General features: G+C 40.7%; 2 protein-coding genes across 9 annotated transcripts in view; both read left to right on the top strand.

Moving 5' to 3' along the window:
- NKAIN2 (sodium/potassium transporting ATPase interacting 2) overlaps positions 1-23,424 on the top strand; it is a 571,961-nt gene extending 548,537 nt beyond the window's left edge. For 4 of the 5 annotated variants that reach the window (XM_066994333.1, XM_066994332.1, XM_048065588.2 and 1 more), the window contains 2 exons: positions 17,098-17,179; positions 20,856-21,870. In XM_066994333.1, coding sequence (XP_066850434.1) covers positions 17,098-17,179; positions 20,856-20,928 — 155 coding nt within the window. In that variant the 3' untranslated portion in view covers positions 20,929-21,870. Of the gene's footprint in view, positions 1-17,097; positions 17,180-20,855; positions 21,871-22,437 lie in introns of those variants that run through there. The other variant, XM_048065587.2, reaches the window with a different exon arrangement.
- Positions 23,425-74,936: 51,512 nt separating this feature from the next.
- On the top strand, positions 74,937-138,038 carry RNF217 (ring finger protein 217). Of its 4 annotated transcripts, XM_013175345.3 has the most exons (6): positions 74,943-75,904; positions 108,140-108,373; positions 115,674-115,838; positions 121,891-122,092; positions 127,635-127,706; positions 128,813-138,038. In XM_013175345.3, the coding sequence occupies exons 1-6, from the start codon at positions 75,245-75,247 to the stop codon at positions 128,884-128,886; spliced, it is 1,407 nt and encodes a 468-aa protein (XP_013030799.3). In that variant the 5' UTR covers positions 74,943-75,244; the 3' UTR covers positions 128,887-138,038. The 4 variants fall into 4 exon arrangements, with proteins under 4 accessions (XP_066850429.1, XP_066850428.1, XP_066850431.1 ...); XM_066994328.1 differs by lacking the exon at positions 108,140-108,373 and having other exon boundaries at positions 74,937-75,904; XM_066994327.1 differs by lacking the exons at positions 127,635-127,706; positions 128,813-138,038 and adding an exon at positions 118,747-118,948 and having other exon boundaries at positions 74,937-75,904; positions 121,891-122,067.
- Positions 138,039-144,179: the final 6,141 nt, after the last annotated feature.

Raw genomic sequence — 144,179 nt, 5'->3', positions numbered from 1 at the left:
TGCTGAAATCAAACTACACTTTGGAGGTCTCTCAGATGATGCTCCTCTCGGTTGTGTGTGTATTTCTGTGGAGGTGAGGAAGGCATAAGAGTAAAAAGAGCTTGGGACAAGTGTGTGGAGCAGGGATGTGCCATAAATATGTCTTGTCTTCTTAGTGATGGACCCAAGTCATGTATGCTTCCTCTTATTCTCCAGCTTATTGTGTTCTCTATTTACAGAACTAAAGGATGGTGATTCCTCGCCCCTCAAATGAAATCTCTTTTAATACCATCCTGCCTTTTCTTCCGAGGGCTTAAATCTTTTTCATTCTTCTGTAATGCTTTAGGGTGTAATATAAGTAAAAAGTGAGGAAGGGACTGGTGACTTGGCTCAATGAACAGGCACAGAAGTCAGAGCATGTTTGGAAGATCTCTCCTGTGGGCTGTAAGACGGCGTTCCTGGCAGCAAGGCACTGCGACCAATATGCAATTGTTTCCTGCTCACTGCCAGGGGAGCTCCCTGGTGTTCAGAAGCCACAGATTATCATGCTTCTTTGAACCTTTTCTTGCGGTTGTCTTACCCATTTTGAGGCCTTTATTACTTTTCTAGTATGCCTTTGCCAGGCCCTGTCTCCTTGCTGAGTTGTCTCAGCTGCCTGGAAGAGCCTCACTGGAGCAAGACCCTACTCAGCACAACGTAGCCTGCATGAGCACAGCCCACGTAGTCTTGCTGCCAGTGAGTTTTGGAAGCCTGGATGGGGGAAAAAAAAAAAAAAAATGTTAAAGGGAACTCAGTGGCAGAGTCATCCCAACACTGTAACAACTTTCAGACTAGATTTGGCTCCTTGAGGTATCATAAAATTAAAGTGGCCTTACTTTCTACTGAGAGCACCCCATACAGATATCCCCCTGACCAGGTTTGATTTCAGAATGTTTTATTTCCTCTTGGATCTGTTTTTTTGCCTTTCCCTCCCTTTTGTCAACACATTGCTCTATCACACTCCTCTGGGATGTAATGTATCCCTTATGGATGCCATGTTATTTAGTATGCATATTCCATAGGAAGATGGGTAATCATAACTTCCTCAGTACTTTCATGGATGGTGTTGTCTCATGCAGACCAAGGAAGTGTGAAAGAGAAAAACTTTCAAGAAGAGGTACATATATCCCAGAGCCATTGCTACAGCTTCCTGCACATGCAGGTCTTTAGTCTGAGGTCTCTTTATATGCTCTAGCTGTGTTTCTCCTCCCATAGTCTACAGTTTTTCAGATTCTCACCCTAGCATGCTGCTATGGAGCAGGATCTGTAGCAGAGAGGGATGAAGACAGCCTTCTTGCCCACGGTGTACTCCCTCCCCCAGCTTTGCTGGACATTTCTGCTAGCTCAGCAGAAAAATCTTTACCGTGCTGCCCACCAACACCTGCTCTGTATCCATACCTGGTAAAGGATGAGGTTAGGGTTGTACTTGCATGCAGTTTGGCAACTGGTGCTCCTTCTGTGTGTTAAAGATGTATTAACTGTGAAAGATCCTCTAAGACCAGTCACCACAAAGCAACTCTCCCACACCCCTGACATGCTTCCCCAGCTTCTGAAATGGTTTGGGAAGAACAGCAGAGGGTCTCTGCCATCTTCTTAGCCACCTCCATATTCACAGGCATCACAGGAGAAAGAAATCTAGATCTCTGGTTTTCAGGACCACCCATACACATTGGCCTTGCTGCCAAGCACAAAGGACTATACGGACAAACCTATCAGGCCTCACCAAAGGGGCACCAAGTCCTGTCTAATGGTCAAATGAGACTGAATCAGTAGAAAAAACTTTTTGGTACTCATGATGGACATGCTGAATATCAATATGCTCAGCTCCATTTCTTCTACTTTGCTAATGGGTCATGGGAGCAACAGCTGCCTGGAAGAGAAGCAGAAGAGGCAGGAACACTAAGCCTGCAAGAGTGGACAAAGAAAAAGAGAAAAAGTCAAGCAACCTCTAAGAGCCAGACGGGCACGTTCCAGATTTTAACCAGAGGAATGCATCAGCACTGCTCAGGAGCACAGAAGGTGCCTTCTGTTGCAATCTTCTGTTGGCATGGAGCCTCAGCCGTAGAAACACAATCAAGTTGCTCTTAAAGTACTTCAGCTGAATTAGCTTTGCTCTCAGAATAATTGGAACAAGCTGAAAGAATAACTATTTCTCTGTTCTTTATGCAGATTTTATTAAAAGAACAAATGAGAGAGGGAAGAATTAAGCAAACATTTCACTAAGATTAACCTGCTCTAACCCCACTGAAGGATTAAGAACGGAACAATACAATGATCAAATCAGGGTCATAACTAAGACTGAGTCAGCAAGCCTTGGGGTTTTAATCACCCACACACTAAATAAATCCAGCAACAGACCCCCTAAATCAAAGTACAAGTCTGCACTACCTCTCATGAGAACAGTCTGCTTTGGGTTAATTCTGCACTGAGGACTAAAGTGGAAGCTGCTCTCCTTCTCGTTGCAGTCCCAAGCAGTGCTCTCACACTGGGCACACCAGAGCCGAACTGCAGCACCCATCTCCAAGAATCAAACAAGGGTGGTTTTCCCCATCTACTTCTCTTGTTGGTTTGTCAGTCTCAAAGGACTCTTCTGCATCTTGTTCCCTGTGGTTGTGTAGGGAAGAAGAATTTTGAGGCTCGCAGCACCTCAGGTCTTGATCAAGGAACGACAAGGGAAGATAGGTGTCCAGTAGGGTTGTGTGGTTTAACCCGGCTGGCAGCTAAACACCACACAGCCGTTCGCTCACCCTCCCCCCTCCCTCTCTGGGATGGGGGAGAGAAACGGGAAAGTGAAGCCTGTGAGTTGAGATAAAGACAGTTTATTAAGACAGGAAAATAATAATAACAATAATAATAATAATAGTGATAATGGTAATAGTATTAACAATAATAATGTGTAAGAAAACAAGTGATGCACAATGCAATTGCTCACCACCCGCTGACCGATGCCCAGCCTATTCCCGAGCAGCCGGCGGCCCCCACCCCGGCCAGCCACCCCTATATATTGTTTAGCATGACGCCAGATGGTATGGAATACCCCTTTGGCCAGTTTGGGTCAGCTGTCCTGGGTCTGTCCCCTCCCAGCTCCTGCTGCACCCCCAGCCTGCTCGCTGGCAGGACAGAGCAAGAAGCCGAAAAGTCCTTGGCCTGGTGTAAACACTGCTCTGCAACAATTAAAACATCAGCATGTTATCAGCGCTGCCAGCTCAGCGCTCTCCTTTTCGCTGTTGCCACTGGTATGACTAAGCCATTGTCATTCTTCCTTCATTAGCATAATTAGCTGCAGCAATTAAAAATAAAGCATGGAAATGTCAGCAACAATCATTACTTGGAGGCATTCAACGGCTGTAAACTTCTCGGAGCTCCTCATTTGTTTTCTAAAATCATATTAGGCCTGCATTTTTCAAAGGCTGCACATTATTTTTAATAACATTGAAATGTTCGTTTAATGTGCATTTCCTCACTAGCAATTTGGCTCCCTGCTATAAGATGTTACTGCCTTAGTAAAGTAAATTCAATGTATTTTTGAAAATGTTATTATATATACAGATTTTTAGTGGAAAACTCTGGAATGCAAGCAGTGAAGCCACATTCTCCTGGGGCTTTTTGTCTGTAAACACTTAAAAAAAAAGAAACCTGGGTTACTGAAGTGGCAATTCTGCACTCTCCTTTCAGATTCTGGTGAGGGAAAGGGGACTGGCTTGTTATTAGAGGGACAGCTCTGGCCAGGAAGGAACCCCAGCCCAAATGACATGAGATAATGGACAATTTAGACTATTTTTCACAGTGAAATCCTAATCCACAAGGCTCCTTTGCAGATCCAGACAGAGGGGGGAAAAAAAAGTAAATCTACCCTATCAAAATTCCAAGGCAAACAAAGAAATCTGACCCGTCAGACTGCTCCCAGAGTACCATGGAGAGTACCATATTAGCTGCTAGTACAGCTTTGCACTAGCATCTCACACTAGCAGGGATACAGCTTGCACGTACATTATCTTCTTTTCTCTTGGCATTGTTCCTAGGTAAACTGCAAAGCAAAAGAAATCACAACTGGCCGGGTTAAGTAGATTTTTGCTGCATATCCCCTTGAGCCCAGCATTTGGAGATGTCTGACACAGAAATAAAGCTCTAGATAACCTTTTAAAATCATTTTACTTCCCCCTGTAAAAGCTTGAATTCAAGATTCTATTTGAACTACTGGAAACATTCAAGAGTACAATATCCTGGATAGTGGATATCTACTGGTGTGCAATACAGCATAGCAGTTATATGCCAATAAACTCGTTGCCAAACAATAACCCATTCTGGGATCTCATGCCTGACCTGGGAAGTACAAAGGTGATGAAAAGATTTTCTTTTGGAAGACAATATTCAATTTATTAGTTGTAAGAGATGAGAAATTTGGACAAACATACAGAATAGAGAGAGAAGGCTTTTATTTTTGGCTCTGTTACAGGCTCCTTTCCACCTATGGGCAGGTTATTTAACCTTGCAATACTTCTATCTGCCATATTTAGAATGGGAAATAATGACAGGGATAAACTCACAGGTGTGTTGCTTCATATCTTTGAGCTTCTAGGATGAAAGACACTATTGAAGTGCAGAATATGCTCAGATATCACTTTATTTCTGTGCCAAACGCTTTTCACAAACTGCTTAGTGAGACATTACAGAGAATTAGTTCCTTGGCTTCCATCGCTGCTTAAAAATTTCTAAGACAAAGAGAAAATAAAAGCAAATTTCTCTCCTGTCTTCTGGTGAATATGGCTGTAAATTCTGACTGCCAAGATAGGAGAAGCATAGAAAGAAAGCATGGATGGAGCAGAAACTAATGCTGAGGGGAGTGCAGAAGATGACTGAAACCATCTTCCTGTATTCAGGGCTGCGATTAAATGCAACTCCAGAGGTTATTGTCACAGGCGGCCGTTCTGATCTGTTCCCTCCTGGTGACACTATTGCTGGAGTGTTCAATGCAGCATTATTTGTTATGCTAGAGATAAGAAGGGAGGTACCAGGTCTATCCAGCCTGATATCCAGAATCCAGCAATGAATAACACCTGATGCTTGCTTGGACCTTTATTTGCTGCATAGGCATATAAGAACTCAGAAGGTTTGTGGTTCCCAGAAAATTCTGACAGTAATTTGCAGTTTAGGGACTTCCTTAGCCAGAAGTAGTCTTGTTGCATTTGATTGCCCACAACTTGCTTTTCCTCCTGAACACATCCCCCTCCATTTGAACCAAGAACATTTTTATCAAGCACAACCTCCTGAGTGAAGGAGTTCCAACAAGTCAGCTTTATATTTTGTTAGCTTTACACTTACCCTTTGTGTAACGCACCCTGTGTCTTGCAATGGAAAACACTGAACAGTCATTCTGCCTTCACTTTTTCCATGCTACCACATGTTTTCTCGACCTTCACCAGCTGCCTCCTTCAGCTTCTGTGGGAGTATTACGGAACTTGCGATCATTTTTTAGTAGGTGAGAGGGGTAATCTGCATCTTCAAACCCTTTATATCATCAAAATAATGGAAGAAGAATCTGTCATGAAGGAATGGCAGTATGGCAAGGAGAAATACATTTACACTTTGGGGCCCCTCACTAATGCCACCAGATGTCAAGGATGGTATTCATTTCATGTACTTACAGTCATATGTAACTAGGCCTACAGTTTAATGATCAAGTTTTCCACTTTTTTACTTGTTTCAGTAACACCAAAAAGCATCTTGTCCTGTCTGTGTTAGACACCTTTCTTACAACAGGATGCATCACTGGGCTGATCTGTTTGCTTTACGCTAAGGAGGACCCAGGCAGTCTAAAGAGGGAGCATAGGAACAAATTAACGTGGCAACAAATAAAAGCCAATATTTAAAACAATTGTTCTCCAGCTGTTGAACAGGTCATTCATGAATGAGAAGTCAATGAACAGGCTACAAAAGCTGAAGCTACATCTTGTTTTTGCTCAGCTGTGCTCTCCAATTCACAGCCTGTAGCTAAATTAAAACCTTTTTTGTTTACTTTTATTTAGTGTGGTGACTGCTACATGAAATAAGTGAAACAAAGGGAGGGAAATGGGATGCCTTCAGCTGTCATCCTTATGCATTCAGCTGATGGAAGCACAGAGGGAGGGAAGCCTTTAAAATCCCACAGTACTACCTCATGCTTGTTATCCTGAAGAGAGTTGGCTTGGAGAGCTGCACTGCCACCAGAAATATCTAGGATATTTCCTAAAATGGGCAAACAGGTAGTGATAGGACAAGGGGGAACAGTTTTAAATTAAAAAAAAAAAAAAAAAAAAAAAAAAAAAGATTGATTTAGATTAGATATAAGGAAGAAACTTTTCACTATGAGGGTGGTGAGACACAAGCACAGGTTGCCCTGTGAAGCTGTGGATGCCCCATCCCTCGAGGTGCTCAAGGCCAGGCTGGATGGGGCTTTGGGCAACCTGGTCTGGTGGGAGGTGTCCCTGCCCATGGCAGGGGGGTTGGAACTGGATAGTCTTTAAGGTCCCTTCCAACCCAAACTATTTGATGATTCTATACCTGCACAGAATCAACATTTTGAAAATATCAATATCTGGTTCCTGCATCATTATTTCCAGCCATGTCCCGTCTTGGAGAGGGCTTTTCATAAGAGCAGGAGGCTAGTGTTGAGCATCTCATTCTCACCGGTGCAGAGCAGAAGCACTCTACATCACACAAGGCTTGCCTGCTGGTTAGAAAGCACAGGCTGAAGATGTCTGAGCTGCAGAGTACAAGGCTGAAGCACAGGAAAAAAGTCTATGGTGGGATGTGACAACTGAAACTGGCTGCATTTGAGATGCAAACAGACCTGAGCAGTCCAGGTGTCACAGGGCTTGGCAGACGTTACGCAGCCTGATCTGGGATCATTTGGCACTGCACTGCAGAGAGAGAAACAAACTTAAAGCTCAGAGGAGGTGCAGTTTGTTTAAATAATAGCAAGTAATTAGTCTGAAGACAAAATCAGTGATGGCATTTTATAATTACAATTAATTTAAAGGTTAATTTCCTTTGGTGCTAAAATCTTATTTAAAACATTTACCAGGAAAGGAAATTAGGATGTTACTATCAAGATGCATAGAGTGCTTCTGGGAATCCATGCCTATTATCACTAGAAAATTAGGTTAGACTCAAAGTGGGAATTTCAATTCATTTTAGTGTATAATAGATGGTGGTCAGGGCCTTGAGTCAGAAGGGTTGCTAAGGGTAGACTGTACAATTTGCATTTTCTTTGTTTGTGGGATTAATTGCAAATGTTTCCAACAAAAGGGCTGGGTTTATACATGAACAAGCTTGACATGAAAAGAAAATTGGTTATGGATTGCTGCCTTCATAACTAATGAAGTTGATGTTCAAGGAATCCCTAGGAGACAGGACTGTGGTATGAGACAAATATATAAATAAAATCACACGGGGGGAAATGGTGCCGTTGCTGGCTCCCTTTATGGTAATTTCTCTTCTCCCTTGCTGTCTTTCCTGCCACTCCCCTTGCATCCATCATCGCCTCCTGTGGGGATTGTCAACTTCAAGTTTAAAAAACGTCTAAATAACATAATGTGGAGCTTGAAGGAAGTAACATTTCCTTTCCAGCAGCTCATCACAATGGGATACTGCTTAATAAAATCAGTGCATTGTAACAGCCAAGGGGAGATACTTACCTTGCATCATTTTTTTTTAACTATTCACCATCCATGTTTTGTCCTGGCCAAGAAAGGCATGTTGCAGAATTATTGGAAAAGATCTGCACACATGAAAAAAGAATGAACAGTTAACAACTTTTTTACAAAGAAAGATGTATTTTATACCAAAACACTTTGTAAATATTACTTGTCTTGCCATGAATGAACTGTGGAAAAGACAAAGAAGTCCAGATCAAGTAACACTGTCCCATGCAGTTTCATCAAACCAGTGGCAGAAATGAGTTAGTGACAGTGACAGATCTGATAAAAAAGCCACACTTCATTTGAAGACATTCTCAGGTTGTTGTCACATCTGAATAGGAATTGGTCTTGGAAAAAATCAGGAAAAATGTTTTGTGATTGAAAAATAAAACATATTTGAAATCAGGCAAAAGTATCAAAATTTGAGATCTGCACAGAAAATGCATGAAAAATGGTTTCAGATGGACTGTCACACTGTTTTGATGCTGGTGAAAGACTTCATTTTGATTTGAATCATTTGCTGATATTTGGTGTGGTCAGCCAAAATGAGCAGGTGTAACACAGCCAGCCATGGCCATCCGGACTCAGTCCTGACTGACGGATGGCAACATCTCAAGTAGGGGTGGTGACAAGTTGCTGCAGGTGAACTAGGTTTGCTAAGCATTTCCTGTGGCCCCAGAAATGTCAGTGTTGTCCCCACAGAGACCTCCCCACAGTTTCCCACATGCCTAGGACATAACTGCTAAATTATTCTTGTCAACATGCCTTCTGCTAAAGTTTTCCTTATTACTTTTCCTTTCAAATGTCTAGATAGGTCTTCATTAGCACTGGATTGTTAACTTTCATAGATTTGGGCCTTAATTCTCCACTTTGTTGCACCTACCGATGAGTCTTATTCTAATTTATTAGTGTGGTGGTCACAGTTGGAGGCCACTGCCCCAAGTATTTTCTTTTTCCTCCCTGTTTTCTTTTTTCCTCTCCTTTTTCTTTTTTTTTTTCCTCTCTTTATCACTTGCCCATAGCAATGAACTGGATTAGAACATTTTTTCCCTAATGATTAATTTGATAAGCTCTATAATAATTCAGCCATGGTCTGCATTTTCTTTAATTCTTAGAACAATTTGTCAGACAAAAACTGTTTCGGGGCTAGATTTTTTTGCTCGGTACTCAAGCATAAACATTTGAAAGCAAATAGCTATTATCCAGCAGTGTCCAGGTCCGTCCACTTTAGAAAAACAATATACTCTGCAGACATAATGTTCTCACAGCTGAATAGAGGTCTTTAACAGATGCTTTACTGAGCTTTGGACAAGCCCCACTGCAAGCTTGGACAAGCCTTGCAAAGCCTTGCAGGGGTCATTTGGCAACCTACCTGACTGCAACCTTATTTCCAGGTCTATAAGCATGACAGGTGGTTTGTTACATTTATCAGGTATAAAAGACAACTCTGACAGTTTCAGTCCAGTATTTCTCTTTGCTGCAGTTACACTCCAGTTGCTTCTTCCAGGCTCTTGTTCTTGCCTGCTCTGTCCCCATCCCTGTTTCTGCCTCCAGCTGCCTGAGTCTTGCACCTGCCTCTACCTCCTCAGCCTGCTTGGTTACTCCTTGTTACTTTCATCCTGGCTCCTTTCTGCTTGGTCAGGAGCTTGTTTACCTGCTTCCCCACCATGGTACCTGTGAATGGCCAACCCTTGCTAAGGCATTGCTCTGGAGCCTGTTTTTTGTCACATTCTCTCTGAGGCTCTGCCATTGACCAGACCCCTTCCTCACCTGGGAATGTGAGATGCATTTTGGTTACACTAATTTCTGGACCTCAGCATCATTTATCCCGCTGTTTTCTTCTGAGTGCTACTACGAGCTGGGCTCATCTTGAATTCAGTGCCTGTGTCCCCATTTGTTCCTAATTACAGGGAGTAATGGTCTGTAATCCCTTACCCCTATAAGGGTGGTGGCACCAGGTGTTGCCTATTAGGTTTCGCAACCCAGTGTACCTTCCCAGTCCTATGTTATATCTCAGAAAGGATGATCAAGAATCATCTATGGATCAGCAGTGATAGATACAGAAGAAGAACCTGTGGGACTTTATTATCCAGCAGGTATGGATGATAAGGATCACTTGTCCAACAAGAAACACGGTAAGGAGAGAAGAATCTGGAGGAAAAGACTCTGAGGCAATTATCAGAAAATAATTTTGACTATTGTAAAAGTAGGAAATAGCAAGGAAATATAGACAGTGGTGCAGAATAGGAGATAAGAAACTCTGCAGAAATTTGTGTAGGGCTTTCCCTTTGATAATGCTCTGGACATCACTGGGCTCTGAAATGCTACAAAATTCCAGTCTAAAAACCTGAAGTTTCAGTTTTACCTGGCAAATGGGTGAGCTAAGAGCACTTGCTGCCTGTTGAGCAGAAAGGCAGCTCATTGTGCTGAGAGACCCAGGCTTTGCATCCAAGTCCTTATGCCATTGCAGAGCACTCTTGTGCTGGGAGGGAGGCTGCAGCCACAGTCGCTGGCAGATGCGCTCCTTCCTCCTGCTTCATCCACGCTTCGTGAGTCTAAATCGCTGTGAACTCAATGCAAAGAGCAGTAACATTTGATTATCATTGTAAACAAACTTTATTGAGACTGTATTCAAGCAAATTTCCTCCTGTGTGCTGTATTGTGTAACAGGCACTAGGCCATGCTCAAAGCATAAAAAGACTACAGCACTAACATGTCTGGAAGCATCTTCACCAGTGAGGTGGGTAGCAGGATACTGGCAAAGCTGCAGGAGCAAGGGTGTACACATATGTTCTTTTATATATTTTTTTTCTCCATGTGTCATTTCCAAGGCTATTAAAAACAAGCTTAATTTTACTCCCCTACATTTTTTTCTGAATTTGGCCAGCTTTTAGCTAGCAGCGTTTGTGCACAGCTCTCTCTCTTGCATCGAACACTTGCACACCAACAGTGCCTACAGCGACTTAATTCACTCCCATTCAGAAGCATGGTGGAGTGCTTTGCTATAGCAGTGAATTTGATCACTGCACCTCTGAGGCCAGGGGGGCCATGTCTTTGGCCTCCTGGACCCATGTGCATCAGTTTAACACCTCACGCACCACATGTAACACATGTACACCATGTGTTCTCTCTCTGTGCTGGACTGCACTGTGTTCAGTCACGATGTGCATGTGCAAGATGTACCCATGTGTACATGCACATATGCTTCCCTGGTCACTCAGTCTTTTTAAATGGTGCCATCTTTATTACATATAATTGTAAATTTTTAATATTATGTTGGTGCTTTAGATTCATAAGTATATTTAAGGACTAGCACGATGCCAACCACTGTATAAACACAAATATCAGTCCTGTTTCTTGGGGCTTGCAGTCTACGTATCAGACAACAGGCAGCTGGTGGGTGCAGGCAGAAAGGGAGCACAAAGAAACAATGAGCAAATATTAATCCCTCTGTTAGACAGGAATATCAGTACACTGCCACTAATGAGAGAACTGCTTGTTAAGAACTTCTCAGAAGGAGAGAAAGTATTTGGAAATTTTACAAGTACGTGGGTCAAGCTGGCAGCACAGGGACAGAATTTAGCTTTCTAAAATGGAAGAAGGATATACTGATGTGCAGTCTCTACAAAAGGCTTTAAATGTAAAAAGATTTAGCTTCTGCTTGATGTGGTGTGGAAGATGTAATCAGTAGCAGGATGCAGAGAGGAGTAATTTAGCCAAAGCAATGAGCCCTGCAGCTTTTGCCTCCTTAATTCCACATTTGGTGAGTTCAGAAAAGGAACAATTGCGGTGTTTGACAGCGAGAGCCCTGGGTAAATGTTATAGCTGTGTCAACAGACAGTAGAGTCTTCCTCTTCAATATGGAAAATAATCTTCAGAAATTAAATCATACATAGTCCAAACCAAAGTTGACATCTAGTTTATAACCCCGAGTGAGAGTCAGACCTGTGCCATTGTTCTCTGTGCAGGTTAGAAGGTTAGGGAGGAGCGACCAAGAGTTTTCATATTAGCCATGCCGAACTGGAAGTGATGTTTAACTACCCATAGGTAAATATCACAGAGAGCAGATGAAATTTTCATTTGTAATAGAAGGAGGGAAGTGAGCATGTGCCCAGTACTCTGTGACACAAAGGTTTCAAGAAGAGAGCAGTGGCTGTGCGAAAGGCGGCTGGATGACCATGGGAAAGCACTGTGTGCGCTGGGCTACCAGAATCCAAATTTGGATGGGAAGGGGCAATCTGACTGTGGTTTCAGCTGCTTGAATACAAGACGGGATAAATCTTCCATAGAAATGGGGGGAAGTAGATACAGAAAGAGTTTGAAACCATTACAAAAGAAATAAAGAAAATGGGACAAGCAGGGCTACAGTGAAGCTGCATTTTATGAAAGAATTTTGCATGTATTTCTATTGGAAGGGGGCACAATAAAAGAGATCAAGAGAAAGAGACTGCATTCATGCAAGACCAAGGCTGGAGACAGAGTCACTGAAAGAAGTTCAAGTTTTACAGGACAAAATTCCTGTGACTGCAGTAAGAGGAAAGGAAAGGAAATGAACTCTAATAGGGGGAGTGGAAAAGGCGTGCAAACTGAGAGAAGGAGTCTTTATCAATTTGTTCATACAAGAAATGGGAGAGACTGTGTCCAGAGAAACAAGTGGAGATGAGAGGTCAGAAACAGATTAAGAGATATAGTGTCTGATATGGGACTAATAAATCTGGAGGATTTATTAGTCAAGCTGTTTAGCCAGGGACTGAATAAAGTCACTGAGTTTGTCAGTGGACAAAGCAGAAGAGGGGAGGAGGAATTGGTGATAGAAGAAGCCATCCTGGTTCCAGAATTACCACCAAACACATCTTCACATTTAAAGAGAGAGATGCAGGCAGGGAGCAGATGTCATGAGGAAGCCAGGACCAAGTGCTGGCAGAACCCTTGCCACCATGCAAGGGAGGGTCTTGTGCACCAAGGCTAGGAAGAGATGATCAGCAAGACAGTGACAACAAGGGAACAAAGAAAGAGAGGGTCAGAAAGCAAGTCAGAAGTCACCCATACTAGGGATTGGTTAGTCAGGTACATGGCTTTTTCCCAACCTTTCCCTTTCCTTTTCTTCACAGATAAAGCCACTTGTCCCCTTCCTCTCTTCTAAATCCTATATCCTTTAATAACTAGCCTGCACTGACTTTTGCTTTCCTATTAAAATGCAAGGAAAGCTGTAACATCAGTAACGTTTCTACACACATATGTCCTAAGTTCATATGAATTATCATTGCTTCAATGAAGCCACTGAAGCTATGAAAATATATAGTAGCTGAAGATCTGATTCTTTTTGCTTCTGTATTTATATCTCATAGAGGAAATTTTCTAAAAGGAGAAGAGTATCCAGCCTTGGTTTTGTTTTTTTTTTTTTTGTTTACATCTTTTTCTTTCCTTATGCTTTTTACAGGAAAATGTTACTGCTTTTATTTCACACAGTTTCCTTTCTTTTCATTCCTCTGTTGATTTCATCAATTTCAGTGTTTTTCACTAATAGTTTTTCAGAATTCCTTTTCCCATATCCACACCCATGCTAAAGAGGTCTTTTCTGCGCACAGATATCCTAATTTACTGATCCTTTTACACACCGCAATCTTCCAGAAATCAAAAATGAAAAAACCGTTTATGTTTCCCATCTTGTCCTGATATGCACCAAATACAGTGGAGACTGGGACTGTGAACAGAGGCTAAAACTTCACAACCCTGAGGGTGCTTAGTAATAGAAAATATGTCCCTATTTTGAACCATAGGTACTGTTTGTGTTACAGTTATAACCACCATAATATGCCTTACAAGCCCCTTATCACCACCAAAGGAAGAAAACGGACTGAATTTCTTATAACATTTTTCACAAACAAATAGTACTGTTATTATCCTATTTAAGTCCAGCTAGGAAAATAAGCATCTCAGCACCCAGTTGTTCAAATGAATGGGATTCTGTGTTTGTATATGTACATGTGATTTTACTGGAGAAAGACACGATAAAAAACCACTTATGATAACAGTGACAAGTAAGATGAATGTAAAATATGATAGTCAAAAAATGTGTTTGATGGATAAGGTTAATGATGGAAGCCTCTGTAGTGATTCAGCTAATGAGCCTTGCTTTATTCATCTCATGTTACTGCTGCCAGGAATGTATCAGTTGTACGACACTTCTAGTGACCTTTCAGGCACAGCTAGGATAAAACGCCTGCAGAAAGGGCAGCATTTTGTATGCTTTAAGAACTAGCTCAGAATCCACAGGGAGCTTTTAGCACAGTCTGGGCACCTCAGGCTTTGTAGTGTTAACTGAGAAACTGCGACCATGAAGAAAACTTTATAGAAAGAAATTGCCAAAACTCTCTTGTATTGGAATTCACATCCTGTTACTTACCTTTACCTACCTTGCAAAGTTTGTTGTTGCATGTAAGAAGCCATTGCATGTTTCTAGCAAGGTCTGGATAGTATCTTCTGCCCTACCACCATTTGATTACACAAGTGGGAACTTCCACTGTTAGCTTAACACAGGAAAGTCTCTGCAAGCTTGTCTTGTTTGTCACTCAACAGTCTGGTGTGTTAACACTTTGTGTTTACTTGTACAACAGGGCAAAGACGAATGCATGCAAGATGTTCAGTATGAATCTTTCTCTTATGCCCACAGAAACTTGTTTTGCTTAGAGAAATTTTTTCTTAAAACATTGGTTTAGTTTTCTGAAAACAACCCTAGAAGAACACTTAAGACCTTTTACCCCATGACTGCAAAACAGAGTATCTATGCTTGCAGCCTTCTAATAATGATTTACTGGTTTACTGGTTGCTTGAAGGGTCTTGGGAAGTACACAAGAAATACAAAGCAGGACAAATGTATATAAGCAACATCAGTAAATTGACAGGGATTGACACCAGTGAGATAATCTTTCCAACACATGCATTTTCTGACTTGTCAGAGGTCAAGAGTGAGAAAAATAGGAAAACTAGGGGAAAAAATAGCTACAGCAATGATATGCCCATTCTTTTTGCTGCAGCCATTGTATATGAGACTTTTTATACTTCATCCCAGCTTAGCACTTCACTCAACAACATTCATATTGTCAATTCTTCATGCTCTGCCTATAGACTTTGTGTACTTCCAAAGATATGATAAAATTGTAATAAAGGTGGGTTGTTTTTTTTTTTTCTGATTGTTATGGACAGTGAATAAATAGGAAGCTACAAATTGTATTTATCTTGATTTTTAGCAAGATTTTAACCCTTTGAGATGTTTACTCTGGCAAGCAAGTGAGAGAAGCACTGTTCAGATGCAGTCATTATAAGTTGGGTGCAGAATTGTTTAAAATTGTGTTCGAAATTTAATTATCAGCCAGCTGGGATGACATTTCAGATGGGATCCCAATGGGACTTTGGCTAGTGAAAAATTATCTACGTTATTTGTGTTAACAGCAAGGGTGTTACATTTTGTTACAGCAAGGGGGAAACATTTTATAAAAAAAAAATCAGATGAAACCAGACTGGGAGGGCTTTGAGCACTTGTGCAGGTAAGATTAGAACCCAGAATGATCTCAAGAAGTGGCCTGAAATCAATTGTTCCTGTTAGTCCTGATTTGTGGACCACGGTGTAAGAAAATATAAATAGACTGAAGAAGGATCAAGAGAGCAAATCTAGAGGCTTGGAAAACATGGGCCGCAAGTAAAAATAGAAAAGGAAAAAAAAAAAAAGTTGTGCTTAAATCTGGAAAAGATGGATGGCATGAAAATACTTTTTGAAAATATTAAAAAATAGTTATAAAAGAAAAAATGGCTCATTTGTCATCATATCCATTGGAAGAAAAGGTCAAAAAGTAGAAAAAGAGTTAATTTGCAGGAAATTACATTTAAATTAGACATTAGGAATTTAGGCACATGGAAAGGCAACACAAAGAGACTATAGAACCTTCTTCATTACTGATGTCAAGGATTAATTTAGTAAAACATCATTCTGCTACAGGGGTATACTTAATCCTGCCACAGAGCACAGGATCAGCTGAAAGACTTCTGCAGGGGTCATTCTGGCCAGGGTGAAAGTAGATAACAGGTTAAATATGCCTATGGTTGCAATGGAAGCATACAGTGGTGCTCCAGCCTTGTATTTTGGTGGCTTTTTGCTTGTGAGCAAATGGTGAGCTAAGGGTAAGACTACAAGAACTTGATTTCATAACATCTGTACATCATGCGAAGGCATTATTAAATGTGGCAGATATTGAGGGGTAGCTTAGTACAAAATAATCTCATAAATGCAAATTTTAAGGGTACCAACCACTGTGAAAGTTCTCAAACCAAGCGTTATAAATCTGTTTTTTGTGACTTTTATGTGAATGTTACTATGTTTATATCCACAAGAAGCTATCTTCTATCAAAGATTTCTTTTTTCTTTGCTTGTTTGTTTTAATGTACAGAGAGCCAATCTGTCAGTACCAGCGCCCAGACTTGTGAAGAGTGTACTTCTATATCTGAACTCTTTGGCCCTTTTCTTTCAAAGCAAAGTCAGACTCACATCTGATATGTGAGAGACAATATTTCAGGGATGAGAGTTGCTGATAAATAACCCCCAAAAGCCAATAGTCAGGTCTCCTGACGCAAAGGAAGCAAAGGGTGTGCTTTTACCTGTGTAAAGAGAGTGTTATATCAGAGAAACAGGGGTCTCAGAGTCAGATGAGATTGAATTGCCCTGGAAATTGTTTAAAATAAACATGAGAAGACCATTGGGAACTGCCATTGTTGTGAATTAATAAATAACACCCACCCTGCAACCTTCCTACAGACCTCCAGTGCCTTGAGAGAAATACTGCTTTCCTTAGATCTTTGCAGTCTCATCTCTGAAGCTCAGATAAATTGTTCCAAACTTCTGTGCACTGCAACCCAAATGTCAAAGCAGGGAATCAGAGAAACTTCTGTCTCCCAAACAGTCAGATCAATGTGCTTCCTCCTCTACATCGCTGGACCACAGTATGTCAGCAAGCCAGATACAGTAATGACAGTCGGTATTCACACCAATAAATGAATGGTTTGCAGCGTTTGTAATATCTAAACAGCATGTTGTTTTGTACTCATCAGGAGGTCTACATGAAAAAGAGTGATATGTGGCTCTTTCTGATAGACAGATAGCTTTTATAAATCACTTATTGTCTTTCTATGATTTTAAATTTATTTTCATTTAAAAGTTAAAAAAGGGACTTTGCCTTTCTCCATTTTTTACCCTTTTTATGTATCTCCACAATTGGCTAGTCTGGTTTTAATAGATTATTAAGGGGTCCATCAAAAATAATCTTTGCTGGGTGTCTCTTTAATGATAATGCCTATCACTCACTCCTGAAAAGATATTTCTAATGAAAACAATTTTCCCATTTTTCAGTTGATTTCATAGGTGGATTTGACTCTTACGGCTATCAAGGCCCACAGAAGACATCTCATCTACAGTTACAGCCCATGTATATGTAAGTATTTAACTTCTGAGATGTTCTGCAGAGTGGAAGGCTGATATTAAAGGATCGTTAAGCTGAAAGATGACGTGACTTAAAAATTCAGAATAGGCAGAAGCCTTTTTGATAGACTGAATTCAGGCTACACTTAATCACCAACACTGCTCTTCTGTTGCATGATAATGATTTCTTACAGCAGGATACAATGTGTCACAATTGTTTAAATAACTCTTAGCTCTCACCTGATTTTACCCCGTTTTCATTCAAGCAGATTCCACTCCAAGGTAATGAGAATTTGTTTTAGTAAGAACTAGTCAAAGCTGACAAAACTCGGATGCTGAAAAGTGTTTTTTATTAAGATGTATCAATAATTAAGCACCTTGCTAATTTACTGGATGTATTTAGCATTAGTGTTTACTTGGACAGGTATCTGTTCACTGAAGCATCTCTGTACCTCATTTCTAGTCTCCATGAAGGAAAGGGAAGGAAAGGAAATTAACAACATACTGTTTTCAAAACCAGTTTAAATATTGATTTTAAAACCAGTTTGAATAGAAGAGAGTATATTATCTATCCAGTAAGAGTGACAGTTCCATCCACTGCCTAGCAGTGCAGTCAGACACATAATAAATCTCAGCACATAGACACAACTGGAGCACATTCACACTGGAGCACATTCACACTGGAGCACATTCACACTGGAGTTCACACCCAGCCATAGACTGGTCCAGAAATAATCGTTTCCAAATATTTCTTGTGCTGCTGCCAGCTGCAATTCAGAACAGCCCTGACTGCCTAGATAAATCATACCTCACAGCCTTTTGAATTATCTTTTACTTACCCTCACTGGCTGATATAACAGAAGTACAGCAAGTAGCAGCTCACAAGGCCACGGCATTTAGTTTTTTCCTTTGTTATTCTTCTAACCATTTATTTTGAGGAAAAGTACTAAATACAGGCAAAAAGTATCTGTCCCAACACATGCTCCATACACCCTTGAATGTAATTTCATTTATGCTGCTTAGTGGAAGTAAGTCTTCTAATGGATTGGTAGCTTTCTGCATGAAACTGCCATTTATTCCTCTATCAGTAGTACAATCAATTCTGTGGTAGTGCTTAGGATTGGGCCCTCTGGGAGCTTTGCTAGGAGCTTTTTAATAATCTCAAATTACAATAGTGCATGTCTCCTGTGCCATCTTAACTTCAGCTTCCCATCTGTCTGTGCTCAAGTAAAGATTTTTCACCTGCACTTTTGGCACAGTACTGTGCATTTAGAAAATGTTATTTCCTTCCTAGTATTATGTGTGGCTCGTAGGTACTTAGAACAATTCTAATCCTATTTCTTTCTCTGTATACCATGCCTTGTCATCAACATATGGAGCCCTCTAGCTGAGATATTATCCCATTCTCTTTATGATCTCAGTGTTTCTTCCAGAACAGCAGATTACATTTACTAAGCACCTTCATACTGATGGAAAAGAAAACTAGACCTGTGGAAAGAAGAAGGCAATATTTTTAAGCTTGTAGCTGAGACAAAGAGATATATGATGAATCCATGTAAACCATGTTCTGCTTTATTTCAGTGCTGCTTTCTCACTGATATATAGGTGATTTTGCTGTCTTTACTGAGAGACAGAAATCAGTATGTAAGTTGACATTTGTCCAATCAACCCACAAAAGTATTGCTGTGTCCCAGCAGCAAAGACACTGCATGTTTCCCTCTGACTATATAGTATTTGACAAGGTTTTCTAGAATCACTATAGCTTGTCCTTATGAGGCTTTTACAGCATTTAGTAATACCTTTCTGTTATTTACATCTGAGACACACTAGGAACACATGCATATGTATTTGCACTGTAGTTGCTCCATAAATGTAGGCAGGCCATTAGTCAGTGGAGTGACAAATTCGAATGTCAAATTAATCAAGCCGTTGTTTGATCTGCTTGTAGCACTATTTACAGCAATAAAACATATTGGAAATCAAAACACACTGATATGATAACAGCAGGCTATGGTAGATGTTGTAAAGCATTATTTGTTGTGTAGAAATATTTGGTTCCTTAGGGATCACGTCCACCAAAGAACATTAGCCTTAGCCTCCGTAGTATTCAAGGAGAAGAAAAAAAAATTAAGGACTTTACATTACTCTCTGGCCAATGTCACCTGGACTTTACAGTGTTCAGCATCCCTTGGGGATGAGTAAAATATAAGAATCATTTGACATAGGCAGAGGATGGAATGGGAAAGACCTTCTGTTTTATGGAGTCCATTGCCATACTCTCAAGAGGTCCGGGATATAATCACATCCATCCAGGATACAACTATATCCCTACATATCCATATAGCTATATCCATATAACTATTTCCATGGATTTATCAACTGCTACAAAAGAGCTTTGAATCCAAAGGCAGTGGAGGATATATTGAACATCATCCCATCTGATTTCTGCAAAAGATCAAGAAAAAGTTGTGAAGACAACTTGAGGCCACCTTTGTGTGCTCTATTATTCAGGCTCGCAGTGAGTGAAACTCATGTGAAGCTCTGGGTTTATAGGAGAAATAGGAGGTAGCTTATTTTATAACAGCTGGCTACTAACTACTGTCAAAAGCACAATAACACTTTTTTCTTTTATCTGTGGTATAGGCCAGCGTGTTAGGAATGCTACAAAAGTGAAGGAGAACAAATGACCTCAGCTTTGAAGAACTTGCCAAAACAATATCAGCTTGTAATGATTATACAGATTCTGACAAAATGCAAATTTCAACATGTATTTCACTAATAAATGTAGAGAACAACCCCCTATTATTCACTATATCATTTCATATGCAGAAACAATACAAAGACATAGAGTTGTGTCAGTCATCATCCTCATACTGCTTGTAGACATGAATTGATTTAGCAGATTACAATGACAGAATCCCATCAAGACAAGATTTTATTTCAATTCAAGCCAGACAGATTTACATCTAAGTGATTTAAATCAATTTGAACTGTTTTATAAATGCACAGTTTAATTATTATCCTGAAGGAATGCTGAGTTTAGTAATTGCTAACTATTAAGACGTACTGTTTTGCAACCATTCTCCTGTTGTGATAAAGTTAGTACTTCATGTTGTTAATTTGGAGGTTATACTGAACCTACACAAACTTACTTGTACAATCAAATAATTATAAGGATTTATTCAGACTCCATTCTTACATTTCTATTGTGTCAGGACTTCTTTAACCAAAGAATTATTACTTTTTGTTTGTGATATATATCAAGCTCTACTTTTAAGAACATTCAAACTCAATTTAAATGCACACAGTATATTCATATGGAGTTTCATCAGTTATGCAAAACCACCATAAATGAACAAGATAGGGAAAAAAAAATCTTGATTTATGAAAAAGGAAGCATTATCTGTAGATAGTGAATTAAGGTAGCTATCTCTGGCTACTCTTTCCATAAATAGTCTAATGTTGTTAGATTCAGACTCACTTTGTTTCTTTCCTCTACAGTTTAGGCTTTGTCTTCTAATCACAACTCTCCTTATCAACTCTCCCAATTTCAAATTTAATTTAAACCAGCTTATTTTTTAACAGAAAAATATATTCAACTTAAAATTATGTTTTAAATAGAAAACTGGTGTTTAGGAGAAGGATTCTTATCATGACTTAATTGGCTTTTTTTTTTTTTATTATTTAAGTGCCAACAGTGTACTTTATGCTGTACAAGCCAAGAAGCCTATCCAGTCCCTTCAAAATGAATATGCATTTTAACGGGGCAGAAAAGCTGCTCATATACCTCCTCGCAGCGTGGTCTCAGCTGATGTTCTAAAAAGCAGCTTCCCAGCATTCTGTGCTGGAGATGCCAGAGCTCATCTCCAGACAGTGGGACAAGAACACAATAAGATGATGGAAATCAATTGTCAAGAGAGAATTCATCTCTTGGAAGGTGACCAAGGAAGGTGACTAAACTACTCAATGGCACTGATTCTGCACACACAAAAAAATACTGTTATGGTTGTGGAACATTACTGCACTGCATGATCACAGTACAGAGGAGGGGGATAAGAGAGATTTTTCTCGTTTGTTTGTTTGTTTGTTTCACAGTAAGTTTGTTCACTCAAGAAAAAAGAAGCAAAAAAAAAAAAGGCATGCATGTCTGATGCTGTGGTTGATGCTGATGCCTAATGCACTGGAGAAATTGCTCAAAAGCAGTTTAGTCCTGAAGTGAAGCTTGCACTCTCTTGTGTGTTGTGAAGTCTGAGAATCCTTTCATTTTATATACATATACATATATATACACATATATATAAATATACAAGCATATTATATATATATATAGAAACACATAGTTATGTGAATACATACCCCTACATATATGCATGTAAATATATATATACGCCTACCTATGTATATTCTGCTACTTGAAGCTTACTTATGACAGTTTCTATGGGATTCAACATTTCTCCAGATGTGGAAAGGATTTTGAGCCAACAGTTTTGGAACTGAGTTGTGGGGGTGTTAATATGTTTGCCTTAGTATTTGTTCCCATCTTTTCTTTCTGTCGTGTTTACATATGCATTATGTTTGTTATGGCCTCCTAGCCTAAAGCTGTAGGTATTTGTCCAGATATTTTTGCATAAATTTAACTGAACATACCAACTTCATCATTCATGTTAAATTAAAATAATATATATTAAAAAAAAAAGGGGAAAAGAAACATAAGCAAAACACAGTACCCAGCACCTTGAAACTAGGACACTTAATTACCAAGACAGTCAGCAAGTTCATGCAGTGCAAATCTGCTATGTTACTGTCTCCTTGAGCTGTACTCCATGAATTCAGACTCTTGTTGGTGGAATCCAGATATCATGGGCAACGTTTTCTTTGAATAAAGTACCAGTTAAGTCATGACTAGTAACCAACAGGATCTTGTCTGCGTTACATTATGAAAGATGGAGTTACAAAACTTGGGTTAAAGCACAATAGTCTTTAGATTGACAGGGGTTAGATGACTGTAATTAAATATTACTCCTGCTTGCAGTATGGTTTGGAATGGTTTGGAAAACTTGTGCTGACTTTTCTGATGATGTTCCAAAGGGAGAGAAGTGATCACCTGAGCAAATGCCTTTTCTTTTCTATCCTCTTTAACCCATGCACTACTGAGCTGTTACTGGTCAGTGGCTTACTCTTGCTTGCAAAAGGGCACCAGAGCAGTAGGGCAGTGATCAGGTATGTTTCTGGTGGATTATATGCATCTTACTTTTCCTTTCTTTCTTCTAGGTCAAAGTAACATGGAGACTACTCAAGATGGGCTGGAGGACCTGTCAAAGAAACTGTTTTGGGATTGCCCCTTGGTTCTTCAAAGAGCAAAAAAAATCAATTTTTTTGTGCTAAAAAATAAAAAATAAAAATAAAAAAGGCTGATTGAACAATGAGACAAAACACAACAGACACATTCAGCCCTCTTTCTAACAGGTACTAAGGAGATGCCCCAGACCCTTACTTTGGACCTCCTGCCTCCCAGCACCAGAGGGCCAGAGCAGATGCACTACCCTCTGGCTTCTCTGTACCCCAGCAATCATCAGAGGGGCCCATCTGGATTAAGACATGAACCCAGCCAATTTGGTGCTTTTGGAGCCCCCTCCACACTCCTGGCTACATCAAGTCTTCGTAGTCAACATAAAACTAAAAATACCAGAATGACCTTGCAACAGAAGTCAATAGACAGCACGTTGTTTGCCCTGAAGGCTGTACAGTTCATACTTGCCTTAACCCAACTGCATTGCACATCAGAGAAACTCAGTGCAAGCTTTCTGAAGTAACGTCCTTTAGGCTCAACACACTGCTGTTAATTCTGAACAATTTCTAAGTCAGTGGTTTTCTTTGTTTCGTTTTGTTTTGTTTTCATGTCAGGGAATAAGGCTCTGTTGCTCCATGGCTCCAGAGTGACCAAGTAGAAAACTGCCAGCTATCAGAAAAGTGCTTTACTTTTGAGGCTCCACGATGGTCAAGAAACACACAATTTATAATGGTTAAAAGAAAAAGAAAAAAAAAAAAGAAAAAAAAAGGAAAGAAATGAGATCTTTTGGGGGGTCAGGGTGGGGAAAGGGGTAACATAAACTAACAATTGAACCTACTGGAAATAAGCAGCAGAAACAGTGCTTCTTAATCCCGCTGTTTTTATTTATTGCACTGTAGGTGCTTTTATAGTTCTCTCTAAATGTCTTTTACTAACTACAGAGACATCTGCAGATTTCTATCAACAAAGGCCAACTGAATATGTACTAGCTATGTTTACTCTTTTATATCTAATTTCAACTGAAAATTCTCTGTAAGTGAGCTTTTTTTTCTAATTGCACCATAAGGGAACTATATATATATATATTTTGTTTTGGCTGGGGAGGGTAGGGAGGGACTAGCTGAGTTGAAGAAACATTGGAGATCTTTTTGTGGTATATTTGGGGGATCTGTTGTGTGTTAGAACGTGTATTTTATCTTCCTGTATTATTGTGGCTGAAAAAAAAACTGTGCTGTTACGTAGTTGGCAACAAGATGCCTTTGGGAATTTTGCTAGTAGGACAATGTGTATATGAAATACTCTGAACTCCTAGGAACATATGTTTTGTTCTAACTCTGATCTGTATTTTCAAGCACTTAGGTGGCTTTCATTAGAAGAAACCAATATTTTGCTCAGGCTTTTCAGGAACTTGGATTGTCATTGTTTCTTTGCTCAGACCCTGCACAGGCAAACGCACGCACCTACCAGACCTGAGATAGCTGTTGAGGGCAAGGGGAAAAGGTCAGCACTTGGAAAGGCTCAAGCTGTCCCCAAGTGAATCCCTTTTCCTTGTTCATCAAACCCTCATATCCGCGTGGCTTCTGAGCTCCCACAGCCCATGCGCTAACTCCACTCATCCATCCCTATACAAACCAATGCCCTTTGCTGTGTCTGCATGGATGTAAAGTGTCACAAACCAACACTCTGGACAATGACAGAGGAACAGGCATTCAGCAGTGAAGATAAGATATGGGACATGTTCAAGAATTATACTTACATTTATTCAGTGAGATTTGATATATATATATATGTGTGTGTGTGTATGTGTATGCTTATGTAATACACAGGAATAACTATTGTCAGGGGCTGCATAATCCAGGGAGTGTCTGGTGCACGGGTCCAAGGACTCCAGCCCCAGATCCTGCTCATGATTTCCTGCATGAATTAGGCAAGTCACTTAGGCCTGATCCAGTAGAGTACTTGTTGGATCTCAAGTTCAAATTTTCAGATTTGGGCACCTGAAATTCTGAGCTCATTCTGGGTAGATCTGCTTTCACTTCCTGGAAAATCATGCAGCTTCCAAGTGCCAGGCTGAAATTTCCCATAACCTGACAAATTTTGAAAGTTTCTACTTTTATGTAATATTTAATAGAGCAGATGAATAGTATTAAACACAATGTAGAGATTTGAATGGAATGAGAATGTCACAGCAGGGTATTTTAGCTTTCCCTGTATGAAAGTTAGTCAAAATCATGATTCTATAAATTTTTTTAACGTGAAAAGAAAACAGTTTAGGCACTTAAGCAATGTTCCAGTTTTCAGAAGATAATTTTTCATACCTTTCACTGATATCCCACAGAATGGCAACTACTGGTAGTTAGCAGTTTTAGAAATCAGACAATTTAATGAAGCATCTACACATAGTTTTTAGGCCTAATTTTATTTAAAAAAAAAAAAAAAAAAGAAATGGCCTTAATTTCTCCATGTCTTAGTCTTCCCATCTTTAAAAAGGGAATAATATGTGCCTCACGGGGTTTGTGAGAGGTATGAATTGTTCGTGTTTGTAAAGTGCTTAGGAAATAGGAAGCACATTTAATAATTAAGTATTACAATGATAAACGCATATTCATATATTACATATAGGGTAGATATACACACATTCATACACACAGCATACATATATATATATGTCTATATGAAGTTGATATTCATAACCCTGCTTAAGTTGCAGTTGGAGCACCACCATTAAAAAGAAATTAGAACTACTGACTACTAAACTAAATGATTAGTGGACAGATCTCTTCTGGAAGCAGTTTAGAGCACAGTAATGTGAGAATATCTGGATGACATTTTTGATTTGTACAGCTGTATCCTCCTCAAAATCCAGTAAAGAATGTTATTTTTCTAGGCTGGGCTTTTGTTATAAACTTAAATATTCAGAAGGTAAGAGATACAATCCAAATGTGTCTTTTTTCTTTTCTTTTTGGCATTTGTTAATTCTGAATGTATTTTTAACAGAAGTGATTTTTTTGACTTACTAGTGTAATTTGCATTTAAAAAAATAAATGGAAATAATATAGGTTTCCAAGCTATTCATGGCCCCCTGCTGCTATTCACATCTTATAAGAAATTTAAAATTACTGTTCCCAGCTGAGCAACAATGTGGGATAAAGAATCCTGTTACATTTACATGATGACAATCCTGATCTGTGCAGTGCATGGATGTGACAGCACTGAATAGAAAGTGCCAGGTCATGACACCATTTTAACTCAGTCATAGGTAGCATGCATTTTCATTATCACTGACACTAAAAGGTTTCTTTACAAGGCTAACTGCAATAGACTCTTTCCTTAGAAAGCATCTTTTTTTGCCCACTCATCAGGAATTCTAAGCCTATGATAGGTTTACACTTGCCAACAGTGTTAAATACAGCAAAAGTAATCCTTGTTAAGAGGGAGCTGTGTAACGTGGATATTTCCACTGCATTCATTTTCTTTTATATGCTGTTCATTGTACCTACACCAAAAGGATGAAATCTTGTTTAAATGACATCTTTACAGAGCTCATGTATATAGACAGCTTGCCTGAGGTCATTTAGTAAAAGTGAAGCGGGACAGTGCTTATTTTGAGATATGTGGTTGTGCTCTCTTCAGACTATTCCTTAGTAAGAGAGTTCAGTAATTATTGCCTTTAGGATTTTTTATGCTATAATTATAGTGCAAGTGATATTTTTCAGTCAGGTAAGGAGAAAAGGTTTGGGCTTCACTTGCTTAATTTAAGTACTGGCTGCAATACTTGGATGTTGTACAGCATTTTAAAAAAGGATGGTGCAAAATGTATTGATTCATGGATGTCTCAAAAAAGGAGTGGTTGTTAACTCAGTCTCTGAAGGTTTTAATCATTTGCACTCTCACCCTCTATTTGAACACACTGATAGTAGGCAAAACAAAACTCCATACTGCATGAAGCCTTCCAGCTTGTAATATTTTTATTTCCAGTTCTCTGTTTTCTTTTTAAATGCAATTACTCAGAGGACAACTCTGAGTAAATTCCATCCAAATCCAAATCTGAATTTCCATTCAAAGATGGAAAGTTCCATAAATAGACTATGTGTATTTCTTTCTCTCTCCTTCTTCTCTTCTTTTTCTTTCTATCTTTGTTCTGATGTGTTTCTTCAACTTAGCTGAGATGAAATTGATAAGCTTTCTCAGTTTGTGTTCTAGGTAATCTAAAATTTGTGTTCTAGCTAATCTAAATCTGGCTTTTTTACACTGTATGTGGATTGGAGACATACACTAAAGTTGATCAAGATTTTATTTAAGAGCCAATACACAGAAATATTGCAGGCAGTTTTGTGTCCACTGTTCCTCAGAGAAGGATGCAGATCAGATGCTTTTCTAAACAAATCTGCTCCAAGCTATGTACAAGATTAAATGTAATTACCATGCATAAAAGAAAACACCCTTTAGACTGCAGTTATTCATTCTCGTATAGAAGTGTCACAACACGAAATAAGTGAAAGGTGTTTCCTTCATGTATTGGCTAATACACTTCATCCCCCATGGACCAGAGGAATCGGCTCTGTTTAGTCTCGTGTCCTGGCAAGTACCTCTGTTCAGACATTCACCAAGAGAAACAGTTGTAGCCAGTTGGCTTTGTGGCCTTTGCATAGCTGGTGGGAGAAAGATATTTTACCGAATGTGGAGCTTTAAGTAGTGTCATGCAGGCATTCTTTATGCATTTTCCTCCACATGTACAAAAGAGGGCTCTTTTAAAATGTACTCGTCCTTTATCTCTCAGAAACCAAGACAGCTAGTGTCTTTTAAAGCTACTTCCAAATCCTGCTGACATAACTAAAAGAGTTTTTTCTTCAGGTCTAATCAAAGCATTTTTTTTTTCTATGTTGAGTAGAATACTTAGCTCTCAGGACATATCTTAGATGGATAGGAACAACACTGCAAAAGCTGAACATTTAAAAAATTGCTTGTGGCCTTATCTCATTCACAATTAAACCTCCTGGACAAAGGTCAGACTTCTACATTCACCAGCAGAAGAGGATTTTGCTACCAACTCTTGCCTATCTACTTCCCTAGCTTTGCCTTCATCCTGCTGGCAGACAAGTCATATAAAAATAAATATGAAAAAGCATGTTTACATTCAACTTGTGCTCTTCAACAGTCTTCAGTCCTCCCATACATTTTCAAATCACCCTTATTTGATACCATTCTTTTCTTTCTCCCTCTCACCATCTTCTTGACCCTTTTCTGACTTCCTTGCTCTGCCTGAATACATCCACAAATCCCCTACTTCAAGTATATAGTGCTCTTTGTCACATTGATTGTTTCAAACTCCTCACATAACAACAGCGATGACAATAATGGAGGATGGTGTCATAGTGAATATGTGCAAAACTGGAAGAACAGAAAGCAAAATGGTTACATACATCCGCCAAAGGATGGAGTGAGACATGTAATACAGCTGTAAAGGTTGACAGTTACAGAAGCCATGAGATTCGGCTAGCCCTAGTAAGAATCATTTTCAAATGTGCAATTGCATTTGCTAAAGCTATAGTTCAGTGAGTACAAAGAGAGTCATAAATATCTGGCATTACAAAAGACACAGGTGAACTAGGAACAAATTCATAGAAAATGCTTTTATAAACACTGACTGAATCAGATTCACATTTCAGTCTCTGAATTTGTCTCAGATTTTTTTCCTTTTGCAAATATTTTGATGGTTGGTTTCTGTGCATGCAGGTGTTCAGAAAGAAACTCTTTGTTCCTAGGAGAACATATAAGTATGTGCAATTGCATTGATTTACGTGGGATTCTCAATGCATCTACGTGCATTTGTGCTAAATGTTGGCTCATCTCTCTCGGTAATATAAATATATAAATATTATCTGAGTATATTTCATGGTGGAGACACAAAACCACATACACAGTCTCTCCCCTTTTCTATTTTTAGCTTTTTCTATCCTCCCTCTCAAGGGATTCAAAGCCCTGAGTGTTTATTTTTCAGATAGGCATTCTTTATATAAAAATTACAATTACTGATACTCACTGGATGTACAAGCATGGTGCAATGTATAAACACAGGAAATAAGGCAGTGCTTTCTGCAAAGAGCTTGTATATTACATAAAGTAAATGAGACCATTTCAATTAAAAAAAAAAAGGACAAAGAAAGACAGAAAGACAGAAAGACAAAGACAGAAAGAAAGAAAGAAAGAAAGAAAGAAAGAAAGAAAGAAAGAAAGAAAGAAAGAAAGAAAGAAAGAAAGAAAAAAGAAAAGTATAATCTCAATGATCTGACAGTCTCACTCTGTACAATTATAAGGTTATATGGCTAGTTTATGCATGTGCATATAAAAGCAGAGTAAATGAATCAGCCAATTATATATCACTAGAGTAGCCAATTAATTTATGATAGCTCCATATAGATGCATTATATCAAATCCTACATTTTAAAGGCATCTACAGCAGCAGCTATGGAAGAACAACATTGAAGGGACTGCAAATTGATGCCATCACAAAAGGTTGATGGATTGATTCAATTAATCAGTAAGTCATTTCTAAGAGTTCTGCAGGGATTTATTTACCAAACACTTACATTGTTTATTTTCCTCTCTGGAGGGTATGTGTACTGTCATTTTTCTTCATTATTCTTCTTGTTTCATTCATCAATTTCTGACAAATATTTTCATGCCAATATGTGGCATGTTATGCATGGAAATTGTCCACATTTACTGATTTAAAGCAATATACTCAGAGCTTCCAGCAGCCAAAAACTTTTGTTTATTTCCCTCAGGTCCTAACCATCTATAATTAATATAAAGATATGTTTTCCATTTAATCGTTGCTTTCAGTGTCTGCTCCACATGACATGAATGTAAGGTCTTGTCTAGCATGACATATGGGTACCTGATTGAACTGCAGACAGAAACTTACTATGAAAAATATATTGAACACTGTTGACACTATATAAAATAATTGTTTTGTTTTGGGTTTGATCTTATATTTTATAGTTCAAACCCAGGAAAGCAATGCAAGAATTGTACAAAGAATGTCAGAATTTACATTATGTTTTTTATAGACTTTTTTATTATTATTTAAGTATTGTCAGAGTATGTGCTTTGAAGAAAATACATGGAAATGGTCAAATGCAATCATTTCGCATATTACTAAATGGTAGATGCTGGGCAGGTCAGAGGTCTGTGAAGGGTGAAGAATTGAAACACAAAGGACACCCCACGTTGAAAGTGTAGAGTTTCATTTGGAAGAATATTTGGAGGAATTCGGAACCTGATGTATCGATTTTAATTTTTCTTTTGTGATTGCTTTTCAACTATCAGGAATACTTAACCCTTAAATCAAAAATAATATTTCTCATGTACTCATTGAATACATACATACAGCATGGGTGTGATATTCAGGTATCTTTAACACCTGCCAAAATCCAACACCACTTTTAAGAGGCTAAGAACAACTTCTCAAGAAAAGCCCCATTGTCAAGAGTCATGGCAGTCCACACCATCTGAGGATCTTTCCCAACATATTTAGAAAACTCCCACTATCTATTAGACTGGTGGACATCAGAGGGATGGCGGCAATAAAAATGAAAGTGCCTTATCTGAAATTTATTGAAGATGTTAGCAGAGTGAAATCACAGTATAGGTCTGACTACATCCCAAAAGTTTGTGGTCTAAAGTTAATGGTTGGGACTGCCATAAACAAGTTTAAGAAGTCAGGGAAAACCATGCCAATATGACCAAGTGAATGACCCCTATGCCACATACCCCTGGCTGACTTAAAGGAGTAATGGTACCTGTACAGCATGAATGATGATGCTATGCAGCTCCTTCTGTCTGCAGAGAGGACCAGGAATTGAGAAAGGCAAAACATGGTCACATTGTAGGTCACGGTAACACACAGACAATGATCTCAGAGAGCCATATAATTTATGGCCAGTACCATTTGCATCTATGGCCATTTTCCTCTGCCCACCATTTTGTTCTGTTGGGATTGTTTCCAATGTTGCAAATAGTTGCTAAAATACTTGTTACTAGCTTTGATTTCTTTTTTTTTTCCCTCAACAATCGAAAATTATTTCCTTCTTTCTATCAAGTTTGAAATTGCACCCATTAAAATAAACTGAGCTGTAGTCTTAGATACAAAATATTTAGCTCTATCCCCAGGTCTCTTTTATTACAGACAGATGGAGCCAGACTCTTCACAGTGGTGCCCATTGTGAGGGCAAGAGGCAACAGGCACAAACTGAAATATAGGAAATTTTGCATAAATGTGAGAAGATGTTTTACTGTGTGGGTGACTGAGCCCTGGCACAGGTTGCCCAAAGATGTAGTGGAGTCTCCCTCCTTGAAGATATTCATATCCTGTCTGGACTTGATCCTGGGGAACCTGTTCCAGGGGTCCCTGCTTGAGCAGGGGGGTGGACCAGATGACCTCCAGAGGTCCCTTCCAGCCTCAGATATTCTCTTGTTCTGTGACTCACCTCTCATTTAAGCTATATTTGTTTCTCTCTGAAAATATTTCCATCATCACCAAAAAATGCAAAAATTTTGCTTGCTGTTCTGGGGGAAACAGAATTAACCTCTGTAGTGAACCCAGCTCCATTAAGATCAGTAGGAATTTTATAGTTTGTTTCAGCGAGAGCAGAAGATCTCATTTTTGCCCCTTAATGGTGCCCAAGTATTTGCTTTGCTTGAAAAACAAAAATCCACAGAAATTACCCCAATAATTCTTATATGGCTCTACAAAATTTTCATTTTTTTCACATTTCGTACTTGACATTTGCAAAATGATCTAGTGATAAAATAAATAAAATAAAATAAATAAAATAAAATAAAATAAAATAAAATAAAATAAAATAAAATAAAATAAATAAAATAAAATAAAATAAAATAAAATAAAATAAAATAAAATAAAATAAAATAAAATAAAATAAAAAAATAAAATAAATATTATCTACAGTCATTTGTGCTGATCTATGCGATTTGCTTATTGCCACTTTCATGACAGTAAAATCTATCATATCACAGAATCATAGAATGGTTTGGGTTGGAAGGGACCTTAAAGCCCATCCAGTTCCAAACCCCTGCCATGGGCAGGGACACCTCCCACCAGGTTGCCCAAAGCCCCATCCAGCCTGGCCTTGAACACCTCCAGGGACGGGGCATCCACAGCTTCTCTGGGCAACCTGTGCCAGTGCATCACCACCCTCTGTACAAAGAACTTCTTCCTAACATCCAATTTAAATCTCCTCTCTTTCAGTTTAAAACCATTCCCCCTTGTCCTATCATTATCTACACAAGTAAAAATCATTCCCACTCTTCTGTGTATTTTATTTCATGTGAATGAGTATCACTCCAGGGGATTAGCACCCTGGGAGACTTTCTTCAAAACATGAGTATTAAGGAAATCAAAATATATTTGCATAGCTATTTGGCCAATGTGATAGTGGAAATCTGCTACATGGCCTCTCTTCACTTTATAAATAAATGTTAAATATCACTTGTAACCTACAATTCTCAGTCAAAGTATTTTATGTCCTTCTAGCTACTTGCTCAATTGTGCAAAGCTCTTCAGACTTTATAAGTTTTCCATAGAGCAAACTAATTCAGCAGCAGGGAAAATTTTGCACATAAACAGAAAGATAAAGCACAACCTCAAAAGGCAGTTTAATAATATCCAGTCCTTGTGGATATCTACTACTTTTGCCAAAAACATCACTTAGAGTTTCTCCTGTGCCTCTCTTTCATTAATTCATGGTCTGAAATGTAATTCCTGACAAAATCGTCTCCAAGTGAGACCTCCACCCTGACAGCTGCTTCCTTTCCAAACTGATATCTATAACTCTGTATCAGGCTCAGTGAAAGGATATATAGAAGAAGGTAGCATTGCTTCCTCATACCTCTTCCGTCAGGCTTGTCTTTCTCAAACCTGGACACTTGAGACTTGTACCATGACAGTCTCAGCTCCAATTTGCATTTTGGGTAGTTAAACTGAACCATAGAGATACACTAATTAAAATTAAAGACGATCTTTTTGTCATTAGTGGCAAAGCATCCAGGGTATCAGTGGAACTCAGTAAAATGAGCAGGGACATTTCTAGTCACTCATGGAGTGGAGACACCCTTCAAGCAGGGATAGACAGGAAGGACAGCAAGATCCACCTCCCTCCTCCTGCTTGGGCTCCAGCATCATCACTCACGGCCTGCACTGCAGTACCTGCACTTCCCAGAGATGAACAGTTGTCCCACACAAGAGTCCTGGACAGGCAGAAGCAGCAAGTCTGGAGCTGCAGGAATCTCTTCTCAGGTATGTTTTAACTCATATCATTCCTTTCTTGAAGAAGAAGCAGTAAAACTTTTGCCTGGCTCCACCTCTTGTATCTGAGGAGTCAAAACTCTATCTTGCCTTGGTCCTGGGAGACTTTGCACTTGCTAAGTAGTTCAATTAAAGGAGAGAGTTTTGACACTACAAAACATTTGCACTAGGAAAGCTATAGCAAGGGTGCACTTTTGAAAATTAAACCTTAGGTGAAAAAAACTATGTCACAGTTTGAACTCGAATTTATTTAAGCCTCTTTTATGGGTGTGAAGAAATCTTGATTAACATGCATAACTATTAAGTGTTTTATTACTTTTATTACTGCTTATTGATATATTTATTTGCTTTAATTATTTATTATTTCAGAAGGTCTGTTTAACTCATGTTGTTAAATTCTGTTTAACTCATTTGGCCGCTAATTCCCTCAGATCTCTCCCTCAGATCATCTCACAGTCCTATCACCTTTGCTTTCACTAGAGATTTCTTCAGATTTGTGAAATGGAAGCTCGTCACTCATTTTTCTTCTCCTGAATTGTTCCTTTTCTGCACTTCACTTTTCATCTGTATTATCCACAGCTGAGCCTGGAAAGAGAGATCAGGTGGATCCTTGAAAGATCTGGCACAGATGCCAGATCTCCATGCTGGCATATAAAATCAGAGGAGTTTCCAGGGAAATCTGGGTGGGGAAGGGTCCCTCAGGGACCTTCTCTACCACTCTCAAATAACCTTCTAAAGCACTACAAGGCTGCTTGCAGTTTTAAGGAACTGGACTCCTTAGTCCAAGCTATCCCTTCGGGTACTTTATTTCTATGATGTCAGTGAGGAGAGTTAACCTCAAACCAGGCCCTTGGTCTCACTGAAAGTCAGTGGGTCTTCAACTCTTCTTGGGCAGTTGGCTTCTTAGGCCTTTTTTGAAAGCCCCAGTAAATGCTCATTTTCATTTTTTAATTCCTTTGAAATTGAGAACAAGGACCTTTGAAAACCAGTGCTCTTTATGATTAGACCCTGTGGACTGGTACAATTCGCACATCAGGTTACAGAAAAGCATTAATTTGATTCAGCCCTCAAGTTTTCAGGGTTCTCCATGTCTTACACACTGTTAATGTCCCTGAGATTTTTCACAGCTTGCAAGGAGAAAGAATTAGAAATTTCATCCACATCTGCACTGATATTTTTCTTTTGCAACCGGTGACTTTTATTTCAGCTCCTGATGTAATGACGCATGCCAGTAATAACAAAAATAACTCTGATCTGCAACAGCCTACACACTGCGACAGTTTGCACAATACTTCGTTACCCTCTAACTCCAACACTTCAGAATCCCTTCCTCTCCCATCTGTCCCAAACAAGTGGGAGAGGCTTTGTGCCAGAAAATGTATTCTTTAAAGTACCTCAGTGGAACGTAGCATAACACCTCTGCCTTAAGAAAAATGTTGTGAGCCCCTCCTGCATGTCAGAAGGGAAGCTGCTGCTAATTATAACTAAGATCCTGTCAGTTATCCGGATTCGCTGGTAATTCTTGTAAGATCCTGAAGAAAGCAAGCAAATGCATTAACAGAAATGTGCTAGCAGCGAGTTGCTGTAATTCTCTCCCCAGCTTTCTGAAACCTGCCTCAGGCTCAGAGGCGTGGAGCCATAGCACAGCAGCGCCGGGCCTACGCAGGCAGCCCAGGCAGGCAAGCAGCTGGAAAGGGCCACAGCCACTGGCAGGGAGCAGCCTGACCACTGGCCATTTTCCTGACATATCTGGAGCATGCTGGAGATTTGGACAGCAGAGGGAAAGATCTGTCACTCAGGCTCCTTTACCTGAGTAAGCAGGTGTAAAATAAATCCTTCTTAGTACTACTGGCTTCAGTAAAGCAGGGTGTGTGTTAAGATGACACGCTTGTCTCCCTGGGGTTTTGGTACAGCCAGTTATACGCTACTCTGTGTACGACCCAAGAGGACAGAAATTCTTCTGCTAAGATGGCAGTGCACAGTTAATGTTTCTGCAGAGCCAAGCCTTCCCCAGGGAGCCTGCCCTGTCTCACAGCCTGGGTGTGCACCACACGTATATAAAATAGAAAGGACTGCTTCATATGAAATAGTAACCTAACATACCTTCATTACTGTGACCCTCTCCTACCTCTCTGGAAGCCTAAGTGTGTCTTAAAGGGAGTGGGACTTTAAAATACATCTGTCTGAAGGCTGCCTCGCTTGGCTACGAGAGTACAAAGGGATCCTGCTGAAAACAAGAACACGGCCCAGTGTTCATCAGGTCAGATAAAGTACCCTCTTTCTTCAAAGTTTTTTATTGCTGTTCATAGAATCAGAGAATCATAGGTATTCAGGTTGAAAGTTAGGAGGAATTTCTTATCAGAAAGAGTAGTCAGGCATTGGAACGGGTTGCCCAGGGAGGTGGTGGAGTCACCGTCCCTGGGGGTGTTTAAGGAAAGGTTGGGCCTGGTGCTTTGGGACGTGTTTTAGTGGGTGACATCGGTGGTAGGGGGATGGTTGGACCAGATGACCTTGGAGGTCTTTTCCAGCCTTAAATGATTGTATGATTCTATGATGACATAATGGTTTGGGTTGGAAGGGACCTTAAAGCTCATCCAGTTCCAACCCCCCTACTATGGGCAGGGACACCTCCCACCAGAGCAGGCTGCCCAAAGCCCCATCCAGCCTGGCCTTGAACACCAAGAGGGATGGGGCATCCACAGCTTCTCTGGGCAACCTGGGCCCGTGTCTCACCACCCTCATAGTGAAGGATTTCTTCCTTATATCTAAGTCTAAATCTCCCCTCTTTTAGTTTAAAGCCATTCCCCTTTGTCTTATCACTACACTCCCTGACAAAGAGTCCCTCCCCAACTTTCCTGTAGTGGCACTGGAAGGCCACTATAAGGTTTCCTTGGAGCCTTCTCTTCTCCAGGCTGAACAACCCCAACTCCCTCAGCCTGTCTTTGTAGGAGAGGCGCTCCAGCCCCTTGATCATCTTCGTGGCCCTCTTCTGGATTCGTTCTAATAGGTCCATACCCTTCTTGTGCAGGAGGGCCCCAGAGCTGAACACATTGTTCGGGGGCGGGGGGGGTGTCATGAGAGTGACAAGAAGAGAAGGAGAATCGCCTCCTTCAACCTGATGGCTACACTTATTTTGATGGTATTTTTTTGTTATTCATAAATAACAACAGGTGCAGTAGCTGATTTTTTTTTGTTTGTTTTTTGTTTTTTACTCCGAAATACACAGCAATGCCTATTTGTCAAGGTTTTGAAAGCAGGGATTTTTCACACCCAATGAGACCATGGAATCTTGCTGTTGAATGCCGAAGCACAACAGCTCTTTTGCCCTTGCTGCAATTCAGTACAATTAACACCCTTGCACAGAGGGCACGAGAATTACAGGGGCAAAACAGAGTAGCAGAGATTAACAGACAGTGAAGAATGCAGTATATTCAGTAGAAGCTTAATGAGAGAATCCCATGGTAACCATCAGGCTTTAGCTTTTGTGTGCAGCTATCTGTAGAAATGCTACCGGCACGTGTGTGGCTTGCTGCTGACACTTTCTGTTCAAGAGAGAAAATTTGTGAGAAGGGCTGGATTACCCAAAGCCTTGGCAATGGGACATAAAGCTAGGGGCATGCCATGTCTATGTGAGCATGGTATATGTACTCTGTTGTCCTGGAGAAGATCATTGCAAAGTATCAAGCAGTGTTTACACAAGTCATGGTGTGGTACATGCAGTTCAAACAGAAGCTGGTGAACTTAAATGGCTTTTAAAACAGAAGGAGTTTATTTCCTTTTTCATATAATACTTGCCAACCTTCATATAATCAGAATTTGAAACAATAGCTTCAGAAGCATCCAACATTTTTGCTGCATATATAGAATTTTATTTTTCCAAGTAGCAGGTACAATTTAATATGAGGTACTGGGTCTTTTAATAGCTGTGTGGACTAGGAGTCTGAAATCTTTTCTCTTACTTTCATGTCACCCTAACTTCCACCTGGGTTAGTATCAGGCTTTGGTCTTAACTGCACTGGGAAGAACGGAAACCAATTATCAAACCATGTAATGACAGAGTCAGAACAAAAGTCTTCTTCCAGATCCCATTTGCTGTGACAGCTGACATTTTGACTGTCCTTCCTATTGCATTGGTTTCTGGCAACTGTGATCTAGGATCAAACTAGCCTGAAATAAATGCACAGGCTTTCAAATTAATAAAGATTTTTAAAAACATTCTGTTATTAGCAATTCAGGTTTGTCACATGCAACCAAGCAACGCTATTGAGGTGTAAACTGGGTTTGCATTCCTAAAAAAAGTAGTGTTACAAAAAACTAACATCACAAATTTCTGTAAAACAATTGTTTTCTGTCACACTGTGTCATAAATGTGAAATCTGCAAATGCCAGTCCTCACATTCCTGCCGATTAACTGCTTTACCACATATTGCACAGGCATTTGGAGAGTCTCACTGCGGAACTTGGGACTCTGGGGCATTAGTGTAACTGTCACTGAGGAAACGACTCTCTGACAAAGTGTTCCTTCACACATCCATGGTGGGTTTGCAGGTCTGAGTCACACTAGTGAGTCACACTGTCAAACAAGAATAACGTTAGGTGCCAAGGCTGGTACGATGCTCAGGTCTCAGGCCTCCTCTGTGCCTCCCTGCCACTTGCTCCCTGCCTTTGGCTGATAGGAAGGGATATTTCTAGCCACCAGGTTGGCAGCCCACAATGCCAGTTCTTCTCAGTTAGTAAAGAAGCGCCCTGGATGTGACTGGAATCTCCCAGGGATCTTTCCTACACTGAAGAGTAAAATACTTAACATTTATCAGACCAGCCTGAAGTAGCTCCCAAAGGGGAAGAAAACATAACATTAAAGAAAATGTATTTACTCTAGAAAAGGTGAAGAAAAGTGAGGGAGCTATTTATTGGCTTCGGAAGTGAGTACAAAGAAATGAAATGACAAAACACCTTAAAACTGCCTCACGTGTCAGCTGAGTCTCGGGCCATGTTGTCTGTTTTGCTCAGCTGGCAAAGCTGACATGACAATTTCACACTTATCAGAATTAGGGCCTAATTCCTGAGACAGATCACATCTCTTGGGTATTACCTTTCTAAATAAAATCCTGAGCTGATGTAAAAAATCTGAAAAGAATCCCTTGAACTGAGATGCACCCCTTCCTTCATCCTGTGATTTGTAATTCTGGTAATTAATTGAAAATTGTGATACCAGCTCTAAAGTTCCTCGCTAATGAAATGCTGTCTGTCATAACGTAAATTTTGAATATGCAAGGGTGCTTCAGAAACCCACACAGACTCATCCAGGGCAGCATGCTCTATGTGCTCATATCCTGCTCATCTCTAGAGGTGCCTTTCCACTTCAGCCCTTCTGTGATTCAATGAAATGTTTTCTTGGTGGGCAGTGGTAGACATCCTTGGCAGCCAGTAAATAGAGCTTTTTATATTAGACTAGCGTGGCCCTTCTTACAACCTCAGGGTCTATATACTTATCTTTTACATAAGTTTAAGCATTTAAATTCTAAATGCGCTCTAGCAGAATCACTCCTTATAGAAAATTCCAGTCAGAATACAACTCAGTATTTGCCGTGTATGTACAAATTGTGATGGGAAATGATTCAAGCTTTAAGACAGTCAGGTGTTTGGAATAGGCAGTACCCTAAATCCTATCCGTGAGATTTGGAGGACCATAACACAGTGAGCTGTTAGAGCTGTAGTTCCTGTGTAGGTTGAATTGCTTTGGACACATGGAGGAGGTGGCTAATGCTGCTTCACATCTTGAGAAGGGAATTGGAAGGTCATCAACAACTACAGGCAAGGAAGGCAAGTGCTAGAAAGAAGATGTGTGCGTGACAGAAGAAAATCCTTGCAGAACAAAGAAGCTTTAGGACAGGTGGAGAGCCAAGTGAGTATATTTCACGTCAAGAAAGAGTGTGAGTTTTTACAACCACTGCTTGCCCAGATGCAGGTGGACACAATTTTACTCTCAGTTGATGTGAAAGTGAAATTCACCCCTTCCACAGGTAAGATAAATCTAGACATGGGATGTGACATTTAAGTTTGTTTTGTACAGTAAACATCTCACGCTGTAAACATATACATCTTTGGAGCTTATGAGCAACCATTTTGTGCTTTTAAAGGCCAGATGAAGCTCGAGGAAATCTCAAGGTTGGAACCAGGGCTAGAATTCTAGGAAAGAATATGGTTAAGCCACAAAAGGGAGGCATCTCAGCAGATGCCTTGAGTTTTAAGGTCTGTCTTTTCACCTACGTACATAACAAGGTCTGTTCTGTGCATTTGTATGTTTTGCCACTAGGTCAGCCACAGAGTGTGTAGACCATGAGCTGGGTTGCTTATTGCATCCCAGAGGTCAGTGGCTTGCTGGAAATCACCTTCTGAATCTCATGGGGTTTGTGTGGCCATCATCTGCTGTGCTCAAACTGATAAGAGCAGCTCCTAAGCATCTGTGATCTCACCCAGAGAAAAGCCCCTTCTTTGGCTTTCTAACATCCAGCCTGGGATATCCAGTTATGTCACTAGAGTTGCACTGACCCCTATAATACTGTTTTGGAAGGGAATTTGTATACTGGTATTTGTATAATGAATAGTATTTCTACTTTTCTCCTCTGTTCATTCATCTATTTTATTGCACCCTGGTGTGAAGCTTTGGAAAGGAAAAGCCACTCTTTTCACAGGGGTCACAGCTTTTAGCTGGCTCCTTGATAGAGTATGTGAAGAAGAAATGTTTGACTCCAGAGGTGCATTTTAGCAGCTTAATAAACAAAGAAGTAGCCCTCTTGACCACCTTGAGCAGTACCAGAACCTGTTTGCTGATTTGTGTGCACCTCCACTAGCTCATGGGACAATTGCCAGTGCAGGCGCTGACTGCATCTGTGCACGTAAATGAAATGCCAGTGCTTTGAAATTTTTCAAATGTGTCTTGTGCTTCATTGTGTGAAGCGAACTCATTGTTGTTGCTTTGGTTGGTGAAAATTGTCTTTGCATCACTACGTCCAGAGATAAGTGATGCATTGCCTATTGGACCTACTTAAAAAATATTTTTATGATGATAATCTAGTATCAGGTTAAGGGCATCTTTTATCACCTACCCATTGCTTCTAGGCTCTCTAAAATACATCATCTGTTAGTATAAGAGCCTCTGTTTCTGCCTTTAGCAGTTTCTCTAATGGAAGTATCTATTAATTCATTAACACATACTAGTTTATTCAAATATTTCAAATGTTGCCATAGAGTTTTTATTGCCTTATGAAAGAAAAGTATACAAAACATCATCATGTCCTGAACATATCTAGTCTTTTACACACGTTTGGGACCAATAAAATACGTTTGATCCTCAGACTTCCCATAACATCATTGTCAGATTCATAAATCTTTTTAGATGCCTGGAAGGAGTTTTCTCCAGTGTCACTGCTTTCTTTCCTTTCATTTTCCAGGTTAGCTTTGTGGGATTTTTTTACACTCCAGAAGTCCTGATAGGCCAAGAGAACTTGCTTTGGGCAAGCCATCCTGACCTACTCTTTTAAAAGATTCATCACATTGATGCTCTCTTTTTTTTTTCTCAGAATTTCTGCTCCTTTTCTTGCAGACACCAGTACATCTTGCTAAAGGAATTTCTCTTCTGGGCTTGTCTTTCACTTTGAAGTCATACCTTTGTAGGTTTATAACCATGTGTGATGTCTAGATGGTGCAGAAACTTAGGATTTGTCAAGCATATCCCCTAAGGTTTGTGATCTGTTCAAGTATACTGAACTGTATGTACTGACAACCAGTGACAGTGGTAAATTCTTTTCTGTTTCAGTATAATTTTTCTTTGGTAGTTCTATGCTTTTATTCCTTATGCCCCCAAGTGTCTCCCACAAAATTCTGCATCATCCACTCTTTATTGGATTTCTATGTTTTCAGTGTTGTGACCGGAATTTCTAAGAACATACCCTGGAACATATCCAGTGACTTTGTTACTGCTATTTATTCTTGCCATTTATTGTTGTTTAAAAATGATACAGGTGCAGTGTTCTCAAAGTTCTCATCAAATTTTCCCAATAACATCCTTTCTGTTTCTTACTTTGTATTTCATAACAGAGATCTGTATTTATCTATGCTAGGTAAACTGTCACAATTATTATGGATTTTGATTTTTCCACCAAGATCTTGGTTTGAAAATGCTTTATGGCTTTCACTTTGTTTGAACAGGATCAGAGGTATTTTTTCCCAAGGTTTGCTCAAAGTATCTCACACAACAATTTTTATTTTGCTATGATTCAGTTTAAGATGACACTCCATCTTAGGAGTAGTACTATTAGGTTTTTGGTGAGTGTCTCTGTACAATAGATTGTCAACAGCAAGGACTTGTACTCCCTGTAATATTTCACTACACCCTTTCTGGACTTGAGCAAATGCTGTATGAATATACCACAAAGCATATTCTGGAAAACCTGTCTTCTAGACACACAATTCAGACTTTGACGTTATCGTGGTCCAATCATATGTAGTGTCTAGATGCAGACTGTAGTTGCTGAAGAGGGCCTGTAAGTGATGTCCTCTAGGACAGATAGACGATAGCTTTATCTACAGACTGTAGCTGGGCTATAGAGAGGAAGAAAAGAGTGAAAAGTGAAACCCTTCCCAAGGGTCATGTCCTGTGTGATCACATAATCAGCATAAAAAGGGAGATGAGTGGGAGATGCAAGGTAGCTCAGGCTCAGCAGAGACTCTCTTTAGTTTTGCTAATTGATTTTGGTAGAGAGTCCATGCTGTGTTGGTAATCTCTGCCACTGAGATTTCCCCTTTTCTCAATTATACTCAACCATATGTTGCTGCTCCTTTCCCACACTGCTCTCTGTCACTGGTGGCAGTCATTATGGCATGGGTGCTATTTGCACTGTGTTTGGAGGAAGCCGAGTCCTTGGAGCCTGGGAGACATCAGGTATACTTTAAACACATCAATAAAAGATTTCTCAATCTTCTCTGCTGTAAGATAACACCACAGACAATCAAACTGATATCAGGCTTCCTGATGTTAAGGCAAACATTCTCACAAGTAGCTCTGCTGTCAAGGCTGTCACACAAGCTTCAAGATTACAGTATTTTTCCATGTACTTACATCTAAGCCTGCATTTCCCCAGTATGCCTCTATGACTATATCAATCTTTCTGATAAACCGTATGAATATCGTGGCTTGGACCCAACACTGAGTTGTTCTGCCTATTCTGGCAAACCAACTCAGGTAACATAAACATGTGGTATAAGTACATTTCCTCGTACTGCATTGGAGCAAAAGTGAACATATCTGTCCTGTCACTAATCACTGCTGTGCAAGGACCTGGAGTGTATTTTTCTCTGTTCCTATATACCATGTTGTTCAGAATGCTTTTCTCATACGCATTTCTTGGTAATTCTTTTCTGACAACACGGGCACAGCTTTCTTCCTCTGTTGACTTTTCCAGCTTTCAGAAAGGGATGAGTTTGGGCTGGCAGGTGTCCCGAAATCCTAGACAAATGGTCGCTGTCCAGACACAGGGTAGCTTTGTCTCCTTGTTAGAACAAGTCCAACATAACTGAAGTCCATTAAAACAACTGGGCATGTGCTTTCTGATTGATCTGCACATGCACTGCAAATCTGGGCGGTCAGCGGATGCACCACCATTGCACAACACATGAACGGTGTGTCAGATGCTTGCTGTTGACACACTGAATTTGCATGCGTCTTGTCTGGGGACTTTCGATCAGAAAAAAAAAAAATTAGGCCCCTAGCCAACAGCAAATTTATCTGGTCTTGGAACATCAGCTGTTTGGCATGAAGCCATGCTTGGGGGCATTTTTCTTTGAGTGATGTGGTCTGGCAGACACTACATGCTTCTTGTGATTATGCTCTGCCACGTGCTTTCCTTCAATTGCTTTTCATATCTTCATGTTGTCTTCACAGTGTTTTTTTCTTTTATATGCATTGTGTACAGCATATACACCTCGCCATCATATATATGTCATGAATGATGTCTATGACTTATCAAGTTTAGTTCCTTTCTGTCTTCCTCTGTTCATATATTCATGCCCACTGTGACTTCCTCTGTCTGAAACTGTTCTCTTTTTTCTCTTAGGGATGTTTCATCTGACTACTGCAGCTGTTGTCACTTTGTTCCTTCTATACATATTTTCCCATTTAAATTCACCTGGTGCTTGAGAACCACTTCTTTTGCATATCTCTTTGACTCTATCTCTTAAATTGTTCCAAGGAGTCTCTTTGAATCACCTTCAGATTATTTCCTTTCTATTTTCTATAGAAATAAGATATAGATATAGATATAAAAAATATCACCTTGCCTGTATCTGACAAACAATTGGTCTCTTTTCCCATGGTTCAGCTGTGTTCTGCCAGCAACACTCGTCTTGATTTCTTTTCTCTACTCAGAAGCTCTGTATGTTCTTCCATCCGAACCCTTAAGTTTTGTACGGACATTCCCAAACTTGACATCAGATCACTTGTTTAACTAAACCCTGCCTAAAATACTTTTGTTCTAGTCCTAAAGTGTTAGTCATGAACATCTAGGTTAGATTCTTCTTTTTTTAAGGAAAAAAATTAAAGCCTATCTTCTGTCTCGTGTTAGGTGTCACCTTATGTTATTGTCATTCTCCAGTTTTACTTCCCTCTTGACTGCGCTGCTTTTCACTTGTTGTTTCAGTTTAAGTCTCTGCACTTTTTCAAAATATTTCTCTAGAAAGTATTATGCTCCATATTGGTGGAATCATTGAAAAAAAAAATTACCTACTTGTGGGCACATGACCTTCCCAAACAACCACAGTTTAGTCAAATGCAGATGAAATGTAACCAGAATTATGCAAAGACGGTTCTCTTTGAACAGGACTTGTGGTCCCTGATAAAGTTCAGTTCTTAAATTCAGTGGAAGTGGAGCTCAGATCTTACCCCAAAACCAGTATTCCCCAGTAAACATATCACAACATTTGCACTCTACCACTTGTTCAAATAGTGGTTCAGGAGCCGTCTTTGTTCCACAGAGAGATATGAAAGCAAATTCCAAATTCTCTCAAAGCAATTTATTAGGAAACATGAAAGCATAAGCTGAGCAACTCAACTCTGGAGCATGCTTGTTTCTGTTAGGATGATTTAATGGCAGGAAAATAGCTCAGATTTCCCTGTAGCTGGGGTAATACAGTCTGTACAGCTGATTACCAGGTTGTCATCTTTAATGAAGTTGAAAACATGCTGACAATTCAGTAATGTTTTCTTTTCAGCTGTACAAATGCTGTGGCAACAGATTACAGCTGGATTGTAAGTACTTAACAAGAGCATTATGAAAAGAAAAGAATAATTGGGATGGAAGAGGAAAAGAGAAGAAAACATGTAAATAAATTAATTTAGTGAAAAAGAAATACTTTTCTTTACTCTAAAATTTAGAACTGCAGTAGCGGAAGAACAAGTGCACAGCATATTCCCCTTATTGTATTATGTAACAATTTTAAAGATATCTTTCTGATTTTATTCTTCTTTCACTGGGGGGGGGGGGGGGAAGTGGTCAAATAATCTTCTGCAAACTCTGGCTATTCAATAAAATGACATAACAAATGTTTCACTGGATGCATTTAGGATAAATGTGGCCATTATTCTGAGATCCAGCATAACCCCTGATATTTTTATTGTGGTGATGTGTGCCTTGTGGCTTGAGGTCAGGGATTCTCATGTGTACAAGCAAAATCCTCAGCTTTGACTTGCAGTAAATATAAAGGAAATTTTAGTTAAATCCTTTTCTGATTTCAAGGAGGTATTTTAACCTCAGAAGGCCAAAACAAGAATTTCCATGCAGGACTGCAAAGTAAGAATGGCATTTACACAAAAAGATTTAGAAAAAAATCTGTAGCAATTGAGTGAATTTTTGTGTGTGTTTGTGTGTGTTGCAGGGTAGGAGGGTTAATTAGGAAAAGCATTGTAGATGACCCATCTATCAAGAGCACAACTCATTTCTCATCTCAGCTGTGTCCAACAGCAAGCCATGTATACAGATCTTTTAAAAGGCTGTCAGCATGGAACAGGATAAAGATCCACAGTTTCTATCATATCTCCTGGTATAGTAAATGCAGTAGATTTCTTCTGTGGGATGGCTTATGATTCCTAGAGTGGTTACTCCTTCCCTGCTTTCCTGATCCCTTGATGATGCCACTGACCAGGAAGCAAGTACAGATATCCTCTCCCAGACCTTTCCAGATCACCTCTACCATCATCAATCCAAGCTCAGGATATAGTGTTTTCAGAAACAACTAAATAGCTCTACAAAGAATATATGGTAAGTTTGCCCGATTCAGTACATGTGTCTCCATTGTGCTAGGTAAGAATAATGGCATACAGAAAAAAAAGTATATGTCTCTCTTGTCTGAGCTGCCCAAAATAGGTGCTGGTCCTGTGCATAAGCAAAGTTTCTCTAAGGACAGAAATAAAATTCAATGTAGCTGTCCAGTCATGTGTACATCATGCTAGCAGGTTTAATCAGGTTCTACAACATCAACAGAACCATGGCAAATACAGCAGAAACCTGTATTCTTTCCTGGGCAGTTATTATGCAATAAATAATGAAGTAACTGGTTGGACATATTTCGAAATGTCCTAGCTGTCTGTCAAGATTGCTGAAATGGAATTGATATCATATGCATTCAAAAAAAAAAAAAAAAAGGAAGAAGTCATAGAAAATTTGCAACTGTTTTCTATGGTGAAATAAATGGTCAATTTGGTTCATAAATGCAGGGGGAATATAGTACAGAAGGCATTGATTAATTCTGTTTATATAAAATTAAAACAGAAGTTGCTATGCTATATTTTGCATTTTCTGTTTAAAGAGTGCTAATCATAAAGTATATTTACAGCAGAAAGCTAAATATTCACCTTCCTTCCAACCAAGCAAGCAGGCAAATTACAATGCAAGGAGAGTTTAAAGTTCTGGTATACTGCTATTTGCTATGAATCATACACAGTCTTACTATCTGACACACTGTAAACTACTTTAAAAACAACATCAGCAGTAAATACATCTAATTCCCAGAAGATCCACTACAACTGCTTCTCTTAGTGTTAAGGAGTTTGATTCAGGAAAGAAACAATTGGCACTTATCCGTAAATCTATTTAGCAAGAGAAGACAGGCCACCATTTCAGGACTTGTTCATCATTTGAATAGTGGATTTGTTCAACCTTTTTGGATATCGTGGGAGGTAGAGGAGGGTTTGGGGGGGGCTTTTCTGAATCAGGCAAACACAGGACTTGCTGGCTTAGTGCTGCCCCACCATCAGCCTCTTGAATTTCCCCATCACCTCTTTTGTTTTGGTTTAGGGGAAGATATTTGGGGCATGATTTCAGAGGCAAGTTCAAACTTCAGCTGCTGGATTTGCAGCACAATGCCACATTTGATGGGCAAACAACTGGGAGAAGAGTTTATTATTTGTGGGGTTTTTCATAAGCCTGCTTGCAAATGTAATGAGTTCCCATACTTTGAAATTAGTATCTCCTAATGGTTTGTCCCATAACGTACTCTCTACCCCTGATTCCCTTGCAATTTTATGCGAGATTATTCTATAGTTTCATACAGCCTCCGGAGAAGTCCCCGTGGAAAGGGCTGTGGCATAAATCAGTTGGAAAGGGTCTTTGTGTTATGTTGCAGCTTAGTTTAAGTAATGTCAATCAGTCAGGTCTCTGATTAAATAGACCAGACCTCTGTCATAGTCCTCGGCTCTGCTGATTTCTGAATTTTCAGGACATTTTGCCAACTTCCATAAGCAAACTCTATCCATGCTGCAAACTGAACAAAGGCTGCAAAGTTGTGATCCACTGGCACTGATCATAGAATCATAGAATCACTCAGGTTGGAAAAGACCACTAAGACCATCCAGTCCAACCTTTAACCTAGTACTAAAGTCCACCACTAAACCATGCTACTAAATTCTACATCCACATGTTTTCTGAAGACCTCCAGGAATGGTGACTCAACCACTTCCCTGGGCAGCTTGTTCCGATGCCGCACAACCCTTTCAGTGAAGAAATTATTCCTAATATCCAACCTAAACCTCCCCTGTGTTATGTCTCACTCAGCTCCTGTCTGCCTGTAGAATCAGGATCTGCCTGGACAATCTGTTTGCAATCATTATTTACCTGCTTACCTCAAAATAAATAAATAAATAAATAAAAACTTAAGTAATTCTGCAGCATGTGTTTAAATGAAAAATGGTGGGGTTTTTGCCTTTTTTTTTTTGAGAGAGGAGACAGAGGAGAGGAGAGGAGAGGAGAGGAGAGGAGAGGAGAGGAGAGGAGAGGAGAGGAGAGGAGAGGAGAGGAGAGGAGAGGAGAGGAGAGGAGAGGAGGGGAGAGGAGGGGAGAGGAGGGGAGAGGAGGGGAGAGGAGGGGAGAGGAGGGGAGAGGAGGGGAGAGGAGGGGAGAGGAGGGGAGAGGAGGGGAGAGGAGGGGAGAGGAGGGGAGAGGAGGGGAGAGGAGGGGAGAGGAGGGGAGAGGAGGGGAGAGGAGGGGAGAGGAGGGGAGAGGAGGGGAGAGGAGGGGAGAGGAGGGGAGAGGAGGGGAGAGGAGGGGAGAGGAGGGGAGAGGAGAGAGGAGGGGAGAGGAGGGGAGAGGAGGGGAGAGGAGGGGAGAGGAGGGGAGAGGAGGGGAGAGGAGGGGAGAGGAGGGGAGAGGAGGGGAGAGGAGGGGAGAGGAGGGGAGAGGAGGGGAGAGGAGGGGAGAGGAGGGGAGAGGAGGGGAGAGGAGGGGAGAGGAGGGGAGAGGAGGGGAGAGGAGGGGAGAGGAGGGGAGAGGAGGGGAGAGGAGGGGAGAGGAGGGGAGAGGAGGGGAGAGGAGGGGAGAGGAGGGGAGAGGAGGGGAGAGGAGGGGAGAGGGGAGGGAGGGAGAGAGGGGAGAGGAGGGGAGAGGAGGGGAGAGGAGGGGAGAGGAGGGGAGAGGAGGGGAGAGGAGGGGAGAGGAGGGGAGAGGAGGGGAGAGGAGGGGAGAGGAGGGGAGAGGAGGGGAGAGGAGGGGAGAGGAGGGGAGAGGAGGGGAGAGGAGGGAGAGGAGAGAGGAGGAGAGGAGAGGAGAGGAGAGAGAGAAGAGAAGAGAAGAGAAGAGAAGAGAAGAGAAGAGAAGAGAAGAGAAGAGAAGAGAAGAGAAGAGAAGAGAAGAGAAGAGAAGAGAAGAGAAGAGAAGAGAAGAGAAGAGAAAAAAGAAAAGAAAAGAAAAGAAAAGAAAAGAAAAGAAAAGAAAAGAAAAGAAAAGAAAAGAAAAGAAAAGAAAAGAAAAGAAAAGAAAAGAAAAGAAAAGAAAAGAAAAGAAAAGAAAAGAAAAGAAAAGAAAAGAAAAGAAAAGAAAAGAAAAGAAAAGAAAAGAAAAGAAAAGAAAAGAAAAGAAAAGAAAAGAAAAGAAAAGAAAAGAAAAGAAAAGAAAAGAAAAGAAAAGAGAAAGAAAAGAAAAGAGAAAGAAAGAAAAAAAGAAAAGAGACCTGTGATCTTCTCTTTTATTTTTATGAGATTTGGGGTCAGATAGTTATTCCTGTCTGCATTTTTTCTTTGCCTTTCTGGGCATTTGCATTCATTCTGTGCATCTATACATCTCAGCAATATATACGCTATCAGTGTAACCTACTGCCACATGCAAGATAAAAAACCCTCCTGGTACTCAATTTGCAAAGTAGATGAGTTGTTATGAGCCCCCTGCTACAATTCAAGCTTCAGAGCAACCTTGTGTTTTAACCCAAGAGGCTCTCCATTCCAGTCATAAGTTTCAGCCAAGAGCCAATGATAACCTTTGCTCCTGACTTTAGGTCATTCACTGAGTTTTTAAATGATGTCAGTCCTCAGAATCATCTCTAGCCTTTGGATGGGGTACATTTACCTTTACTATCATCCTTTGTTTACAGTATTGCAGGCAGTTTTCAATCTACATGACAATTTTCCTTTTCCAAGTCAATTTGAATTAATTTTGAGATTACAATTCTGTGAGACACCGTAATTAAAGGCAGGAGTGTCATCTAAACGTATAGCATCTACAGCTCTTCCTTCACTCATGAGTGCTGCGAGTCTATTTTTAAAAGCAATTAATTTCTATGGCAAAGCATATTCCTTCCAAACTAAGGCTTTTTGTTGCTTGTAGGTTGTTGGCCTTAGGGCTTTTTTGTGTGTGTGTTTTTTTGTTGTTGTTTTGTTGTTGTTGTTGTTGTTTCTGTTTGTTTGTTTGTTGTTTGTTGTTTTTGTCCTGTACAGGAAGAAGAAGGGAGCCACTTCCTGCAAGTATAAGCAAAAGAAGGCACCTCCCTATGCCTTTTTGATCTTCATCACTCATGATAGCACCAGAGCGTCACCAGTGTTAAATCACGACACGGGGACAGTCCTTAGCACATACTGTAGATAGCAGCTGCTGGGACCAGGCAGAGTTTTCTCTCTGCCCAGCACTGTATGCATTTAGACAGACCAAAATGCCGTGCCTTACTACAACAGATGACAAAATACAGAAATGTGAAATGTACACCTTCCATTGTGCTCCTCATTATTTGACTCCAGGTTCCTTTATGCTCAGCATTGTGCCCATGTTCTGACATGCAGTCAGACTGAAGCGCTTGGATCAGACTGCCCAAGAGAGAGCAAAACATATCAGACAGCCTCACCAGAAAATATAACAGCAGCAGCCACTCCCAGGACTGTGTGTTACACTGGTATTGGGGAAAAAAGCAAAATTAAGTTTGCATTAATATTTTTGTACATAAAACAAGCTTGCATGGATAAAATAGCAGTGAATCATTAACAGGGTGCTGTACGTGTAGCCTACAAAAACAGCTGGGTTATTAACACTCGACAAGTTAACTCAGGGTAAACAGCCATTTGTACCTTGTGTATCAGACACACAAAAGAAAGATTTGCTCCCATTGGTCTTATTGTACCTTCTTTAAGGGTTTTGATATACTTTATCTTGATCGCATCAAGAAATCTTAATCCTGGTCCATAAATGTTTTTTTTTTACAAGAGCTAAAAGTACCTTATCATCTCTCCCCTTGCTTTTTTTTTTAACAAACACACAGATACAGAATGAATGACACATGCTGCAGAAGAAGGATTAGCTACTTCAACCTGATGTAAAAGACTGTAGAGTTACAGGTCAGATTTTAATAGCTGTCTCTTTTCAGTAACCTAGTGATATTATATCTGCACACCCTCCTGATCACATGGGATAGATTCACATTATTCATGGGATCAGTAATTGAGGGGTTCCCTGCTATCACATTTTCCTTTCTCCATCTCCTTTTCCACAAGGTATTTTCCAGGATACACCATTAAACTTGAAAATGTAGCCAGTCAATAGGCTCCGAATATTCCCTGCAGCTCAGAATAGTGATAAGGAGCTTGAACTGAAATGGTGGTTGTAAACAAAATACAAGCAAACGAAGATTGGGTCAGAGTCTTTTACAGAGAAAACCACCAATGCAGACCATGCCTACAATCTGAATAAAAAAAAGCCTTCATGCCTAGCACTACTGAGGCTCTTTATCAGAAGTGCCAGCTTCTTGTTATATCTTTTGTCCTTTATAAGTAAGAAAAATTTAAAAGGGTACTAGAATCAGTGAAAATATGATCTTAAGCTATATAAAGTACATGGTACTGAGCACTGAAACAGATAGTCTACTTACTGATCAAAAATGTCATAAACAGGGCTCTTGCTAACTGCCTAGTGCCATCTATTGATGAAAGAGTAAAAGTTGAAAGCATTTGTTGCAAAATGCATGCATTCAACAACCTTCAGCTACACGGCACAGGAGGGGAGGAGGCTACAGAGCCTCCAGAGCACTTCTGCTGAGGTTTGGCTTTATCCTTGTCCCTCTTCCCAGGCCTGAAGTTTCCCTGAAAGTTGCAAGAGGCAAGATCTATCTTTGTGCTCGCTGCCTGCCTTTGTACAGGCTCTGTACCCACCTGAATCCTGGAAGCATTTACGCTTGTGCTCAGCATCATAGAGAGCTGAGCAGCCAGTATTCCCCACAGATCCACAAAGCAGGAGGCTTTTTCCAAACCAGCATGACAGAACTACTGCCAGCTAGCTTAGTTTCACTCTTCACCCCATGGGCTGCAGGGGGACAGCCTGCTCCACCAGGGGCCTCTCCACAGGCCGCAGGGGAACTGCTGCTGCGTGCCTGGAGCACCTCCTGCCCTCCTGCTGCACTGACCTTGAGGTCTGCAGGGCTGCTTCTCACCCCTCTCTCTCAGCTGCTGTTGCAAAGAAGGTTTTTGTTTTGTTTTGTTTTGTTTTTTCCCCTTCCTTAAATCTGTTCTCCCAGAGGCCCAGCCAGCGTCACTCCCTGGCTCGGCTCTGGCCAGCAGCGGGTCCCTTTTGGAGCCTGCTGGAGCTGGCTCTGATCTGACCTGGGGCAGCTGCTGGGCTCTGCTCACACAGGCCATCCCTGCAGTACCCCTACTACCAAAACCTTGCCATGTAAACCTAATACAGAAGTGAAAGTTGTAAACTGGGCATGAAGGTAAGTGACTATATTGCTTTAAGGTCTGCGGTATTGTACAATAAAAAAAACATGCAATAACTTTTCTTTCTGAAGCCAAATCATTGCTCCTGGAGTGTTGTAGGTATGACAAATAAGTTAGTCCTAGTAGGGAACCACAGAGTCATAGGACTGCAGTCTAGGACCCAATCTGTAAGCAGTGCAAGCCTCCTGAAAGATATTAATAGACATTGAACTGGAAATGCACTCTGAGCAACCAAGAAAGACCAGAATAACCATTAACTTTGTCACTACAGTACCTAGACCCATGCAGAAAATGAGCATGGGATCACAGGAAAGCAGACAAGTGTGTACGGTCAGCTGAAACTTGCTCTTCAATAGCCACACGGAGCATCCAGAGAGCAGAAACAAAGCAGCAGATGAGCCCTCCCAGTCCCCCACTACCCTCAGTTGTTGAGTGGTTATCAAATTCCTTAAAACTACTCAGATTGTTTTGCTGTCAAATATGCTGTTTCTGAACCCTTCTACTCACAGTCAGACCCCTTCTACTAATTGGAAACCTTAATCTATTCATGGCCAGCTCATTCCCACCTAATTTCATTGTGTGCAATGGTAAAATACAACAGAAATTTCTTTTCTGAGCTTTCAACTCTGCTTCTATCTTTGAATCCCGTTAGAGTCTCTCAGCAGGTATGAGAATCCTGTTGAGCTGGATGCCCCACTGGGATCATATATAGCAAAACTTTGTCTCCAAGTTTCAGTGATCTGCTCCATACAATATTATATATTTCCAGACCAGGGTCAAAATGAACAGTTGCCAAGGCAGAATTACTCTGGTTAATGAGGCTTTCATTCTAGGAAAATAAGAGAAAGCATTTCCTCATATCTCTGTCTTTATATAATAGCTACTCTTGTATAATGATCAGAGTAGAGTAAAATATTGTTAGTGATTCAGAAGAACAAAGTAATAAAAGGGCTTGAGTAGCTTGGAGGGAAGAGAAAGCACTGAACTTTAAAAGATACTTAATGCATCCATAAATAAGCTAGGATAATATTATATACAGCTCATGTAGAGTCTCGTAAGAAGCACTAAGAGAGTAATGACTCATTAGAAAATAAAATCTAAGGACAAAAATATGCATTTGCTCTTTTTTTCTCCCCCAAATCTCAATAAAACTCAGGAGGATAACCTAAAATTTAAGCCTCCACAAAAACCCTGTGGTCCTTATTTGGCAAATGAGAACATTTTTAAGATGTTCTTAATGCTGCATTACGTTGCTATGTGCTTTTTTTCCCTGCTAATGAATACCATGATATCAATAAGTTATAAAGTACAGAGATATTTTCTTTATATACATGAATTACTAGTCCAATTGGTCAGAAAGTTTTAAATGTTAGAATGATTTTTATTTTGGCTTTTCTCCCAAGCAGTGATTTTTAAAAACGGTAATTGAACTTCTCCATCCTCCCAAAAATCTAGTGCTTCCACTACTTTTTTTTCCTTCATTCATAACATAGAAAAGGAGAAGAAAACACTGGGGGAGAAGGGGAAGGAAAATCAGAAGAAATCTCACAGGGACTGATGCTGACAGAAATCCCTTGGATTCCCATCTCTCCTCTGATCACTCTTCACGTCATGTAATTTGTGCCTGCGTGTCACACAGTATAAAAACAGTGAGCATCTCTTGGAACCAAGAATGGAAACCATGGGGCTATCCTAACCATTTAGTCAGAACAATGCTTTCTTTGTCTTCTGATTCCAGTGAAGTGCTTATTATTTGATGGGAAGCAGAATAACTTCAGAGATTCAGGCTGTTCTCACTGGCACACTACCACTCCACAACCTGGGCCAGATGTTTCTGGGAAAAGGGTCTTATGTTGCTTCAGGTAGAAGACAACAAGCTGTACCCTTTTGCTACCAAATAAATGAGGGTATTCTTTTTTAATTTGATTTTTAAGGTAAAAGTGGGCTAACCAGTGTATCAGGTTATTTCACTCGGGCAGGCATATAGAGGAGCACTGAGTTTGGGGGATTCCTGAGGATGATGGATGAGGTAGAAAATGAAAAACTCCATTCCAGAAAACTCAAGAGTTCACAGAATCACAGAATCAGTTAGGTTGGAAGGGACCTCTGGAGGTCATCTGGTCCAGCCCCCTGCACAAGCAGGGCCACCTAGAGCAGGTTGCCCAGGACCATGAGCTCATGTCTAGTTTTTTGTTTAAAACTCATTGACTTAATTCAAGTTCTGCCAAATATTTCTGACTCTAAGCAAATACTAAACAAAACGTGCGTGGTGCGGGAGAGGGCTGGGGCCTGGGAGGGAGCAGCAGGAGGATGCCCCACCGGGCAGTCCCGCAGCAGTCTGTCCTGCTGCAGTAGACGTCAGCACACTCCTGTAGCTACCCAGCAAAGCCAAGTTTGGGAACATTTTGGCTGTTGCTGTTAGCAGCAGAGCTGACAAGGGCCTTGGGAGCTTCCAGGTCACAGCAGTTTCCTCCTCACTGCCAGCGCTGGCTGTTAGCATTGAATTAGCCGTCTGAGCGCTGACCACCATTTGTCCTCACTGACACTTAAGGCCACGGGGCAACAGCAGTGGTGATAAACCAGTAACCGACGACAGGCAGTAAAACACAACTTCTTCATGGCCACGGCAAGGCTTCTCTCTACCTTGATGCTTTCTTAAACTGAAATGTCACTGTGCAGCTTTTGATATAAATCCATGAGTACTAGTGGTGGGCTCGCTGTCGGCATGTCCTGTGCCCCCGTAGTGTGTAGGTCAGGACTTCCCATGTTAAAAACAGGAATGTCTGTTCTTGCTGATCATGTCCACCGGTGCAGGCCCTTGCAGAATGGTACTGCCCTGTGGCAGCAACAGGAAACATGAAGAAAAATCATAACAGCAAACCTCTGTAAACTGTATATTGCAAGAAAAAAAAGAAAAGAAAAGAAAAAAAAAAGCATATATAGGAGTGCAGATGGATCCTCTATTTTAAACTCTGAATCTGCAGCAGTGGTTCTACCACCAATAGTAAAATTTAATGCTTCTGTTTCCTTTTTTTCCCACCAGAGTGACTGCTTTCTCTACAGACAATGCTATGCTCGGGGGTGGTTCAGAAAGACAAGATTATCTGAAATGCAAAAAGTATAACTTGATGTCCAAGAGACAATCTTGTTTTAGACTACAATAGATATATCTACAAAATACTCTATTCTGAAGAAAATGGTCTGTAAAACATATCTGTCTGCTTGATCAATAGGTACAAAATGCTCTGTCTGTCAGTAGATGAGTACATGGGTGCACCTCTATTGATACAGTTCACTGGTTTGTGAAGCCACATAAGCAGAGCTGGTGATATCAGTGTAACTAGAGGTACCCAAATATCCCTATGACAAAGATCTTATTTCATCTGCCTAAAGCATTAAGAAACCTCCTGTTTAAGCTTTCCACCTGGATAAAGCTTCATTTATGTTTCCAGAGAATGAACTTTCATGAAAATAGGTTTGTTGGTATTAAAATTATCTTTAAAACTGTTTATTGAGACGCTATTGTAATGTTAAGCTCTCAAGTGAGGACTGGTCTCAGCACACTATCTCTGATAATTCATGTGACAAATTTCTGCAAACTTGGTCAAATTTTAAGACAACACAATCACGCTAGTTCTGCAGGGACTGTTACTTTTTATCCATATAATTTAAATATTCCACCTGCAGTCATTGCATTGCATCTCCTTGTGGGTTTTCCTTACTTACCAGATTGGATACGCCATGTTCTCAGAATGAAGAATCTTCTTTCCATTTCGGGCTATGGTAACTGTATTGAATTTTTCCCTGCAGTTGTTCCTTCAGCCAGGCTTTTGTGGGATTTAAGAATAGAGAACAGATATTGTTTCACCTCTATTTTCAGTATTTGTTCCTCCACTCTTTTTGCTTTCTGCGGAGTGCAGTATAAGGGACAGACCTCTGAGGGAGAGTCAGGCTGCACAGTGAAGTGTAGCCATGTCCTTATAAATCTGCTGTTGCATAACTTCAATGGTACATAGCGAATGAAGTTGGCAGCTGCAGGAAGGGACAGGGTGGTCTCATGGGAAAGTGAATTGAACATTATCCTAAGTCTACCAGCCACTAAGCTGGGAAATGGATACCATACAGCCCTCCACCACAGAGTTTGTGTGGTTCTGACCAGGCACTGAAGCTCTGTTGCTTACTGCTGGGCAATCACTGTCTGTGTCTTTCTCTTCTGGGTAGCTGTCATGAGACAACCACGACCAGACCTACAGAACCACCAAACACTAACCTCTGACATTTTCTTCTTCAAGCCATAATACATCATTCATTCTTACTCACTTTCTTTCTTTCCTGATCATTCTATCAAAAAGGTACGTGTTTCTGTGGGATACCTGAACTTCGCCGTATTACAAGGAGCATAAGTGACCACTGTTTAGGAGTCTGTCAGTCTGGCTGAAGTCTCTTTTAGGCTGAAAAATACTGAACAGTACTAAGCAACACTGATGCTGCCAAGCTAAGAGTTAAGATAGCTCAGCTGACCCCAGCAGTAGCTTGTGTTATAGACATTACCTGTTTCTAGTAGTTTTTTGCAAGGCAGGACATCTCCAGACCCAAAAGTGCACAGCAGTGGTTGTATTGCATATATCTGTCTGACAAACACATAAGCAACCTATGCATGTAATGGGAGAATTTGTAATGCAGTGTGGGATGTATTTGGTACAGAAGAGAAACTTCAGCCAGGAACAGAAGGCTCTGCTGGTTACTGGCTGACCAGACGTATGCCGCTGTCACGATGCCTATTGCGCTGCCTAAATAAATGGAGCTGCAGTGACAGTATTGACTGAATTGTGTGTGATAGAGAGGTCAGGGTCCCTGGAAGAGGTGGCTTTTGAGGGAGAGCCAGCCATCATCGCAGTAAATGTAACTATAAAATTATTTTCAGCTTCTACCCAAGGAATGATAGCTTCCTGATTAAATCCCCAGTTCAATCTCTGGTTCTACCAGGCAAGTTCTGCTTGACCTTGGAGTGACATTGAAAAATGAAATGCTGCTCTCAACTAGTTTAATGCCTCCACTGGAGTCTACGTATGCAGCTGTTCCCCAGCAGACTTTCAGAGATGCCTAGAAGCCGCAGGATGAAGGCTGGCATTTAGTAGGAAAGACAAATAAACATAAGCAGGTTCTAATAAACTCCCTCTGAAAATTAGATACTTAGCCTGCACCGGCATTTTTTGAATAACCCAGCAGGTGCTGATCTGCATCTTCACAAGCTTTTAAAAGCTGTTTCTGCTTCCTTTTTAGCTGCTCACTTTAATAGCACTCCCCTAACACACTGAGGTGTAATGACTACAAATTCACTGCTAGCTATATGTTCAAACGTGGAATAATGATCAAACATTTAAAGTCCCTACATAACTATGCAATAAACAGATGTTATAGAGCTGACCAAATTGCTGAATTTCTTGCACTTATGATAAATGCACAGGAGAGGGAGCTGTAGGACCAGATTGATTTTTCACTGAAGGCATCTTAGCAAAGCTGAACACATGTTGATGGCCTGAAGGATGATACAAATGATGAGAAAATAGCTTGAGCTTTAATGTCAGCCACGTTTTTAAAAGGTTTCTAAATAGTTTTGTGCTATATGTAGCCAAGACATATGGACTTTAAGATCAATGAATGCTCTTAAGCTTACCCGTATGTTCCAGCTACAGAAATACATCTTACAAAGATTCTTGACTGCTTCGTGTGACATTAACACCTTCTAGGATTACAGATCAGTGTGACATAAGTGTTGCTGAGTGCAAAATGGGCAGCCAAGTGGAAAACAGGCTTCTGGAATTGCTGAGATAGGTTGGCTTGAAAGATGGGAATTTGAGAGCAATCAGGATAATTTTACATCCATCTAGTACAGAAATGGAGTTTAGAGATGAAGAAGAAAAATACCTATTCTACCTCGATATGTCTGTTCTTGTCACTTTGTTGTGTGAGCAGGGTCTGCTACAGATTGCTTCTCTTCAGCAACCTCTTTTTTAAATTTAATTTGCAAATAATGTAGCAATAATGGTTGCATCCCCCTTGTAACTTTAGCAAGACCAACTCCAAAGTGATTACAGTGGCTTAAACCCCTTACATTGCACCATGAGATATCTTTCTAAAAGATATTCTGAAAGCTGAACTAAGAAGATGGCTTCAACAGTTTTAAACACAGGGATCCATTACAGATGCACCCTCAAGTAAAAAGGAGCTAGTAAAAGAAAGCTCCCAGAAACATTTACCAGTAGTACTTATCATGACTTTAAGAGTAATCTGGACTGTCTTCCAAAACTATAATATATGTTCTGGTTTTTGTTTCCCACATGTACTTTGTTTTATTCAGACACAGATTCTTTTCTAAAACTCGGCACTTGGAGGCTGTGCCCAACTTTGAGACTCTAATGCAAACTTGGCATCACGCTTCAGGGGCCTCTGATGCTGCTATCACAAACCACACGTTACAGACCTCTTTTTCTAGTATTTATGATATGTTTGGAATCACAGACATTCTGACTTTAAAACCAAAAAAGACAGAAATTTGAATGCCTTTTTTCATAGTAAACTGACCCTGTGGAATTGTATTATTGCAGATTTTATCACTTTTTCTTTTATGGTTTCGAGAAGCTGTGACATGACTGTTATATCTCTCGGTGTGCACAGACTTATAATCTGCCATGCATAACTGTGAGACCATCTGAATAATCAATATTTAGCATTACTGAAATTCTGTGCATAGAAGGGTAACCCTGGACCTGATCTGAGAGAAAGAGATGTGAAACAGTGAAGAAAAGTGAGCTCCTCTGACCCCATCCCTGAACAGGGATTTGGGTGAGAAAGGATGACTTGCTTTCCTGCTGCTAGTATTTTCTCCGTTGCCTAAGAGAAAGTCAGGACCAGACCAGATGCCTCCTTTTTAGGTGACTAATGTTAATGAAATTCATCCCCTGGCCATGGCTAAATCAAACTTTTTGAACTGCAAAATTCCCTACATATTATTTTGGTAACCTAGATAAATTTTGGCTCTTATTTTCCTCTCAAAGCAGTACTGTGAGATAAGATGAGCTATATCCATGAAGGCTTGGCTAAATCAGATGCTATGGCTATTTTCATTTAAAAAATACAGTGGGAGGAGGAACTACACCCAGCTTTTACACAGCTGGTGACTTATTAGATAGCTCACAAATGATGAGGGGGATCCACATCAAAGTGATTCAGTGGGAAACAGAAAAGCAGGCAATCAAAGCTGTCACCCTGACAGAGTGACAACTGCGAGGATAGCTCTGTAAATCTGTGGTTTGGGTGAGGGTAAGTGATCACAGAGGATGATTAAAACAATCAAACACAACACAAGACAGTCAAGGATACAGATCTTTTATTAGTACTATGTCCTGGACATAACAGAGGATGTTGGAGCTGTGGCCTGCCTTTCTATGTCATGGTGAATGAATGCCTTCATTCCTCTTTGTCTGCATTCCTTGGCTTGCAAAATGGTGTTCCCTATTCTGTATTTTTATGAAGTCCCAGTCACAAAGCCCCAGTGTAAACTGTGTACAAAAAATATTTGCAGAAAAATTTAAGCAGCCTCACGGTATCCAAAAACTGTGCTGAAATCTCTTGCAGACAGTCTCCTGGCACCTCATCTGTGTGATCCCTAGCAGATACAAGCAAGATAAGTGAGACATGATCTCCTGTATTACACCAGCTGACAGAGCTGCAGAAAACAAGCAAGCTTTCATGCACAGAAGCCCTTCTTCCTGCCTCAGAAAGAAGCCCCTGATTTGAGTGAAGAGGGGCCTGTGTGCCCCGAACAGAGGCTTCTGTCCGAGCCCTGAGGAAGGGCTTGTGTGCCCCAGGCCACCGTGCCTGTGCTCCAGCTTCGCCTGGCAGGCTTTGCTACTGTATCAGTCAGCCTAACAAAAGGTATTATTTCTTCTTCAAAAATTGCATCTATATCCTTAGACTATCACAATTATGATGTTGCCATTTGTATTAAATAACACACTAAATCATTCCACTAACAGGGACTGATCTGTTCTCTGCCGGGGTTACATTCTGTCTTTCATTGAATGTAACCCTGTCATCCCCTATTGTCTGTGTCTGCATGAAATGGATGCCAGTGGAGCACCACGGGACAGTAAAAGTTTCCTTCTGGAAACACCTATATTCAGTGATTGTGCAGGGTTTGCTTTCCCCCCTCCTCCAAATAGCAGCTGCTGAAAAATTTAAATGTCTGTTTAACCTTCGGCCTTTTTCATGCAATTTTTGCGTTAAGGACAGCAGGAAAGGAAGGCAGGAAGAAAGAAATGAACAGTAAGCACCATGCTATCCTGATTCATGGTTTATTCTGTATAATGCTTGCTGTGTAACAGTCCATCTAGCCCATTATGCTCCTGCCAAAAGCAGTCATAAACGATTGCTCAGGGAAGAGTAAGAACAGGAAAAATATGTGCAATGCATGCCCCTAATACTCTTCCAGCCTTCAATTATTTCTAGCTCAGGGCCTTTCAGCACTAGATACAGCTTATATGCATTTATTATCTCCTCAATAAATGTGTTGCAGCTTCCCTTTTAATGTCTACTCTTTCTTTTGGTGAGGAATTAGACCCACACCTCACAAAGGAAAGAGCCACTTCCTTTCTTTATGTGTACATACACTGAATTTCATCTGCCATTTTGCCTCCAGGTGATCCAGTCTTGAGAAGACTTCCTGCATCCCACAATTAGCCTCACTTCCTTAAACAACTTAGGGCCATCCACAATCTGTCTTTGCCAGTGAATAAACCATCGTTGTTTAATATGTTGAACAGTACAGGTCCCTGAATGTTCATGAACTTCTTTGGTAAAGTCCTCTTGCCTCCGAGGACTGACCATTTCTTCCAATTTCGTTTCCTATTCTTAAACAAACACTCCCCATCTCCCCACCCCTCTTCTATGGTAGCTACGTAGTTACTGTATTTTAGATGTTTGGTCTGCTGCTAAACCAGAATTTATATGGCAGTTAAGGTAGAAGATGACAAAGAGTATGCAAGCAGCTATGCAAGTACAGGAGCAAGGTGAGATGACAAAGTTTGTTATTGCTTAGTTTGTCTCTCCCACTGTTTTCAAGGACAACTTCTGCAAGTTCCTACTGCGTCTAGCCACCTGGAGCCACAAAGAGCTTTCTGTCTAGATAATCATGGGGAGGGGGGAATAAAAAAATAAAAAAATTGAAGGCTGCTAAGCCTCCACCTTCTGAGGTGGTCAGCACATCCAATAAGAGGCCTATGGATTGGCAGAAGCCCAAGTCCACCAAAGGACACACAAAGCACCACAGCCTGGCATGGGTCTGCACCTCAGCACTGCTGCCACTCACGCATGTGCTGAGCCTCTTTGTATGCTCTGCACAACAGAAGAGATTCCCACTTTTCTCCCATGTGCAGCTGCTCGAGAAAATCTGTGAGGAGGTGTCCCCCTCATCAGGGTAGAGCCCAGCATGCTCTTCTCAGCAGGGATGGGCTATGGCCAGAGCCAGAACGTGCTTTCTCCACACCACTGCAGCAGAGACTTGCCTAGGTAGTGCAATTACAATGGCAGTGCTTCCCCACTCGTTGCCCCAGATGTACAGCATCTCCCCTCCCTTCTCTGTCCTGAGCCCTTCTCCATTACTGGTGATTATCAGCTGAGCAAAACCTTCCTGGCAGCCTGCTTCAGTGGAGCTGGAAAAGCTCTAGACGATACTGTCATACCTTGCTGGCTGGCATCCCACAAGTGCGTACGTCTGACTCCAATTTTGTTCCAGGGCAGCTCCCTGTTTTCCTTTCCTTCCCACCCCCAGTCCAAAATAAAATGGAAATCATTGGAGCTTATTCTAGCCTTAAAGAGACACCAGCTCTGCTCCCATACCAGACATACAAATAGTCAGCTATAAGGCTACCATCCATGCTTTGTGTCTGGGTACAGAATATTACTTGTTTTACCTACTACACTGCTACACTCCACTGCCATCAGTGGCAAGTGCCACTATCCCATACTTTGTCTTTCTCATTCTCACTACCCGTATCTTCCTCAGCTGGCCTTTGGCAAGCATCCTAGTGCCTGTGAAGTCTTCTGAGTTTAACCATTCTGCTGGCATTCCCGATAGTGTGGGTGCTCTCTCAAGCAACCGGTCTTACTCTGGAGAGCAAGGACAGAGAAGTAGATAATATAGGAAATGTCTGGAGGCAGGTTTTGGACCAGCCTTTCTTTTTTTTTGGCTTTTTATGCACTTCTGAAACAGGGAGCAGAGCTCTAGCCTCGGGATGTCTCAGGGATTGCTTCCCCCTAAATGGTCTGTGTAACAGAGGATTTAGGGTATCTGCTGGGCAAGAGGAGAAGACCACGTGGGTCCTTCAGGAGGGGAGACACAACCTGGCTTCCCTGGCAGACCCTGTGGTGTTGTTGGTGGCAGCCCTGACCAGCAGGAGCGGAGGCCTAGGACTCCCTGGAGGTGAGCAAGGCCAGAGAGGGAGGCTTCTTCAGAGGGCCAGACCTGGAAAGGTTTCTGTGGGCATTGCCCATTTTTTGCTAAACCTAAGGTCTGCTCTATTTTCTTGTTAAATGACCTCCTTTGGGCTACACTAACAGGCTTTTCTAAAAAGTACTGTGCTCCTGCACTGCCCTAGGGCACACAGCCTGCAAGGAGGCTCTTCTATGTGTTGTGGGGACATTTTCTTCACCTCAGCCTCTGTGGGAGAAAAGAACAAAGTTATTTTGGGAACTGAATAGCAACAGCAGAGGTTTTTTGCCAGAAATAGTGTGCAGCATTTGTCTCCTGACCTGCAAGCCTAAGGAGAGGGCTTGAGCTCACAACCCAGCCATCCCACAGTCAAAGCATGTTTAAACCCAAGGGAAGTGTTCAGGGCTGTCTTTCTGGCACTGATCAGCTCTGGGTGGGTCCCTCTGGCAATAACAGAAGGATCCTGAAGGTCTCTGACTCCTGGGCTTTCAAGGAGGCAGCCACATTTACAAAGCAAGAACTCACCACATCAAAGTACAGACAGGTCCTGAGGAAAACTCATGAAGAACGAGCTCCCGGGGATGCCAGACACCTTCTGGCAGTGATAAGGAAAGGAGAGTACCAGCAGAGGAGCAGAGACATTTCTGTAGGTGGCACATCCAGTTACAGGCTGACCGTGGTGCAGACTAGTGTTTCTCTCTACTAATAGGACCTTTGTGAACCAGGGTGAGAGGGATGTCTCTTAGGAACAATAGCACTGTGAGTCCAGCAGGACATTTAATGCAGCATAAAGACTGTGCCTGAATAGACATGGAACATGCACAACAATATTTACATACTCTCATTAACAGTTTGGGATTCATTCAGAGAAATTACATGCAAAGTCTTGACAAGTTTGAGTTGCAAAACCATTTTATTTTGCTCTTAAAAACAAAACAAAACAGAAAACAACACTGAGAAAAACTATCTTGGGAAAAGAATTGATAACGTTATGTTTTTAGCTTCCAGATTGAAAGAAAGCAAATTAGGACCTTTCTACCTAATAGCAAAGAAAAGTAAAATTGAGCTATGTTCTTTCCTTCTAGTGCTGTAGTGATGAATTAAAAGATAGATAGCTGAAACCAGGATAACAGGTTATTTGGTAAATAAAAGATTATGTAAACCTGAGTGTTTGATGAGTAGCTATAAAGAAATTATTTCTTTATCACTCCACGTTGAAGTAGATAAAATCTATTTATCTTTATCCTTGGCTATGTATGACTCTCCATCTTGACCATATAGTCAACACATACTCAGGTATCTTCAGTACAGACTCAATTGTTCTTGCTTGGTAGCTCAAGGACACCTACCTATCCCCACACATGAATGTCGGTACTACTACTGAATTTCACAGGGAATGGAAAAGAGGAAAAAAAAATCAAACTGCTCACTGTTATGTCTTTTCCAAATAATTTTGCGAAAGAGGCCTAGTCTTCTTCAGGTTCCACTTTTTCTGTCACTAAATAAAACAGAGAAATGCCAAACATTTTGAAGTTTCAGTCACTAGGGACCCCCAATGACGTTAATGCTCCTGGAATGTCATTTGGCCAGTTGTACAGAATGGGTTGGGTTTTTTGTCCTTGTATGCAGCTACACCTTTAAATAAAATAGTAAACAGTAGTCATCATTGTGATTCTTTAAAAAAATCTGCTAAAAAGAAATATTAAGGTTTTACACACTTGCACGTTTCTGAGGGTGTTTGAGGGCTGAACAGAAGAAATGGAAAATGCCCTATAAAGCAGAAAACACAACAGGGCCAAGGGGATGTTAAAGACAAATGCCTGGAAATCGTCTATCAGATCCCAACCAATACTTCTTTGTAAAATGCATTTCTAGCAGAAAAAATAATAATGGAAACCACCCTTTCTGGCCAAATCTGTAGGAAAAAAAAAAATGGGGGAAAAAATCATTAGTTTTATATGCAGCAGGAAAAACAAGGTGCAGTACTTGTTGGCACTGCAACGTGAGCAAGGTGATACAGCGACTGATTTACCAGCGAGGCTCACACACCATCCACTATGGTGCATATAGTATCTGTCCCATTACAAAGTAAAGCAAAGCAGTAGAGCTTCTCCCTGCTCCCCATATGGAGGAGCACCTCTCTGCCCGCAGCACCTGTGCATCTGGAGTCTACCATAAAGGATTGACATAGAGGCTGATCCTACAAACTGGGGTAATGTGGAAAAGCTGTGACAGCCTCCAGTTAAGAGAAACATTCAAGCAAATTTACAGCTGAAGAAGATGTCAAAGTTCCATCGAAAGCAAAAAGACTGAAGAACATTTTTAAACCCCATTAGCTTCAATGAGAATTAAATATGTGATTAAAGGTAAGTGCATAATTTTGTGAATAAGAATTCTTTAATGACCCGTAAATCTACAGCTGTCTCATCAACATTATCTAAAGTAGGACCAGAAATTATTTCTAGTAATCTGAGGATAAACTACTTGAAAATTAAATTTTACGATGAGCAAGGGACAATGATTCATATTAGAAATCTACACTTCACTCTCTTTCTGTCAGTCAAAACTGAACCTAAATCTCCTCACAGACACAAGGGTTTTTATTACCACCAATTTTATTACTTTATTTGTAGTTTTTATTTTCTTGTTAAAACTAGATAGAAGTTATCTAATAACTATGTTTGCCTGGATCAAGACTTCATAAAACCCTCTTAAAAATTGATGGTCTCATAAAGTAGCAGTCAAGCATGTTGAAATTGTATTTTTCATAGCTTAACTGTGCAAACCTATAAAAGAAAACCCTCGTAGGTTTAAAACTGCAGCAGCATGCACTCCCACCTCTCTTTCTGCTACATGTAGGTGCTGTATCCTCCTATGGTCACATCCACCAGGGCAGGGTCAGCACAGATGCTGCTGTCCCATGGCATGGCAGAACAAGCTGAGGGCCCCCCATGGGGCAGGTGGCCGCTCGGGCAGTGCCCGGCGGTGGGCAGCTGCAGAGTCCTGGTCCCATGTCCCAGAGGCATTCAGAGATCACCCAGAATCACAGACCTGATAGTCGAGGTCCTGTATTTATAGGTCCTTTTCATATTGCTGACTTCTTTTTCAAGTCTAATCTTTTCAGGATGTTCCCTGTTCCCTACATACTTGTGGAAAATTAACTGTGAGAAGAAGAAAAAAAAAATCTTATATAATTTTTGACAACTTGACATTCCATAATTATGGTGGACTTTTTTTTTTTTTCCTTTAAAATTGTAAGACAGGACTAGAACTGCAGTTTTTTTTGTTGTCGTTTTGTTGTTTTTTTTCAATTGCCTCCTCATCCACTAAGCTTTATTCACCATCTGAAATACAGAGATCTATTGATAAAACAACAATTTGAAACAGAAAGTTTAAATTTATTGAGTGTTTCAGAGTTTTTTAATAAAATAACATTTAATATTTCTTGCCTTTCCCCTTATACTCCACTTCTACCTCTTTTTACATTCCACACTCCAATGAGGAGAAGGGAAAAGAGATGCATTATAGAGATCATTAGCTTTTTGGCTCTTCCTAACTTGGAAACAGAAAAGGTTTTGATAATTTTAGGGAGAAAATTTGCTTTTTCTCCTGAAATATTTATCACATTCTACAAGTTTCTATTCCATACGGTTGTTTGCCTTCACACTTCAGAAATTCAAGTCAGTCATTCCCTAGCAGTATCCTTCTAGTAGTTCTTACATTAAACACCAGATGTCAGGTTTTCCACCCAAACATCTTTAAACACGTCGTAAGCATTTTTGGCATTCAATAAACTCTGGTCTAACTGTAAAGAAGAAAAACACAGGGGGAGAAAAAAAATAAAAGTAAACAGTGCTTGTACAATCTATTTGGTATAACACGAGTTTGACAATTAGTTCTTAAAATTTATAAACTACAACCATGCTGGAAATGCCAGTATGGGAATTGGATCTGCCTCTCCATATCCTGAGGCTGGTAAAAGGCAGGATGCAGCAGCATGGTAAATTTATTTAATCAGTGGAGGCCTGTTGTGTCCCTTCTGTGTCCTTCTAAAAGACTGTGCAAATGGGAGACACAGACCATAACATATATATAGAATTAAAAGTTTGTGATAAATCATAAAAACTTGCAGCTTAGCTAAACACTGAACTCCCCTTTGGGAGTGAAGAGTTTTTAAAATGGGCTATTGTTCATTGTACCAAAGCAGAACTGATTCTGAGGCATGAAGCGAGTTCTAGACTTAAATGCTCTGAAAGCTTGAAAATATTAAGGTACAGTGCTGTGCATCACAACTAATGTAACAATGGAGAAGTGCTTTTGTTTTTGATCGTGTGGTCTCTGATCAGATCCAGCTCTAAACATATGATGCCTGGCTGTCAGCTGAAGGAGCAGTTCTCCATTGAAAGAACATACTCCCAGACTGAAAAAGCAGAATGACAGTAATACGCACCGTGCTTTCTTAACAGTGGTTGTGTAGCTTTTACTATCATGAGCATTCAATATAATTGCTTTTTGTTTTTCTTTTCCCCACAAGTTCCTTGTTCGTTTTACACAGGGTCCTGCCTTTGCTAAAGGTTTCCTTCCTAGTCAACTGATGCTTTTCACGGATGGTTTTGTTTACAGATCTCGGAGCTGGTGAGAAGGGAACTCCACCATGTCGGTATTGACTTGGTAGATGAGGTAAAGCTCTCATACTGAGTTTTCATAGATTGTTTATAATATAATCTGAAAACTATTAACCATAATACTACGTACGCAATAAACTCACTTAAAAATGAAACCTTTCTATGTTTGGTTTTCTCTGGACTATAGACAAAGCTATTTGAATGCTTTACGATTTGAAATTATAATACGCTCCTGTCTGCAGTGAAGGCTTTTTCCCCCGCCCTGGAAGAGAACAGAGTAAAAGAACTTACAGTGTGTCCTTACGAGCTTAATGATGGCCAGTAGAGGAATAAAAGAATTTGAGTGCTACAAGCAAAATCTGGAAAGCAAAAAATCCATAGCAGGCAACAACATAATTACTTTATATATGGCAAGATAGCAGGAGGCAGAATAATGTCCTGGAAACCTCCACTTTCAGAAATGGAGGAGGAAAACTCAGAAACAAAGAGATCTGTTCTGATAAAGTCCCAGAAGTGGTGATTCAGGAAGTAAACCTGTTAAGGAGCGGAGGCAGGAGCTCCAAAAAAGAGTGGCAGAGCAGGCAACCTACTTGTTTTCCTCCCATATCCTCTGCAACAGGATTTCCTTGTCACATCGTGTGGAGCCATGTAAATATGCCCCCTTTGGCTACGTGACAGGAATCATTTCCTCCACAGTGCTTGTAGGAAAGGAAGGCAAAAAAAAAAAAAAAAAAAGAAAAAAAAAGAAGAGAGAGAGGTCAGGATCTTGGGGATTTGTATTAGCAGATAGCACTTAGTCAGGAAAGGGATAAAGATTACAGGGGAAATGGTGCTATTGCTCTGTTATCCTTTTCTGTCACACATACTTTTTATATTAATCATAAGAAATATGTGGAAAAAAATAATCTTATCTATTCTTCACATTCAATTTCTAATTGGTGCTTAATGAAGGGAATAAAGATTCTTGAATGTACCTAGAACAACCTCAGGAGCTGAAATCTTTTTAGCATCTTCAGGTATGAAAGTAAAAACATTTTTGCCCAAGTTTCCAAATATTTCTGTATGTATGTACATCCCCCCCATAAAAGAAACATGGTAAAAGAGGCACTATACATCACGACAAGTTTAGTGTCATAATCTTAGCTGTGTTCTCTCTGCTTCAAGGATTCCAACGCTGAATAATAGCTTAGATTAATAGTCTAGCTTTGGCATTACTGCACATTGTATCATACAACCAAGGGGAGTTCAGGTGGTATGACTATGTGCCTATGTCACCTTTTCAGTCTCTGTACTGAAGGTTCATCCATTTGCAGCAGCCTAAGAAATCTGGCAGCAAGGCAACAGCTGTACTGCAAACCTGTAAGTCCTGTAGCCCCATATGAATGCAGTTTTGCCAGTTTACAGGCTTAATTTGGTGTGGTTAATTCCCAGATAGGAAAATACTGCTTCAGTATGAAAGAATCCAACATTCACACTAGGAACTGCGTCAGTATAACTCCCAGGAAAGAATTTTATATATATATATATATCCTGGAAGAGGCATATAGGCTTCCTTAGTGATCTATCTGCAGAAAGTGCTGTGATTCGTCTTGAAAATACTTTATATTTGTGTTCTGAAGGAACCACAGATAAATATTTTCACAGCAAAATTAGAAGTACTCAATAAATGCACTTCATTAGTATTGGCAGCCTCAAGAAAGCCTACAGCTGTTTCACATATGTATGGCTGAACCAGTAGCCTTTTGTCATTAGATCTTTCCAGATGTCAAAATTTTGTAGGTGATAAAAACTTTAAAGACAAATCTGATTGCAATGTACAGTTATTGGTTGATCTCCAACAGTTGCTCACTTCTCTTTATTTTTATGGTCAGTCTTATGAGCAGATTGAGTCACTGCAAGATGGAGGTGAGGTCACACTAAATCAAGCAATCATAAGTAGTCAGACATCTCCTGATCTGATAGTTACTGTAATTATATTTACTTTTTTTTTTTTTTTTTTTAATAAAATCTCTCTCTGTTAATGAAAAAGGCAAGCTTTGGATTGGAGACTGAAGCATATGCTGGTGAGAATTTTCTCCATAAGTCTGATCCAAGTTTGTCTGAGGTTTAAAGTTATAACAATGCTTCTTATCCTGGTGCTCTGAAATTATGTCAAGTGAGCCTCAGTGCTTGTCCTCATGAACAGAGATTTGTGTAGCAAGAACCTCTCTCAACTTGCAACTGTTGTTGGCTTCCCAGCAGACAGGCATATGAGTGATTTCTTGGGAAAGCTGCTGTGACAGGTTGGCATTTTTGAGATGTTTTGATGTTGCTGATAAGCAGCACCAGATCCACCGAACAAACTGCAGGGCTTTCACCGCAACCTGGGCTTGCCAGCAGATTCAGATTCCACTGAGAGCCTCAGAGCTTTGCTTTCTGCCCAGACAGTATCTTCAAGTGTTACATTTTTTCCCCATTTATGCTTTGCTGGGATAAGAGGTTTATTGATGACCTTTCATTACCCCAGGAATCGTTTCAACATCTCCTGCTCTTTTCTTTTTATAACTCCATCCAGGACTTATTGTGCAAACCAAGCAACTAACCTTGTCGTTAGGGTAAGACATATTAATGTTGCTCCTAAAATGGCTACTAAAAAAACAATTTCTGTAGGGAGAATGCAAACCATTTCTCACCTATATTTATCAAGTTCCTGGTCGAGCTTTTTTATTTTGTAAAAACAGCTCTCTACTGCAGCCTGTCAATTGCCCTAGCTGCCCTGCACTTTTTAATATTATTACTTTTTTGCCTGTTCTAAAACAAGACATTTGATAAGAAGATTGAAGAATGCTTTTATGAACAGTTCTTTCAAGGTCACTGAGTACTACACACACAAAGACACGTGATGTTGTGTGCAGGCATTATTGGCATGTATACAAGCATATGGCTGTTTTCAGCGGTATACAGTAATTCCTAAGGCAAAATGCATGACATTTATCAACACTTTTTTTTTTTCAATGTATGCAATGAAGTCTTTAAGAATCAACCTTCAGCTTAACTACAGTGGGGGACAAGGAATGTCCCATGCAAAGAAAATAAAGGGAAGGGAAGGGAAGGGAAGGGAAGGGAAGGGAAGGGAAGGGAAGGGAAGGGAAGGGAAGGGAAGGGGGAAGGGAAGGGAAGGGAAGGGAAGGGAAGGGAAGGGAAGGGAAGGGAAGGGAAGGGAAGGGAAGGGAAGGGAAGGGAAGGGAAGGGAAGGGAAGGGAAGGGAAGGGAAGGGAAGGGAAGGGAAGGGAAGGGAAGGGAAGGGAAGGGAAGGGAAGGGAAGGGAAGGGGGAAGGGAAGGGAAGGGAAGGGAAGGGAAGGGAAGGGAAGGGAAGGGAAGGGAAGGGAAGGGAAGGGAAGGGAAGGGAAGGGAAGGGAAGGGAAGGGAAGGGAAGGGAAGGGAAGGGAAGGAAAGGAAAGGAAAGGAAAGGAAAGGAAAGGAAAGGAAAGGAAAGGAAAGGAAAGGAAAGGAAAGGAAAGGAAAGGAAAGGAAAGGAAAGGAAAGGAAAGGAAAGGAAAGGAAAGGAAAGGAAAGGAAAGGAAAGGAAAGGAAAGGAAAGGAAAGGAAAGGAAAGGAAAGGAAAGGAAAGGAAAGGAAAGGAAAGGAAAGGAAAGGAAAGGAAAGGAAAGGAAAGGAAAGGAAAAAAAAATTATCTTTCAAGGAATTCACTTAATGGATTCTCTGTTGGTTGCTGTGTCTTTGCAGCCCTTCTGAAAGGACAGGCCACCTGACACCGTGTACGTGTTGCCTCACATACTGGATGTGTACTGCAGCAAGTAAGCTGTTAAGTTTTGGTCAAGGCAATGAGCTACCTGTTCTGACTTTTGATGCTTCTCATTTCCCACTGCAGTTCACCATAGGCAAACTATCTATAGAATAATCAATACCACATATAGAGTAATCAATAGACCACTGCTTTAATTTTGCAGGATCGCAATTCAGCCACCTTTTTTCCATCCAGCTGTGAAGATTTTCTGAGTGTGGCACCTCTGCAGTGAAGCTAGACTTTACAGGCTGAAAAACACAGGAGATGGTCCTACTCACCTTGTAAATTAGCGTCAAAGCCTTAAAAATGAGACTTTATTTTGACAAGTGATGATATAAAAAAGGTATCATCTTACTCTGCAGAAAGACTTATGGAGAGTAAGCAGACGTTACTTTTCATGGCAGTAATAAAAATAAGTCTGTGGAAAGGAAGTGCAGCATTTTGCTCCTGCTAGTGAACTAGATTTTATTTTGCCTTTTCTTTCCTTGGTAGAATTGTTGCATGTGTCCTACTAAATATTTTCTCTGGTATACTCGGAAAAATTCAACTGGAAATCTGCACATATAAATGCTATCTGACCGGGGGAAAATGCTTAATTCCTGTGTTCTTACACAAAGAGAGCACGCTGTTGGAGGTACCACAGCAATACCTACAGCCTGCACCGCAGACCAGGGATGCACTGGCCCAAGCGGCGTCTCAGCTGCACGCACTCTCTGTCACACACAGCTGACAGTCTAAATAACCGAGACAGGCAAAGGGTAAAAGGGGAAACAGAGATAGAAGAGTATCTTGTCCAAGGCCACGGGGCCAGCCGGTCACCCAGCTGCGATTAGAGAGGAGGCCCCGGCTCGCACTGCAGCGTGCACCCAGCAGCTCCAGCTGTGCCGGCCGTGCGCTGCGGAGGTGATAAGTCCCAGCCGAGTCACGGAGCACGTAATGGGAGCCTCTGCTGATAACGGCGGGCTTTGCTGAATTACAGACAAGCACAAGGAAGTCTTCAAAGTCGCTGTGGAATTTGGCTTTCAGAAGCAGAGCGGCATAATTTAAAAGAGCTGCTTTGAATAGCTCTGTGTGTGCCCACTGCCTGATCAGGTTAATTACTTAATTTGATTATTTTCTGAAATCCGTTTAAATTATTAACATTGGGGAAAAAAATCAAGTACAAATGATGAAAGCATAATTTGATAATCACGTAATAAGGGTAGACAATTGTTTTAACAAATATTCAACTTCTTTTCAGGCCTGAAGCTAAGAGTGAAAAGATAGCAATTTGCACATCAGAGAATTACTTGTGGTATTTTTGAAAATGTGCCTGCTAAGTATTTAACAAAACATTCTATTTGTGTGTTGTTCTGCATTGTTAATTAAAACAATAATACCTATGAAATGTATTTGCCCTTCAACACAGTTTACTGTGCTGCTGTCAGGTAATTCTGTGGAGAGCTATTGCTTCAAAAATAACTTCAAAGGCATATTAATAAAAATAATGCAGTAATGAAGGTTTCTTTCCTTGGGAGAGCCTAAAAATGCTGATGCAGTTTGGAATGCTCTCATGCCTGTATTGCTGCTGACGGTGGTAAATAACTTCAGCTTCCTCAGAAAGGCTGCATCACATCCAGGTTGTGCACCAAGGTATTTCTTTCCAGATAAACGTTGATAAATAATACGGGCATTGTCTGCTGTTTGGATTGTTAAGACGAAAATCAGTGATTGTTGAATACATGGAATGTAGCTTGACGTAGACATGACTCTGGGACTAAGAGTGAGACCACCTGGGGAAGCAGTCTGTGCTCATGAGATTCCTAGTGCAACCTCTCAGCTTTAACCTCAAGAACCTGGAAATACATCCTGCTGCTCCACAAAAATTTTGCTAAGTGCCTTGCTTCGCTTGAATGGTTCTTTGCATTTGGAGAAGATAAAAGTGATCCCCAAGTGATGAACCCGGATGACATCGGGGATGATAATATGGCAAGAAAGTAGAGGAGGAATAAAAGATCTGGGTGAGAAGGAGGAAGTAGTTTTCAACAGCTGCTGATGAGTCTCAGTGTGAAATTGGATTCAGCAAGATCAAGAACAGAAACCCGGTAATGAGTCTTCTACAGAGCTTTAGGCTAAACACAGAGCTTTGTGGTATTTTTAGGAAGAGAAACGTGATAGGAAAGATATTAAAAAACAGTGCTGCAGACAGAGGACTAGGAAGAAAACAATGTCACTGGTTAAAAAGAGGATTTTGAAGATGTATGCAGAAAACATCATTCCAAAACAAGAGAAGGGCTAAAGAGGATGAATAGAGGTTGTAAGTGCCCTGTAAAAGACGGCCTGAGACGCTGACAAAGATTTGTTTGAAAAGATCTATAAATTTCAGAAAAGCATTTCACCTCTCTTGCCCGGATGATGATACTAAGCAGATTTGAGGTAAGCTGATATGAGGTCCAAAAAGTGTGATTCATTTGGGCAATGCTTTCCCTGCTTGAAGAAGCTTCAGCATATCAGTATGTTTGTTTGAGAATTCCAGTGATGTGACAATGACTATATTCTCCTCCTAAAGGTTTCTAATGAATGTATATGCAAGGGGTATTTATTGGAATTTCTGGCGATAATTTCAAGACACATAGTTATATTTTGAAGGTTGTTTCCATAGTGCTTGACAAAAATAATGGCACAGGCTGTTTTCTAAATACATTCTGCAACAATGAAACTAGGTACACAGTTATTCTTCCTGATTTAATTAGGATATTCATAAGAAATGATTCTAGTGCATGCATTTTTCTAACCTATACCTTCTGTAGAACATCCATGACTCTTTCACCTCAGAAGATGAACAGAAGCCCAAGAAGATAAATCTGTATTTTCCTTCTAGCTGCAGAAAAATATTTCATAACTATTAAAGTCAAGTACTGTCAAGGACACTTTCTTTCACGTACTACAATTCAGATGCTAGGATTTTTCTAGGTGAGTTATATGACTACATCTTCTTCACCACCTAATAAATTGGGCCTATGTAACCCATCCAAACTCAGAACAGTAGGTGAAGGACAGTCTTAAGGAGTTCTGTTCTCACCAGGAGGTCCCAGAAAACTTTTGCCATTACAGCTTTGCTGTTGACACAAGCTTTTGTCTCAGAAGGTTATAGACTTTTTTTTTTTTTTTTTTGGTGAAAACCATCAAGCTGGCAAACTGTTTCATAGAAATAGTTTCATATTTCATAGAAAACAGGACCATGTCCAGAGTGTAAGTGGCTTGTACTGGATGTATTAAGGAGAACCCAAGACAATATAGTAAATGTGGAGTGTACAGAATAATGAGAACTACAAGTGTTGAGGGGCAAACAGGAGACCCTGAATTTTTATTTATTTTTCAAAATAAATATCAGCATCTAAAAATATTTCCCGCAATACCCAGAATGGATTTGCAATGGCAGGCAAAATGTTAACTGTTATATATATATTTAAAAAAAAAAAAAAAGAAGATAAATGAAATTCTAAAAAAAAAAAAAAAAGTCTGTAAGTTCTACACCCAGTGACTCAGTACCACACTGCCTGTTACTTACATGGGAATACTACCCTTCAGATTTCATTAGAGGTCATCAGCATAAGCCCAGAAGGATGAACGTTAATTACCCATCCTAAAAACATTAATTATTTTTAGTAGAAGTAATTTCCACAAAGACTCAAGAACTGAAGTCTTGGGAAACTGAGCCCTCCTTTTTCATATATATGTGTATACACACACAGCGCCGGTACAGACAGCTCAGCCTGCTCTAGCCCTGCTGTACTGCTGAAACTCTCCAAGTTGCTACGTTCTCCATAGAACTGCCTCGCGACTGTGTGCAGTAATCAGCTCTGCAGCTTCTTATACGCTGCACAGACCGGTACTTTCTTTCAGTGAAGTTTTATGCAAGGTTTTGTTGTTTGACATAAGGAAAGAAAGGAGGGGAGGAAGGGAAAGAAGTAACTGAGGAAAAATAAGGAAGGAAGCCAGATAATACTATGCAAAACTTTACAGATTGGGAAAAGTTGAGTTCACTGATGTGATAGCCACAACTTCTTTGCTTCTCTATAACTGCAAGTGCCTGTCCTGGATTTCAGCTGCAGAATTTGAAAATCAGGCATGAGTAAAAGGACAGCCAGCAAGCATAGCTGTTCACACCAAACCCACTGACAGGCTTAACAAAGGAAAACCCAGCTTTGCCACACTTGCAAGGACTAGAGGATCCGGGCTCTGTTGGAGGGTGGTGGGCAGAGCTCCTCAAAACGGAGGCCCCCTCGTGCCCTGCCAGCCGCCGGTGGTATTTGGGCTGCAGAGCTCAGAGGTGGGGCTCCCTGCTGAGGTAGGCTTGGCTGCGTGCCACGGGGAGAAAAGCAATCTCTCAAGGAACTAGGCTCAGTTCCACGCAACTGTGTTCAAACACGACAGAGCTCTCATAAACCAAACAGCTTGGCGAGAAAAGGCTTCATGAAGGACGCAAAGCTGCCCCCTGGACTGACAACACCTGGGTGACAGCCGGCCCCAAGCAGCCGGTGTGGGGACGGAGCCTACTGCCCCGGCGTGTGGCTGCTTCTTCGCCCAGCTGGCAGAGCCCCGGGCAGCGTGCCCAGCAGCCCTCTCCGCCCCCTGCTCCTCGTCCCGCTGCCGGGGCAGCCTCCCGCGGTGTTTACGGCTCAATGGAGGGCCGGGCCGGCGAGGGCGCGTCAGAGCGGGGCGGGGACGCGGGGCGGGGGCGGGCCGGGGTCGGCGGGGCCGGGCCGGGCGCGGGCGCGGTGGGTGCGCGCTGCCCCGCGGCTCCGGGGGCGGCTGCCCGCCTGCGCCCCGCGGCATGGGGCTCGGGCTGCGGCCGAGCCCGCGGGGGCGGCGCTGAGCGAGGCGGGCGGCCCCCGCCGCTCCCTCCGCAGCCCCGGGGGGAGGAGGCCGGGCGGCGGCGGCGGCGGCCGGTGCCCGCGGGCGGCCGGGGCTCGTAGCGGCGGGGCTCGGGACCCGGAAGCAGAAGCGGCGCCGGGAGGCGGCTGGATGGGAAGGAGCGGCGGCGGCGGCGGGCGGCGATGGGGGAGCAGCAGAGCTCGCTGAGCGCCCCGCCGACACCGGCCGCCGCCGCCGCCGCGCCGCCGAGCCCGGCCGGGAGCCCGCGGGAGCCCGGCGCGGACGAGCCGCCGCTGGAGGCGGCGGGGCCGGGGCAGAGCGGGGAGCCGCCGCCCGAGCGGCGAGGGGCCGGCGGGGACGAAGACGAGGAGGAGGAGGCGGCGGCCGGGCCGGAGCAGCCGGCGGCCCCGGCGGAGGAGGGGCCGGGGCCGGAGGGGGGCAGCGGCCGCCGCCGCCCCCCCCGGCGGCACGTGTACTGCACCGTGTACTGCGTGGAGAACGACCGGCCCGCCGCCCGCCGCGCATCGCCGCCCTCCCCCGGGGGCGGTGGTGGCGTCGGGCGGGCCCCGGCCCCGGTGACGGCTCCGCTCCCGGCCCCGCTCCCGGCCCCGTCGCGGCGCGGGGTGGCGGCGGGCGGCGACCCGCTGGCGGCGGGCGGCAGCGTGGAGGTGGTGGACTTGTACCTGCTGCCCGAGCCCTTCTCCGGGCTGATCGCGGGGGACTTCGGGCCGCTGCTGGTGCTGAGCTGCCGCGTGTGCCTGGAGGAGAAGCCCGTCAAGCCGCTGTCCTGCTGCAAGAAGGCGGTGTGCGAGGAGTGCCTCAAGCGGTACCTCAGCTCCCAGGTACGGCCCCTGCCCCGGGGGATCGGGGGTACGGCGGCGGGCAGGGACCCCGGGGGAAGCAGGGCTTTTCCGTGCCGGGCAGGCAGCTGCTTGCTTGCAGGCGGCTGCTGCTTCACCGCCGGTTTGCCAGCCGGAGTGCTGTTTCAAACCGAAATCAGCAGCTTGAAAGCCAACCCCTGGCCTCGCTAGTGTTTCTAGGAGCTGGTTTAGCATCACAAAAACACTCGGGCATTGTTTCCGCCACCAGCGTAGGCGTGCCCTAAACCCGAAGAGCAACGGGAGGTGTCGGGCGTGTGGGAAAAACCAAACCAAACCGAGCCCTGTGCCGTACGCCTTCTCGTACGAGCTCAGGAGGAACATTTGCGACGTGCAGAGTGGACGTGCTGGGTGGCTGGTAGGATGTATTTTTACACCTGCTGGCCCCGGGAGCCGTGCCGGGGTGGTCCGAGCTCCAGCTGGACGGCGTGCCTCGGAGCTGGATCGGCAGCTCCAGCTCCATCGAGCGCTATAAATAGACGGAGGGCTCCTCTGGGCAGCGGACATCGCACGGCTTGGGACGCGCGCGTGCCTGGCTGGGCACTGGCAGGCCTGCTCGGCACTGGGTAGTGCTGGTGGCCTTTGTCCTAGCTAACACGCAAACTCACTGAGGTGTTCATGGAACACGTTCATCATGTTTAGGTAACTCATAAGGGCCTTATGTGGGAGCTGATGGGGTGAGAGGAGCTGGGAGGTGTGCTTTTGTACATCTCCTGTAACGCTGAAATTCAGGAACGCTTAGCAAGACAAAGCCCTGCATGCTTTAGTTTGGTTTGTAGTCAAGTGATGAGCTGAAAACTTGGAAAGTTTTTAGAGTACGTTGCCAATACATGTTTGTGCCTCCTTGGTATTTGCCACCAAGGTCATGTGTCAGGATATTGTCTCACTTTGGAGGTTGCAAAGTGGTGTGGCGTGAAGGTATTCATTTCCAGCTTCTGTAGCTGCACACAGCCTGCTCTACTTGTTGATATGATGAGCTGTGGTAGTCTTTTCCTTAATGAAACGGGTAGTAACATATTTTGGGAAATGGCCAGGCAGGGTCTTCAGGCATCACCCTCAAGAGACTTCCCTGTCTTTGGAAGTATTCACAGTTGGGTTAGATGGGGCTTCGAGCAATCTGGTCTGGTGCAAGATGTCCCTGCCCGTGGCAGGGGAGCTGGACTAGATGGTCTTTAAGGGTTCCTTCCAACCCAAAGCATTCTGTGATCAAATCTGAATGTCTACAGTGAATATGTTTGGCTAGGCCCTTCTTTTGATCAGTGAAAAAGAGATGTTTTTAGAGTGTAACTTGTCTAAAATAATTGAAATACCCATAAACGTGCGTGTTTTGTCCCAGTTGTTTTCTTTGAGCAAGAAGGGATGTAGTAGGATCTCACCAGGCCTGGGAAGAAGTGTACCAGAGCAAGATTCAGCCTCAAACCCAAAACAGTGTTGATTCTGAGCTAAAGCGATAGAGAGGATCACTTACAATGACCCGACTGATCTGTGTGATCTGGTAGCTAAAGCTGTACCTAAGAACTAAGGTATAGCCTGGGTTTGGCTGGGCTCTTTGAAGATGATGCTGTGGCTTGGTGGCTGGAACAGCTGCTGGGCTTGGGAGCCAGGTAAATACCCCGTGAGGTGGATTTAGCATTGGCCAGCTGCTTTATGTACGTACAGGGATGCTCTCTTGAAGGAAGCCGCTGCTATTGCTGAGCACTCTGCAAAACTTATCCCAGAAGCTATTAAAAGGTCTATATGGCAGATAGCCATATTGATACACGTAAAAGATGGAGCAGGGATACAAATGCAGAGAAAGAGAAGTCTGCAGCAAGGCAGCTGATCTTGAGATGGAGATCCATGGAGTGGTTTTGTGGACACACAGACTTTATTACACATGCTGTATTCTGACCAGATAGAATTTTAGTTGCTTGATGTACTTGTTTGGGGAAAAGGGAAACCAAACACCCTCAAATATCCACGTATTTTTACCGTATCTCCCTTTTTTTGAGAAGAACAAGTGGTATTTCTTTGAGAAGAACAAGAAGTGATATATCTTTCCTTCATGCTGTAGAAGGATCCTGTGACCTGCCAGCAGGCCGAGGGAGGTGATTTTCCCCCTCTGCTCTGCTCACGTGAGACCCTACCTGGAGTAGTGGATTCAGCTCTGGGGCCACCAGCACAAGAAGGACATGGACATATTAGAGGAAGTCCAGAGAAGGGCTGTGAAGGTGATCAGTGGGCTGGGGCTTATTCAGCCTGGAGAAGAGAAGGCTGTGGGGAGACCTTATTGCGGCCTTCCTGTGCCTAAAGGGGGCCTACAAGAAAGCTGGGGAGGGACTCTTTGTCAGGGGGTATACTGGCAGGACAAGGAGAAATGGCTTTAAACTAAAAGAAGGTAGGTTTAGATTAGATATAAGGAAGAAATTCATTACTCTGAGTGTGGTGAGGCACTGGCACAGGTTGCCGAGAGAAGCTGTGGATGCCCCATCCCTGGAGGTGTTCAAGGCCAGGCTGGATGGGGCTTTGGGCAGCCTGCTCTGGTGGGAGGTGTCCCTGCCCATGGCAGGGGGTTGGAACTGGATGGGCTTTAAGGTGCCTTCCAACCCAAACCATTCTGTGTTTTTATGACTCATCCTGAGGATAGAGGGAAAAGGCCTGTCATATCAGAGGAATTTCTGGGAAGATGAGTGGAAAGACAGTATGGGATAAAAATAAAATCATCTTTGAGACTTAGCACTTCATTTAGTAATTTCGTTCCTAAAAAGAAAACTTAAAAGTTTGAAAAGAGTAAATGCTGGAAAGCTGGTACTTTTCAAAAATTGTAACATTTTCAATTTGGATGCAGTCAACTTTGTGTAGGAGTGTACCTGAAACTGATGGGAGGAGAGTGGAAGGAGAGATAAGAAACAGGAATGTGCATTTAGGTCTGGTTTCTGTGTCAGAGAAGTAGCAAGCTGTGCCCTTTGTTTGAGAGGACACTGACTCCAAGTCTCTGGAGAAGGAGTGGTCTTTTATGCTGAAAACGTGGTGTATATTGGCAGAAGTGTAACACTTGAAAGAAATTGTTGTCTTTAATGTCTGTGTTTGTTCTACCCCTGAAGAAAGCTGGAGTCTTGATGATGGCTTCAGTGTGATTTCTGAAATGACGCTTAATGGAGTAGCCAAGTAAAAACCCTGTTAATGCCCTGTAATGTCTTCTGTGCAGATGTATAACTGCGTCAAAACTTCAGCCTTAGAGCACTTTATAGATCTGAAAATCAACTGAAGCTTTAGGTGCTATTGAAAAGAAGTTTATCTAGATGAAAATGCTTTGACCGCAGAGTTCTCTCCTTGTTTTACGGATGTGGGGGTAATATGGGGACCGTTGATTTAGGAATGTTGCCTTGGGAAGGTCCTTAGAGGTCAAATCCAGTCTCTCTTATCACTGGCACCTTGCTGCATAATCCCTTTCAAGGATTTAATGCATGGTGTAGAAGCTTATCAGGTGAGCCAGCTCCCAGGCTGATCTGGAGCCTGACTTGTAGTAAGTGGCATAATTTTACCTCAGCCTCAGTTCAGTTATTCTTTCTCTGGGCCTTATACTTGCAGACCACTCAGGGCTTTTTAGGGTCTGAGTAAGACCACTTTACCTAATATTTTACAAAAAAAATAATAAAAAGAAAGTGAATATCCTTTTGGACCCAGGTAAATTGAGGAAGGCATAGGTATGTGTAGTGTGTTATCGTGAATAGGGTTGTAGTTTGGGGTACAAGTGTGGGTCCTGCAGATCCCGGTCGAAGTCATGAGAAGACCCACCTCCAGGAGCAGATGCAGGCCAAGCTGTTGTGTTGGTACACTAGCTCACAAGCTCAATTGAGTGAGCGCAAGTGTTGAAGATGGCTGTGCTCTTTGAGGACCGTGGTGCTCGCGGAGACGATCTTACTGGGTGCTGAGGAATGTGCCCGGTTAGGCAGGAGCCAGAAGGGTGAACGAACTGCTTCTTCAGCTGGTGGCTGTGTGCTTCTACTTGTCCTTGTGCATACAGCCTGTAACCTGGGAAGCAGGGGAAGAACTGGAGCGTTTGATCCCACAGGTGTAATGTTGCATTCACAATTCCTTCACTTCACATCTTCCTCTACATTTAGCATTGCACCAAACACGGTTTATTCCAGAAGCTGTGTGCACGCACAGATTTGCTAAATGAGTGATTCACTTCCTAACCTCCCTTGGCTGCTTGTAAATCTGAGTCAGAGGGAGTATTTGTGCCTGGTTTTGCTTTTTGTGCGTATGTGTGTCTGGGTGGGGGGTTGTTCAGAAATTTTCTGTGCAAATAAACTAATCGCCATAGGAAGAAATTTCTCATAAGAAGAGAGGGTGAAACCTACAGTTTAACTGGAGTGTTATATTTAACTTATCCTGCACTACTAAAGAGGCTAAGGTTTATGTGTTTTCATCTCTCTAATCTGTAAACCTGAGGAGTGCTATTCAGAACAACAATCTCGCTCCTCACTTTTCAGTGAATACTGAATAGACCAAAATAACATTTGCTCTTTCTAACATCTACAAAGTATGGTAAGTTCTTTATTAAATACATGAAGGAATATATATATATATATATATATATATAAAAAAATAGTATTTATACTTGTTTTACTTTTCTTATAAAGTCGCTGTAAATGTTTTATAGAAACCTTGGTGACTTGACTGCTTGCTCTTCTACCTCTGAATTGGGAAACTTGATAATCCAGTTTTGATCTTATGCTCATTAGCGATGCTTTATTTTGTAGATCTTGTAATTCTCTTGGAGCAGTAATTTCTTGTATTAAAGGACTTTGGATGAGTTAATTTAAGCAGCCTACCAATCAGATATTGTGGTGCTTTAATTACAGGAATGCTAATCAGATTAGTGGATGTGGATAAATCGGAAGGGGATGTTGGGGCGGGGAGGGGTTGCAGCTGGCAGTGCTCAGTGTCTGGCTGGCTTTGGTGGGACAAGAATCCTACTCTACTCTCCTGAGCATGAAATGCGGGGATTATCCTCCCTCTACCTGGAATCTGTTACTAGTTTTGCTCTGCCTTTGACCTGAGATCTTGTTTTCAACACCCCTCGTTTTGTTGCGTGATCTTTCAGAAAGACAGGAGGGGAGGAAACGGCAGCAGAACGTTACAATTGGGATTTTTATGTGACGTGTGTGATGACGAAGCTGTGCTAGCAAGCAGGAGAACTTAGGAGCAGGCTGTGTTGCCCAAAACTGGTACCAGCTTGGATCCGGAGGGACTTGACACCTGTGCACCTCTTCAGGTGTCTGATTGTATCATGTAAATGATATGCCTTCAAAGCTGTAGTCTGGCTGCTGAAGGAAACCAGGCAGCAGAAATGTAGACACCGAGTGCTGAATCATCTGGTTGTTAATGAGCTGCTTGGTGCTCTGACGCAAACCAGAGCTCAGGAGGGCCACTGTCATCCAGTGAGGGAGCAAATCTGTGTTTGCAAGGGGTCTTAATCCCAAAACGTGCTGTAATGCTAGCTAGTGAGTTGCTGGGATGGCTGCAGACTGGAGAGGTGACAGCAGGTTGATCGATCACCTTTCAGCTAAAGTTTCAATAGCAGAAAGGTTTGCAAAGGAGGAAGAGAGGTAAAGTAGAAGAGAATATATTACCTGCTAGGTTATAGGCTTTCTAAACCAAACCAGCCACTTCAGCCACTGTGAGGTAGATACTGCATTCCCGTGGAGGCGGAGTGGCAGATATACGTGGTCCCGCAGCTGTGGGTGATGTGTGAGCTACAAGAGTGCTCTGATTTTCAGCAAAAAACAACTTCTGAAAATCTGTCCCCTGGGTTCCTGACGTGTTGTATGCAGTGGCAATGCTGAAATGCTGCTGTGCACCCAGCTGTCGTAGGAATAGTACTGCAGTTCAGGACGTACCTTCAAGGTTGTAAGCATTAGTCTTTGAAGTTGACTAGGCGCGTAGCTGACTTTCAGTTCTTCAGAGTGCTTGTTCATGGATGCAGTGTGGGCCAAAGCTTAGGTCTGAAACAAAGTCCTACAAAATTAACCGTTGCTACGGATGCATTTAAATTAAGAAAGCTGTTTTTGAGCAGTACTTTAGAATGATAACACTGCCTACTTGTCCTAGCACAAGTAGACCAAGGTACTCTCAACATAACACCACTTTGTGCGTTATGTCCGTTTCCTGTGAAAAAGTAGCTTCAAACTTACTCTACGTGGAAAGCTTTGAATTCCTGTTGTTTGGATAAGTCTCTGCAAGATGCAGAGCTGGAATATGTGGCCATCCTTAGCCATGCTGTGATGGAAGGAAGGGGAAAGCGAATGGATATTCTTCATATAGCTAAGAATATTTCCAGTAAAACTCTGATCTACAGGATCAGAGATGTTGGGAACAGAAAAGATATTACTGTCGTCTTTGAACAATTCCAGGAAGGGTTCTGCTAATGCAACAATGCCTGAATTCCTGGGGTGAGGATAAATGGTGTCATGAAACAGCTGATGTTTATTGCAGGGTTGAATTTGAAGGCTAAAGACATCCTATTAACGTGGAATTGCAGTGGGAGATGGAGGAGAACGGGATTAATTTTGAAGTAGAGTTTCTGTGAAGCAGAAGCCCCATGTTTCAGCTGCCTTCCATACCCAGTGTGTTGAGGCTCACTGGTGTATCAGTGGTGAAACCAGGCTGGCATTGGGACTGGTAGGCAGGCTGAGCCATGGGGAGATAGTGGCTCCGTGCCTTCCTCCCACTGCTCCTGTCAGGGGGTCCCAGGAGCCACGTCAGGCACAGGAGTGGACTCAGGCCAGGGTTTTTAAAGTAAAATGAATTGAAAACTGAACTTTTGGGGTTTAATTGCCCAAACAATGAGGAATCAAGCCGTTAAACGGGGCTTGGGAAGGTCTTCAGCTCACCTCTGTCCCATTCTTCTGCTTCTCCACCCAGAGCAACTGTTCTCCCAACTGCTCTGGGGCCTCTTGGCCCTTCATTCCTCTCTTCTTCTTGTACAAATATCGTGCTTCCTGCTCTCTAAACCAGCCAGGATCAAGAAAAGTACGTATCTTAAATGGCCAGGATGCAAGTACATTGTCAAAATGATTAAGGGTTGTAAGGGATGTGATTTCTTCAAAAGAATTTAGACTGGCGAAGAAGGGCATTACTTACCCACCCTGTTACGCTGGTTTATCTGTCACTTAGTGTACTTCAGCTGCTTGAACTTATCTTTCTGTTGCTCTTTTTTAAATATTTTCTTTAGGAGTTAATTCAAAAAAAAAAAAATCTGTTCTTAGGTTTTCTATCTGCCAAGAAACAGTGACTTTTCCTGATACAGAAAAAAAAGTGACAATTTGTCTAATGACAAAGAGGCCACTTAACTTTTAAGTCCATTCTTAAGTACCTCAAAAAAAATGGTAAGGCAAAGAAACTACTGCGAACATAGAAATAACAGCATTCCTGCTGAACAGCCAGCTCTTAAAATGTGTGCTTCTCTAGTGTGTCATACATACATTTATTGTGTAGGTAAGTAAGTCTTAGGAGAGCAGGTGCTTATGGTAACTGACATAGGTAATGTAGGGGAAAAAAAATCATATTAAAGAATTCTGGAGAAGAAAATTTTCTAGATTATCAATGCAGGAGGGCGGAAATCTAACAGTTTAAGCCAGTTTTAGAACTGAAATTAAACAGGTATAAAGGTTGCATTTATCTTAAAATCTGCCTGACTGCTTCAGTTGAAGACTGGTGTATATTTTCATTGACAAGCTTGTTGGAATGTACAGTTGCTCCTGTTTATTTACTTAATTGTGAGAAAGGCTGTGCACTTCCTAGATTACAATTTAATGAAAAGATCAAGAAGTTTCTAAAGCTATCACACTTCCTTTTCCTTACGTGTTTGCTGTGTAATGCATTTACAGAACTGCAAGTATGTCTTCTGTAAGGAATATGAGGTTGAAAAAATGAATATATCTTTCTGCTTGCATGGACTTTTTTTTTTTTGACTGGTGTTTTTATTAAGTACTGTACAAATCATGCTGGATATTGTGGTGGAAAGCAGAGGGGGCAAGGTTTAACGCTCTCAAACCTAGAAATGCTGATGCCATCAATCTACCGTTGATATGAGTAAATGACAGCAAAGGCAGGTGCATCTCCAGTTTAATGGGTTTGGCTCCCTGAACTCCTGGGAGTGGTGTACCAGCTCATGGGTAGGATGGCGATCTGGATGACTCTGTGCCTTCAGCTGGTAGGAAAGGGAAGTCCTATCCAAATTGTTTCAGCTGCGATGTGGCTCTGAGGTTGCTCACACAATACGAGGAAGGAAGAAGAGCGAGAAGAAGGCTGCCAGGATGGGAAGGGCTTGATGATGTAAGAATCAGTTTGCCCCAGAAGGTAGGCTCGCCTGGGGTAAGCTTTCGTAAAACAAAAGGGTGTTGTGAAGACCGGTGACCTCTATACGTAAGGTGGATCTTCGGTCTCTCTTTAAACCTGCATCTGAGTTGCTATTCAGTTGTTCTGGTAAATAGTAGCCAGAAAGTGAAATGGGGCTGGCTCTGTTTTCCTATTGAGTGGGTGGGGGAATAAATTTAACTTTAAGAAAATAAAAGGTAGCAATAAATAGCAGTGGATTTTAGAGACAGTTGAAAGGATGCAACTTCAGTACAGACATTCCAGGAAAATGACAGGTTAGTGTTTTACTGGCCTGCTGGAAGTCTTACACCCAGTAGGTAGCAGAGAAGGGTGGAGTAGGTAGATGTGTTGTCCTGTTTGTGGTACAATTACAGAGGTGCAGAGAGAAGTGCCTTTTTTTTTCCTGAACAGCTAAAAAAAAGTACTTGACAGTTGTCATTACTATCGATGCTGTATGGGGTCAAACAAATGGTGGAAGAGGGATTAACACATTCAGCTGTTTAAAATTTGCTTGCTGTATGAATGCACTTTGGGGAGAGGACACCTTGTGCTTTTCCATGCCAGTGCACCTGTGCAGTGCCAGGTATAATTTGGCTACTCAGAAGTACTCCTTTAAGGGACTTATGGAAGCATGCGTGTGAACTGCTCAGTGCTTTTTCGAGTGCATATGCAGTTCAGTTGTGCAATAGCTTGGAAACTCTGCTTAGTTAACTTTATGGTATTAGCATGTGGCTGAAAAAGGGGAAAGAATGTGCAACTTAAAAATTTTTTGGAGTGGATGGGCCTGCAAAAGAGCAAACATGCTCCATAGTATTTAGACTCAAAGGGTTGAATGCCAACTGCGAAATGTAGGTGTTAAGTCTCCAGGGAGAGTTATGGTGGTGATAGTGTATTTTGTTGTGGTGAACTAATCCTACTCAGTAAGGCTAGAAAATCGGTTGTAGCACACTGCACTTCTGTCTAAATGTTGACTCTGTTAGAGATTTATGCGTATTGACGTCTGCATGACCATCTGGGCCGCAAAGTAGCTGAAGCAAAATAGAATATTAAAACCTGGACGTCTCAAAGTGTGCACATATCTACAGTCCCCATTTACCTTATGTGTGATCTATGGAAATCAGGCAACCTCAGAAATTCTCACCCATTTCACAGAATCATAGAATATCCCAAGTTGGAAGGGACCCGTAAGGATCATCGAGTCCAACTCCTGGCTCCACACAGGTCTACCCAAAAATTCAGACCATGTGACTAAGAGCACAGTGCAAACGCTTCTTGAATTCTGACAGGCTTGGTGCTGTGACTACTTCCCTGGGGAGCCTGTTCCAGTTTGTATAACAGGAAGTAGATTCAGACTTGCTGCTATTGTATTTCTTAGTGACACTTAGCAGTAATTTTTAAACATCTAGAGATGTTCATTCTTTCAAGCTGTTTGCTGGAGTTACAACGTCATTTTAAATTACTGGCAGCTTCCCAGTCCAAGATTTAAACCTTCCTAGCAGTGAATTGTGACTATTACTGATGGACAGTCCTGAGTGCTTTTGCCTCAGTGAATGAGGTATTTTATGTTAGGGTTTGATTCAGTTTTTTTGTGAGAGTAACTCAGCAAATCCTGCCTGAAGCATCTAGCAAGTAGTTCCTCATGAGAACCTCACTTAAGCCAAGGCAGGAGGAGACCTAGCTAGACAAGGCCAAGCTGTCACTTGTAGTAGATTAAGTATCTAAAATGAGTTCTGGATCTTATTCTTTTTCTTTCTATATCAAAAAGAGCAGACCTCTTCCTAAGGCGAACAGTTTAGTCACTTTTGCTAGCAGTGCTACTTGGCCCTTACTGTTCCTGCATCATCTGTTCCACCAGCAGAGAAAGTGATCTGGATTAAAGTTAACCTTTAGCAACTATTCTTAACTTCTTTTGTCGACTTAAGTTCCTGGTTGTCTCATGCACAGCCATGCACCAGAAGGTGGTACCGAATGAAGTGGCAGTGGCTGAGCAGGACCACTTACTCCGGCAGCGGTGGCAGTTTGTCAGAGCAAAAGGATTGAAGGGCAGCGTGAGAGGAGGAGAAAGAACTGGCTTGAGAAGTCTGCACCTGAAGGCTTTCACTGGAGCTTGATGAAATCAAAACTGCAGTTTGGTCACGTTGCGGCATCGCTTCCTCTTTCACCATCCGGCTTGTCACGGAAGTCACGGCTTGTCCAGCGCCCGAAGGTGCATCTGCACCCACAGCTCTTGGACAGATGCAGCATGGTCCAGAGCCTTTCTCAGAGCCACCCACAGCACTGAGGTTTCCATCCAGCCCAGCTGGTACCCTTCTGTCTCTGCTGCTGTCCGCCGGTGGTTTGTTCCTGTACTGTCGTTAAACAAGAAACTCTGGATTAGCTGGAATTTTAAAGCATCCCCAAGTCACCTTTGATATAGAACAGATTACCCCTAAGGCAGTTTTACCAGTGAAGTTTTTCATGTGAATATCCTCTCAAAGGGGACACCTTTTTTCAGTCTTGCCAGTGTTTCAAAAATGTTAGTTTATTGCTGTCAAGTAGTGCCAAATTATTTTCTTGTGGGTTAAAGAGGTTTTTTTCCTCCATGAGAGCACTCTTAAAAGAAGTACCTTGTTCCTCTCTACCTGTTCAAATAACACATTAATAAAGATATAGACCGCAAAATGATGGAAAGATGAGTTCTTTAAGTTATAAAATGCCTGAGGTTTTATTAAATTCAATGTCTTTTAAAAATATACAATATAACAAGGTACAGCACAGTCATGAAAGAACCAGTATGCATGAGATCTTTGCTTAAGAAACTCTTTGCTTGTGAAGGTTGTTCTTGAGCTTGGTCATACAATCTGTTGGTACAATTACACAAAATAAAAAGACAACTGAAACCAATTAATTCCTACTCCACTATATTCTTCTCCACTCTAATTAACTTAATTTCCGTAAGCATATTGCTTATGCTTTTGACCCATAAAAGTTTTAAGCCTATTTTTACAACTAATGTAGAAATTTTTTAAGCTTTATGTAATCCACACTTCTAGCATTTACACTGGCATGAATGGTCTGTATCTTTCACAAACTAGAAACATGTTTCTTAGTGAGCAACATTGCGATACTTGTTTGGGTTTATTTGGGTACAGGGGAGGAGACATGGAGAGCATCCCTTTTCCTTGTCTCAATAATGACCTGGCACCAGATAGTAAGCTTTCTAACACTAGCTTATCATTCAGCTTCTGTACTGAGTTTTGATCTTAGGAGAATTTTAAGCTTTCTTGGTCATGATGATGAAAGGAAACAGCGAGGATGAGGTTGTTTGAGCGATCCCTCAGCTGGGCTCCTTTTTGAGACTGGGAAAAAGCTTTGTGTTCTTCAGAGAAGCAATGCTTCTTGGAGGACCTGCAGCAAATTTAATTCTAAATGGTTCTCTCTTCTTTCTCTGTATTTCCTCTAATTGCATGTGTTTCTTTTGCTTTCTCTTCCCTTTCCTTAACTAGGCTGTTCTCAGGCTTTGTAGGGGTATAATGAAATCAGACGCTGTGGCATGCTAGGATGTATGATTAGAGGTCAATAACAGCATTTTCATTTTTTGAGTAGGAGTCTGCCTTGCTGTTGGAACATTAGTAGGAGGCAGCAAATCTGGGTTAGTGATGACCAAAAATGCAAGAGACTGATGTGGTGGAGTCACTGAAAAACTGAATGCAATTTGAGGATGTAGTATCGAAAGGAGAGTAATGAGGCATTGCGTTTGGTGAGGCTTTGTTGGAATCCCAGGCACCAGTGCTTAAAAGTGGCAGGAACGAAGGAGGATTGAAAAGGGAAAAGTGCTGTTGTGCGGATGTGGATCTGTTTATTTTAACCTAATGAGAACTGAGAAATGTCCATTTACTCTAACTGCAAGGGTGTGGGTGAATGGGGGAAGACACCTACAGAAATTTTGGCACAACACGTACTATAAAAATTGTAATGAATTAAGTTAGGCTGGAAATCAGCTTTTTTCTGTGGATTAGAGATGTGGGAGCTCCCTTGCAGTGTCTGTGGGCCCAGGAAGAAGACTGCAGTACCTGAGCAGGTCTCAAAGCCAGCGCCTGCAGTTCCATCAAAAGGGGCTCTCTGTGTGGCACCATTAGGCACCAAATTTGTCCCGGTTGGATGGGAAAGCCTTCTGTGCTTCTGTGAGTGCGTCCTGCTAAATGAGGAGGTGACTGAAGAGGTTTGCCTATCTGATGTTACTCTCTTTACTCACTGAACGCAGTGAAGAGTTTTCTAATACCCAGGGCATATTTGCAAGTAGTGCACTCAGAACAGTGCTTTGTGTACTGTATGTGTTTGGTCCGTTAGGAATTTAAAGTCACGTGTTTCACACCAGTTTTAGGAAAACTGACTTTTAAATAAATCTCAAAACTGTATCTTCAAAACTGTATCTTAAGTACTGGTTTTGGTTCAGCTGATCTGGCTGAATCAGAGCAACTTTGGAGTCAGTTCCCCTGGCTCCCTCCACTGAGGAGAGACTGACTGCTGTTAACCTGTCTTGATACTGACTACAGAGGATGCCTTTGTGAAATAACTCTCTATGGGAATTCGTGCAAGCTGCTGTGTAGAGAAACTCGTGATGGAATGAACAATTAGCAAAGACCAGTCGTTGTTTGTTTTAGTTTCCACAGATTGCTTTTACGTGAAAAAAAAGACCAGAACAGATGGTTAAGGTACCAAAAAAGCTACGTAACATTGAAAAGCAATCTCTTTTGGGGGTGTTTGGGTGTGGGGTTTAAACTTGATTTTGCTGTGAAGTTACAGCTACAAGCTGGGCAAGTGTGTTATTAATTACTAGAAGGCAGTAGCTGAATGTTGTTGGGCTTCCTCCTCTTTCTGTGAGTCTTCAGCTGTACGCTTTGCTTGGCAGGCTGCAGCGCCGTCATCCTGAATTTAACTCCTGCTGTCTCATTTGAAGGTGGTTTTTTTTTTTTTTTTTCATTCCAGTTATTGACACCAATATCTAAGGTTTGTAGAAAGACGTTAGCATCTTTAAAGTGTCGTATTAGCTGCCAGCTAGTCTATTGGTAGCTCAAGATGGCTGCAAGGTGACTTTTGGGGGATTCTGGAGAAATCCATCCTGGCTCTGTGCCTGGCCCAGTGTGCGTGGAGAGGGCCGTGCTGATCAGAAAGCCGAGTTGCAATAAACATCAAGTTTCTGTATTCATCCCAAAATATACCTGCGTGCTACCTGAATGCAGCTGTTGAAAGTGCTGTGCTCTTTACTGCTGCTTTGTGCAGAAGTTAGACCCACAGGGAACATGAACGAACCTTGTGCAGAGGTAGAGGCAGGGTAGCCAAGTGTACGTCTTACATCTTTAATGTCCTGTATGTGTTTGCAGCTCTGAAGGTAGTATAGCAAAAAAAAGGGTATTTTTATTCCATTCTTGTTATATTAGGTTTATGCCAAAATAAATTGGCCTCTTATAGAACCTCAGTGTCTATGATATCAACCTAGTGTCTCTGATATCACCAGCGAGGTCTGCCTGGCAGGATAAATTTCATGAAAGTGCTGATTGATTTAATTTTGGGCTCGATGTACTGATAATCAGTATTGAGACTAATATGATCACAACAAACCTACTTCAGGATATGAACAAACAACATGCATATGTGAAGCTTGATATACGCTGACATAACAGGCACTGGAACATTAAAAAAAAAATATTTCAGAAAGATGTAGGCTTGTGAGTTTTAATGGAAAATATTTCATATAGGTAAGCCATGCTGGAAAAAACATGGAGAGCTGTATCTGGATTATATCAAGCAATAGTCTATCTTGTGTAATGACCTATTGAGAAACTTGAAAAACACAGAGGTACCACCCAAAGAATAAGAAAAGACAGGTGAAATGAAGTAATTGCTTGGCTAATAGGTATTTTGAGTGGGTTATAAAACCTTTATTTATGGCAGGAAGCTGAGTTTCTTCAAAAGGTTCGCGCTTACCTAGTAAGTGCTATCAAGATCCTGGAGAGTGACCTTTGTTCTCACTGACTTCCAACTTTTGCTCTTTCTTCTTCCCCTTCCTGGATGAGCTTCCTTTCAGCTGTCAGTAGCATTTTAAAGCAGTATTTCCTTTCCATAGTGATTCTTTTGCTACGGTATTTGCAGTCGTGTTCTGAAAAGGTAAATTGTGCAATTTAAGACTGACTGGGCTGCGTGATGGATTATTCACCCATGCCATTTAAGTAAAGTTCTGTATTGGGAGCCATCAAGCATCTGTTGTGTGGAGGAAGCTGTTGTTGAGCCACAGACTCTTGCTACCTCAGCCATATCATTGGCATGTTCGTCTTGTTTTCATTCCTGTCAATAGTGCGGGAGCAAAAGACCTCCTTGCAGGAGAATCTCCGCAGGCAGATCAGATGTGATGTCCTCTCCCCTGCCCATCTGCTTTTCGGCAGGTACGTACAGCCCAGGCAGCAGACTTCTCCAGGAGCTGGCTGTGCTTTGCGCTGCCGGTGTCCTGCTGTGGCATCAAACGGAGACCGAACCTCCCTTCCCCATCAGCTGTGGCCAAGTGAAGCAGCTCTTTGCCCTTCGTTGCTGTGTGCCCGTGCAGCTTGGAGCAGGGGGGACCTAAACTAAGTTCACATCAGTGGAATTACAGACTTATTTTTAAAATGTTGTGGGTTTGGGGTTTTTGCAGGGTCATGGGCAGTGGTGTTCCTTGTGGCATGGAGAAACCGGGATATGTCTCTTCTACACTTGTGTATGTTACTCAGTTACTCAACGGCCCGTGATTTCAGCATGCTGATTTAATTATTGGGCTTGATAGCCTTGCATTTCTATTACTCATAGATATTTTTGGTGTTCAGGTGGAGCAGTTGTGAAACTTGGAAGTTTAAAATCATAAAAGCCTACGACAGAAAGATATCCAACTCTCACTTTGATCACTAGGAAGGTATTTTTCAAGCTAATTTGTTTGGAGGGGGCAGGATTTAAGAAAAGGAGCTATTCTTTCTCTAAAGTTCCTATCCAGAGTGTTTAGTGTGTCACACCTATGTGTGTGGTGGCACGGGGGACAGGTGTGCTCAATTACAGCAGTAAAGTTTCAGTGAAATCTGTATACAGTGTTGGATGTAATAAAAGGTGTTTTCACTCAGCGTAGGTGATCAAGTGCTCATGGAGGAAGTGACTAATGCTGTTGGGCAGGTAGGGCTGCACTAATGAGACTAGAAACAAAATGGGCTATATTTTAAAAAAATATAATAATTTAAACTGGATGCCAACAGGTGTTTCTTTTTTTTTTTTTTTTAGAATACATCACATGGTAGTGAGAAATTCAGAACTGATTTAACATGCTATTGCTTTGACCACTTATTTGCATTTTAGAGATTTAGATATTCCTTTGGGTTTGGGATTGAGAGAAGTTATCTTCATATATCATGCCTTGGGTTATACAACAGATAAGTTAATTGTGCTAATGCTGTATGTTGCAAACCCAAGCAAACAGGAAATTGCTCATAGCTTTTTTTTTTTTATTCAAATGGAAAAATATGGAATTAGGATAGCTGATCAATCTTAATTGCCTTACACTGACAACAGTGGAAAAATCTTGGAATTACGCCTACAACAGTTTAAACTACCTTGGAGGTCAGATTTGTTGCAGCTTTTTGGGGGAGAGGACCCTATTTGTGGTATGGCTTTAGCTGTAATTAATAACAAATTTTTAAAATTAATTTTTCTCCAAAAATGTAATTTTAGGGGAGGAATAGCTATTCTGAAATTTCACTGAACCTCTAAATATTTTAGGGAGTCATGCTGAGTACTGTAATAATACAAATATCTAAGATGGTGATTAAACCTTCATAATGAAGTTGAATTACAGATCATTTCCTGAAAGAGGAAATGCATACATTTTGGACACCTTCCTTTCCTTTCATGTTTCCGTTTGGATTCTTTGGTCTCTCACTGTAAGCTTCCTTCTGAACTTGTGCACTGCAGGTAACGGTGATGCTTCTAGAATAGTGACAGAATTGTCATACTTCCTTCTTAGTGGCAATTAAATGAAGCAGTCCTACTCTCTTCTAGTTCTTTTTTTTCCTCCTTTTTTCTTCCAGTTTTCTGTTTAGGTCTCCTGAACGATTTCTGCTACTTGGCCAGGTTGTCTGTCCTTTACTGCACTTGTTTGCTGCTCAATGGATTTTAAGTGTTTCTGTCGTGTAGTAGTCAACGCTGTACGTATGTAGTTTGTCTAGTCCCATGTAGTACACAAATCTGTCACCTTCCATCGTAACACATCTATCTGCTGTCAAAGCTAAGGAGGACAAGTCCCACGTGAGTTCAGCAGGTGCTTCTATTTTATTTTTTTTTGAGTAAAGGAATCTTCCATGTATCATAGTTGTAGTAGTCTGCTGTTAACATCTAGCAATCCTGATCCAGATTTGTAGATTATTTTTTTTCTCTACACTTCTTCCAAATGGAAATGTTCTGTTCCACTTGAGTTTGATTTGGAAAAAATATAATATGGAGTTGGTTTGGATACCTGGGAGAAAGAACTTTGAAGAAACCCATTTATTTTGTAAATATCACATTAAGGCCATTACACTAAAAATCTGTAGTGTTTCCATGGTCAAGTGAGGGACTCAACATTGCAGGATGTCTGTCTTCATGGTTCAGACGCTAGTTACAGGATATCAAGTGCAGTATGACGACAAACTGCTATAAGACATGCAGATTTTTTCTCTAGGTGATTTAATTCACTATAATTCTGATAACACTGACCTGTCTGAGTGTTCGTTGCTTTTTTTTTTTCTGCCAGTGTTAGAGCCTTCCAAGATGATCTTAGCCAAGTCACCTAACACAGACGTCTCGCAGATGACCACTTATTGCAGTGACTCGGTGTTTGAGCTCAGCTTTGGCACTCAGTCACAAAGAGCTATTGAGGTATTCTTTGAGATAAATCACAGTAATAGGAAAAGTACATTTGTATTTGCAAGATGTTCATATGCTATAATGAGAGATTAATAACTTTCTTCAGAGGTTTGGTGTGCAGAAATAGCTGAGGATGTACGTGCTTTTATGACCTCCTATTTTCTTTAAGCAGTGTCATCCTTCCTGTGGGCTGGAAGACTTTCTAACCTGTTTGTTGTTACTCATTACAGTTTTTTCAAATGAAATCAAGGGGAACTGTAGTTTGCACTTAATTTTCAATGTACTCATTTGTACTTTGGGGATTTAGCACTCAAAGCTTACAACAAATACAGAAATTACCACTGGTGTGGGATTTCTTACTTCTCCTATTTTTACTAATGTTTGTTTTCCTGATGCATGTAAATTGTTTGGACTTCTTTATATATAATATATTGTTTGTTGTAGGAAACTTGCAGAATTGTTCAGCATGTGAAGGCATAAGATATAACTGATAGAACTGTGGGGGGAGTCACTGATCCTTGAAAGACACGAGCTCTTTTTCATTCTGCTTACACTATATATGAGTCTCTTTTCAGTCTTCTGTAATTTTTAACATATTTACATTAAAATATTTATATTAGACCTATACTTCTTTAAAAGTTGAAAGTATGCTCCAGAGACCTCATTACTAAAAATGGCTTTATAATTAGGGTGTCCTATGATGGTAGGATTCATTTTACCTTTAAAAAAAGATGTTTCATTAAATCTAAATGATTCCATAAAATGTTCTTAAACTTTCCCTTGATACACTCTTCCCATTGCTTGGCAGCAAGTGGGTTGTGGGTTTAACTAAGTATCCTTTGGCTTTATCACATCTGTCACTTTTACCTGAGTGACCCAGTTCTAAAGGTTTATGTTTTTAATATAAACGTAAAAGGATTTTTAGCTCTTTTTAAATTATTTTCTTGCTGTACAGGTAATCTATTCAACTGTTCCTAAATTAAGTTTGACTGCGAAATCTGGTATTTTGTATACTCTTACAGCTGTTTCAACTATGTCAGCTTTGATTTATGTAGGGAATATATAGAATATGGGAGGGAGGAAATTCGAAGAATTGCTTTCGTTCGCTTATGGATTTCAGAGGTGCCATCGTAATGTTAGTATAGTATCATTAGTTATTTAATGCTAACACTTTAGTGTTCTTCTAAGCCTGTGTGTTTGTAAGAAATGGAGTTGCATGGGCACACAGTGGGACATCAGCTGATCAAGCTGGGCAGGGGAGAGTGCCAGGGACAAGCTCTGGAGCATCCCTTCTGCCATCCCTCCCTGTCCAGCTGGGAGTAATAGGGTGGGAGTGTCATGCAGCTGGGCCTCTTTCCACCAGCAAAGTGCTGAGGCGCATCTTAACAAGTACCAGCAATGTTAACTACTAGGGGATAGTCCCTGTAAAGGTTCAAGCTGATTTTTCAGCCCTACCGGTGCTGCCAGAAATTCTTAATGTTCTTTTATGATACTTCTTTCTAACTTGGCGTTACTTGTTCAAAAAACATCTATAGCATGGGAGGGAGGAGTGTCTAACATAGGAACACATGGATAGAAATTCCAAAATGACTGAAATTATTACAAAATTGACACAGCCATGTTTGTTCTTCTGCAACAATGGAGAAATTCTTCTGGAGAAATGTCAGTACAATTCAGAACTTAACTAACAGCAGGATGACAGATTTCTGAAACTGCAGGCAGCATTTTGGTGAAGAGCACACAAGAAACACATCATTTATCATGGTGTTTGGGCATACTGCCAAAACCACAAAAGTCACAAGTGCAAATGTTTCTGCCTTTGTTCTGCGCGGAAAATCAATGTTGCTTGCTGGGTGGAAGTGATGGCAGTTCTCAGAGGCAGCTCCTGCTGTTCTGTACAGGTGCAGTTTAAAAGGAAACATCACAGGTGCAGAGTCTTCTGTGGATGAAGGTAAGGGGGAGCAGGAGCAGTCGTGAAGGTAGTGAGCCTCTGTGTGTGTTATTAATATGAGGGAAGTCAAGTGGACTGAGAAAATTGTGAAGAGTAGACGTACACCCCTCTTTCCCCCTGCATGTCAGGCAAGAGGACATTGTGATCTAGTGAAAAGCTGCATGGAAGAAATGATGTGACTTGTGGCTGAACCGGGTGGCTCTTCTTTCTTTTCACTCTTTTCCCATCCCCTCTTCTTTCTCTCCCCAGCCAAGCTCAAACAGCAGCGACTGCTTTCTCCTTTCTGAAGTAAACCACTGCAGCTAATCAGGCCTCTATGGAAACTTGGGCTTGTTCCAAACGATCATCAATGATTGCTTAACCACAGAAGGCAATTGCAGTTTGTGACTACTATGTGGAAGTATTTGCTCTGGAATTGATGCTTTTCAAATAAAAAGTTTTTGTTTTTAATTTTTTAATAAGATGAGAGCTAAACATTTTTAGAGGTCATATTTGGTAGACAGGTCAGTGATGTTTAATGTCATGTGGTGTACTTCCATTTCAATGAAAATATCAATGAAATGCTGAATCAAATACTTTTGGAAAATGTTGGTCTCTTTGATAACAAACATTTCTTTTTGTCATGAAAGCTGACAATCTTTTCTTTTTGCTCTTGCAAATTACGGAGTTGGAAAGATGCACGTCCGTGGATACATTGTGTGTGTTCTGTGTTACCATGTTTTGTAAGAGTTAATTTCTCCTCTGCTTCTTCAGTTCTTATTTGTTAACATCTCCCCTGCTAAGGACTGTGCATTCTTTGGAAATAATTAAAAAACTTTCCTGAACTTGTATTATGGAATTCAATTACCATTGAGTTGGTGGTTTCAGGAGTAGAGATGGATATAGCTGATAAAATACCTCCTTCACCTCATTTTACCTATCCATATTCCTGGTTCCCAATTCCATCCCTTCTTGGTGGTGGTTTGAAAACTCTGTTGACTTCTGGTAGGAACAAAGCTGTTTGTTTAAATGTTCAGTGTGATGTGAAATGGCAACCCAGTTTCTGGAGCCTTGCAAAGGTTTAGTGCTGTCAAAAGTGATGTTTCAAGGCATCTTTCAACCTGCTCATCACTTTAGAAACCCTTGTAGTCAATAATCTTTGTTTTCAGGGTCGGTTTTAGGGTGTTTTTGGTTTTTTTGGCTGTTTTTTGTTAGTTTTTTTTTTTTGACAAGTTTGAAGTACTTTTGTTTGTAAGTAGATGAGCAGTATCTGTAGAAATGGCATATAGTGTCTTTCCTACAATTGTAGGCATGGCAATATCTTTTTTCTTGGAACAGAACAATGAAAATTTGGTGAAAATTTTTGAACTGCTTATCAAGTAATGAGGTGACCCGTTCATATTATATCTTTTATAGTCATTATTTTATTCTTATAAGCAACCACTTCAGTGGTTTCTAGTGTATTTGACAGTTACTGATAGAATTCCTCCCTACTTCTTGTTAAGGAGATGCTGGAAATACATGTTAACCTATGGAAACAACCGATGAGTAATGCATTTCTTCTCTTTAAAAAGCCTGGTTACCTCATAGCCATTCCCTTTGCTTTCGGTGCACAGCTGAGAATTCCATATCCTTCAGGGTGACAGCTGCACGGAGAGCAGACGTGGGTCCAGCAGACCATGAGGAGGTGTGAGGACCATCTTTGAAGTGCCGCGGGTGCCAATGTCAGCACGGGCACGGAGCTCAGGCCTGAGGTCCAGCAACGGGTTTCCACACGTGCAGCTGAGCAGTTTGAGTACTTGTACACAACGGGGAAGATAGACGTTAGTGATCTTAAGCCTAATAATGACTTAGGTATGCCAAGATACAAGCTTCTTTCTGAAGAACAGTAATTTTAGGATATACGTGTGGAAAACACTGATGCGTAAAGATCACAGAAAAGGAATGCGTTGCAGCCCTCCCCGCTTTTTACTGTAGTTGCCATTAACTGCTTTTACTGAGGAGAGCTGCTGAGCATATTTCAGGCTTATTAAAGGTAAGCAGAGTTAGCACAAGTACCTGGTACATGATCTGAAGGTGTAGATTGACACGACAAGTAGGATGACTAATGGCTAGCTTCTTCTGCAAGAGCCTCTCTCCTTGGCCGGGCATTTCCTACTTGTCTACTGGGTTGTGAACTAGTGATCATATGTCACAGGGGGAATTAATTCAACTGCCTGATCAATTGGAAAACTAATTTAAAAACACTTCAGTCTTCTACTGTTAGCCAGCTGAAGCTTCCCTCCTTGCAGCCTCACAGTTGCTCTCTAATGCAGAGGGAGAAGGGAAAGCTGTATTGACTCCTTCAGTAGTTTTTTTGGCAATAGGTAGGGTGCAGTCTTGGCTGACTTGCTGGAAGGGCTGTAAAGGTCTGAGGCCTGAGGAGGGGTACTGGAACAGATCATATGTGCGAGTTCTGGCTCTGCCTGTACCCCTGATCTTTCAGATCCATGTATGTGTTTGATCAGATGATGTGAAGTCTTGGGCTAGACTCCAGGAGATGCAGGGTAAGCCTGCCCTAGCATCCAGAAAGAGGAGACTGCTGGGTGGGTTGAAGTCTTATTTTGTCTTTTATTATAGTCTAGTCTCCCTAAAGATCCAAAAAGGTTAGCTGCAGAGAACTGAATTCAGTGATTGTAGCAGTTATTTCCACCTTTCTCTTCAGTCCCAGCCAGTGCCTGAATGCACAGTGATCCTCAAAGGACCAAAAGCAATGAAAAACATAGTGAGGCCTTGTTCTTCTTGCTACATGCATGTATTTCCACAGCCGTATCTGATCATGATGGTGTTTTTGCCAGAATCAAATCTCTCCCTCATGGCCAACTCAAGTTCTAGCTAGGAATCTAACTTGGCTACTGCGTGAAGTTGACCTCCCATAGTAACAACCCCAGTATTATAGCCAGAATTTGATCGGCAAGAAAATTAACTCTGATGTTTCAGCTGTTAAATGCAGCGTTTCAAATCACTGTGTGCAGCTCTCTGCTGGATTTGGTCAGTTCTGGTGCAGAATTGTTCTTTCAGCTTGCACGGGAGGATTTTTCTTTTGTGTCAGAGTTTTCTGCTGAGGTATCTTAGGTAACAGTTTAGCTGTTTGAGATGGGTAGTTTGTTGCTTCTGCCTGGGGATTTGCTTTCACTTTTGCTTCTCAAAGTACAGATCGCAGCCATCATTTAAGCTTTTGCCTTGATAGTTCCCTGGAGAAGACTGTTTTGTTTGCAGGTCTTGGTCTTGCGTTTACTCCCTGTTGTGGCTGTATCTGTCATTCCATTAAACATGTATAAATATGTTCCTTACATTTAGAATGTATTATGAGAAATAACGTAATTAAGTCATGTGAAACTGGGGCTTTGGCATGGTATCTGGGGCTCATCCAAATGCTGGTATGTGGAGAGAAGTTTGGAAGGCTGTTCTGTGCTAGCCTTTCCCAGGAAGTATTTACCCCTGAAAATATGTCAGCATGCACATAAGTCTACTTCTCGGGTTTATCCAGCTATGTAAAAGTTACCAGTTAATTTCACTTTGTAGGAGTCCTCATACAGTAGTAGCTTTTCACCAAAAGCAGCTTTACTTTATTCTGGATATGTACTGGTACAATGAGATAGGTCTTCTTTTCAGGAAGGCAGAGCAAAATAACCATTTATAATTCAATTCTTAGTTATTTCGCAACAACTTCATTGCATAAACAAATTCCCTTAAGTTGCATGGTTTCTAAGGGAAGCCAAGTGATAGTAATTTAACCTTGTAAATTCCACCCAGAATCTAAGAATAGAGATATGTTACTATTTCTGATAATTGCCTACCAGGTAAAAGTACTTCTCAGAATTTCATTCACTTTATCTTGCACCTATGCAACGTGGTTGTTTGTGTATTAAATTTATCAAGTGAACAAGGGCAGAATTTGTTTTCTTGTCTGATGGTCAAGAGTCAAAACATTGATCATTGATACGTGCACAAGAAAACTCATCTTCAACCTCAGACCTAGCAAAGACTTTGAAACAAAATAGTTGTAGGTAGCTTTCTTAAGGAAAGCAAGACAGTTTAAGGATGACTATAAAATATTTGTCCTTTTCTATAGACCATGGAATGTAGAGGATTTGGATGGTCAAAGAATAATTGTGAGATTTGTGTTAAAAGTTCTTGCTATTTTTAAGTCACCACCCACATCCATGGTGATGCTGTTTTCTTCTATAGCCATCTTCTGGAATGCAATATTGAGAAGGGGGGAGCATCCTCTCTTCTCCTACTCTTTCCCTCTGATTGAGAGCTTTTCTCTTTTTTATGCTAAATGCCACTTTCAGTTGGGAATATAATAAGCACCATGAAACACTTCTGTAGGTATTAAAGTAAAATACAATAGCAGCCATTGTTGGTGAAGCCAAAGGTTCAATTAACTACTGCTGATGCTACCAGCTGAATCACTGTGTGGGCTAATCTGTATTAGAGGTTTAGTAATACAGATTACTGAATAGATTTCATAAATATGTGGTAGTTTGGGCCCTTTTTCTTATTTGAAAGGGGAATTGTGGTTGGCAAATATGAACTCAGGAGCCTTCTGTGTCTGTTTTGGATCCTGTGTACTAAATAGTTGAAGAATGAACTGTTGATCCACTCTTTTTCAATACAAGTAGTCACAAAATACACTGTTGCTGTGGTTGATGGATTTTGCTTAGTTCCATGTGAAAACTGAAGTGACGCTTCACAGTGAAGTTTGAGGCCACGTGTTTTTACTCTTGCAGGTGTTAACTTTTTTTCCATCTTCAAGAAAAGCACAGGAAAGGATTCAGAGGGGGAAAGTTTTGATCTAGACACTGTGATTACTCATAGTAACCATGGCTTTGCTGATTTCTTGACTACCAGTTCGTAAAGGAACTTTTGTTTTGTTTGTTTGTTTTGGTTGTAGTGTTGATTATTGTTAATAGGTAACAGTATTATTCTGTTGGAACTGATCTGAACCCGGTTAATCCAGTCTGAACCTGGTGGAGGCCAGAGCTTGGCTACTCAGAGTTTTCTTCTGCAAGTGAGATGAGGAAACAGCAATGTTCCTTTTTAAGTTCTGCTCTTGTAAGAGACTGGCATGGTGGTAAAAATGACCTGCTTGAGTAACTGAGCACACTGTTTTAAACTTAACTGGAAAGGGAGAAATGATGTTTGTTTGTTTGTTCGTTTTGCAGTTGATTGTTTTCTAGTATAAGTATTTAGATGAATTGCGGTAAACACTCATTGCATGACTGCAACTTTTGGGAGCTCAGGTCTCCGCACGCTGGAAGTGGGATGTGTTGTTGCATGGCAGAGGTAAAGCTCCCCGGCTGAGCAGCTGGTCACTGTGGCTGTGCCTGGGTCCCCTCATGTTTGAGCTGTTTGCTCAGCTTTTGCAGCCTGTCCATGCCTCACATCCAGGCTGGGCTTGGCTGGTAACACATTCAAGTACAGATGACAGTTTTTACAGCTTTATTCCAAGTGTAGGAGAACAGGCTGTTCTCATCTGAATTTAAACATGATGACTAAAGAGTTAACCCATCAATTTTTCTCATTTACTTCACAAGTATCAGCTGTCGGCATTGTTTTGTTTCGATTCTGTATTACTTGGACGCAGTCTTCTTATCGTGATGCTGGAAACCTGACAAATAGAAAATTTGCAAAGGTTGTTGCAAAGGTCTCGTTGCTTCTCTGCTCCTACTTCCCATTTCTGTTAAGCCCCTGTGAGCAGTGGTGGCCAAGTTACTCGAGTGTATCGTGGTATGCGGATGGTCTCCTGGCCCTTGCTTCCTTCCTGCAGCTCCTTCCCACACCTGGTCCTGTGAGCTTTTGGTCCCACTGCCAGGCAGCAGCAACGGCTGTCAGGGCTTGGATATATTTGCCTCTTTTCCACCCTCAAAAGGGTAGGTACTTGACTCAGTCTGCCACCTGCAAAACTCTTCTTTCATGAGCATCTTTGTGTCTTTTACCAGAAGTCAATGCGTCTTCTAAGGAATAGGAAAACTATTGTGCTCGCTACTTGGCCTTGTTAATATGCAAACCTAAACAAAACCAGAGAGCTGTTGCGTATTTCCTTCTTCCCTGTAACGAGTGCTGAGAGACCTGTGGGTTTGAGTCAGGTTCCTACAAGGTTTGCAGTTCCTGCTCCGTGTGGGTTTGGGTCAGGTTCCTCCAAGGTTTGCAGTTCCTGCCCCCACATCCTGCTGGGCCGCCCTCGGCCCTTCTCAGCTGGGATTTTCCCCCTCGCTCTGCCCTCACAGGCAGGCCAACACGAGAGGTGAAAGATGGCTTTGTCTTCTCAGCAAGGTGATGGAAGCTTTCTGCCCTCCATATCTCTTGGGGTAACTCTGGCTTGCCCCTTGGTCACAAAATGTCCCAGTGGCCCGGGTTAACACCTCTAGTTGTGTCTGGACATGGGACTCGCCGTGACCTCCATCGTGGGTTTCAGCGCAATGCAGACACCAAGAGCGGCACAGAGCATGTAACCTCTGTGCCTTCTGATCGTGTGCACTGTGTTTGTGGAGTGGCAGGGGGCAGAAACATGACCAAATGCAATGGAGTTGTCTGAATACATTACTCAGATTAAATCTTTTGTTTTTAATTGATTTGGTGATACGGACAGTAACAGGAGATGAAAGGGTAGGGGGGGGAGCTCATGCAGGATGGTAATTATTTAAGTCTGGTCAAGAAGAACATTAGTTTGTTTTTCTATAAATTTTCTATAAATCCTATTCCAATGCAAGTGGAACAATTAGAACCTGAATGTTCAAGCTGGTATCAAATCAATATGAACAGATGAAACCTGGCCCTGTAGAAGGGACGAAAAGGAGTAGAGCTTTGTGTCAGCATGTTGTCAAGTGATGAAGCAAATTAAGAGGCCTTTAAGAAAAAGGTTTTGGTTGAGCTTAGACTCAGGAGAATATCTTGCTCATTTATCCTCGCTAATTAATTCTGGCCAGTTTAGCCAGTCAACATTGTGGTGGTGGTTGGATATGCTGCGATTCCTGCCCAGCTTCTTGCTTTTGCTTGCCTTTCTTGTCAAGGATGATATGTTAAAATGTTCCTCAAAGGCTCTTTTACTACTTCTTGAGTTGGGTGTTTTTTGTTTGGTTGGTTTTTGTTTTAGTGTTGACAATGTGATAGTTAATGTAAATCGTAGAACTATGCAAGTGGAAGAGGTGTGGTGTCTGCTGGTGCCTGGAACTTTTGGGCCCAGGTCACTTTGTAAATGTGGCATGGCGCAGGAACCACGTCCTTGCCATGGCTTCAGCCAGGTGCATAGTACCCATGCCAGAGGAGAACAAAGACTCTGTGTCCTCAGATAAGAGATGTGAAGGAAGACACCGTGATGGACGTCTTCAGGGGTGGTCTACATGAGCTTGTGACACAACAGAAATGTGATTTATTTTTAAGTGCAGATTTTGGGTTGAACGTTTATTAATAATAAATGGCCACTTTAACAAAATCAGCTTAAAATGAACATCTGTCACGTATAAAACCTTTTTTTAAAATACCTGACAGACTTTAGTGCTGGGAGAAATTAGGTTTCTTGAGCTACTTTTAGTCATTTGTGGGAAAGAGTGAGATTTTTCCATCAGGCAACTTAAAGGCATTGTTGCCATTTGCTGCTGCTTTTGAATCATGTTGATCGCCTTCCTCGTTCTCCACTGACTATGGAGAAAGACTGGTCATTCTAGTTGATTTGGTGGTCGTGCAGGTATTTCTTGGTGTAAGAATTAAGAACCAACAATTATGAATTCAGTGCTGGCATAGAGGAGTTCCTCACCAGTTTGAATTCTTTCTGTAACCTTTCTGAGATCAGCAATGTACCCATTGCTTGAGCTGGTGAAGACCCTCCCTCCTGGGTAGGGGAGGGATGCAAGGTTATAGGTGGTGGTTGGCAGAGAGGACAGTGTGGTGGCTTACTGAAAAATGGGTTCTAAAACTAAGTTTAATGCAAGTCTGCTATCTAGAGACATGAATAAAAGGGGAGATGCAAACGAAACACACCCAGTGGGGTTTTGGTCTGTGAAGCAATGAACTACAGGCAAGAACATACGTGAAGATATCCAGTGCAGTTGGAGGTAGCACACAAAACCCAGTTTGTCTTCCTACTTGGTGGAGACACAACTGAAGTAGCCCCTAATCTCATCACTCTTATTCCTAACTCTTCATTCTGACTTGTTTTACATCACTGAGGATATGTTACAGTTTGGCAGTAAGCAGGGAGGACAGAAACTGAAAATCTGTTTCATAGGATTGCTTGGGGTTTTTGTAAGAGCAGTTTGGATAATGCCAGGACATCACTGGCATAACGCAGAGGCAGGGGATATGGATTACTAAAGTTAGTACTTAAACCACAGGAATGGTCACAGAACCATAACCTCAAAGACGGGTGCGAAATGCTTAGTAAAAGTTTCCAGTGTCTTTATTTTTTTCCTCCTTGGTTGCACTTGTTGGATTGTGTCTATTTGGATTTCATTCAATTAGCACCTACCACTGTGGAGTCCTATTGAGAGCCATTAAAGTATTTTCCATGAAAACCTGTTTGATTGGTTAAAAAAAAAAAAATTCAAGATGATACTTCCCAGAAGTGAAGAAAGTAATTCTTCACTTGGTTGAAACTTACAGCAAAAAAATGTAAGAGCAACATTTCCAGTGAACTAGAAGGCAATAGGATTTTGCTTGCAGATAAAAGCAACTCTCTTCCATTAGTTTGTTCTTCTGTAGAATGTGAAAGTCCTGTGTATCAAACTGTCCCTTTACTTGCATCTGTGCACTCCCAAAGTATTTTTTAATGCATAACATCCACATTAGTTTACAGGGGAGAGCTCGGCCCACTGTTAGAAATCTAAGTGTTCTACAGGGGTGCAGACTAGCTATGGTACTGTACACTTTTCTTTCAGCATTAACAGTTGAAAGTAAGAACAACTTACTGATTTATTTAGCTTATGTATCTCTGAACTAAGAGTAAAGTCTCAGTCAGAAAATGCAGGTTTGTGTGTATCTATTTTAAAGCAGAATGGCCCATTCCAGCCAGGTGTGGCCAGGCTAAATGACAGGCACAAATCAGTGCTACTCACATAGTTTGAACTCTTTCTGTTCAGCTACCAAAGATGTCCTTTTTGTAGAAAGCTGAAGCAGAGAGAATAATTTTCTGACTTAAAGGACCATACTCTCTCTTCCTGTTACAGGTATGACTGTAGTTTTGGGCAGTATATGAACAAGTCCCCCACCCCAAATCTCTTCAAATAAAATATCAAGAACTAGAGGGAGTGGGGCAGTGTAATGCTGTTCTGATAGTTTAAATGTTACTTTTCTGCAGGATGAAACTCATGAGAGCCTGCTTTCACAGGATGAATTGTAAATGGTGCTAGCACCTCCTGAGATGATTTACGAAAGTTGAGCACAGCTGGGTGTAAGAACTGAATAGAGTCTGACATTTACTGTTGTGCAGCAGCTCAACTGCCTTTAGACATATCAGTCATTCCTCACGCTGTGAAAATATACCATGCTGTTGTGTATGCTGAGGATTCTAAAGTTTTTAATACACGGTGGCACTTTGAAATTCAAAGACTCCTTAAAACTCAGGGTTTTGACATTGTGATAAGCTGATTCTGAAGGATGAGGCTCTTCAAAATTTCTTTGAAAAAACAAAAAGTCATGAAAAAGAACAAAACTAGTTGTTTTTTAGCCAGGTTAAAAAATATATTTTTCTTTTCTGTTCCGTAGCACCTCCTGGGTCTGCAGCAGTAGGTAGCCTAACAAGCTACTTCTAAAGCTGTGCTTGCATCAATTGCTAATGCTAGTGCACAAACAAAGATGAACTGTTTTGGTAAGACAAGGCTCCATTGAAGTTACTGCTAATAAGCAAAACAGCTCTGTTCACTTCAGTCCTATTCAAAACATAGGAAAAGAATCAATCTTTGCCAAACTTGAAAGGCTGAAACTATTACAGAGGATAAAAATGATTTACTTCAAGTGGGTGTAAAACATATTTTCAAAATAAACACTGAAACCACGCTTGACTTTTACCACATATTTAATCATATTTTGTGTGGGCATGAAAAATAGAAAGTGTTCAGCTTTGTATTCCTTCATTTTATAAACGCAGGTTTGTTCTAACTACCATGTCATGTAAGTGGTGGTTCTTAAGCACCGGTTTAAATGCCAAATACAGTGTGCCTTCTCAGCATGAAATGTTGCTCCGATGCAGATTAGTTTACTTCTAGGAAAAGGGCTTAACCCTTTTAGTATTTCCCTAATTCTTAAACAACAACAACAAAGTAGCCATAGATGGGGTTCATTTGACTATTTGGATTTAAATTGTTTTGCCTATACTTCTTCAAATAGAAGCATTACTTCTGTGGTACTACATATATTGAACTACTAATCCTTGTAGTAATGCAATAGCGTTTTGTATTTCTGTAACAATTTTTCCTTAGGTTAACATATTTGGGTTCTTGGGAGCTGGACTGATTTTTCTTTCTGCTTCTTGAGCACAGATGATACACAGGGGGATAAATTACAACAAACTCCACATGTTCTGAAATGAATTACTGATAAGTGCTTGGGACCAGCAGTCCTGGATGTTCTGCAATGCAGAGTGCTGCCGGAGCTATATTGGCTCTTGGAAGGGGTAGGCACCAGCAGAGGAAGGACATATTTTTATGAAAGTCTGTACATATACATAATGGGAACACCTGCAAAGAAAAAGGCCAGAGCTATTAGAATGTGGGAAGCAAATGTTTAAAGGTCTGAGCATCTGCAAAACTTCTCACTTACATGAAGACTTCTAGCAGAGTAACTAGATTGTCCAGGGACCCGTATCTCTGGTCAAAATACTTTGATAACAAACTGTGAGCATAAAATAATTCCTAGTACATTTATTTTGGATCACGTGGTGAAGCCATATATTAAATATTTCAGATGGCAATGTTCCCTCTAAAACAGGGATATGCTGTGTCATGGTGATGTGATCTTCTTGCAGCGTGGTTGTAACATATTTTAACATGTATCAAACTGAGGTTTTTTGAATTTCTGAGAAGAATCACTCTGTTATACGCTTAAGTTCAACTTTTCACATGCTGCTTCAGGTACGTGAGTGTCTTCCAGCTGTAAAATGTGGACATTCCCCGTAGCATGTTGGGGGGGGGAATGTTTGTTTCGTTTTTTTGTTTTGTTTTTTAATGGTGCATTCAACCATGTCCTTTTTCTGTTCCACCCTGCTCCAGGTAAAGGCCAAAATACTTGAGTCTAGACTTGTTTCTGTGTGGCGGTGTTCTCCTTATCTTTTGGGGCTGGAAGTGAAGTTTTGGAGCATTTGCCTCCTGACAGTGGGTGTAGTTCAGGGGAGCCAGCCTCTCCTCTGTACCACGGGAAGATCTCCTCTATCCTGACCTGCCTGCAGCCTGAGCAGAGGCTGCGCAGGGCTGAGATCTCCTCTCTGTGCTCTGGTCTGGGACAGACTGCTGCCATCTTCTAATTTCCTCATCTCTTTGGTCCCACTGCGTTGCTGGGGAAACAAAGGCAGTGCCATGGGGATTTTTTTGAAGTCAATATGTGTTGACCTTGGATTTTATACCTTTTTGTAATGTCTTTTCTAATCCTCTAACTCCTGACTAAATTATCATTCAGTTAGAGCCCATATGGCTCTGGAGCTGAGACAGCAAGGGCAGGGTTGTGTTGCTTTATCTTTTTTCCTTTCTTAGCTGAAATACTGCATTAACAGTCTCTGGTTTATGGTGTTTTCTGCTACCGCCATGCAGCAGCAAGACCTGCATCAAAATTTGAGGCGTTGCTATCGTATTCAGTATATTGTTTGCAGATCCCAATAACGGAGCATGTTAAAAAAGTAAGCGGTCCAAGGAAATTGAACTGACCAACCTCAGAACAATAGTTCCTAGAAAGAGACACCCATTCCACTGTCAGCCCCCCTTCCTCCCTCTTTGCATGGACATGTTTAGTAGTAAGGAAGAATTGGGCTGGTGGTCAGCTCCACGTGTGCAGTCAACTCTCATCCATTCAGGATTATGTGTGGCAGACATGACTGAACAAGCTCGTTCTGGGTCCTTGCAGACTCCTCAGACCCAGCAGGGTTTATTAACTCAGGCTCAGTGCCAAGTAAATACAGCCTCATTGCTCACAGACCAGCTAGGATCTGCTGTTTTGGCATGAAGTCCAAGTTAATAAAGCCTGCCAAGCATGAAGGGTGCAGACCTGTGTCTAGCCTTGGTCTCAGATCCTGGAGCTGTGGACCTATGTTGCAGATAACTGACCATACGGATCAGCTTGGGACCATCAGGGCTCGTTACATCAATAGCAGTTTCAGCCCTGATAAGTTGAGCATGCTTCTCTGTGTGTTTTTGTTTTGGTCATCTTTAGGGATTTTTTTTTTCTTTTTTAAATATTACAGCACTCAAGGTTCTGGGAAAATCTATTAGCTTGGTCAGCCCTGGGCTCGGTTGATGTTTTGTCATCACTTAGCAGGAGCCGGCTCAGGTCTAGCACTGAATCAGAGTTGATGATCCTAAGTTGACTTTAATTTCTCTGTGCTGTGATTCCCAGCACATTTTGGAATAACAGCATACAAATGTTTCCATTACCTGCTTTCTGAGTGCCTGTGTGAGCCGTGATAGTGGAGAGTTAGCTATTTCAGCCAAAGCATGGAGTGCTGGATGGGTGCTACTAGCTCAAGTTCTTGGTTTGGTTTCATGGAGTACATCGCCATGGTACATAACTACAGTTGTTATAGGAGTAATTAGTTTTTCTGTTGGATTTGGAAAATACCCTTTGGAAAAATGGCAGTTCACTTGGAGTAGGTCAAAATAACTTTAAGACGATATGCTTGATAGTCCGTGGACTGTTAGAGTACTTTAAATCGAATTTTCTTGCAAAACTCACAAATGTTTGCTTCCTCAATACTTGCAGAGTAGTACCTTTTCCAAACAAAAGGTCTTGCAACTCTTCTGTATGCTTTTTCCCACATTCAGGTGCAGCTGGGACAAGCGGATATAAAATGCCCAATCACAGAGTGCAGCGAACACCTGGATGAAACAACCATCCTCTATAACCTGCCCCACGAGGACATCATCAAGTATAAATATTTCCTGGAACTCAGCCGCGTTGACTCCAGCACCAAGCCATGCCCTCAGTGCAAGCACTTTACAACCTTCCGGAGGAGAGGCCACATTCCTACCCCTGCCAAATTGGAGAACAAATACAAAGTGAGCATGGTCGCCAGAGCTGTGGGTAGGACAGCACTTGGTGGGCATTAAGTGAGCTTTCTTCTACTGCTGGGGCTTCGTACAAGCTGTGATTAGGAATATGAATCATTGATTAATTAATTTATTTCTAACAATTTGAACAGTTTAACTTTAGTCCTTACCTTATTTGGTAAGGTGGCATAATTTTGGCCTGGCACGTTTTAATTTAAAGAGTACTCTAAGAGTATTTTCTTTCTTCTCAGACTTGCAAATAATATAGTCATGATTAGAAGAGACTGGGGAAGAGGAATCACACTATTACTGATAACTTTAGCTGTACAACTCCAGCAAAGATAGGTTTTCCCTGGAACTCTCAGCAAATAAATTTGGGACAGTTGCTGTGTTAGGTGATAACTTCCTGTTGGCTTGCTCCTTCTTAAGAGCTAGAGCTATTGTCTGTCCTGCTCCTTGGTTTGATTTCTTCAGTCCCTTACTATAGAGGTTAAACACTATTGTGGTTTCTCAATATCCTGTGGAGTCTCAATACACAAAACTTTAGAAAGATCAAAACCACCTTTTGACAGCACTTCTAGTAGAAGGCTTGCTTATACTGTGATTTCAATGAAAGAGTAAAAGCAAGATGGCAGGCGGAAGCAGCTTTGAGCTCCCAAAGGTCCATCTTGGTTCCAAAAGATGAACGTTCTGTCTGCAGCATCATGCTCTGTTTTAGTTTTCCATCCAGTTATTAGACTTGTGGTGGTTAATTTCATGATCGAGTTAGCCTTGCCTGGACAAACCAGTTTTCTTCAGTAGGAGTTTAGATGATTGTTTAGATAGGCCTAATTACAGCATAAGATTCAGCCCAGTGTGGAGATTAAAAGGTACAAGGTTGTGTATCCAGTGGAATTGAAACCTCAGTAAAGCTAACTCTGAGATACAAGCTTCTTACATGTATCTGTGCAGTGTTTGAACTGCATGCAAGCTGCCACAAAGTCTGGTGTTGGACTTCAGATCTGGCATTGGACTTATTTGCAGTTTTTTGGCACCGTACACAGAGGTGGAAAATTCCAGCTGCAGGTCAAGTTCCTCCTGCCCGCAGCCATTCTTCTTCGGCCATCCACTTACTGTCCCTTCAGATATAGACAGGATGCATGGTCCAAGGTAGACCCACCGTTGTAATGCTTCTGCAGCAGCCTCTCTTAAGGTGCCAGAGGCTGTGCTGTTCCCTTGAGCCCTGTCACAGTTTGTGTAGCTGTTACATCATGGATGTGCCAACTCCTATTTTATTTTTTTTGTCGTCTTCAAGGCACAAAATGAGTACTGCTGCCCACCAGTGCTCTCTGAGTTAAAATGCTGTGGTTAAAATGTTCTCACCATTCCCCTAGAAATCCTAATCAAAGAAAGAATCGGAGGCTGCCTTATGTGTTGCTAGAAGCTTTTCCCTGCTGCTGTGGTGAAGTGATAAGTGTAGTCCTGATCTGTAGGGTTGAAGTCTCCTCTGGGAAACAGACCCTCTCAAAATGCGTGCTTTGAGCTGTGTCCAGGTGTGTTCCCTGGAGGAATGTCTAGTTGACGCAGATCAGAAATGTAATTGGGAAAACGCTATCAAACAGTATGGACAACCATGGTTCAGGGCTTCGGGCTGTTCCCTGAATCTGTGTTGTTTTCTGCCATAGGTATGGTTTTAGTGAGTTATTTTAAGCTCAGCACATGGAAGAGGTGTAAAAAGAAGGCTATATATGACTGTATATGTGAGTAGTTACATGCACGCGTAGCTGTGGACCATTATCTCTGTTTCCTTATTCTTACGTGATTTCTCATATGTTGTCTGTCTCAAATTATAGGCTCTTTGGAGGCAAAGACATTTTTTTTTTTTCCCACATAGAGCATCAGATAGCTCTGACTGGAGACAGAAAGGTCTTACATACTTCCTTGCAAACAGTGTAAGCACTAATTGCCACAGAGGAATTCTGAACTGAAGCGCCAGCACTGGAAGTGCTGCCTTCAGAAGAACCAAGTCATGCATGGGAGAAGTCTGCACAGAAGTGTACTGGTAGGATCACCGCACAGAAGGGCTCTGCGCCAGCACCCTTGCTCTCCTATACACTATAATGAGAAAATGCTGTAAAAAAATACAAGAGTATGTTTGAGTACTCCTTGAGTATTCTGTACCAAGAGTACGTATTTGTAAAATATTATTGACGTTCATAACAATTGATATACCATTTAAAATCATAAATGAACTTAACATCTCACTTTAAAGAGGTACAAAAGGTATTACCTCTGTTAATTTTCCTTGCTATAGCTGTTTTATGTCAGCTAAGCTGATCTAAGCCCAGAAGTTCAGAGTTTGCTACTGCTGTTTTTCATTTTTGAGATCGGAGTCCAGAAAGTTACCATGTCCATGTATGTTGGCAGAGGAAAGGAAGAAAAGGGAAACTTGCTATGCAAACCTCCCTTTTGTCATGAGTGCCCTTAGGACAGCACAGTACAGCAACGTAACTAGTTAGTTTCATACATCAAGTACTGATATCACAAAAGGATCCAGCTTTCCAGTAAGGAGAGACCCTTGCTCTCTATCTTATGACCCAAATTGGGAGTGTAAGATTTCCTTGCTGGCAAGGTTCTAACAAACCTTTGGTAAAAGCTGGTATGCCAAAGTCCAAAGGAAATGGGGGGGAAAAAAATGAAAAATTGGTAGTTAAGCTCCTATGCATGGAACATATGGATATGGGTTTTACTAGAGTGATTATCATGTTTTTTTCTGTCTGTGTTGTTGTTGTTATTTCTATCAGGCCTGGATTTCATCTGTTTTAGTGTTGGCTCTTTGACCTGCCATGAAGAAGCACTTCTTGATTGTTGGACTTTTTCTGCCTTAGCCCGTGAGGTTCATAACACAGTTTTATTGCTTGCTTCTGTGAAGAGATACCATTGTATAAAATAAAGGCTTGAGTGCTTGACTTTGGAAACGTAAATGTTTTTTTTTTTTTCAGTGTGGTTCTTACATAAACTGTCTTTTGTTTGAACTACTGAAGCGTTTCTGAAACTCCGTGCTCTAGAACTGGTAGGAGTCTGCGGCTGTGGAGGTGCTGTGATGGAATGAATCTGGGTAGCTGATTCCAATGAGTGTCCCCCCGTCCCCTCCCCCCTCCTGGCTTTTTTGATCAAATTTTAACCTTGAGTTGCAGATATCTTCATGTCTACACATCACTTCAGTCAGCCTTAAGCCCGAACTGCTCTGAAAGCAGTGATTTTGCTGTTCTGTCCCTCTTTGCTCTTAGCTGTTTGTTCCTGCCAGCTTGCTTTTGCTCATGTTGATGTTTTGTTGTCACATTGGGAGCTGGATCAAAGATCAGCTCCAGTGGGACACAAGATTTGTTTGTTTTGTTGTTGCTTATTTTCAGCTGGTACGAGAGAAGGGATGGGTTGGTGATGAGGAGGAGGCAGCTGTTTTGGCAGGAGCCCATATTTTTTTTTTTTGAAAAAAGTGACTATGTAGCCGTAGTTAGAGATGGTAATTCATGTCATCAACTGCGCAATTTATTCAGCTACCCTAGCGTGTAACCAGCATTCCACTAAGCAGCAGAAAATCCCATAAATCTTTCTGCAGCTTCAAGCTCTCAGAATATTTTTAATGTGAAGTCAGTTTTGCTAACGTCATATTACAATGGTCAGTGCTTTGTGTTGCTGTTACCTACCAATTTTGAAAGGTCTCTTCCTGGGAGGTGAGGAAAATGATAGCTAGAATAGTTTACACTGAAGAGGCTAGCTAAGAAAATGGAAAATGTTAGCCTCAAAGGTCAGTATTTCAGAAAGCTGAGAACTAAGAGGGTTAGTATGAGAAGTTGTGTATTTTTTCTGTTTCAAGGGAGATTGATGTCTTGGGTATGTATCCTCTCAATTCTGATCAACTGAAATGGAAATCATAAAATAAAAGGTAAATGTTGGTATAAGGAAAAACATACTTGAAAAAAACACCAAAAGCTGTTTGTATTGTTGTTTTTTCAGATATAGTTTGTCTGCTTTGCTGGACTATAGTATATTTTACTACTTCAGACCATATGAACAGAGTATTTCTGTGTCCTTGTTACGATTTCACGCGCTAATACTGAAGCATAAAGCACATTGTTTGGTTTTCTCAGAAAAGTGGAGGAAGAATGATATAAGAATCTGAAAGACAGCCACAATTGCCCTGTTGTGTTCCTATTTCTTGAGTACTTGCCATGCTGTTACACTGAATCCAAGTTTGAATAGGTTTAGGGTTTTGTTTTTTGGCCACTAGTTCCAAGAAAAGCAAGAATAATAGTTCTTAAAAGAACATACTTTTCTTTGCCTGCTTAATGTATGTTCAGACACTGTGCAACAACAGTCAAGTGGCTCATTCAGAATCTTAAATCTATTTACTAACTCTTTCCTTTTCCACCTTCCACAGAAAACAAGTAACTCCAAACCTTTTAATGAGGTAGATCCCACTAGTTTACTTCAGTTCATCAGGGCCACTCATGGTAACAGATGTTATTCTGAAATCCTACCGTTGCAACCTCATCCTGTGTTTTAGTGTTTCCTAAGTGATGTATTTGGAAACGTCTGATGTCAATGTGCATGCATAAGATTAAGTATATGTCCTGGTGGCTTGTACATTTCTTGCAATTATATGCATGCTATAATAGAAAGACAGAGACTGCAATGAATGTGTCAAAAAAAAAAAAGTTTTAAATTATGTTGTCAATTTTTTTAAGCAAGGAGCTCTAGTTTGCAACTTGCCAGAATATTGTCTTTTTTGTGTGTGTTTTTTTTGTTTGTTTGTTTGTTTAGCATTCAGGTTCCATCTCAAATGACTGAATACTGCATGTGATTAAAGCTAGGACAAGAGAGAATGGCCTCAAGTTGCACCAGAGGAAGTTCTGGTTGGAAATTAGGAGAAATTTCTTCTCAGAAAGAGTTGTTAGGTATTGGAACAGGTTGCCCAGGGAGGTGGTGGAGTCACTGTCCCTGAGCGTGTTTAAGGAAAGGTTGGACGTGGTGCTTAGGGACATGGTTTAGTGGGTGACATTGGTGGTAGGGGTATGGTTGGACCAGATGATTTTGGAGGTCTTTTCCAACCTTAATGATTCTGTGATTCTTTCTGGTTGTAGAACACTTAATCATGGCTACAAGCTTCATCCTTGCCTGAGGCATAATAAATACTGAGTAATGCAATGTAATGCTGGCTAAAATTTGTCTTCCTAGCAGTAGGTCACTGGGACGTGTGATATTGAAAAACACAAGTTTGAAGCTTGTAGAAAATTACGGGGATAGTGGTCTAGACAGTAAGCCAGTAATCAGAGCTATCTGTTGCACATGTTGGTTTCTGAAGGGTTCTGGAAACCTAAATCAGTGTTGTGTGTGAATTTATGTAGTAAAAATGCTATTCTTTAGATTCTTTAGGGTGGGAAGCTAATTTACTGTTCTGTTGTTCTTAAGAATTATGCACAGATGCAGGATAACATATTTACTTTTACTTAGCATCTGGGCCTGTAGACCAGCAAATCCAAGAAATGGCACTGATTATATTTTGTATTTCGGTTGTTTCATACTTCGTCCTGGCCTTGGGTCAGGGATTAGTGTTCTCATGCAAAAAGTAATAGTCTTTGTAATCCACGTGTTGCAGCTGTCATGTATTGTTTCCCTACAAATGAGTTTTATTCTTGTTCTTTCCTTTTTCTGTGCTGCCTCCCTGTGTCTCAGTAACTTATTCATTGACAGAAAGCATCTAATAAGTGTGATTTATTTTTTTTCCTACATGAAAAATTTTACTGTTTACCTTAGGAAAAAGCCACCCTGTAGCTATAGCAAGCAGTAAGTCATACATGCACAGGATACAGGATATCAGAATTTAACCTATTTCAGTTTTACAGTGTCTGAGTCTTCTTGATATGAAGAAAAAAATGTATGTATTCTAGCACTTTTTTTTTTGGAGAAGGATAATAACTAGTAAATGGTAATTAAAGTGTGTTGGAAAGAGAGAAAGAATCTGTCTACATCTTGAGGCTGCTTTCCTTCTTTGCAGTTCAGACCAGGCAAAGAATTCTGGAGAGGGAAACAATGTCTTATATGTAGTAGGAAAATTGTTAATTCTCTTGAGCATGAGCTCATATTCTTGTACTTGCTGATACTTAGGTTTGAAATGGCATAAAGAGGTAAGCTGAAGTGGTGCACTGAGCAGCACATCATGTAAAGGTAGAATACTTGGTTGAACGCTGCTATGCAGAGTGATACATCACATGATATGAATTAGGCTACGCTGTCAGACACTACTGCAATGCAAAAACATTTGCTTTATACAAAGTTAAAGGCAACCACTGAAAAATGGGTCAGATAGAGTCATAAAAAGTACTCAGCTTGAGCCATTGCATCAATTGTACTCATGTTCAAAATAAAAAAAAATCTTAGTCAAAAACCTAAATGCTATCTATGTACGTAGAACTTAAGGAAAAGTATTAAGAGCAGCAGACAGCTTCATCTTGATCATGCATTAGAGATCAGATCAGCTTTGCATTAGCATGCTGGTAGTAACGGAAGTAAGAACTGCACGTATGAATAGTAATTCTGGCTGCTCCCCAGCAAAATACTTCAGGGAGATCAGAGTGCCAGCCTTGGCCTCAAAACAGAGCTGAGGCAGCGGGCAGGCAGTCGGCATGTCTGAGCAGAGGGCACAGCAGCTTGTGGTATGCAAGGATTTCCAAAATGCATCCTGGGGGCTTTGCCTGGGTCCTCACGCCTGGACAGAGCTTCCTGAGCAGCATCCCTGCCCCATGCACTGCCAGCACAAATGTGTCTGTGGTGAGCCAGGTACAGAAAGAGCTGTGGCCAAAAAGCTGGGTTTGGTTGAATTCCTCAGTCCGGTCCATCAGCTGGTACAAATTAGGGGCGGTGTGAAGCACAGGCTGTGGCTGGGGTGGTGAGGAGGGCTGAGCAGTTGCTTGAGAGCCATGCCTTCCCCGGCCAGAAGCTGTGCTGCCAAACACAGCTGAAGTAGAGTTGTTCCCAAAACCTGGATGTGCCTGTGTCTAACGTGGCTTCTGCTTCTTGCTTGCTTTGGTCATGGTCCAGGTGTGAGGCCAGTCATTTGAAAATGAGCACCTGCAGTGTGCCTGTGTTTCTTAGTACTTCTACAAACACAGCAACTCCAACAGCTTTTCTCAAAAATTAGCCAGGCTCTAGAAGAAGGCGTGATGATGATGTGTTTGTTGTAATAATTTAAAACTGAGTGAGTGGGAGGCGTAGATCCTTTATCAATTTAAACATCTTGCAAATGTGTGGTGTTTTCTCACTTGTACAGATCCAGTGTCCATCTTGCCAATTTGTCTGGTGTTTCAAGTGCCACTCGCCTTGGCACGAAGGCGTTAACTGCAAAGAGTACAAAAAGGGAGACAAGCTGTTGCGTCACTGGGCCAATGAGATTGAGCACGGGCAAAGGAATGCCCAGAAGTGTCCAAAATGCAAGGTAAGCCGCCTTCTGGGGATGCACAGGTGGTAGCTTCAAACTGCTTAAATATTTATGTAGAGTAAATATTTGTAGCTTCTATTCTGGATTTGAAACGGAATTCACACTTGTACAAATTCTTACCTTTGACCCTTTGAGAAAAATGGGTCAGGTGTTTTACTTACTCTGCAGACTCTTTGCATGTAAAAGAAACATTAAAGAAATCCTAAGACAAGGCTTTGTTTTATACTTGTAATGAGTGTGTTACAGTCCAAATTATTCCTATAATAAAGCTTTAAAGAAATTTAAAGCTTTAGAGAAATATGATGCTCTTTGTCAGATTTTTTAAAAGAGCTTGGGTGAATTCAGTGCTGAAGTCAGAAAGTACTCCTTATCAACAACTTAACTAAGAGATTTCAATTTTTGGCAAAACCAGAATTTTTTTTAGGCTTGTGAAAGAACTGACATTTAATCCTTCCTCATAAATTAGCTTAATTTTCAACAGAATGAGGTGCAGTCTCATGCCCTAGAAATGCCATTTCCCATCCTTCCATGATAGGAAAGAGATGTCCCACTACTTGAATGTGGTGGAACAGCCCAATACGCCCCTAACCTTTAACGGAGGTGGCTGTTACGGCTTTTTGCTTTTTTGTTTTTCACAGCAGTTGTCTCCAGTTGCTGATGGTAATAAGTCAAAATCTGGAGATCACCATGGTGGTGGGAGACTGGCTTTTTAGAAAGGGAGTACTTAATTTGAATGTACCTGTTGCTCTACATCTACTTCATGGAGGGGACAAAGTAAGGTAACTAGAACGCTTGGTAGGAAATAAATAGTGAATGGGAAGTTTTACTTCTCAATGTATGAAGTATGTTTAGTCATACTTTTTGCCTTACCCTGTGCAAATAAGAGAATGTTTATCAGTTTACTAAGTTTCTTATTTTGGTCATGGGGAAAGAAATGCCTGTCATGCCATAGCTTGAAATTGAAAGACTTCAAAGCATCAAGAAAAATTTGTAAAGCCATGAAATCAGTGGTCATTTGTTTACCCTTCCTCCCGCATACACATGACTTTTGAATAGATTTAACAACTTCTCATTTGGTAAAAGTTGATAGGTTTGAGCCAGTTCTAAAAAGATTTGATTTCTGGGAAGTCTTACAGTAAAACCCTTTTTCAAACTTTCCTCCTTTTGGAGTGGGCAGAAGTATCTGGTTTGTTTTTAATTTCTTGAGTTGAGTCCAGATTCAGATTTTTGGACAATCTGAATGATGTAACTATTGAAATAAGCTGTCCAAAAAAAGGAGAAAACAATGCACCAATGAACATGGAAAAGCAGGGAAAGGAGAGCTGCTAGCTGGAAAGAGAGAAGAATAAAAGACGCCAGCATTAATGTGTGTATCATTAATACATTTTAAATAATCTGACTTTCCAAAACCTAAAGTGTATAGCTGTTTTTAATGGATTCAGAATAAGAAGGCTGGACACCTGAAACCTAGGTGGTCTAAATCTCTAATTTTGAAGCCTGAAGTTGCGTGAGTTTAGCTATTGATTCCAAAAAGGCTTCAGATTTCTTTATTTTTTTTTAATCAAATGAAAATAAAACCTTCTGTATGGTGGGAGGCAAAATGGAAAGTTATGAAATTAGCACAGAAAAAGAACCTTTGTTAAAAAGTCCTTTCTGGTAATGTGATGTTATAAACGAATATCGAAGAGGGAGTTCCATATTTTCATAAACTGTACCTCTACTCCTAGTATTTTTCTTCAGAGGTGGAAAAAGTTCTTTTTGTTCACAACCTCTGAATGGTTCATATCAACACATTGTTGGTTTTTAAATCAACTCTGTAACTAGCAAATAATCAAAAGAGCCACTTAGTGGTTAGAACAGTCGTACTTTTTTCTTCCTTTCCCCATAATCAGTTATTGAGTATTTAAAAAATATGTGTTATGCAGCATTCTTTGTCAAGGGCAATAAAAGGAGTCTGAGTCTGTTCTTCATATGGGAATGAACACACCAATAGCTAAATATTTGGGGATGGGGAGATTGGAGCTAATACTTTTCTGACTCTCACTCTGTCTACCCCTTAAAACCACTGTATAAAACATAATCAGATGACTACCATATTTGCGATTAAAAAAGAGGAAAGAGGGAAAGAATTGGTAACACACTACTTGATCTATTGTTCTTCTAGATCCAAGTAGACGATGTTTCAGCATGTTTTATATTGATAATGGTCTTGTTTTAGAGGGAGTTGGCTAAGGCATGCAGATTCGCTATGTATTATTAGATATCTTTCCATAAAATTTGTAACCTTACCTGCCTTTCCCCACTGCTGTTTTTTACTTCAGAAGAAAACACTAAGGAAACATAGAAGAGTGTTTTTTACTTAGAAAGCTTTGAATAGCAGCAGAAATTTAAGTAAACAAGAATGTTAATGGGAATCATGGATCATATACCTCTTACGGCATGCATTCACCATTCTGATTAATGTGAACGCTATCACACAACACAGGCCATGGCTTTTGAAGGTGATTGAATTATTTTTCCTCTCTGGAGGGAGGAGAATCAGTGCTGCCGTATGGGGAGGTTAAGCCATGCACCAGGCTCCCCTGGGAGGAGTGGCAGCAGAGCAGCATGTCTCCTCTTCACCCAGCAGTGGCAGGTTTCCCAGAGCCTGTTTCTGTGAACAGGCATCCCTGAACAGCGCGAGGGGGTCAAGTCAGTGATGAAAATGGTTGGTCTTTGTGGTCCTGCTGTGGGAGAACCCGCAGTGAGCAAGCCCCATGCCACAGCAGCTGGCTGCAGCCAGCCGTGGCCCTCTGGGCCTTCGAGCACCTGAGCGCTCCTGGCCAGGAGAGCAGGAGCACTCATGTGGTGTCTGACCCGGCAGCAATCGCCTTCCCAACCTACAGTAACCCATCTCTCTCAGCAGATTATGCTGAGGGGAGGGAGAAATATCCCTGTGAACCGAGGCTGGAGTTCATCTGGTGAAATGCCACGCACTCGGCTTGAGAGCAGCCTGGCTGAATCAGACGGAGTTCATCTGGCATCGTCTGTCTGGCGGCGGGTGGCAGCGAGTCCAAGCTCTGCTTGTCATTTTTTGAGTGGATCCCATCCTCACCCAAAAGGGAAAGGTGGTGGGGTTTGGATTTCTTTTGGCAACAAAAAATATGGATAAGTACAACTAGTTATTCCAGACTTGCAGCTTTTGAAGATGTATGTGCAGATAAATATTGTCTAAAACATCTGTAATATTTTGTTTTGAAGAAGCAAAGTTCATACAAATTGAAAGTTCATACAAAGTTCATATAATTGCAATATGTGTCCAGAAGAAAAAAAAAAAAAAAAAACAACAACAACAAACTATCAACTTAATTTTAAGAGAACAATGCCTCTGAAGGACTTAGACCAGGAGCAAGCAGATTCAAGAGATTTAGGAGTGATTGGAATGGTTGGGTGGCTATCTGGAACTGGGACGCTTCTAGAAAAGTGTAGGTAGAAGGATGCAGACAGTATGCACAAGGTGGATTTTTGTGAGAAGTAGTGAGGGTAGAATGTATAAAACTATTACCAGCAGCTCGTAGAATTTCTTACTACCACATAAAAATAAATTGTTTTGAAACATGAAGTATTTGTGGTATGAGTATTTGCATCTAGAGTTTTTGTAAGTTCCAGGCTGTACAGATTTTCAGTTAGACTGGATGGTAACTTCAATATATTGGATTGGTAAATTGGAGGAGAGAAAGGACAGTTCAACAGTCTTGATATTAAAAAAAAAAATGCTGCTTCTTAGTGTCATAACTTAATTCCCTCATTTACATTTTTAAAGTAGAGATACGTCACTGAAGCAGCAGATACGCAAAGGTGCCTGTAAAATTATAAAATCCTGTATAGCTACTGTTTAAATTTCATTCCTCTGAAAAGCTAATTGGAATAAAATTTTAAAAGCAATTTGTTAAGATACACTGAGGTCCCTGTGTGCAAACTCAGTAACTCAGAATTAAAATTCCTCAATTTCAGTTGAAATTAATGCCTTATGAACTAAATTAAACTTTGGCTCGATGAGTACGGTCAACAATTTTTTATATAAGACCTGTACAGGAAAAGCAAAACTCAAACTGGCAATATCCCTTTTAAAAAAAAAAAAAAGTGAAATTGGTATAACGTTGGGTAGACTTTTTTTTTTAGTTTGCTTGCATTGAACACTTAAATGTGAAAGTTTTGAAATCAAGTAGCTTATAAAGCTCATCGGCAATGGTATTCTTTTTAGGTGCTTCTGGAAAACAGGGTACCTCTGATACAGGTGAAGGAATGATACAAACAAACTGAACGGTGGGCTTCCTCAACATAGAGGGGAGCAATTGTTTAGTCGGCCTATTTGGATCCCTTCTGTTGGATGAATGCAAGTCCTCTGTGTCTACCAGAGTGGCATTTTATAGTGCAATCTTTGTGCGTGTGAATGTCTTTCCCATCTTTTTGCCTGAAAGAAGTGTTTGAAAGTGCAAAAATAAATTCTGAGATGTCTAACATCAGCACAAAGATGTCTGCAGACCTACCTGGAGCTACTTTTCACTGCATCTGCCCTGCAGTCTTTTAAGCACTGCCGGTGGAAAATGTCAGCTTGTTACATACGTGAAGTTCCAATTTCAGTAGCAGTTGAGGTGGAAGAAGTTTCTCAGATCCCAGATGAACCATGACCAGCACCACACCTGGTCCTTTCAAGAATGTCTGATACCCTAGGAATCACAAGCCTTTCTTGAGGTTAGAGGCTTCAGCTGTACCTGAGCTTTCATCACCTCTGGTGCTTGCAGGGCCATTAAGTGGTGATGTCTTGTCTTTACCCGTACCTCCCTTCAAAATACTCGTGTAGATACGAGTAAGAAGTTAAGGAGGCATTCATCACAAGTTTCAGTGAGTAAAACTCCTGTTGGATCTAAAGGGAGGAAAAGCTGTTCCCAGGGAGGGCGGTGAAGTCTGGAACAGGTCGCTCAAAGAGACTGTGACATACCCATACTTGAAGACTCTAAAATCTGGTGGGACAAGGCTTGGAGCAGTCTAATCTGATTCTGAAGTTAGCCCACCACTGAGCTAGGGGTTAAAAGAGGTGACATCTGTGGGTTACTTCCAACCTCAATCATTGTGTAATTTTATCTGCAGTTACATTGTGGAGCATGGGGGGTGGCAGTATTAATCCATCTTGTAAGTTAGGAAAAGTGTTTACCACCCCATTAGCTATGTTTTTAGCTGGCAAGATTTAGTAGTTGTGTAATCAACGTTGCAGTGCATAATGTGGTTTAGTGAAATACCATCAGGACTACCTCTCTTCTAAGTTTCTCAGAACTATTAACTAAAACTGAAGCCTTACAAAATCTGTGCAAAGTGAGTAAATGTACCAATTGTGCAGAAGTATATGGAGGTATAGAAATGGTAAATTATTATTAAGCTATTTTATGCAGACAATCAGCAGAAAGATGGAAGGCTAGGCAGCCTGGCTTAATGCTGTGTTAAAAATAAATAGAAATCCTGTGCTTTTTAAGTCCCTCATCCTGAAGCAGAGCCTTTCTTGTTTTATTACAAAATGCCAAATCAATTTGTGATGGTAATGGGACAGGGAGTGGGGCCACAGGTGACATAAAAGGGAAACCCATCTATGGAGGGGTGAGCCAGAGTTCACAACTATATTTACTGTGATGCTCTGGTTTTTAATGAAGTTAGGTGCTAATGTGTCTGCTTGGGTAGTAAAAATAATTTTTCATCTTCAGTAAGGGTAAGGATCACTCAGATGCTCATCTGAGACAACGACTTTAAGCAAAGAGCAAGAATTATGTGGGAAGGCATTTCTTATGTAGAAGCCTGGAAACAACTATAACTCGTGTTTGGTGGTCTGAAACACGCCTTAGAAAACATTATTGTCTTAGGACAGCTGCAATCTCTATTAGTGCAGATGCCGAGTTCAGCAAGGGGCTGCTTGCAGTATCTCTTCATCTGATGCATATGGATTGCGCTGGAGCGGTGCCTGCTTTTCCATGCTCCGGGGACTAAAAATAGCCTTTTCTTTTTCCTTCTGCTCGTGAAGATCCACATCCAGAGGACAGAAGGGTGTGACCACATGACCTGTTCCCAGTGTAACACTAATTTCTGTTACCGCTGCGGGGAGAGATACCGCCAGCTCCGTTTCTTTGGAGATCACACATCAAACCTCAGTATATTTGGATGCAAATACCGCTACCTCCCCGAGAGACCACATTTGAGGAGATTGGTGCGAGGCTCTGTCTGTGGTGAGTGGATAAACGTGCTTTGTAGAGAGCTGCACAAAGAGGTGACTGGGGAGGGCAGCAGATCAGTATCTTTATATCTATCTATCTATATGTTTAAAATATAGGATGGACATTTTTTTAGTTATGTAAAAGGTGCTTTACTAAATATATTAAAACATATAGCATTTGGGGTCCTTTCGTCAATGGTTTGTGTGTGAATAAGTATTGTCCTCTCCTGATAGTTTCTGTTTCCTAACATTTTTCAGTAATACGTAAGCAAATTGGAAAAATACACAAGGAAACCAGCAAAAATGAGTCTTGGTGTAAGCTAGCCTTAAAGAAGAATTTTAGTTCATTCCACAGAAAATTCACTTTACTTGTAAATCTCATGCATTGATTTCAGGTACCTAAATAGACCTGTTATGTTGCAATATGTGAAACTAGAGTGCAGTGGTTTCACAGAAGATATTTTGGTGAAACTTCGCTGTGCAATGCTCGGACTGTTGACAAGATAAATGTCTTTACATTTTATATTTTTGTCTGCATTTTTTTCATTTTGTTGTACAACTGCCTCTATTGGTCTGTGCTTTTCTCTGCTGGCATGCAAATCGAGAAGCACTTGCTCAAACATGCTCTGAAAGCTACACCACAGTGTATAGCAGCTGAAACCTAGATCTGAAGGAGGAGCTGACTGTTGCCAAGCTGAACAAGGTTTGGTGACTAAGCTGGAGTGGAGTCCAGCACCTCAGCTACGTGTCTAGATCGGTGTGCTTGTGCAACACTTAATGCGATGTTTGTTCCCAATAATGGATTTATATGCTGAACTGGGGGATACCTAAGCTGTCCAGTAGGATCAGAGGAGGGAAGGAAATGCCTGAAATCCTGTATTTCCTGTGGAGCAAGCTTTCCAGGTGTCTTCTGAGGTTTTGGTGCTGGCTATCAGTTGATGACTGCCTGTTAAATTGTTCCTCGGTAGCCCTTTTGAGAGGGACTAGATCTGTGTGATTTCACTAACAGGAAGATATGAAGCAGTCAATATGCATGTTTTCACTCTTGCATTTTCTAGAGAGAAATTCCAACATTTGAGAAGATCTATTAAAGATTAAAGACAATGCTGGCACTAGAGCACATGGGTATAAACTGTTCATGAATAAATTTAGGCTTAAAATTCAAGGGCTGTTTCAAAGCACTTGGTAAGGTTTCAGAAGAGCTTAAAGTAAAAGAAACATTGGCCTACAATGTAAGCTGCTATAAATGGACCTTGGTGTATTTGGTGGAATTGCTACCTGTGATAGCAGGGGACTGAGCTCAGGGACATTACAAATTCTGTTCTGCATACGTGCAGAACCATGGGTAAAGTTATCCCAGTGAAATTGCTATGTTCAGTGTAGATGGAAATAAAAATAAATATTTTTATCATTTTATCATATTATAGATCTGCCAACAATTACATTATTCCTGTCTTAATTGTCCAATGCTTTACACATAAGATATATGAATAACAAGTTTACATGTTTTAATGCATGTACAATAGTGTTTATTTTTTCCCTGTTTTCTTTACCCACAAAGAAATGTGGAAGTGCATATATCAGTTAAAATTCAGTGGTGAAGATGTGTATGTTCATATCTATAAAAACATACATAGAGAACATGTAATATGTTTTGCTTTCGCTTCCTGTTCGTGTGCTTGTGATTTGCCTTAATTTAGTAAGCCAAGAAAGATTAGCAGAGCTCAGAGCCTCAACCTAAATTGCTTCTAGGGTTTTCTCTTAAAATTTCTCTCCAGCGTTAACCTCTGTCATTGTGTTATTTCCCATGGGGATGTTCATCAGTTCAGTAGAGACAGCACTAGCTGAACCTGCCAGAAAAATGTACTAATTGGTGAGATTTTTCAGCATAGCTTGTTAACAATCAAGCTCACAAGGATGCAGAGAATTCTGCCTTGATGCCCACAACCCTAAATTCCTCAGTCATCTCTAGTAGGACTTGTAAATAGCTTAATGCTTTGTCAGTTGGTGTTACAGGGCAAGACTGGGCTCTGGCTCCATTCTGAAGAGTCGTCAGAAAGAGGAGACCATAGCAGAGGAACAGGCCATTAAAAGTATAGTCTCTAAATTTTAGTAGCATGTTGCATTTTAAAAAAAAAAAAAAAAAAGCTAGACTTACTGCAGTAAAATGACACTGCTCCGTGGCTAAGTAGTGGAAATTAAGAGGACATTAACTTGGCTGCCAGTGGGAGACTGGTGAAGTGTTGCTAAATACCTTTTCTTCTGTCACTTTTTTATTTTCTTGCTATGGAGAGAAAATAAGTGTGGTGATTTTGTAGTCTGAACAGCAAAGGTTCTTTGGCTTGTTTCTACTAAATCTGGGCGGGTAGGGTGTATAGAAAGGAAAGAAAATTTCACGGCAGATTGGCATCATACTTTCTGTTAAGCAGCAAATGTGTGTGCCTACCGTCATAGACTGTTCTGTCATAAAAATAGGAGAAAAGCATTTATGGCAACATGTATTTCAACACACTTTTCTTCAAAAACAAATGGTTTTGTAAAGGTGATAGAAACCCGAGAGAGAAGAAAATACACTGGGAGCAAAAGGAGTCTCAGTTTTTTTGATGTTCCTTCTCTTCCTTCCCCTTCTCGCCATTTAGCCGGTATATTCTTTAAAGGAATTTAGAAAAACTTTGTCCTGTGGCCAATACTGTAAGATGAAATTGCTAGGACTGAAGGGTAAAAAGCTGACTTTGAGATTTTTATCCTCATAGTAATTTGACTCCGTCTGGCTAATTTGGAGGCAGAACAGTTGGTTACAACCAGAGTTAGTGATGAACTGTGTTGGTTATTGAACGCAGGAAGGAAATATATGTTCAGCTGTCTTTAAATGTAAGATGCTGCTTAAGTACCACCTGAATTCAGTTGGGTGAATTATGTTCAAAATCAGTTGCTACATACTACGTGGATACATAATAGGGCACACAACACATAATGGTGCTATAAAGCAAGTGAAGTATTTTGCATAGTAAATAGTATCTCAGATAGGATTCTGAAAGCAGCTTATCTTCAAATCTGATATATACTGTTGTCCCAAGACAGAGCAAGATTCACTTTAGGCATGGTTTTGAGCACTGCAGCAGGAAGCATATTTTGCTAGAATCCAATCTCCATTATCAACTTTGTCATTCAAGTTGGTCTTAGTACTACAAGATTTCCTATGTACATTTGATAGGACTTTTAAAAAACGGATGCAAACTTGTATTAGCACTGTGACTGTTTTGATTTGTAAGTAGATACTTGTAATGATTGTTTAAGCATACACAGCTATTTAGACTAATTTTTATTATTTTTCCATATGCTAGTGATTAAATTTGTTTTCTAAAGCTAGTATATAAAGTTTTTGATGGCAAAGAATTCTCTAAGGATTTCTGGGTTTTCATAAATATTACCCAAAACCCCACAACCAAAACCAGTTATGTAAGAAGAAAAACATTCCCTCATGTTTTCTAAATGTTTCCTAATTTGGCAGAAAAATATCATTCTGTATATCTAATGAAACTCCTATGAAAAAACCTGCAGTTATTACTTTACTACAGATATCTAAGTCTTCATGCTAGGTACATCTGTAGAGAATTGTCTCCTGTTGCGTAGAACTTCTTCAGCGTTTCCCTTTTTAGGCATCTTTTCTTTGCAACAGTTTCTGTAACTATCCTTAAAAACTAACTTTGAACATTACCAAACTGGTTACCATAACATAATGCTGAGTTCACTGCACGGACTAGTGACCCAAGATTTTATTCATTGATGTGGCAAGGCTTTTATGTTTGCTCTATTTGCTAGCAGTCGCAGAGCTGACAGAAATAGGACAGTGGATCCTTGGGAAATTTAGTGACTGTAATAAACATCCATAGTCTCAACAGGGTTTCTTAGTGTGTCACAATTCTCTCTGTGATTAAGAGCCTCGTAGTCCTTCGCACTATGATAAACAATGTGTGTCAAACCGCATCTGGATAGAAAGCAATATTCAGTCAGACATTCAAAACACAGTATTTTATAACTGGTTTCATACCAAGTTAATAAATTTTTGGAGTAAAATACAGATATTGCCTACTTCGCAGTGATTGCTGCTATTTATGCTCTTAGCTGATGGTGATTAGTATAAGGCTTGCTCACCTTGTGAGAACTTTTTCCTTTATCTTTCTTTACCTTTGTAAAATGTAAAATTAAGGACTTACATATAGTACATATGTAAGTAGAAAAAGTATTTTATTTTTAAAGAATAACCTTTAAAACAATTTGTTGATAACCAAAGGAAGATCTAGCTAGTGAACTCAGGTTGTCCCCTGAGATCTTGGGACAAATAGACTAAACTAAACTTTATATTCACAGAGAGAAGGAAAAAGTCAGCCATTTGTGCTTTATTGCAGTTCTGAGTTTGTGTGTCAAATGTAAGTAAACGAGTTCTTAAACTGAATTAACTTAGGAAGCATTGTTTATGTGAGCAAAGAGGTGACTCCAGTCAAAAGCTTGCTTAGCCCTTCTGCAGAATCTATTGCTGTGTACTTAGTCACTAGTTCAGTGGTTTAAGTTTTCAATAATTTTGGTACCAAACATGTCGTAGTTTTCTAACATTCAAATTACATGGTTATTAGTAAAGTATATAGAGAGTTTATACCTCAAAACAGAATTCTGTAAACTTTTTTGAGATTAAGGGCTTCAGTAATGTTTTTTAATGTTTTTAATCACTTTTTTGGTATTTTCTTGAGGTTTTTCATCACGTTCCTTCTTCAGTCTACACTTGAATAATTTATTTGAGGCAATGACAACTTCTGTGATTATAGAATGCAGTGCAGTGGAGTCCCCAAAAGGTCGACCATTAGGATGCCTAGCAACTAGAGTAATACCAATAATATTTGCCAATTTTTCCTTCTAGGAATTAATGTTTCCCACCCACAACACTCCTGTGAAATTTAAAAACTATCAAAACAAGTGTGAAAAGAACCAATTCATTTTACCACTGTAAATATTTCCAGAGTATCTCATTTTTCCTTCAGACTGCCCAAATTAGTGGCTCAGGTTATGGAGAGGTTTACGTCATTGTTGAATGAAGTAATCCATTTATTGAAATCTGATACAAGTGACTTGAGAGAGGGAAGGGTAGGGAAGAGAGAGGTAACAAACTCACTTTTCCTCCCTTTCCATAAGTAATCTTTCAAACACGTGCTTGACGTAGAGTATTGTTTAATCTTGAATTCCTGTTCAAACTGCTGATATATCAGTAAAATGCTTATTCTGCTATGTTTTCAAGCTACTAAGACAAGTTACATCTTTGAACTAGCCATCTGGCCAACAGAGAAAGAGAGCAAGCGAGAGAGATACTGCTCTTCAACACAAGAAAGATAATTAGGATTCCAAGTTCAGTTTTTAATAATGACTTTAGCAATGGGTATCCTAACATAGTATTTAAAAAATAAACCAGCTTTTGAGATGTCAGATATACAAGCATTTATGGGTGGTTCAAAAGGGAAAAATAAAATGCTTACTTTGAATTGTTAATGAATTTTGTGTTTCAGCTGGAAAACTACTCATTACACCCCTAATACTGGTTCTGGGACTGGCACTGGGAGCCATAGCTGTTGTAATAGGTAAGAATTATACATATTGAATGAGTCTGATTTTGTAGTTACTATCTATGACTTTGACATCTTAGCATTTTTATCTGTTAGAGATGGACACAAAAAAAAAAGAGTACAATTTTCATAGATAAACTTTTAGTATAAAGCATGTGCCTTTTTTTCTAAATTAATTTGTCTTTAGAATCTTACCAGCCAGTCTCAGCCTGATTCAATGCATAGGCTGCCAAATTGGATTCAAGCACAAAAAGATGTACCATGAATTAATTTGATATAGTATCAAAACTCTGTTAATGCGTTTGTATTAACTGTGGATGCAGTTATTCTCGTAAATCTGTTCTTTGCCCAGCTGGTGGTAAGAGAAAGGAGGTGATACTTTTCCTCTGGACTTGAAAGAGTGCCTCTTCTAACAAACTATTTTCTCACTTGAATAAATCTGTGGTTGGTGTTGTTGTTTATTATTATTATTATTATTTTATTTGTTTGCTTTTTGTCATTTACGGCTTTTTCTCAAAAGACTTTTAAAAATATAGTCCCCTGCCTGGGCAGGGATAAATATTTCGTATTACTTCACAATAGATAATACGGATGTTTGTAAAATGAATAATTTGTATATAATTCCTTCAATGAAGATGAAACTGATTGAATTAAAGGTTAAGAGAATTTTTAAAGTATTGATAATCTGCAGAGGAAGAAATGAACCTTGAATTAAAAAGTTATAAGTAGGCATGTCTTAGCATGTTACATGTTTATGAAAATGAGTTAAATTAAATCAACCTTGAAGTCAGATCTAAGAATTTCCAAAGTACTGTTAAAGCTTTTAACTTTGTATCTTATACACAACAAACCGTAGTTCAGGAATAAATTTTTGTCAGAGATGGGAAGTGGGGTTAGCAGGAATTTTTTCTACACTTTCTCTGTTTAGTTTATTTTAACTGGTTGCCAAAGAGACTGTTGCAGGCTAGTATTTTCTTCTGCTTGTCCCAAATACCTTGTCTAAATTCTCTTAAGACATGGAAAGCTGCATCTTAGTACTCTACATATATTGAAAGAATACAGTGCATGCACAAAAGATTTCATTTAACTATGGCCTTCTTATTATTTTCTTATTTTGGCAGGTTTATTTGTGTTTCCTATCTATTGCCTTTGTAAAAAGCAGAGGAAGAGGTCACGGACAGGTATGCCCTGGTAAGGATGGGCCATACTCACCTGAACTAAGCTGGTCCTGCAAGGGCTATACACGGTTTGTGCTGCAGAGCAATGCAGTTCTGGTAACAGCATCACAGCCACCGCCCTGGAAGAAAAGTAGGGGATCTCCTGCCGTCTTCCCTCAGCTGAAACACTACTGCAGACCAGAAAGCCTCTTTGCTCTGGTGCACTCTGAACAAGATGGGCCCCCTGACTGCTGCTTTTTAAATGTTTTTTTATTATTATTATTATTATTACTTTGGAGGGTTGGTTTTTGTTTCGAAGATTTAAGTCTAAGTTTCTGAACTAGACAATCAAAGTCTGTATTGTAGCCACAACTCTACTACCGATTTGGCCTGTGAAGAAAGCATTTTACTGCTAATGTGCTCCGTTTAACTTCAGTGTCGGCCTTTAAGGGGGAAATGCTTAGAAGTGTTTGGACTCTTACTGTACACTGAGCATACTACTTTTGGTATTAAAAACTACTTCTGTAAATAACTTCCATCACACAGCATTCTGTTCAGCATACCAAAACCCCGTCACATGCCAGAACATGACAGCTGGTTATCTTCTGAGTCGTCCTGCTAGCAAGCAAGAGTGTAGATCACATTTGTGCGGCATGGATTGCCACAGCCAAATAATAGTGCCTCAAAAAGAAACATTATTATTAATTATTACTATTATTGAAACTCAGTAATACTTACAAATATGCTGATTGGATTTGCTTTCATATTTATTTTTTTGACACTCCAATAATATTGATTGTGAGGGGTGACGAATTTGTTAGAGGAGTACAGCATTTTGAACTTCCCTCAGTACAAAAAAAGATTTGAAGGGATTAGATAACAAGAAGTAACTAGAGATAGAACAGGCCACTGATATCCACTGAAATGTGACACAGAATGTGCAAGGAAATGTGTTTGCAGGGAAGCTGGAAACCTGCTCTTCTTTTCTGACTTGACATATAGTACAAATGCTACACACTAGTTGTGTGAAGATTGACTTGGTGGAATTTTGTAACCTAAACAGCATGTATGTTTGTTTTATAAGCAGCCTGCATAAGTCTTAGAGGATCCACTGATGTCTCTTCAGGAAAATTTGTGAATTTTGAGTAAGGGAAGGGATCATGAGTTGTTAGACCATTTCACTTTTTTTCTCTGCTTCCAGTGTTGCTGCTCTTGGTGCATTACAGATCTGAAGAGAATAGTGATCTGTGCTCTCTTTTCCTAAATTCAGAGAACCACTGTTTGTCACTGGACCTTTTTCTTGGCACATCACCATCAGAGCAATGTAATTCAGAGTCAAGAATCAGCAAAGAGTTTTTTCATTTCTAGTTACAATCCAAATTTATCATACAAATAAACCTGAAAGAAAATAGAATAAAGTAAATTTGTGTGAGCAGAACACTGATACACTAAAGAGAGGAAATGAATAAGAGAAATATCTACTTTGTACTTTAAAAAAAAAAAAAAAGGTGATCTTGAAGATTAGATTTGTACTGTGAAGGTACTTTTTTTGAGTGTTTGAAGATACATATGTATGTGTGTGTAATATATACATATTTATGTGGGAGATGGGGAAGCAGGAAGATGAGCAATGTCTTTAGTGTACAGACCTCAAAATTTAGGCTCACAAACAGCATATCTTTTGAGAGGATGTACTTTGCACCACTTTCTCTGAAAATATATTATTAAATCTGAATCTATTTGTAACTTTTCAAGTAAATAGTCTGCTTCCCCCCCACGATACTCTGTTATCGTAAGATACTCACTTTGACTTCAAAGCCTCAGTGGAAGAAACTGATAATTTTAGTTACCTGGAAACACAAATATCAGCTTTCAGTAGATGGCTAGTATGTGTGTTTTCAGTCAACTTCTGGTTTGTTTTCCTGGTTTGTTGTTGTTTTTTTTTTCCCCTTGTTGAAACAGTGCATACAAGCACACTGTGGCAGTCAACAGTACTTAATTTTTTCATTTGAATTGAAGGGCATGTTGACCCTGTTGTCCTATCAATAGAAACAGTATCTTTCTAAGACTTGCATATTAAGCTAGGAAGCAATGACATTTAGAAGTAAAGTTCAAATACTATTCTCAATGCAAATGCACCTGCTAATTAGATTTCTTCTGTGACACATCAGTTTTCTATTTGTGTTCTACCTGCAGGTTGGAAGCTGCCTTAAAATCAAGTCTTGTTTTTGAGTGTGTTTTCTGAGGCCGTACATATCAGTTGTCTTTGGCTTACTCAGGGATTCTTATTCCTTTCTTTAAATGTCAAATGATGAAGATATTTTTGTATTATTTAGCAAACCTTCAGACCTCAGAGAGTGAGAGATGCATATATATATATATATATATAAATAAAAAATAGATTTGGTTTTGCAATGCAGTCTGTAATATGGTGTCAAACTATTCCACTTGAGAATATTTTAGTACTTGAGATTATCTGTAATTAACTATTCAGTAGATTAATTTCCTTTGTTTTCCTGTTTCTTTATGAGTATGAGAGATACTCTTGTCGTCTTAGCTGTTTTCTCTGCTGTTTGCCATTTTCACGGTTCCCGTGAGTTCAGTAAAATCAGAAATTAAGATGCTAGAATAAAGAGCATAAAGGGAAGATAATAGATCTGCATTTATTTTACATTCAACAGCATGTTGTTGTGAGTGGAGGGAAAGGCACATACATCTCAGCTCCTGCATTATCATTTCACTTCATCGTAGGAAATCTTACAGACATCAAAGTCATGCCATTTATTTTACAATCATTAATTGGTAAGTTTTAAGGAAATGGGATAAGCTTAGTTGTAAGGAACTTCAGGGATGTTTTCTACTACCTAAAGGTGTTTTGGTTTTTGTAGCTGTACACTTAAGAAGCCATCAGGCTGTTCCACTCCATCTTTGTTAGCAGGAAACTTCATCAGACAGTCAAATTAACCTGTTAAGGCAGATTACATGTTACTTTATGCTGAATTGTTTCACCATATTCAAGACTATTTATTCTTCTGAGAAGTTCTTGCTCACCAATATCCGTATTCAGATTAAGTGCTTAAATCCATTCAGCATTAGCCTTATTTCTAGACTGAGGAGATTTCACCAGTTGGGTCAAGTTTCAGGGCTGCTCAACCATATCTATGGCTGGATGATTTTTCCTGCTGCAGCTTCTCAGAATATAGTTACATGCATTTGCAGAGGTCATCCAGTTTGTGACTGGAAAATAATTGTATGTTTCCTTCTTGTAAATCTATTTGCAGGTGAGAGTAGGAAACTAAGAATACAAGCAAGAGGCAGGAGTGCAATTGAGTGCTTTGGCTGACCTATCAGTTTTAGTTCTGCAGAAGAAATACTGTTACTTTTCAATTCTCATCGCCTTTATTATATAGCAGTATACTCATTTTTCAAATTTCATTAAAATACAGTGCACTTTGATCTATTATCTTCCTCGGGGGCAGTGCAAATGTGTACGGAAGAGAGGATTTTGCATTTGTTTTTGATGTTACTAATGCTTACTTCATAACTCTTCCTGGTATGATAGCTTTTTGTTTGCTTGTTTGTTAATTTACATCTAGTTATTGGTTCTGAAAGTTTGATCAATGTGAAGTTTTACTTATTAAAAAATATTAATTTGTAGGGACTACTGCCAATTCCACTAGAGGGTATTTTGGATCACTGTCAGGTGTTCCTTTTAGCCAGAGGGCTTTCTGTTCTTCTGAAGACTGCCTTAGTTTGTGTGATGTTCAGTGGTGGGTAGGAGAGAGTGATTCTGCCAGAGGATACAAATTTTCCAGTGATTGAATGGTTTCTCAGTTAGATCTGAGAAACTGTTTTGTGTTCAATGGCCAAATAGGCTGAGCTGTTTTTTTGTTTTTTTTTTAATTTAGTTGTGGCGGTTTGTTTCCTGAGCAGACCTTGCATCATTCATAATTCTTGGTATGATAATAATTGTGTGGTGCCAAGTTGTGGATGAGAACCATGGATTACTGTTACTTTATAATCTGTATTAGTCTTCTGTTGGTTTTGCTGATAGAAAGAATCCCACATGAGGAAGTTACTAGAGAGGTTTCTGTTTCTTCTAATTTTGCAGCCTTACACTTGCAGTGGGTCAGCTCTTAACATCAGCCACAGCTGCATTAAACCAGGAAGGTTATATCCCTTTCTGTGCCAGCCCAGAATTGGCCCAAAATACTTTGATAGTCCAAAATAGTTCAGTGTTCCAAAATACTAGAAAACATCTTGGCAGCCATTGTTGATAAGTATTGTTCAGCAACTTGAAATCTTTTATTTCTGAAGAAGTGCAAACTATCATAATGACCATTCTCTCACTTGCAGAGTAATACTACTAGGGTTGTCTAATAAGTGCAGGAGAGGGCAGGACATAGGGAAGATCTTCCAAACAGCTTTCTTATTCAAGTAATTTGTATGGGGAATGAATACGAGCTTTTAATATAAGAGACCTTAATGCTTTGAGTCACCAATAACATAAGAAACAACATCCACAGGCAGCATTAAACATTTTAAAATTCTGCTGTCTTTAGTGTAACAGATGTTAACACAGTGTAAGAATTGGAAATACAGATGTATAATATTTCTCAGACAACATAAATTTGAAAAAGACGGCACATATTTAAAAAGTTATATTGCTGGTTTGTCTGGCTTGTGCTATTGTTAGATGAAAAAACAGCTGCACCTTGATTCAAAGGCAAGACTAGCAGTGTTTTCACTGCTGAAGCTGACACAACACCCACAAACTTTTTTAAAATTAAAATCCACAAACTAACAAATGCGTAGGATTATAACTTCTTAGCTGTTTCTTCCTTATTCTGTACATATGGGCTCAGGATCTGTACACTCTCTCCAGTAAGGAGTGGAGTGCTCATACTAGGCAATTAATCACTAATGCTCTTAGCCAGACAGTGAAACACCATAACATAGGGAAATGAAATCGGTGCATGCTCTGATTTCAAAGGTGAACATTTGTAGTAAGCTTTAATTACTTATTCCCTATTTAAAAATAAATACATAAATTTCTAAATATAATTCCAACTGTTCACATCTAAATATATCTTCCTTTAATAAAATAAGGAACAGGTGTAATAATAATTAGTTTAAAAACACAGAATAAATTTTTTTGGAGCTTACTTGGCTTATCAAAATTAAATGTACATCTGAAGTGTGTTATATGGATCACAGTCAGAAGAGGAGAAAGTTATTGCATAAAAAATGCATTTTACATATAATTTTTTTGCATAAAAATTGATTTTGCACATACCTCTTTGAACATTGTTGCATGCTAGCCCCATTCAATCTTTATCTTGCTGAAAACTTGGCAAACTGAAAACAGTATTGTTGCGATTTTATCCTTCTGTTACTAACTGATCATATTAATAATGCAATGACACATTTACCTTATGTTTAGAATGAAAATCTACTTACAGCATCTAAACAATCTGTCCACGTATTTTAAACCTGCCTTGTAAAAGTGCAGATGCAGTCAAGAAACTTCTTTTGTATTTGTTACCATGAAGGTGGTCAAACACTGGCATAGGATTTCTGGAGAGGTGGTTGATAGCCCAAGCACGTCAGTGTTCAAGAGGCATTTGAACATGCCAAGTGACACGATTTAACTTTTGGTTAGCCCTGAAGTCACCAGGCGGTTGGACTTGATGATCTCTGTAAGCCCTTTCCAACTGAACTGTTCTATTCTTATGCAAGCTGTGGGTAAACAGATGGATTCAGTCCTTAGTCGCTATCTTTTTGCATTAAAAAATGCACAGTAAAGTGTTCATATCGATTTACATTATGCTACTTCATGTTCAGAAATTGCAAGGACAGAGTAGATGTTCCGTTTCACTGTTTACCATCTCATAATGAAATGTTTACTATATTTCTATTTATTATACATTTTATTTCTAATGCTCTCCTTTCACTTCCAAATTTCATAATTTGAAACTGATTTGTGAAAATAGCCACAGACAAAATTGGATCGTGGAAAATGATCATGTAATAAGTGGTTTAAGTAAGATTTTGCTGAGCTATACCAGGAAAAGATTCTCTGTTGTATTTAACTTAAACGCAAACTGTTGAAATTTGTTTTTCTTTAGGGCTTCTAGTTTTGCATTTTTTTAATTTAATTAAACTGCCTTTTCTGTTACATAACTAATCATCTGAGTCCAAATAACTTTTTTTTAAGGTATTTGTTGAAATGTATTTTGCCTGTGGTAGAGATGAGAATAAATAATAGGTGTTGAGAAGAAGAAAAATGATCTATGTTTCTGAGAAGGTTGTCAAAGCTGAACTTCATCTTAATTACTTGAGAAGTCAATGAGAAATCTTTCCTGTCCCATCTCTTTTTTATCTTAATGTGAAGAATTCCCCTTAAAATAAGGTTAATTTGAATGGATAGTGAAACAATAGATCATTTTTAGTTGAGGTGCTTCTGGCACAAGTAGAATGCTGGACAAATAATCCAGATTCATTAAGAAAGGAATTTCTAATTCCACATTTGGGCTATATAAAATCTGTATGCATTAGTGATCAGAACTTTCTGCATGACTAAGAGTAAGGCTATAAAAACTGGAGGCAGGCAATGTCCATGTAATCAACACTTGAATTCCAGTACTGTGTTTTGTATGAGAAAAATGTTATACGTGTAAGTGCCTTATTGCTTGAAACAAAGGAAAGGTGTTCTCCACCCTCCCCCTGATAGAGCAATATGGGGATTTCTGTAAAGTAGTCCTACACACAGACATGTTAAGCCAAACTAAGTACTACTTTGCTCAGAAGGTTGAAGAACGTTGTGAGTGAACAAGGTATTTTTTTAAGAATGGCAAAGTTAATCTGGCATGCCTATTTTAATCTGCTGATCTTCATCTCATTTCAGAAATATTTTTTTTCTAACTTCCTATTCATCTTCAGACTTCTGCAGAAATGCATCTTATATGTGTTGTCAGAATGAGTTTGGTCTTCCAGCATACTCAGCTAGGAGTTTTCAACCACTAAAAAGAACATGCATTTTTTTGGAAAAGAGACTTCAACTGAAGTTAAGTTACAGCAGAGCCTTGAGTATGTGTAACCTCAAACTCCAAGGCTCTAATGGGTCCTGTTCACACCACTCTGTGCACAGGGACGCACTGTGGCTAGGTTGAGGTTTGGAGCAGTTTAACAGCATTTCAGTGGTATCCAGCTTGAACTAATGTATCCTGTTCGTACAAGTCTGTAATTCCTCTGGAGCAGATACCTTGATGGACCAAACCATCAAGGGAGGTCAGTGGAGCAGTTCTTGAATCTCTGCCCTGCCCTTCATTGCAAGATGATATGGAAAAATAACATAATTCATTTTACCATCTTCAGATACCTTCAAAATGTCTATTGTAGGGTTTTTCTTTTTCTGGGATTACTGTCCCAGAGGTCGGTGGAATTTTGCCTTTTGTGATCTAGATTTTCTAAAGGATCTGCTTTTTTTTTTTTTTTTTACCAACATTGCTCCCACTTTTTTGTCCATCTATTTGAAGTCAGGTGCCAAAATAAGCTACTTTTATAAAATTATCCCGAGTTATATGAAATTCTGTTACAAATTATCTTAGGAAAAAAAGAAGTTGGAGCTACAAAATACTAATTATTGGAAGGAAGTTGACAGCTGGTAACTGGTGAGGGTTAGATGAAAAATGATGTTTATGAATCTACGATAAATACTTTTTAATCGTAAAACGGTTTCACTATGTTCAGTTTACTCCACTAAGAGTTTGTGAAGGAGAAAAAGAAATGAAGATGAGAAGATTATCTTCTAGGACCTTTTCTCCTGAAATTCATGAGGGTTTTTTTTAGAACAGTAGAAGAGGCCTTTTTCCCCCATGGAGTTCTTAATTAGTGATATGGCTGTCACTTAGAGTGTTATTTCTTCATGAAGCATCATACACGAGTGCTTAATCAGGATTCAGCTTACAAATCTGAAGTTTTTGGTGATAGGTAATTTGATTTAGTGTGATACTGAATAAAATTTTAAGTGAATTATCACAATATCTTAGTAGCTTTTATTTCAGTATTATCTCCAACTGCTAGGCATTAACTCGTTCTATAACCCACTGAATAGGAGGCACCATGTATCAAAGTATGTCATTACTGTCAAGAGTTACTGTTTATTTTCAGAAGTTATTTCCTTGAATGTCATTCTGCTTTCTTAAGACCAGCAGGCACACAACCAAAATGCTGTTAAGTTTTTCTGTTACCCGTCTTTTGCTTTTAGCTGATAATTATATTTGTTGCATAGTATAGCAACAATGGTCTTCATGCTAAAATTTGACAAAGATATTCAGTATTCCTGGGCAATATTTTACAAATAATTAATGTTCAAGTTGGTATTTCAAATTTATACCAATAACCACTGTTGAGTATGCTACCTTTGTGGCTGTTTCATTTTGTGTCGATGTTTTGTAAGGATTGTTTTTTGCTACCCTCTTCAGAGTGCCTTTTAATTTAGGAGGTCTAGAGACAACTCACTGAAGTCTTCTGTTGAATCTGCCATAGTAATGTCTGATTTTAAACTTGTACTGATGAATGTATAATTAAAATCCTGTTCTTTAAAAAGCTATAATGACACAGGTTGTATATGCACATGTACATGCATGGATACAAGGGAAGATGTTCTGCCAATGTTTGTCCTGCTGGACAGGACCTTTTGAAAGTAAGTGAATTTTTTAACAGTTTATTTTCAAAATGTTACCTCACTAGTATTCAGTAGTAGGTATGTCTCTGTACTGCTTCACTTTGCAAAATACAATCACATTCATGGTAGGCAGTTTAATTTAAAAGGCTGTGCGATGAATCTGGTGTCTGTTTTGAGAGTGAAGTTCGTAAGTCAAAACTTGCGGTACTTCATTTAGTTTCAAGGCATTCCTTTCACTTAGACTGATATCCCAATCCCCTGTTATTAACAAACTTAAGAAGTGCTTCCCCATGATGAAATGGAAGAATGTAAAGTAGCATTTGAATGCACTCCACCTGTCTTAGAACTAACATTCAGAAATTGGGGGAGGGGGGAGGCAGGGGTGCATTTAATGAATTGTGGGAAGACATGTATTGTAGAGTTCATTCACTTGCACACAAGGGGTTTTACAATGTCATCTAGTAATGTCTACCTAATAAAGTTTTGAAAAAGGGAAAAAAAGCTGTCTGAATGTTTCACTCTTTTTCTCCAAACAATTGTATGCATGAATGGTAGTCAGCCAGCTCCAAGGAGTCCTGATTAAATCTATAATCTTATGATTATTATGTAATCATTTGTTTTAAATGTATTGAAAGACATGTACTTCAGAATGTCTTCACACTGTATTACAATCACTACAATATTAGTCTATTTTAAAATTTGAAGTTAAATCAGAGGTAAAAATATTCATGACAGTAATTTTTATATTAAAAAAAATGCTAGGTTTTGTCATCCATATGCTGCTGGTTTCATTTTTAAAAGCAAATTAATACACAAGAACACACAATTTTAGTTTCCTGTGAAGCATGTTTTAGCATAAAGTAACCTAATAAAAATGAGGAAAAAAATGCCATAATCCAATTTTCCTGTTCCCTTGTAGGACCACTTTCTAAGCTCCATTGTTCAGTGACAGTCTTTTAGATAAAGTAGTCTTTACTGTAGCTAGCCATAAAATTGAAATGTGGGCTATTAATTGAACCAGGTGTTGTTCTCAAAAGGAGCTTGTCTTAGTTTCCATGCTAGTGAACTGACAATACTGATGTGAAGTTTTGCCTAATGTGTTGGGCATTTTTAAACACTTTTTAAAATAGGATTTACATGTTCATGCATAGGCAGACAGGTAGCAGACAAGGTAACACACTCCTCTACATTTTGTTTCTGTATGATACAAAGCTGGAGAGGAGAATAGGGGTGGGGGGATCACGGCAGTGAAATACACAGCTTGAAGTCCGTGCTAGGTGCCTCTTGGCAATGATTAATCTGTCTACTTTCTCTCTAAGTCCCCCCAAAACAGCCAAGACTTGCAACCAAATGTCAAGAGCATCATACCAGAGATTCCTTATCTGCAGGAATTTTAGCGTGCAATCTACAGCAATGAAACGATGGTCAGGAGTCCAAACAAAGTAATATTCCTACAACTGAAACTGAAGTTAGATTTACTTCTCATTTGCAGTCTCAAACTGTTTGACAAGAGACAGAAAAGCAGGTTTTGATTATAAATCTGATACTTCTCTAATAGGACAAATGTGCTCTACAGAAATTACAGAACCACAACCATAACTTCAGACACTTCCCTTCCAATGATTGACAAGTGCTTTTGTGGGTGCTTCAAATAGTGAGTAAAGGAAATAGATGTGTAATGATAATGAATGGATTTATACCTGCTTGTAAGAAATTACATTTAACTATTAATAACTAAATTAACATTCAAAAAACTTTGAATAAATCCATTTGAATTTGTCATGTGTTTGCTTAGTTCTTTGGCTTTAGCAGCACAAACAGGCACCGATGTGTTGGAATGTAGGACGTGAAATACTGGTTAATGAGAACATAATTAAAAACTAGAATTAGCAGCCCATGGGTAAAGTTGTCATGCTTTGGAAAAGTCAACATCCTCACCAACCTATCAAGTTTATTTGGCAGGGTCAGCAAGTATGCATTTAAGTCATCTTGTTTATATACCCTATTCTAAAATTCTTTGTTGGAGTTCCTCAAATGAAACTAAGTGGATGTGCGCTAAGGAAGAGTATCTCACATGGACATTGCATTGTTGGAAGGTAAACAGGGCAGGAGTTAGTAGCTCTTGCAGTTAAGGAGGATGTCAAATAAATTCTGCAGAGATCTCTGCTTGGACTTTGCTCTCAAATATATTTGTAAAGCAATCTGAAGGAAGAGGCAAGTGATGGGGTAACAAAATACTGATGACAGAGTAAAGATGAGAGAAACAATCAACTGCATGCTTTTTGACAATGAACAGTGAAGTAGAAGAAGGCTCGTCACCACTGAAATGATACAACTGATACATAATTATGATTGTAATAAATGCCTCTGTATCTTGAGTGCAGCAGAAAAGATAAAGTAGTGACTGAGTATTCCTTTATCAGATGAACTAGAAAGCATTAAATGAGTCTAGCAGAATCTGTAACAAAGAAAAGATTAGTCTTTATGCAAACAGTGAAAGACTGGTGGAATCTCCTGCCAAGGAATTTTGTACATGGTGATGTGGACAGCAGAGCAGGTTATAAAAGAAACCCATTTTTGACTCGAATGTTTGGAGGCCTGGACAGGAGTGTTTGGTTGCGTTATCTTGCATCCTTTCCCAAACATCTGGTTTTGCTGTCAGAGGTAGGATGTTGAGCTCCCTGGAGCCTCGATCCAGTGCGGTATTTCTAGATCATTCTCTTATTATATTGAAGGTCACTAGGTAGGGTGAATGTGACAGTAAACTACAGCAGTTATCCATTGGGGATGGCCTCCCCTATCCTACTTGCCTGTGGGAAATACTATCCCACTTCTCAGGCAGACATGCTGACAGGTAAGACGCTGATTTGCAAAGTTGAGAAGTGGTTTGAGCCTGCCCACTGTGTAGCGTGCTGTTCTCACCACCACCTCGTTTTGTTTCCTGACCTGAGCAATGTTTTTGCCTCAACCTAATTTTCACCTGGGTTGCCCCCTTATCCTCTTTTGGATCCACTCATCACCTCAGCCTTTCCCAGGCCGTTTTTCTCCCTCCTCCTTAACAATTCGACTATTGTAATATTAAATGATCTGAAGCTAAGCTTTGTTTTCATTATCATTATCATAAAACACATGGAAGTCCATGTTCTGTACCAGTCTAGGCTTTACCTCCTTGACCTACCTGCATATAAGTAATATTGCTTGTCTCTAGAAGCCGCTGTCTCTTAGCTGCAATTTTAGATGCCCACTGCCCACTTTTGTCTGCCTTCTGTCTCATCAATCACATTTTATTTATAAAATGAAGTTTTCTATTCTCTTTCATGTTGAAAAATACTGGACACTACCCAATATCCTAATGGATTGTAGGAAAAGCGTAGTATATCAAAATGAAATCATAAAGCCAATTAAGACTAGGAAGCACCCTTGTGTGATTGAATGGAGAACGCTCTGCTGATCGCTCGTACACTCTTCATTTTATGATTTTTTTTTTAGTACGTTTATAATGCATCTAGTTGCCTGCATGGTGGTTTGGGGTGGCTTGTGGGGGCGGGTAAAGAAATATTACATGTTAGTGAAGGGTGGCATCAAGTCTGAAATCTCGTTGTGGATGGGTTTTAATGATGATACTGGTGACCCACTGCCTCCTGAACCCCAGTCCCAACATCACTGCATGGCCCAACTCATGCTACCCATTGCCCTTGGCAAGGCTGACAGGGGCGGCCACAGGAATGAGGCACCTGTAGAGAGCGGGGCAGAGCTGGGAGTTGCCAGCGGGGGCCAAGTGGCCACACCACCCAGCCTAGGCACCCCCTGCCCGGCCTGGCTCCCAGCCGCGGGGTGCCTGCTGCCTCCTGGGGCCTGCCCGGGGTGAGAAACCCCAGCTGGCAAAGGTAGGGCAGCGTCCAGTGCAGGCCCAAGGCTGGCTGCAGCCATTAAATGTTCCCTCTGTGACAGGAAGGCCCTGCCACCCCTGAGGGGAGCTTTGCCCAGAAGGTTTAGGCTTGGTGAATGCAGCGTGGGCCTGGCCCTGGGTTTTACCTTGGCCAGCAGCCAACCTGGCTGATGGCTCCTCTCTGAGCTCCCTGCCTAACCCAGGGAATCTTCCTCATCCATCCTCCTCCTGCCCCCATCTTCCTGGAAACCTGAATGCAGATTTTCTTCTTTTAACTCGTATCTTGTCAAATAGCAGTAATGGGGGTCTCAAGCGTTTGGTGTGTTGCACCAAAATAACTTTACGAAGCAGAAAACGTTTAAGCCTGTGAACTGCTGGAAAGACTCTATGTGCTGCAGCAGCACACTGCTGGGGGCAGGCCCCTTGCTTCTCAGAGCTTCCCTCAAGGCTTTTTGATTTCAACTTTTTATTTTCAAACAATACGTACTGTAAATTTTAGTTTTACTATATGTTTATTATTTATTAAAAGTACTTCTACAAACACGTCTTTGTCATAATTTCATGTGGCTTTTATGAGGTGATGGACAAGTCAAAGCTCATAATACACTGCCTAGTGGCACACTTTTGCCAAATCAAACATTTATTTGGTACAGCTTTCCAATAAAGCCTTCAGTGTTTCTGACCTGCAGTGTCTGCCATTGCCTTTTTTCTCAAATTCCTTTACAACAAGCACTTTATGTCACCACTCTTCTTACAATGATATTTTTAAAGAACAGGTTACTTAGATGACAGGCAACATGTGGCCTCCATTTAACTATCATTTATTAAATCATGTTTATCTGTTATCTTTCTTATAGCAGTAAAAGGAGACCAGACAGAGAAAAACTGACTTTTCTTCACCAACAATGAGCAGTCGAGGATTAGACGTGATTGTCATAACTGTAATTCATAAACACTGATCTTCCACAGGGTCCCCTTGTGAGCCCGTGGCAGGCCTCTGCCTGAGCAGGGGATAAGCAAGGACCAGCTGCCTCTACCAAAGCTCTTAATTCAGCTGATAGCCTGACAGATGCGGAGTGCCCCTAAAAAGGCAGCTTAAATGTGAGCTGCAGTAACTGCTTTGGTGCTGGCTGCCTGTCCTTAGCTTCCCTTTTCCCTCGCTACCTGAGGGGTCAGCATGGGCGCAGAGCACTGGGCTCAGAGTGCCTCCATGGGCTGGCTGCTGCTTGCACCACAGGTCTGGCCAGGCAACCGAGAACTCTGCACCTCCTGTCCCTGCTGCTGGAAGCAGGCGTGGGACCCGCTCCTGTCAATGTGCATCACTGGATGGGTATCATTTTGGGATGTCAGGTTTTCAGACCACTATGTAGATAAGTAAATGGGTGCGTCCTTCAGAACCTTCAGAATAGAGGTTGTACGTCTACTATGAAGTTAGCTGATTAATATTCCTTGATCTTAGGGGATATAAATTAAATTATTAAATGCTTTAGCGTTTTATAAGAACGCACATTATGCAGTTTATGGCCTGTATGTGCAATCAAGTCACACACAGTATTACAAGTGTGGTGTGAAAGCTTTTGCTCTCTTACAGCCTGTTTTTATACATACATATGCAAAATATGATAATTATGTATTGTAATAATTTATATATTACATTTTCATATATAGGTAGATAAAAACTGCAAACCGGTATCATTTTTTATTCCTTGAAGGTTTGTCATGCTACATAACAAAAGAATTGTTGTGAAATAATTTCACCATTGCCTGTTTTCTTACCCATATACTTTTCTAGCTGTTTAAAGTCATTATTATTTTGCTAGTTAGCTCATTTCAGTGGCAGTCATGGCACTGAATTATCCACATTCCAGTGTGGAAATGTATTTCTTTGCTTAAGCAGTTGCCTTTTTATATGATTATTATCCACTACCTTTAATATAACAAGAAGAACTGGAAGATTGTTGTGGATGTGAACATATAGATATTTTAAAGTGAAACAAGAACTACAAAAAGGATTGAGTTATGAAGTTGGTGGCAACAGATGATTTCCAAGAATGGAAAATGAGTGTTGTGAAGACAGATCTCATGAGAATTGTACATTGTTGTTTAGGTTAGAGACCAAGCATATTAGACGTATAAGAAGTGATAAACTTAACACAACTCACTGATGAAAAGCAGAGACCAGCCATTGTTTCTGCTGGTTCCTGTGAATATTAGGCATACAATATTTAAAATGAGCTGTTCCACGAACAGAAAGATTAATACAGTCTGGTTTCTTGTGTACTTATTTTTGCTGTCCCTCCACTATAATACATCCTATATGTACATCCTATAATACATCCTTCACCTAATACATCCTATATGACCTTATTCCTCCTCATTAAATCTCTAGAACCTGACAGTTCTCGCCTGACACCATCTCCAGCTGAGCAAGAAGTAGCAAGTGCTCTACCTTTTTCAGAAGTATATATGTGCCAGCTGATCATCTAGTACAGCTGTGCTGATTGCCAGATCAGTTTTCAGGAGTGGGTAGGCTGGCTGGCCAGGTAATGGTGACCTAGTGCTGCAGTCTTTATTTCTATTGAAAGCAATCCTGCTGTAGTCTCTCTTGCCCAGGTACTGATTTTTCACAACTCATGTAGAAACTTGACACCTTTAAGGTTCATTATTCTATACCACTGTGCAATGTGGTGTTAAAAGCCCCATTTCTTTAGAATCCCAAGAAAATATGCAGATTTCCATGCATGGTCTTCTTC

Source organism: Anser cygnoides, chromosome 3, assembly GCF_040182565.1.
Source record: "Anser cygnoides isolate HZ-2024a breed goose chromosome 3, Taihu_goose_T2T_genome, whole genome shotgun sequence".
Classification (NCBI taxonomy): Eukaryota; Metazoa; Chordata; class Aves; order Anseriformes; family Anatidae; genus Anser; species Anser cygnoides.
This window is presented reverse-complemented; position numbering and strand designations above follow the sequence as displayed.

Bases quoted from the DNA above. Each gene is read 5' to 3' on its own strand.
- RNF217 (XM_013175345.3), top strand. From the start codon at position 75,245: ATGGGGGAGCAGCAGAGCTCGCTGAGCGCCCCGCCGACACCGGCCGCC. The intron at 75,905-108,139 runs GTACGGCCCCTG...TCCCACATTCAG, and splicing joins AGCGGTACCTCAGCTCCCAG to GTGCAGCTGGGACAAGCGGA. The intron at 115,839-121,890 runs GTAAGCCGCCTT...CTGCTCGTGAAG, and splicing joins AGAAGTGTCCAAAATGCAAG to ATCCACATCCAGAGGACAGA.